At 44.7% G+C, this 142,273-nt stretch overlaps 4 protein-coding genes across 10 annotated transcripts in view; 2 read left to right on the top strand and 2 right to left on the bottom strand.

Moving 5' to 3' along the window:
- Nucleotides 1-24,091, top strand: part of EPHA1 (EPH receptor A1) — a 34,373-nt gene extending 10,282 nt beyond the window's left edge. Inside the window, exons 3-18 of the mRNA XM_063394119.1 lie at nt 5,158-5,433; nt 7,089-7,479; nt 12,039-12,194; nt 13,095-13,427; nt 14,617-14,741; nt 14,844-15,003; nt 17,490-17,586; nt 18,358-18,413; nt 18,691-18,813; nt 18,917-19,102; nt 19,530-19,591; nt 19,969-20,178; nt 20,760-20,909; nt 21,565-21,758; nt 22,078-22,233; nt 23,079-24,091. Coding sequence (XP_063250189.1) covers nt 5,158-5,433; nt 7,089-7,479; nt 12,039-12,194; nt 13,095-13,427; nt 14,617-14,741; nt 14,844-15,003; nt 17,490-17,586; nt 18,358-18,413; nt 18,691-18,813; nt 18,917-19,102; nt 19,530-19,591; nt 19,969-20,178; nt 20,760-20,909; nt 21,565-21,758; nt 22,078-22,233; nt 23,079-23,157 — 2,754 coding nt within the window. The 3' untranslated portion in view covers nt 23,158-24,091. The remainder of the gene's footprint in view (nt 1-5,157; nt 5,434-7,088; nt 7,480-12,038; nt 12,195-13,094; nt 13,428-14,616; nt 14,742-14,843; nt 15,004-17,489; nt 17,587-18,357; nt 18,414-18,690; nt 18,814-18,916; nt 19,103-19,529; nt 19,592-19,968; nt 20,179-20,759; nt 20,910-21,564; nt 21,759-22,077; nt 22,234-23,078) is intronic.
- A 3,462-nt stretch (nt 24,092-27,553) lies between these two features.
- Nucleotides 27,554-40,242, bottom strand: ZYX (zyxin). Of its 6 annotated transcripts, none has more exons than XM_063394127.1 (10): nt 40,194-40,242; nt 36,185-36,445; nt 32,409-32,608; nt 31,334-31,426; nt 30,526-31,032; nt 30,080-30,221; nt 29,825-29,994; nt 29,495-29,673; nt 29,124-29,244; nt 27,554-28,742 (listed from the first exon to the last, which is right to left on the bottom strand). In XM_063394127.1, the coding sequence occupies exons 1-10, from the start codon at nt 40,225-40,227 to the stop codon at nt 28,632-28,634; spliced, it is 1,818 nt and encodes a 605-aa protein (XP_063250197.1). In that variant the 5' UTR covers nt 40,228-40,242; the 3' UTR covers nt 27,554-28,631. The 6 variants fall into 6 exon arrangements, with proteins under 6 accessions (XP_063250197.1, XP_063250195.1, XP_063250199.1 ...); XM_063394125.1 differs by lacking the exon at nt 40,194-40,242 and adding an exon at nt 39,640-40,154; XM_063394129.1 differs by lacking the exon at nt 40,194-40,242 and adding an exon at nt 39,470-39,625.
- Nucleotides 40,243-56,170: 15,928 nt separating this feature from the next.
- FAM131B (family with sequence similarity 131 member B) lies at nt 56,171-90,991 on the top strand. Of its 2 annotated transcripts, XM_063394161.1 has the most exons (7): nt 56,171-56,617; nt 74,456-74,565; nt 75,971-76,006; nt 78,494-78,587; nt 79,190-79,387; nt 79,720-79,863; nt 80,308-89,953. In XM_063394161.1, the coding sequence occupies exons 1-7, from the start codon at nt 56,590-56,592 to the stop codon at nt 80,850-80,852; spliced, it is 1,155 nt and encodes a 384-aa protein (XP_063250231.1). In that variant the 5' UTR covers nt 56,171-56,589; the 3' UTR covers nt 80,853-89,953. The 2 variants fall into 2 exon arrangements, with proteins under 2 accessions (XP_063250231.1, XP_063250232.1); XM_063394162.1 differs by lacking the exons at nt 56,171-56,617; nt 78,494-78,587 and having other exon boundaries at nt 74,463-74,565; nt 80,308-90,991.
- CLCN1 (chloride voltage-gated channel 1) lies at nt 90,101-122,703 on the bottom strand. Its single transcript, XM_063394124.1, has 20 exons — nt 122,295-122,703; nt 122,062-122,195; nt 121,205-121,282; nt 120,366-120,444; nt 114,788-114,913; nt 111,318-111,402; nt 108,786-108,887; nt 106,940-107,024; nt 106,388-106,537; nt 104,905-104,974; nt 103,511-103,621; nt 103,172-103,385; nt 102,344-102,477; nt 101,620-101,834; nt 101,394-101,499; nt 99,907-99,989; nt 99,098-99,136; nt 98,376-98,480; nt 96,441-96,527; nt 90,101-95,933 (listed from the first exon to the last, which is right to left on the bottom strand). Exons 1-20 carry the CDS (start codon nt 122,515-122,517, stop codon nt 95,544-95,546), a joined length of 2,616 nt encoding a protein of 871 aa, XP_063250194.1. The 5' UTR covers nt 122,518-122,703; the 3' UTR covers nt 90,101-95,543.
- Nucleotides 122,704-142,273: the final 19,570 nt, after the last annotated feature.

Genomic DNA, 142,273 nt, shown 5'->3' with positions numbered 1-142,273 from the left:
TGATAAACAGGTTCTGTAATCAATGCACTGGTGTCTCACATTAACACCTTATCTTCCCATAAGAGCATGAGTACCAGTTAAATTGAAAGGACAAGGGTGGGATGGAGACCTATGTGCTAGTGCCCTGAAGAACGAGTAATTACATAATGGAGTTGCTCCTCCCTGAAAATAACCAGTGGATCATTGTGGGAAAAGAAATATATCATCCCACCCATAAAGATACTGTAGATAAGAAAACATCTCTTTTGTGTTCAGTTCTGTCAAAGGCTCCGTGATGATGTGATGTGATGAAATTAAAATTGTCTGACCATAGCCAGATGATCAAAGAAATAACAGCAGCCTCAGCTGTTCTCAGATTTAAAGTTACAGGACTCATGAAGTGTCTAGATGTCACCATGCTTCTTTCATCACCGTCATCTAAATTGTCTTCCACACCAGCAAAAGAACTTCAAAGAGTATTGAGAAACTTTCAGTAAAGGGTCACAGAAGCTTCAATTCTGGAATACACCACTGTGGTGATGCTATTTTTGGCTGTCTGGTCCAGGTTGCCTCCTGACAAATATTTGTCAGATGTATTTCAACTGAAGAGAATCCTGTATCAAGACAGGTGCCAGCAAGGTGCCTCTCGTCACCGGCCTTCTTCTGAGGAAATGACACTGTGACTGTAGCACAGCTGTAATTACCTTCACTGCTGAATCTGTTCCAGGAAGGATTTTTGGTCACAGTAGCATGCAAATGCTACTATACAAATGTCAATACAATCCACAGGCAAGATTGCAGCCAGGGAAAGGGGACAAAAACTGTTCAGTGGCACATTCTCCTAGGTGGTTTCAGGCTTGGCACACCAGTGATGTATTGGTGCTGAAAAACATTGCAGTTTTGGGGCAATTTTTCTTCAAGAAAAGATTTATTGGCCTCTCAATTCTGTTGAAAATTAAATGAGATTGAGACACACTTGTCATGCACAGGTACACTGTAGCTGCCTTTACTTACTTAGCTGGTCTTTTCATCTTAGTGAAATTTTCTAACCCAAAGTTAAACATGTTATTGGATTTCAGCAAATGATCTCCTTGACTTTTCCAGTAAGAATTCTTCTTATTTTTTCCAGTGGAGATATGCATCTTAGTTGAGTAACTTTAAGCCTACTGCCTACATGCTTGCCTTGCTTTTGCTTCTGTGAGTCTCTTTAAAGTATCGCTGTGTCTTTCCTTGGGGGTCTGCAGACCACAGATTGGAAGTCACTGTGCTAAGGTAATATGAAAACAAATGAGACACAGGTCACAGCAGGCAGACTCTTTTCTGAAAGGAGACAAAGCAGGCCAGAGATGGAGACAGTATTCTTACTGCAAGTCACAAGCTCTTTTGACTCCAGTCTGAGCCTTCGGTTTGCAATACTGTCACAGTCTGCTGCTTCTGTCACTTGTAGCCTACCTCTCCATTAGCAGGGATGAAATTTGTATTTGTCAGCATTAAAAGCTTGTTTCCTTCTTTTTTTACCCCACCTGAAAAAGGCTAAAACCAAAAGAGACCTCTTCATTGACACCTGCAAAGCCCAAGACAGTGGCTCCAAGATGTTAAAAATGTTTCCATCTTATATCTGATGGTAGATTCTAGGAAGAGTAGCCCAAAGATGGATGAAGGAACCACAGCTTGTCCTAGATAGGATCCTTGACACAAACCTAATCTAGAGAAGGCTCATTATACAGAAAAAGCAGAGTAAACCTGTAGGCTTCAGAGCTTCAAACTGTATAATCATTTCAGAGCCAATATAGGTAGATATTAAAAGGCACGTACCTTATCTTATCTTTGGATTTTTACTCACATCGCAGACCAAACCAATACTGTTTATTACAAATATCTATTGGTGCCCTTCCATGCTGTCATTTAAATCATTCTGAACAGCCTTTATAAAGACAGCTTTCTTTATATGGAATCAAACCAATGTGAAGAAAGTCGCTTTCCTTTTTTCCTTTTTCCTGAACCTGCAGTGTTTTGAGGTTATTGACACAGTACCTTTGCTTTGAGGTTGGTTTTCACTTGACTCTTAATTGCTGTGCTGGAATAATTTTGCTCTGTATTACACCACCGCACCAAGAGTTTCAAGAACAAACCTCTGGAACTTGGTAGTATATGGGTTTCTGAGAAGTCCAGAAACCCCATTTTTTCTCAAATCCAATGGCTACATACTTAGACTTTTTAGGAAGGCAAACTACTAACCTATGACACTCTCCTGAATGCATTGGCTTTTTTTCTTAGCGACTTTTAAAGAATCCTAAATGATTTTAAGAGTTTGAAGACTACTTTAAGGACAGTTTAAGCTCTAACTTTAAAAAGAAGAGAGTTTAAAAGGCATTTTAAAGAATAACATGCAAAGACTTTAAGATCTCTTTAGCTTGTTTGGAGCAGGGAATTGGATTGGATGATCTCCAAGGGTCCTTTCCATCCTAAATCTTTCTATGATTCTGAATCTCATGAGAAAGTTTCCTCTCACATCCAAAAACCACAAATTCACTCACTGCTAAAATAAGGAAGTCTGACTAAAACTGTTCTCCACTTCTAGAAGAATATTGCCCATCCTATGGCCAACTTGTGACTGGAGTAAGGCAACAGTGCTGGAATAAAGTGGGTAAAAAGTTATATTATCAAAGGAGGTTGATTCAATGTCATTGGCTGACAAACTGCAGAGGCAAGTAATTAATATTGATCGAGCCAGACTTTACCACACATGTTTATTAAGAACATTACATTAAAAATCAGAGGCATACATTTTGATTTTGCAGCAGATTGAGGATGGGAGACAGTTGCCTGGCAACTTCTGGTCTCATCACCCTTTCATTAAATGTTGTGTGTAACAGTTTTCCTCTACTACTTTGAATTTAAAAGCTTCACTGAATAATGAAAAGAAGTCAGAAGCATATTTAACAATAGTTCTGTATTGTTAGCATAAATAATATCCTCATTTTACTTCCTTTACCCATCAGCAGTAGAGTCTAGCAAAAACATGTCTGACTCCCTTGTTATTTCTTTGCACCACACTGCATATGAAACTTGTCAGTGCCAAGCATCTTTGCCCTCAAGAACTGAGTCTGGAAGAAGCTGGGCTGAGATGAGCTAAGAAATACAGGGGTTAGCAGTTGGATTTTTTCCAGCAGTAGAGTTTAAAGTATTTTTTTAGGTTTTTTTTTTTTTTTTTTTTGGCCAGAGTCTTGACCACTGAAAATGAAACTTTGGTCCTGTATCATGTAAGTTTTGAAAATGTATTTTCAGGACAGGCACCACAACAGCTCATGTCTTTCAGTGAGACATGCAAAAAATACTTTCTGGTGACACTTGTCTGTGGTACTGCCTTGGGATAAACTGCTAATGGAAAGTTGTCTAACTCTCAGCCTCCAAACGCAATAATGCTTTTCCCAGGCAGATGCACATTGAAGAATGCTTTGAAAAGCCAGTCCTAGCATTGGGCAGAGTGTGAAAGCTAGTTTGCTCTTATTCTCCTTCCTAACTTCTTTTCTTCTACTTCAGTATACTTCAGGATGCATTGTAAATTCAGCTCTGTTACATTTTCCAGAAGGTCACGACGTGATTGTCCCTTCTGCTTGATCAATTGGGATTGATCAGTCTCTCTTTGTTTTGGTATCATAAATCTTTTGACCTCCAGTGAGTGAAATAAGTGTAAATCCTGTGTGCTGCAGGCCTATGCCAGCTGGATCAGATTAAGTGGGTGGGGTAACACTGGGGATTAATTATGTGGAGAAAAAAGGGAACAAGAAGGGACACATAGATACCATCCCCAGAACTTCCTGGGAGGAGACTGCTAGTATGCACTTAGGTAAGAGGCTGAAATCATCCAGAGAGGAGCTTGTGCTGTCAGCAGGACTTGCTGGCTTGGAGAAAGCTCCCCAATACTTTTCAGAGTGAGGCTGTGTAGGAGGTATGCTCTAAGTCATGGCATAGGAACAGAGCCTCTTTGGCACTCTGTGGGTCCATCTCTTGTATTCATTCCACTAGCACAGTGACCTGCTCTGTGGGGAGACAGGCTGTTGTGCTGTGAGCACAGGAGGTGGTGCTGCTGAAGAAATGTGTGAATCTTATGCTCAGCCCATGAGATTTGACACGTCTGGAGTAATGCAGAGACTGAGACCTTGTTTAAATTTCATCTTAACCTGGGGTGTGATTTAAAACCAAGATGCTTAAACTTGTGCCAGTATTTATGTGGGCACTTGTTTCAATTTAATTTGATTAAACATTTAAAGTATAATGAGAAAGGCCGTCTTAGCACTGGGGCAAAAAGGATGTAAGTTATTTTCCCTGTGGACAAAACCTTGCTTTCCAAATTTTCAGTTCTCATGTGTGAATTACTCAAAAGAGAATGTTCTTTGCATTTTGTATCTGACCTGTGGTAAGGAAAGAAGAACTAGAACCACCTAAAATTTAGCAAAAGTATATGTTAAAATCGTTATCAAGCTTTATTAGGTTCATGCAAATATTAGTAAGGTCATATAACCAGCTGGGCCCATGTCCTCCTCTCAGCCATTATTTGCCGGGGGAAGATGCAGAACCTAAATGAAATATGAAGTCAGGAAAATCATCTGAGTTTTAATAGTTAATTTGGGTTTTGCAAAATATCCCACTTAAAGAAGCATGAACTCTAAGTTAATGAGTGCTTGCTCTAGAACAGTTCTTCTGCAATTTACCTTGCCATTATGGCAGGCCATCTTTTTTTCTTACCCCCAAATGCTGTGCATTATTTCCAGGGCCAGGTAATAGCCCCAGTCTGGTAGGTCCTACTGTACACCCTGGATGTAAACTGTGGCAGAGTACATGGCAGCAGTGTGTCTTTTTCTCAGTCTCCAGGATAAGGTAGTGCATGAAAGAAGTAAATTGGAACGAAGGTAGGATGACGGGGATGTACAAAGGTCTATGTAAGTCAGATCCTAATTGCAGGATCCTCTTCGCTTGCTATGTACAGAGTTCAGGCAGCTATGGAGCGCTAGACCAGATGCAGCTTTTGTTGAGTGTAGGAGACTTTTTAGCTGGCCAAGCTTTGAGCCCTGAACCCTGTGCAAGAATTGATTTTTAGGTAAGATTTTGTCATATTTGAAGTGAAACTTGTTTCTCACATCTAACAGTATGTGTTTTCTTTTTTCCTGGGAGCAGTGGAGCGAAGTGCAGCAGATGATAAATGGCACCCCGATCTACATGTACCAGGACTGCAGTGTGCTTTCCGAGGGTGACACCGATCACTGGCTTCGCACCAACTGGATTTATCGGGGTGAGGCAGCCTCGCGCGTTTATGTGGAGCTAAAGTTTACTGTGAGGGACTGCAAGAGCTTCAAAGGTGAAGTGGTGACCTGCAAAGAGACCTTCAACCTCTATTACATGGAATCTGAACAAGATGTTGGGATCCAGTTCCGCCGCCCACTGTTCACCAAGGTCTGTATTGCTGAGGGTGAAGACTGAGTCATTATCTTTCAGCTTAAACTTGTCATATCTTTCTGCTTAAGCTAGGTGTGTCTTGCTGGCTGAGACAGGCCAGGAGAACCAGCATCTGGGGAAGGGCATGGATATTAAGTGCTGTCCTTAGAGTAAACTTTACCCTCAGTGCCCTCTGTGATGCTCAGAGCAGTCTTTGCCACAGGAGGCATAGGAGGTTTCAAATAAGATCAGACCTGTGCTCTGTGTAACCTCTTATTTAACCAGACACCATGTAGGTAAGGATTCTAAAGGGTTGTGACAGGGCTGGATGGTTACACCAATTTTTAGAAAGACTAAAGCAGAGACCAAAGGAATTTTACTTGCCTCAGGGAATAAAACAAGCTTAGACCAAGCAAAGAACAGAATCCAGTTCAGGTCTCAGTGGTCCCGATTATTTACTCTGATTGCCATGAGATATAGGGTCTTGTTTCATAAACCTGGAGGTGATGGTTTGCTACAGTGAAATTCTCCCTGGTGTGAAGGTATTTAGCACTGCTGTATTTTACCTGCTGTTTTCCTCAATGTTCTGCCATCTTGCCATGGAAATACTGGAATTACAGAACAGAGAACCTCTGGGTCTTTTTTCAGAGGAAATAATTTAAGCCAGTTCTGTTCTAATAGAAGCCACAGACCTAAATTATTTGACTGCCCTTTCCTTTGCAGTTTAAATGGGACGTGATGGAAACAAAGAGTAGGCCACCACAGGCCTTTAGAGCAGGACTCTGGTAACTGATTCCCCTCCCTCCCCAGTGCTCCTCCACCTCCCCTGCAGCCTACAACATGAATCTGTGCGATACCTCCACAACTCCTAAACATGCCTTATGATCCCTGCCAAATGCAGCTGTTCTACAGAGCCTTTCATCTCCCATCCAGCTACAAGGAGTGGGTGGTGTCATACAACTGGAAGGGGCCTGCGGAGGAGAGTTATCAGGCTCTCCCACCAAGAAGAAAGGCCACTCCACCTGCAGTCCAGCTCTTTCATGTCACAGGGTGTCACAGAAGTCTTTCCCATTTGCTCAAGCATAGAAAATATCCTCACTCACTCATACACTCTTATCCTTTGTTTGCAGAGGCAGTGGGAATGCAAAAGCATGGGAGCATTTTTCACCCAAGTACCTACAGTACTGAAATATGTTGAGTGCTGCACAAGGCACCTTACAATAGATGATCTGAACTGCAGCAACTACAGCCTAAAAAAAAGTGGCTGTAATTACCTGGTTGATTTCAAAGCACAGCTCTTGAGTGGTGTTGGGAATTTACTGCATGCAATTTGCAAACAAAGAAAATTATCACAGAAAAAAGATTTGCTCCTGTAAGGGGCAGTTCCTGAAGACCTCTGAAATCAACACAGGAACACTGTAGAAGACCAATGAATGACTATAAAGCAGTTGAAGGAGATGATGGATGGCAGGTACAGAGGCAGGAAAGATGCCTGCCCCATTTTTAGCACCTCTTCCAAGTGCAAAGAAAGCATGCAGTGCAGTGGCATTGAAGTAGTTGACCAGACACCCCCTAAAAGGCCTTAGCGTAAAAGAGGCTTGAGAGGCATAGATATCTCAGCTGCTGTGGCCTGCCCAGATAGTAAAGCTGTTGTCTTTCTCTTTTTCATGTAGCTCAACACTGTGGCAGCAGATCGAAGTTTCACAAGCAGAGACATCGAGTCGGGGGCCATGCAGCTGAACACAGAAGTGTGCCCCATTGGGAAGCTATCTCGCCGGGGCTTCTACCTGGCTTTCCAGAACTCTGGGGCTTGTGTAGCGATGGTGTCTGTCCGAGTGTACTACAAGACTTGCCCGGAGGCGGTGCGGGGCCTGGCCCGCTTTCCGGAGACGCTGGCAGGGTCAGAGGGGCTGACAGAAGTGCCTGGGGTCTGCGTGGAGGACGCGGCTGAAGAAGCGGGCTCTCCCCCCAGGATGCACTGCAGCACTGACGGGGAGTGGCTGGTACCAGTGGGCCGATGCCTTTGTGCTGTGGGGTTTGAGGAAGTCGATGGGAGCTGCGTAGGTGAGTATGCAGACACTAGCTGTAGGCCATGGGAGAGGTTCCAGAGAGCTGGAGATCAGAGTATCTGTAAGCAGAAAGTGGGATCAGGAAAGTTAGTGTGGTCTACCTCTCCCTTGTCTACCCTCTGTATCATGTATCTTTCCTTCTCTTTACCTTCTCCTAAGCTTCTCTTTTTAGGTTGTGATTTTTCTCCTCATGTGTCAGGTGTAAGACCTGCACACACCTCTCCACTCCCTCTTGGGCTTCATCCAGGGCTTTCAGCTCTGGAGCTAGTTTCTGCGAGCTGGAACTATGTGATTGACACTGACTCACTCGACAACTGGTTCTCAACCCTTGAACAGCAGCCCTGTTCTCCCAGGGCAGACGGGTCAGACACACAGAGCAGGGTATTTGTCCCGTGACCAGAAAGCTGAGAGACAGAGGGGACAGGTTTCTCCTCTGTCCCTCATTCTTCTTGGACTGGGATGGCTCTTCTGTCACGGGAAACCATGTAAAGCATATTGCACAATACCGTGGTGCCTGCTCTTCTGAAGAGCAATTAGCAAGAGTCACCAGGGTGCTGGAGTCACAGCAAGCAAGGGCTCTTGCAGTAAGAAGTGCAGGGCTTTCCCTTGGCTGCAGAGGGGACAAGATTCAGCTTCTTAAGGCAACTCAGTTTGACGTGTGTAGTGTTTCGAGGGATATGTGTTACTGCAGGGAGAGCAGTAAAAGAGCAGATCTCTGCTCTTGTTGCCAGAGCTGTATGGCACAAGGCTAAGGCCACAGGGATTCCCGCAGTGCTCTCAGATTCAGCAGGTGCCCCGTGTCTCTGCCTTGCTCTGCTACAGGGACCTGGTGTCTCTATGAATCCCTACTGCTTGCCACTCGTTTTGCTTGGGGAGCTGGAGAAGGTTGAAGCACAAGATCCTTGCCCTCCTCCAGCAATCCCCTCTCCTTGCACAGCCCAGCCAGTTTTTCCACTTCGGTGCTAGGGAGCTCTCCCCGCCCTCCCGAGAGCACTCCTGTGGGAAGGGGCAGGGAAGCTGTCATGTCTGGACAAGCCTCGCCTGCTATCGCAGCACAGGTTCCTTCTACATCTGTGCTTTCATCCCACTCCGCCCAAGTACAGCTGCAGCCAGAAGTATGTTTTGCAGGATTAGCAGGGACCAGGGAGGTCTCCCAGGAGAGGAAGGGAAGAGGGGAGAACCTAGGAGGAGTAGGGAGAGGTACTTCATGACCAGAATAGTGTCTTATTGGAGCATCAGGGGAGAAGGTGAATGCAGGAGGGTATCTTAGCCTCTGCTCCCTCAAAAGAAAAGACCAGACTTGGAGCAATGTGAAGTGTGACAGGGTGGAAATCCCTGTAGTGTCATTCTGATTCTGAGTTTTGCCTAGAGTAGGGAGCAAAAAAAATGGAAAAGCTGCACCTTTGCCTTTTAAACGGGAAAAGAACCTGACCTTTGTTACAGGACGGGAGACAGCAAAAAGGCAGAGTTCCCTCAATCTCTCAGTGAATTCCCAGCTGTATAAAGCTCTGCTGGGCACAGAATGCCCCAGCCACCCCACAGTCCCAGAAAAGCTGTGCCTGCCCCACAGCATTCAGACTTTGCTGCCCATAAACCCAGGGCTCGTCATTAACTTCCTCACGTATGCAATTTGCCGTGCCCCGGCCTGTGCTCTGGCTCCTTGCTGGGCTCTGCAGGGCGGCAGGTGAGCCGAGCTCCCTCTCTGGTGCTGCCGCCTTTCCTGCCTGGCTGGCAGGCTCACCAGGGGCACCCGCAGGAATAGGAGACGAAGGAAGCGCCCCGGCCATCCTCTCTGCCCTCTGGTGCTGCCTGAGCAGGTCCTTTCCCAGGCTTGTTTTCCCATCGCGCCGCCCGGAGCGGGTGCCCAAGGCCCGGGGAACCCGGGGGCCGGCGGGGCTGGGCGGGGGCCGAGGCTGCGGGCAGCCGCCCCTCCACCTCCGCACCCCGGGGCCGGGCGGGGGCAGCCGCCCCTCCACCGCCGCACCCCGGGGCCGGGCGGGGGCAGCCGGCAGCCCCGGCAGACCCGTCCTCACCGCCGGCCCCGGGGCGGGGCCGGGCCGGGCTCCGCGGGCCGCTCCCGCCCCCTGCCGGCCGCCGCCGTCCCCGGTGTGCCCGGTGTCCCCGGTGTGCCCGGTGTCCCCGGTGCTGCCCTCGCCGGCCGGGTTTGTCCCCGCCACCCTGGGACCCCGTGCAGCTCCGGCACTGCGGCCTCTCTGCCGGCCTGCTGTCTCCCTGCGAGGCATCTCCGGCTTGGAGGGGCTCGGCGCCGCCGGTGGCACAGCAGGTGTGGGCGCTGGGCTGGAGCGGCGCTGGAGCCCAGCCTGCAGGAACAGAGGCTCTCCTGGGGTCGGAGTTGCCTCTTCTGGAACACGAGTGTTGTGAGGAGCGGCTGCAGGGGCTGGGGGTGTTCAGCACGGAGGCTCAGGGGAGACCTTGCCACTCTCTACAAACACCTGAAAGGAGGGTGTCGCCATGTGGACATCAGTCTCTTCTCCCAGGCAGGTAGTGACAGGACAAGAGGACGTAGTCTTTATCTGGTTTAGGTCGGACGTTAGGAAGAATTTCTTCACAGAAGGGGTGATTAGACATTGGAATGGGCTGCCCATAGAGGTGATGGAGTCACCACATCTCTGGAGCTGTTTAAGGAAAGGCTCAATGTGGCACTTACTGCTATGGTCTGGTTGACATGGTGGTGTTCAGTCACAGGTTGGACTTGACGATCTCAGAGATCATTTCCAGCCTAATTGATTCTGTGATTCTTGCAAAGGTTCCCAACCCCAAATTTCTATATTTTACCTGCAGATGGTCTCAGCCTGATAAGTGTGTATGTATATTGTATCATATCTGTGGCAGGTAGTATTATACAGGCAACATCAGAACCTCTATGTTATACAAGAATGTGGCCATGCACTTCCTTTGTTTTTCGTGTCAAAGCACTCCTGACCCAAACTGATCCAATGTCACGAACTCTCAAATCTTATGCTGCAGCAAAGTGGCAGGTGGCCTCAAAACTTTCATCTTCAGTCTAGCATGTAGAAGTGTTCTCAGTTGTGAGCAGCCTGAAGATCAAAGTAACTTTTACTGCCTGTTTCTCAAAGGGATGATTTGATCTGGAGTATAAATGGAATCTCTTTGTGCTGTGACAATCAATACTTGAGCCTTTTAATTTTCAATGGCCTTTGTTATCATTAATCACATAGTTGCATGATTGTATCTCAGAATGATAGATTTTCCTGAGTGGTTCTGTCATTTCCCAGAATCAGAAGGTGCTGGTTGCTCCTACTTGTGATTATTTCTCTTTCCTGGGCTCTTTAAACATCCCTTCTGCAGACTGATGATGAGTAGTCTTGTTTGGCCTGTGTTAGTGGAAAGTTTTCAAGGTCCTTCAGGTGTTCCTCTGTGCCACATAGTAGGAATGGCTGGGTTGTTTTTATTTGTCTTCTGGATAAATTATCATTTCCTATACTGTGCTCCACCACAGTAAGCCATTTGTGTGAGGCTCCTGAACAGATGGTTTTCTCCACTGGGATCTCCTGAGGGATTACACAGGATATTGTTGCTTTTATAGTGCAGTATAAAAAGGGTCATTCCCTCAATGTGCAAGTTAAATGCAAAGTGGTAGCTCTGGCAGAAAATTAGTGTATGGATTTCTCAACCATCTGATTAGCAATAGGTTGGTTGTTTCTTTAACTAAAGAACATTTGATTCATTTAGCACTTTCATTTGCCAGCATCAGGCTGGCAAACCATTAAATTCACAGGTTGCCTTAAGCTCCGTCACTGATTTTCTCCTCCGTACTGCACAACCATAGAGGCATTGACTTGGAGACAACTGGTCAGCTGACCCATGCTTCTGTGGATTGAACTAATATAAACACAGCAAAACCAGGTTGTCAGATGTTATACTGAGAGAGTGTGGCTGCTCATTTTTGCTGGACTGGAAGTAGAAAACATGTGACACCTATTCTCTTGCAGTCTGTGTTGGCCCTGTACCCAGTTACACTCAATGCTGTGAGGTGAACTGATTGCTTCCTAGGTATTCCCCAGGGCCCTGCTGGGCGATGCTCTGGTACAACACTTGAAATCAGCAAAGATGCTTCTGCTAAAAAGCCTATTGGCTACCCCATATGAAGTCAGCTAGCAGAAGACTCTAGAGTGAAAGGATTTGTAGCTACAATTTATGGTTCTTATTTATGGTGTGGAAAGCCTGAAGGAAAAGGTGGGGACCATTCTGGGTTTATAGTGAAAGAGGTTTCTGAGGTTGACTGGATTCTGTGTTCATACAGCATCTGTGAGGAATTTGATCCCCCTTCTTCACTCTGCAAGTCATAATACTGATGCTAACCTTGAGTTTGCATCTTCTCTCTGCTCTCAGATGATTGATCTAGGTGACTGCCAGGAGTCCAGGTATTCCTTGCAACCGAAATATTTCTGTGAACTAAATAATGGAGGCAGATAAAGGAGCGTTCAAGAAGCTGAGCAAAACTGCCAGGCAGTTTTTTTGTTAATCTGGGTTTATTGAATATCTTATGTTGGCTTGTTTGTCCCTCCCCAGCCTGCCAGCGAGGGTTCTACCGCCACTCCCTGGATGCTAAACGCTGCCTGAAGTGTCCCCCCAACAGCTTGTCCAACGAGTCAGGGGCCACGTCTTGTCCCTGCAATGCAGGCTTCTACCGAGCACCTTCGGAGGGCCAGAACATTGCTTGCACCCGTGAGTTGCACACAGAAAGAAAGGACAATATCCATACGGGCTGGGGGATCAACTTACTGAGAGCAGCACCACAGAGAGGAACTTGGGGGTACTGGTGGGTGAAAAATTGGGCGTGAGCTCACAGTGTGAGTTTGCAGCTTAGAAAGCCAAGAGTATCCTGGACTGCATCAAAAGCATGTGGCCAGCAGGGCGAGGGGAGGGATTCCCTTCCTCCACTCTGCTCTTGTGAACCCTCATCTGAGGGCTACATCCAGCTCTGGGGCCCCCAATACAAGAGAGATGTGGACCTATTGGATCAGGGCCAGAGGAGGGCCCTAAAAATGATTGTAGAGATGGAACACCTCCCTTATGAGGAAGGGTTGAGAGAGTTTGGGTTCAGCCTCAGAAGAGAAAGCTTTGGGGAGATCATCTTGTGGCCTTTTAACACTTAGTGGGGCCTGCACAAATAATGAAGAAAGAGTTTTTATACCAAGGCCTGTAGTAACAGCACAAGGGACAATGGTTTTAAACTGAAAGAGGGTGGATTTAAACGGGACATATGGAAGAAGTTTTTTGTGATGATGGTGATGAGACACTGGAACAGGTTGTGGGGGCCTATCACTCTTCAAGGTCAAGTTGGAAGGGGTTTGGAGGAACCTGGTCTAGTGAAAGATGTCCCTGCCCATGGCAAGGGAATTGGAAGTAGAAGATCTTTAAGGTCTCATCCAACCCAAACCATTCTGTGATTCCATGAACAGTGATATGGGGGAAGAAACTAAAGGTTTGAAAATGGGGATAAGACATCAGAGAGGAAGAGGCTAGGGTGGAGAGAGGGCTCCATTTGAAATGTGTCAGCAGACGGGAGGCTGAATTTTGGGCATTAACAGCTGGCTCTAACACTTCCTTTTGTGCTCCCTGCAGGCCCACCCTCGGCTCCCCGCAATGTCAGCTTCTCCCTCATCGGCACCCAGCTGAGTCTGTGGTGGCAGCCGCCCAGTGACCACGGCGGGAGGAAGGACCTGACTTACACAGTGTTCTGCCAGCGCTGCCACGTCCCGTCCTGTGAGCCCTGTGAGGCTGGCGTGGTGTTCTCCCCCGGTGCCTCTGGTCTCACGAAGCCTGCGGTGGACGTGGACGGCCTAGAAGCTTACACCAATTACACATTCACTGTGGAAGCCCATAATGGTGTCTCAGGAATGGGACCTGCTCCACAGAGAACTGCTCCAGCTGTCTGGGTCTCAGTTGGACATGCAGGTTAGCAGAAGCAGAGAGAATTTCTTCCTGCTCATCACAAAAAGGAAGAGGAATCTCTGTGAATATTTAAGCTTTCTCCATCTTCTGCCTGACACATGTGTTGGTATGGTATCATAAGGATTCTAAAGTACCTCTGCCTCTGGCAGGTAAAGTCCAATAGCCATATTCCTTGCAAATCAAAGTGGCAGTAATCATTATCCACCAAGAGCTATGAATCCACCAAGAACTTAACAGAGGTGAGGAGGATGAAACCCTCCCTGTCACACAGCCTAAGTATTGCTACCTGTGTGACAGGAAGAATGAGGACTGAGTCATGAAATACTTCCCATGACTCAGATATTTCAAAACACTGAACACAACAGAAACCCTGATGTAATGAAAAAAAAAAGATTTTGAAAGCATGGAGGGATGAGGGTGTTAAATCTTGACGTATTTCTGTAGGTTAGCTTCAATCTGGCTAGTTTGGCTGTCCTGTAAATACTTTCCAGAGCACCATGAAATGTGATTATAGAAAAATGACATCACAGTGCTCAACAGCCCTTGGTGCATTCCCTGGGTTCTAATTTAGTAACAAAATATGACTTTCTTCCTGATGCTATGCGGGGGCAGCACAACCCTGAGCTAGAAAAGCAGAGCTGCTTTTGGCTTGCCTCATCACTTCCTGATGATGATGAAGGACAAAGAGAGAACCAGGCTTAATTCCTCAGTCCTTGCAGACTCTTGAGAAGAAGCTCTTTATTCATGAACAGTATGCATTCGTAGTCAGCTGAGAGATTTTGAGCATTGAATTTCACTGCACCCTTATGCAATGCAGCTGCATTCATAAATTATTACATAGGATAGCTGTGCTACTACTGCTGTAGGAGCATGAAATCCTAACATTTTTTATTTCAAATTGGATACTTTCAGAGCAGTCCTGGAATGAATGTAATTTCTTGGAACATGGATTTTGTTTTGAGGGCCAAACAAAATTATGCTTCCACTGTTAGGGCAGAAGCACGCTGTTCACAGAAAGCAATTAAATACAACCAGAGACCTCATTTCCCTTCCACCACACGAGAGAAAAATGACAGTGGCAGTGAGACTCAGTTCCAGTTGCATGGTATGACCAGAGCCTCTTGGGGAGGGCGGATGTAGTTTGCATTTTGTTTGTATTTCTCCCTCATGTTCTCTGTTCTCTCCCATGCAGCTCCAGTGACAGTATCCCAGTTTATTCTGACACAGAGAGATGACAGTAGTCTTTCTGTTTCTTGGCTTGCCCCACGGCAACGCAGCCGGACCTCAGTGGAGTATGAGGTCATGTTCTTTGAGAAGGTAAGGCCTGTCTGATTTGCTCTTCCTCCTTTCACCCAAAGGGGTGGAAGTGTCCTCTTGTTCAGCATGCATTTGTTACTTGATCCTGTTTGGTTTCTGCAGGGAGAGGAGGCACGTTACACAGTGAAGCACCTTCTTGAGCCGAATGTCACTCTGAGAGACCTGCAGCCAGACACAGCCTACCTGCTCCGCGTGAGATCCATCACACCCCTTGGGCCTGGGCCCTACTCCCCAGAGCAGGAATTTCGCACCCTTCCACCAGGTAAGGGACAAGCACTGGTATCTCATCTGGGAGAAAGTCACTTCCCCATCAGATTCCATATTCTCATGGTACATGGATCTCCTTTTGTGTTCTGCTGGCTGTAAGACAAGACACCACTCTCCTGAGTTTCTTGTCACCAGAGCCAAGCCTGTTGCTTTATAAAGACAAAAGGCATTTTTCTTGTTTCCTTGCTGTCTTATAAAATTTGCTTTCCCTTTCCCCTTTAGACCTGACCAGTCTCAGTTTAGTGTGTTGTACTGGCACAATACTTAACCAGACCTTCATTTAGTGCTTGAAAGACATTTTAATTTTGGCTGTTGTTTCTAAGTTTGAATGCTGGTCAAATGATTACCATATGCCTCCTTTTGTGTGCCAGTTACTCACAAAAAGGAGAAGGATCTCAGCACAATTTTTTCCAGCTTTATCAGTTCCACTGTATGTAGGCCAGCTCCTGAATGTAGCTCTGCCCAAAGAGATGGTATGTGCCACTGAAAAAAGTTCTTCAACAAAGTACAGTGTGTAGAAGGCCAAGCTGTCAGGGCCACAAGATGACCTTTCTCCTGTGTCAAAGAACATTTTACATAGGCCTGACATCCAACCTCCTCTTTCCCTGGGTCACTCAGAAACTTCCCCTTAATCTAGTTTTCTGTAATGGAATTTGCTCTCTCTTCATTCTGCAGATTGCTATTGACCCTCTGGATAACTTTAGAAATACATGTATTGAAGTGCTGCTTTTGAAAGACTAATTTTATTGTAATGAAATAAAGACACGAGGCAGAAAGCTAAGGCATACCTTAATGTAACTAAATAGTTAAATTAACAGTGTAAAAGCTGATAAGGGGTGGGATGCCATTACTGGAATATAAAGGCTGGGCTCTTTTTGGCACCAGCAGCTTTTGGTAAAATCTTCATGAAGTCACAGTGACAACTGAGGATAACAAAAAAGATGTTTAACCAATTAAAGAATGTACTACAAAGGCTCCGTGAAAAAGATTTAAATTAGCATGCAGAGTTGTTTTGATTAAGAAAGAATAAGTTAGAAAATACTTTCATCAACATTATGCTTTATTTCAAATGAAAGTTGATAACCTTATCATGCCAAGACAAAGGTATTTTGAATATGAAAGGGATTAAAAAGAAGTACCAGCAAGGTTTCATTTGATGAGAGTTCTCGTTTGATACTACTAGGAGCATTTTTAGCTGTTATATTCCAGGAATATTAGTATAGCAGGATTTTCAAGGAGTGGCAATTTTTTATTTAAATCTGAATTTAATAATTTAGATCCCTTAATTTCCTGCAGAAATCCTATGTATCTAAAAAGCTTGTCCATTTTATTAATAAAGATATTATTTCACCTTCCAAATCTTAGCTTTTTGATTTTAACAAAACAAGGACATTAGCTCTGTCTCTTGATTTCTGCTTAACTAAGCTGGTGATTTTTAATAATTTTAGTGGGATGAGTAAGAGGAAGAATAAATAGTGTTAATTAGGCTTTATGGATGCTGACCATTGGACTAGATGTTGGGAAACATTTCCCCGCACAGTTTTGTGTGTTGTCCATTCCTTGCTTTAAAATCTGCTCATTTATTAAAAAATATATATATTTGCAGGTTTTCTTTCATCTGCATGTTTTCCTAAATCTCTTTTGGGAAAATATTAAAAAGATGCAGATTCTCATTGCTTCTCCATTAATGCATTTTAAGTTCTTAATTTTTTTTAAATATAGGAAATAAGTTTTAAAAAGACCAGCAGAGGTAATATAGCATTTTCTCAGATGAATTCAAACATACTTTGTGGAAATGCCTAGCTTTAGCTTAAGAACCTAAATGGAAGGAGACAGCCTGGGTTAAGTGAACACTCTCTGAAAGCTATCCAATCACAGAATTAAACCACCTGATGTTTGGTTTTGAGAGAACGGGAATATGACAGACTGCAAGTTTGTAAGTCAGTGCTTGTTCCAGGATTCCTAAGCAGTGAGGGGCTTTTATTAGGGTAATTAGGCAAAGGACTAGCCCCAGATATTGATGAGAGGGAAGCATGTAATTAATTTCATAAACAAGAATAGAGTCACTTTAGACTGTTGGGGGAAATCGCGTCTTTGCTTTGCCGTAGTTTAAATCAGCTACTGAGCAGGAAGAAGGGCCTGGTCTGAAAGGATTGCTGGAGAAGAGTGTGAGGGAAGGAACATTTGTTCTTTGTTTTTTAAAGTGTTATGGAATTTAAGTAGGAAATCAGTCATAGGGATAAATTACTCAGCTGAAAGACCAAGACTGTAGATAAGAGTCAACCAGATAATCACCAGAAGGTGCTCCATGCACATGAATAACCGTGTGATAGGACTCCCATCTGGTGGTTCTGCTGCCTGGAAGACAAGGCAGCAAGACAATTTGCCTAATGCCATTAACTGGTAGAAGCTGGTTGGTATGTTCCAGACAAATAGATATTGGTCTTTAAAGTGATATGGCCTCTGTCTTTGTTTCTGCAGACACAGGAGCTCTGTCTGGTGGAGTCATAGTTGCTATTATCTTCGGAGTTCTCTTATTTATTGCGCTAATTGTGGGACTTCTCATGTTTCGGCGAAAGTAAGTATTGATTTTTGGTATGGAAAAAGGTATAGATGTAGGAATAGCTGAGCCATTGGAGCTTGAGAATGGGAGGCCCTGATTTCTCACAGGATTTTGTATATGGAGAGGTTAGTTAGAGAAGAAAAACACCAACGTGCTGCAGCAAGATGGAAAGGGTCTCAGTAAATAATTTCAATTAGCAGGATCAGAGGGATTGATATTGTAAGATAATGTTTGCTGTTGGGAACAGAGGAATATGTCATGATTTCTCAGTTTTATTATAATCCAGCAGTATCATAATGTTATCATGACAGAGGAATAAAAACATTGTTATGGTACAATCATTTCTACAGCTGCTGACCAGTTGGGCAGTAATACATGTATCCAGTCATTTCAGACCACTTTTCATATACCATTACTGTTGGGGTCCTCTACCCATGTACAGAATTTTGCTTTCCTTCTCCATGTCTATAAGGCTGCTATTGCTTGGTTTTAAGATCAGATATTCTACTGAAAGCATACAGAACACATGAAATAAACAGAAATTCGTCTGTACCTCAGCACAAAACTCCCCGTATGAAAACAAAGCACCATTTCTAAATGTTAATGAAGCATCATATTTTATTGCCAGCTGTACTTTTCCAAGTAGGTGCAGTGTCTGGTTCCACCTTGCTCAGTGCTACCCTGAACTCTGTCCCTAACCAGCTAGGGCAGACCCCTTGGAAGACTTGCTTTTCCCTTTGCTATCTGCTGACCACTTTATTTTCACGGCTCTTTCTGATGTTCCAGGAGGGCTCGTCGGAGACACGCACGGCCAGATTATAGTACTTCGGGCTTTGAGAGAGGTGAGGTTCAAAGGGGTAATAAAACCAGGGGCAAGCCTAGAATATGTTGGAAGGAATGAAAAGAAACATTCCTTTGAAAACCAGACACTGGCATGGTTTTTCTGGTGTAATTTGTCTCTTCCCAAAACAGTTCTACTCTTCGGCGTACATTTGGTAGATTGTTTTACAGCCATTGTCAGAAACCCGTGGTTTCACTTCTGCTTTTGTAGTTATGCTTTTAAAAGATTGTCCAAAGAGTCACCAGGTTAATTTGCTCTTTTGTCTCCCTTTACCACAGAGAAGGTCTGGTTGAAACCCTATGTAGACCTGCAACCGTATGATGACCCCAGCAGAGGGGTGCTGGAATTCACTAAGGAATTGGACATCTCTTGTGTCACTATGGAGAATGTGATTGGAGAGGGTGGGTTACTTATTGCTGTCCCCATCTTTCAGTTTCCCCATACTGTTGTTTTGCTGCCTATCCTCGAGTTCATCTGTGACATTTTGCCTCTGGCTGTCTTCAGGGGAGTTTGGGGAGGTCTATCGTGGGTCCCTGCGACTCCCGGGGAAGGAGCGTATTGTGGTCGCCATCAAGACTCTGAAGCCAACTTATTCAGACTCACAGTGGTGGAACTTTCTGCGTGAAGCAACAATTATGGGACAGTTCAATCACCCAAACATTGTGCGTCTGGAGGGAGTTGTCACCAAAAGTAAGTAAGAGTGTGTGAGAGGGAGAGAGTTCTGGGATGAGAGCAGAGACTGGCACATTTCACAGGCCTTTCTTAGAGAGTTTGCTGTCAGAGAAGCTATTCTGGGAGAAGACAGGCATTGTCATGTCAGAGAATGAGGAAAGGAGGAGAGGTATGGATTTCCAGCAGAGTCCTGAGGCAGTGTCAGGAGAGATCTTCTACGGCTGGGGAGCAGATGAGAAGTCGGGATAGTGTGAGGGATGCTGCAGGGTCATGTGTGCCATACAGGGGGGAGATGTGTGAAGAGAAGGGGCAGCCAGCTGTGCCAGTGGAGTGGGGATGTTAGCTGGGGTTGGACATGGTTCTTTGTGTTGGGAAATATGGAGAGCATTGAAAGGCGTGAGTAGGAGAATTTGAAAAGGGCTGAAATCCTCTTGTCTTCCTCAAGGGAGGCCAATGATGATCATCACTGAGTATATGGAAAATGGAGCACTGGATACCTTCCTCCGGGTGAGAAACTCCAATCTGTAATAGGCTTGTGTACTACCTGAACTTACACTTGACCTGGATTTAGGGCCCTAAAATAAAACTAGAAATAAGATCCAGACATCCACTTACTTTCTGCTTACTGACATTTCCAGTGTCAGCAGCAGAAGCTTAATGCCATCCAGTTTGTTCAGTGACAAGAGTGGCGTCTTTGCTAATGGAAATGCAACTGCTAAATGATGACTGGAGACCACCACCAGTCCCTTAGTGAGAACCTGTTGGGGCCTTTGGGCTGCAGCATTGCCTTTTTGCTTGTTCACCACTGTCCACTTTTGTATGTTCATAAGGTCAAGTGACTAGAAACCATTGATGTCACTTCTCTTACTTCTTCTTCCATGCAGGAGAATGAGGAAAAATTTAGCCCTGTGCAGCTTGTGAGCATGCTGCAGGGAATAGCCTCTGGCATGACCTACCTTTCAGAACACAATTACGTGCACCGGGATCTGGCTGCTCGCAACATCCTGGTAACTCGCAGTCTCCAATGCAAGGTGTCCGACTTTGGTCTCTCCCGAATTTTGGAGAATGATGCAGAGGGAACCTATGAAACCAAGGTAATGCAAACCCAGTCTTTCAGCCTTGTAAATGAACTGTAGGCTCTGAGAAAAACTCGTAGTAAAATTGCAAGTTATGGTGTGGATGGTTCAGAAGGTGGTACTTTTGTCTCTGGAGTCCACGTTGATTTTGTTTGCTAAGAAATTCAGAGGGACTGTGGTGTTAAAATGAGAAGCAAAATGGGAGGTCTGATCTCTTGGACTCAGTTATTAAATCTAGTTTTGAAGATAGCCTTCGTGTGATCAGAGTTTTGGACTAGAGTCATCTCCATGTCTCTTTCAATGGAAGTTCCAGTAATTCTAATGCGTGGTGTCCTTCAAAGCAGGGCTGTGACTGGTGTCAGGCTCTTACTCCCACAGCAGAGATTTTGTGTAGCATTCAACTGAACAGAGGGCTTAAACTCGTTTACTTTCCAAGAATATTTCTCTCCTTTTGAGAAATTTCCCTGAGGTGTTGCATGTCACTTCAAATGAAGTGGGTTCAATCTCTGAACCACTTTGTAAGGTCCTTGCATGAAAACACTGGAGAAATACAACTCAATGATACATGCTGGATACACTATGTTTCTGCTCTTTTACAGGGCGGTAAGATTCCTATCCGATGGACAGCCCCAGAGGCCATTGCTCATCGTATTTTCACCTCAGCCAGTGATGTTTGGAGCTTTGGAATCGTCATGTGGGAGGTGCTATCATTTGGTGACAAGCCATATGGGCACATGACCAATCAAGAGGTAACAGACACTGAGTTCAAGAGCTGATTTAAAAAATAAATGAGGCATGTGCGAAAAACTTTTGTAGATCTCCCTCAGCCTGCAGTCTTGACTTCCATTTGAACACATTACTGTTTCCCTCCCTGCTGAAAATCAGTGCAGCCAAGTCAAGGGCAACAAATATTGAGGTGTCACCAGCACTAAGCCAAATTAAAGAGTGTTTAAATCAGCCATGGCATTTGGATCAGGAGATACTTTCTATTGGTTTTGTTTTCTCCTTCCTCTGGCTCTGGTGCATTATGTCTGGTCTCATTCTAGGCTCAGCACATGCTGTTAAAATTATTCCTCAGAGTCTGATTCCCCTTCTTTCACTGTGCCTGTGCAGGACCATTTGGTCCTCACTTTTCCTCACTTCTCTTGAACATGTCCTGAGTGGCAAATGGGAACTAAACTAGTAAAAGCCTGAAAATACATGCATATGCCACTTAAGTTTTTGGCATCCCTTAGGTGTCTTGAGCCTGTGCCATGCTGCCCAAACCCTGTGTCATACACATGTGATCTGCACCAACCCCTCCCTGGCTGCACATTGTGAAGTGGTGAATGGCTGCTCCCAGAGGTGTGTGGTTCCTCTTCTGCACTCTGCTCTTGGCCAGATTTCTCTGTGTCCTCTGTGCAGGTGATGAAAAGCTTAGAGGACGGGTACCGGCTCCCCCCGCCTGTGGATTGCCCATCTATCCTCTATGAGCTCATGAAGAGTTGCTGGTCACACGATCGGATGAGGCGGCCTCATTTCCAGGAAATCCGGGCACAGCTGCAACATTTCATCTCAAGTCCCCAGCTCCTCCGGCCCGTAGCAGACTTTGATCCCAGGTAAGCAGGCTGTCACCAGAGGAGGAGGGGTTAACTGGGACACTTCACCTCCCTGTTCCCAGCAGGAGGAGAGGCAGTGCGAGCAATGCAGACTGGAAGGATGTGCCTTGAGTGCTCTGTGTGCAGGAGATAGTGATCATCTCTGTCTCCAGGGGTGCCAGAGGGCAGAGCCATTGGCCTGCCCCGACCTCGCTGTGCAGAGAGCAGATGAGTTGGCTCAGCCCTGGCAGAGGGTGCACGCTTCCCCCTTGGTTCCTGTCTCCTAGTGCTGTCCATTTCGGGTGCTGACCTGGCTAACGGAGGGCTTGTGTGTCTCCAGGGTAACACTCCGTCTCCCCAGCTGCAGTGGCTCCGATGGGATCCCCTACCGCTCCATCCCCGAGTGGCTGGAATCCATTCGCATGAAGCGCTACATCTCCAACTTCCGCACGGCCGGCCTGGACACCATGGAGTCCATCCTGGAGCTCACTGCTGAGTAAGTGCAGGCCAGCCTCCCACAGGGCGCCTCAGGCTGTGCTGCTAACAGCTGTGCTCATCCCTGTGCCGCATGAACAGCCACTCAGATTTACTTGGAAGGCTTCTCTCCATCCTTCTCCGTGCAGTTAAATGGAAGTGGAATGGCTTCTTGGCCTGAAAGGGAGGGATCAGCCCAGAACTGGGAGCAGTCCAAACTGTGAGACTAATTCCCCAACTGTCCATGTCCATGCTTGAGGCTTCTCAGGGGTCTCCAGCTGCTCTGAACTCACATCAGACACAAACAGCAAGGGGAAAGAATAGATGGCAAACAGATCTCTAACCTGACTGTCTCCCCACCCTTGTAGGATTTCATAAGATAATTTCCTTGCCACAAACTCCATATAATATCCCCCCCACTCCATCAGCCGGACACTGTTGTGTCTTAGAGCAAATCTTTCTGGACTCCTCAGAAGGACACAGAACACAGCTCAGTTATTTTGTCAGAGGTGTGCAGCCAGCTCCAACCAGGGCAGTTACACGAAACAAACGAGCAGGCACAGTTCTGCTGAAGGGCTGAGACATGGCCCCTCTCACAGGCTGATTTAATCATAAGTCCTGATTTACAGGCCTAGCCAGGAGGTGGAAGAGGTCAGTTGACTGGGTGGGCAGAGAGAGACAGGGAAGGGCAGGAATATCTAGAAGTTTATTCCCTCTAGAGAAAAGGTAGGTGTATTAGGAGGCACTGAGGGAAAGGGAGCTTTCTAAACTAATGCTTGGTACCAGTTTCTGCCCTTACCCACACCCTTGTCCCTAAGGAACAAGAATAGCAATTCATTTTTTCCTTTTTTTTCCCATTTCCTTTAGAGACTTGAAACAGATGGGAGTGTCACTTCCAGGCCACCAGAAGAGGATCTTGTGCAGCATCCAAGGCTTTAAGGAGTGATCAGTCATTGAATTCTTAAGCTTGAAAAATGTCCATCCTTACCAGATATCATTTGGAATCATTCCTATGGCAGTTGCTTCCAAATGAGTGACTGGACAAGCAAAGTAAAACAACCAGAACTGAAAAAGCTCATGAGGCAACACCACCTGCTCTCATTTCTGTTCCCCCTTGCTTTAGCTCTACAGCAGCCATCAGTATGTTTCAGAGCACTGGTCTTAGAAACTATTCTCTGTTTCCTGCAGTCCACTTCGTGCAGCACTAAGCAGGCCCTGTAGTCCACAGACTGGAGTTTCAGACCCTCAGTATATCACATGGAATCCAAGGTGGGTGGAGGGTGGTGGATAAGACATGTCTTAAGATTGGAGATGAGGGTTCAAGATAGACTGGGACATTCAGGGAGCAGGCACAAGAGTAAAGACAGGTAGAGACAGGGCTCATTCACTCCTTGGCATACATTCCTTCTCACTTCGGCACCCTTCTGTCTGTCTTATTTTGCATCAGGAACAAACTAGTCAGTCCTTCACAAGGCTGCTGGTAAGGCATATATTTTTTAATGCAGCTATTCTTGCTGTGAACACCACCCTGTGGTGGACTTCTTTCTTTGGAGGAGAAACTGGGAGTAGAAGCACACCCCGCTGTAACTTGTGTGATCACATCACCTCAGCATGTTGCTGTTTTGCACATGCACACTTCAGCGGGGAGATTTACATCTCTCCAAATTGCTTAATACCTTTTCTTATGCTGTGGACATTTTTCTCTGCCCCTTTTTAAAAGAGACAATAGCCTTGTTTGGCTGGAATAGGGTATTTGTAACAGAAAAATGTGTAGGTGGTCTGTCTTACTCCTTCTCTGTGGAGGAATGTTATTATTTATCAGATCTCACGACAGTTATAGTCTGTACATAATATTTTGTAAATAAACTTGTGGCAGAGCAGGCCGTGTTGGAATTCTTTGGTTTATTTCAAATGTGATTGAGACCTTTAGCATACATATTATAAGTCCCAGCAGAGTCCTTACATCCAGCTTTAGTTGTTTCAGCCAATGGTCTTTGTCCATTTAACTGCAGAGTTAACATCAAAGTGCAATTGCATTAGGATTAAAGGATACCATTGCAGCTGGTCACTGCAGATTTTTTTCTTTCAACCCATTTACAGGCATATCTATCTGACATCCAAGTCCATTGTTTCACAGATCCTGTAATTATTCCTAAGTCATAAATATTAGCAACTACTGCTGTGTTTGATGGAATACCTATGAGTAGTACTTCTTTCTCCTGCAGACTAGACTCTCCAGGAGAAACAAAAATTCTCACTGATGTTCCTAAGACTTTCTCTCACTCCAGAAGAGTAGCTACCTCGAGATTTAATTTTCAAGTCCAGGTTGGTGAAGGTGAGTGCTACACATTCAGCAAAGCTACCTGCTAGAGATAACAGTGTTTCTATAACTTTATAATGTTCTCGATTCTTAAGGCTATAAATTAACACTGCTGCTTCTGGGAAGGCCTTGCTTAACCACAGATGACAGGAGGGCTAAGAAGCAGAGATCTAAAGAATTGCAACCTGATGCAAGAAGGCTGGTTTCTATTCAACACAGACCATGGCTACTCAAGTCACTGTAACTATAGCAGGAGAGAGAGAGCTGAAAAGCAAAGCTCTGAGTTTTTAGTATATCAGTCTTAGTAATAGATGTCTTTACCATGAAGTACAGGTAACCAGTAAAGTTGCTGCCTGGCAGATACCCAAGCTAGCAAATAAGCCCTGGTGAGGCTGACACAAGATTATGAGCTTGTGTCCTGCACATTTAAACTTTGGCCTGTCACTGCAGGTGACAGAGAAGTGGGAGTGGTTGATACATCACATAGGTGTGCTGCCATGCAGAGGGACCTTAGGAGGGGGAAGAAATGAGAAAAGAGGGGATTCAGGAAGTTGAACCAAGGGAAAGGCAGAGCCTCACGACTGAGGAGGGATAGTCTAACGTGCCAGTACAAGCTGGGGACTGGAAGGCAGCTGTGCAGGAAAGGACTTGCAGGTCACTGTGAAAGTTGCACCTGAGCCCTTTGGCAAAAGAAGACAACAGTACCTGGACTGAATTCCAGCAAGTGCATCACCAGTAACTGGAAGGAGGTAATTATCCTTCTTTATTTAAGCATTGGTCACACACCTGATGTGTTTTGTTCAATTTTGGGGTCCCCAGTATAAACAAGGATATAAACTTAATGGAGCAAGTCCAGTAAAAGGCCTGTGGTTTTGAAAGGATTAGAGCATCTGACATACAGGGAGAGGCTGAGAGAGCTGGAGGCTGTTCAGCCTCAAGAGGAGAATGTTTGGGTGGCTTTTATCATTGTGTACAAATACCTGATGGGAATAAAAAAGGAGCCAGACACTCCTCAGTGGTATCCAGTGAAAGAAGCAGCAGTGAGAACACACCAAAATGCAGTAAATTCCATTTGAAGGTGAGAAAAGAACTTACAGTGAGAGTTGTTAACACTGGAACAGATCATCCACGTCTCATCCTTTACAGTATTAAAAAGCAACCTGCTCTGGTGGACCCTGCTCTGAGCAGGGAGGTCCCCTCCAACTTCAAGTGTTAGGAGCTGCTGAATCAGCTGTCCTCGTAGAGAAGAGACTGTTCAGTTCCATGTCCTCAGGGCACAGCCAGTAGCAAGCCTGAGCATGTATTCCCAATAGGCACTCATGGACAGAAAATCCCCAAGTATATAATGTGTGCACGTATATAAACGCACACACACTGCACATGACTGGCCGGAGGCAGAGAGCACAGCAGACATGCAAGCACAGCACAAACAGCCTAATCCTCTTCCCGGCTCTGGCTGATCAGGATGAACCTGTTAAACACACGCACATACACCATGGATCCCTCCAGTGCCTGAGACCAGCCAGCCTGCAGCTCGCTCCACGCCCTGGAGCCTGAGCTGCTCTCCTCAGTTGCCAGCACCCGGATACGCAAATCCTCAAGGCCTGCAGTGGTGGGCATGCACACATGCCCACACATACCCTGGAGCCCTCCAGGAGTTAGCCTTCTACATTGGTTCTACCCAGCAGCTGGCTCCAGGATTCCCTGGTCTCCTGGTGTCCAGAGATGCAAACTCTGCTCTTTCAGCTGGTCTCCAGACCTAAGAGTAGCTCCTGCGAGCTCGAGCAGCTGCCTCACACACGTCTGCACAACATTTAGCCAGACCCACAGCCATGCCCTGTCCTGGCTCTCTAATCTCTTACCTTATCAACTACTCTGACTTGATTTTGCTGGCAATAACATGAACACCTACACAACATGCATGCATGCAGGTCTGTCCAGTTGCTGGCATTAAGATCCACTTGCACAGAACAGACTCCATGCCCAGGGAACCAAAACAAAACTATTATGGAGACAGGACAGACTGCACTGATGACACACAGGGCACTGTCAGAGTACTGTGCATATGCAACCAGCTCCTGTGCCCTTTTCCTGTCAGTTTTTCCCATAGTGCTTCCCATCCTTGATCATTCCTGTTTCCTGCCTTTGATCCCCCCCCATACATCCCATGTTGCCCACAGGGGAAACCCCCCTTTAACCCACAAGGTAATCCCTTCCCATTGACTCCACTGGATAGGTCTCCTAACCAGACACCAAGGCTATGGTGCTCTGACAGCTCTGGGAGGGGCAGAATTAGTACTTCTCTACCCCAGCATTGTTCTTCTCTGCACTCCTTGGTGTTTGTGGGCACAAGCTTTTAATAACATGGTTTAGAAACAACCTCTCACAACAATGCCTACAAAGCAGCAACAACTACAGTAAGAAAAATAAATGTATGATTTGTTTGTTCTCATTCTATAGAAAACCTCAAGACATTGGCTGGATCAATTTGCAAGGAGTCATTAAAGATTCTCCCCAAACTGGCAAGAGATCAAGAGCAGGTTTCATGTCTCTGAAGTGTAGAGACATTGGTGCTTACCACAAAGAGGAGTTTTACCAGCAGTGACCATCACAGTAGCATGCTTAGAACCATAAACATCAAGGACAAACACTTTTTGAGAAGCAAGAGTTAGGGGCAAAGCAAACAAAAGTCTGCACTGTCATTACAATCCACTTTCATCTCACTGAATACCCACCTCTGAGTGATACATGAAGCAGACCACAATATTGCTGTGCTGTACTGAACTGCAGTCTTCCACTGCTTTAAATGAGAGCTACTCTTCAGGCACAGAAAAATAGAAATCTGCAAAGGAGACCAAGAGGTGGGGGGAGAAAGGCCATGTTCAGACTCCTGATCTCTAGAGGGTGGGTGGAATAGTCTTATATATACATTTGGCAATGTATAAAAAAGCTATATAATGGCAGTTCTACTGCCAAAGACAGCAACTTTCCTGTGTGGCTGAACAAACAGAGCAGACACAGGTTAATGGAAAAAACCACACATTTTATTGAATGCAAACAGTGGTTGGACAGTGTTGTTACTCAAAAGGTTTGTTCAGTTTGAGACAGTTTCTCGTCCAGGAAATGGGGCTCGGTGCAGTAACACTTAGAGCCAGACAGTACATTGCAATTACACCGCAGCTTTCACTGACAGCAGGGAAAGAAACCCTACTGGAACTGGAGACACTCCTCAGTCTGCTGAATCCTCATCCACGCACTGAGACGCCTCCTCACCATGTGCTGCCCGTCCTGATGACGGTCCTCATTTGTAAACATGCATTCTTTGGACTGCTTTGCTACTCTGGTTCCCAGCCTGGCTGTTCAGAAACCGCACTGGGAAACAATTCGTTTCGGGAAGGGGAAAACGTTTGGTTTTTTTTTTTTTTAAAGTTTCCAAACTCAGAGTAGTATTTCAAACACTGCCAGTTTAATCTGGCTAAGGAAAAAATGACAAGACAGTTAATCAGTAAAATCCATTAGAGACAGAAAAACTATAGCAGGTTAGATTTTTCCAGCAACAGTAACAGATACACACTACTTTCTGCCTCCACACTCTAACCCAGGTGAGGGAGCAGGCAGAGGGAGACATCCTGATAAGGAGGTGTCACAAGATACAAAATAAAAGATCGAAGTGGTGCCGAGATGCAGGCTTCCACCTTCTCAAGTTAAATCATCGTTCTTGGCTCCATGGAACTGCAGGATGTTCTCAGCCCTTCCCAGCACCTGCCACCAGGTCTTTCTTGCTTCTTCCACCAGGCGGTGGTGGAGGTCTGATCCTTCTCCTCCAGAGTCTTGAGGGAGCAGCGACTGTGCACTCACCTGGATCACAGCCCAGCCTGGAATACACTGTGGCCAGGAAGCGGTGACAGGAGAAGAGGTCCTTTCTTGGTGGGTGTGCAGAGTGAAGTCTAGGAGCAGTGAATCCTACATGAGTAAAAAACTGCGCTGGCATAGTCTCCATTGGTAGCAGTCTGCCTTGTCAGGCAGAGGGGGAGGACAGTGGCAGGGAGGGGAGGAGTACTGAGTGCGGGGGTCTCGAGGGAACGCCCGCTCCGAGCTCCTCAGCGCGCTGTTTTCGCACGGGCGGTGTGACACTTGATACACAGCACGTGCCCATCCAGGGGAAAGCACCCGTTCTCATCTGCTTCAATGGACAGCGGCTTCCCACAGTCCTAAACAGGAAAAGAAGAGGGAGGGAGCTCAGTGATGGCCAAGAACAGGGTGAAGGCATTCAAGGACATAAGAAATGCCCCAGGGGGTCAGGAAAATTGCCCACTGCTCTGTCCCTGGTGGTGCTAAAGGGAGATGCTGTTCTGAGGGGAGAGCAAGCCCAGCAGGCTCCTCTCCTACACACAGCTGATGTATTAGGGTGTTAGAGAATGCAGCAATCCTGCACAGTCCCTGTGTTCATGCCTGTGAATGTCTAATCCTTTTCTGAATATGCTTCAAAAACACCCTGGATTCATTCAGAACAGCTTCAGTGTTTGGTCAGCATAGACAATAAAGGTGGCCCGTTACTGGAGACATGGGAGGAGTGGGGCCACCAGGCTTACCTCACACTTGTAGCATTTCATGTGGAAATTTTTCTCCAGTGCAACAACACGCACGGTCTCATCTTTTCCAGGCTCTGGCATGATAGGTTCACTACAGACTGAGCAGCGTGGAGCATACTTCCTGCAACACAGAACCATGGAGGAGACCATGACCACCGTGGTGACATACAAGGCAGGCTTCTTAGTGCTGTTCAATGCCATTAGCAGCAAGGAGTGATAAATGTTTAAGTGGAAAGACATCTTAATACTTTGCTGACTCATTTTTAACTTCATGTCCGATAGATGACATGGGTGACCCAACCCCATACTGCAGGAAGAAGCAGGTGTGAGGGAATCTGCCTTCTCTCATACACCACATGCTCTCTCCATACCTGTGGTAGTCATCCACACAGTGAGGCTGGTTGGACTGGTCCACAATGAAAGAGGTCCCCTCCAGGGGGGTATGGCACATCACACAGGTGAAGCACTGGGGATGGTATGAGTTACCAGTGGCCTTCAGCATCCGGTCTGTGATGGTCTGCTTGCAGACACTGCACTTTTCCAAGGTGCTCTGTGCCCAAAGAAAACAAGTAAGACACGTGAATCCAATCTCCCACCACTGTGAGGCTACACCACAGAAGCAAAGATTGAAGGAGGAAGGGAAAGCAAGAGAACCAGAGTGAGCTCAGTTCTGTCCAGCAGCTTTCACCCCAGGCACTCACAGCATAGCAGTCCTCGCAGAAGGGCTTCTCATCCACATTGTAGAACTGCTGCCCCTGCAGCTGCTTCTCACATTTGAAGCAGGTGAAGCATTCCACATGGAAGAGGCGGTCCAGGGCCCTCACAGCTGGCTGAGTTCGTGACAGGGGCTTCCGGCAGAACCCACAGAGCTCTGTCAGTGGAAGAGGAAAGGGATCAGGAGAGATGAAAAAACCACCAGAGTCTCAATCTTACTGCTGTCCAATGTGGGAACGCACCAGAAGTTGCAGCCTCTGCTGCAGGTGGATGCTCCATATCCTTCATTAATTTCTGGGTCAACTTCTCCAGCTCTTCTACCTCCTTCATTGTCAGACAGGAATTCCCCCTAGGTGGATCTGCACTGGAACCCGTGGGTTTGTGCTGCAGGAGGAGGAAACATTCAGTCCCAAAGGACAGACTCCCTCCCATCCAGTCCCTAATACACCTATTTCTCTTGCCTTTACAGGTCCTCTCTGTTCATCTTTAGGAACAGTGCCACCCCCTGCACTTGATTCTTTCCAGTTTTACATGAAGTCCTCCACCACTATCTCTGTAGTTACACCTCTCTTTCAGATGGGTAACAGCCTCCCATAGCCTGGGGCAGATCCACCCCCATCCTCCCAACTTCACTTGCAATGTGCCTCTCCAAAAAACCAAGACCCATGGCTTTTCCTCCTTCCCTTACCGTGTCTTTTGCAGCAGCAGGTTGTTCTGTTGGGCGTGGCTTCTCCTGCACTTGGGGTCTTTCCCTCTGCTGGGCATAGGTGAAACTGGGGGGCTGTGGTCGAGAGGAGGGGCCTGAAGGTGAAGGGGCTGTGAACTGAGTCTGAAGGGAGGTAGGGTATCTTGTAGAATTTGAAGGAGCCATTGGAACATTGTCACTTGATTTGGACAGAGACTTAGGAGAGCCAGCAGCAGGAGATGGGGTGAATTTAGGGGTAGGTTGAGCAGAAGGGAGAGATGGGGGTGGAGGGACTGGTGCTTGGGGCTCCTTGCGTTGCTGTGGGGCTGCCCATGGGGTTGGGGTGGGGTTCAAATCCACCCCAGGGGGCTTGAAAGATGAGCTTCCACTTGACTTTGGTGTGAACTTGGAAGGAAAGGAATGAGGAGTCTCTTTGGGTGCAGATGGTATATCCACAGGGGCTTTTGGGGCCAATGGCTTCTCCAGAGAACCTGTGGATCCTGGAGTTATCTGTAAAGAGAAGCAGCAGAGAGAAAACAGGCAGGTATCAGCAAGGTGGAAGACAAAATATGCCATCTATAGCAGTGAGTCAGCCAGCAGCTATCCCAGACCCATAACACCAAGAGTTTGCACATTGTGACATATTCAGCAGTACTGACAAGTTGCAAGATCCACACTTTCTGGTCCTTCACCAACACTTCTGTGCTATGGTTTATCCAGACATTTTAATCTTCAGCAGCACCCTCCTCACTACCTCTGTTCAGCAAACCAGTCATCTCTTCTTCCACCTGCAACATTCTGGCCAGCTCACCCGGGATTTGAAGGGGTCATTCTTCTCCATGTCATCCAACATTACAGACAGTGAGTCAATCTCAAGATCAACGCTGCTCATCTTGCCACGCACCTACACCGCCATCCATGAGGGAAAAGGGAGCAGAGCATGTTACAGGAACAGCCTGGGTGCATCATTCCCTTACCGTAGCATATTTTGGTCCTTTGGACTGTGGTACAGATCTGCTCCTTGCTTTGAATGGATAAAAAGCTGATGAGGATGAACAGGACACAGTCCCAAAGGTCTACGAACAGTGGGAAAATGCACAGCCCAAGCAAGATCTCAGATTTAGCCAGGAAAAGACATCTGGATGTCTGTAGTCCAACACTCTGCTCGCAGCAGGGCTAATTCCCAAGCAACACCAGGTTGTTCAGGGCCCTGTCCAGGCGATTTCACAACATTCCCAATGATGCAGGTTCCCCAGTTTTTCTAGGCACACATGCCAGCAGTGAGCCACCCTTGGAGTGGAACAGGGTTTTCTTCTGTCCAAGAGGAATTTCCCTTGCAACAACTTCTGTCCATTGTCTCTTGTTGTGCCCGAGTAAGAAGAATCTATCTTCTCTCCAGCCCTCCTTTAGGTCTTGCAGACTCCAGTCAGACCCCTGCCTTGGAAGCCTCTTCTGCTCCAACCCCCAAAGGCTGCTATGACCTTTCACTGCATTGCATCTCATTCAGCATTCCAGAGGGGTTATTATAGCGAAGAGCCCGACTGGATACAGTCCTCCAAGATGCAGCCTCACCAGCACAGAAGGGAGGAGGAGCATTCACTGTCCTTGTCCTTCTCTCTCAAGTGCAGCCCAGCGTGTGGTTGGCCTTTACTGCCACCAGGGCGCATTGCTGGCTCACATTCAACTCGCTGTCCACCGGGAACCCCGGGTCCTTCCTTCCCCACAGAGCTGCAGCCCAACCAGCCGACCTTAACCTGTGCTGGTCCACAGGCTGGCAGCATCTCCTGCCTTCCCAGATCTCAGGGCTTCCTGCTGCCGAGTTCAGACAGCAGCCAGAAGCCATCCCAACTCACAAAGCATCACAAAGAAACCACATTTCCACTCACCTGTGGGGCAGGAACCTTGCTCACAGGTCCTTCGTCGAACATTGGTGGAGGAGGGGGAGGCGGAGAAGGAGGAGAAGGAAAAGCTTCGTCTGGGGCTGGTGGAAAAGGTTCTTCAAAGGGTGGTGGGGGTGGTGGAAACGCACAGTTTGAGGAGAAGCTTGCATCCTCCCCAGGTGGAGGAGGAGGTGGCAGTGGCAGGTCTATGGGGAAGAATGAGAATAAAAGTGACATCAGTTCATTTCTTACTCCTAGCCAGGAGGGTTCTTGAAGGTATTCCAGCAAGCAGGATTACAGAATCACAGAGTGGTTTGGGATGGAAGAGACTAGATTATCTAGTTTGAACCTCACTGCCACGGGCAAGGATGCCACTCACTAAATCAGGATGCTCAGAGCCCCATCCAACGTGATCTTGAACACTTCCAGAAATGGGGCATCCACCTCTCTGGGCAACCTGTTCCAGTGCCTCACCACCCTCTGAGTAAAGAATTTCTTCTTGGTATCTAATATAAACCAGCCCTCTTTCAGTTTAAAACTCTTGTCCTTTTGCTATCTGTACATATAAAATCTCCATTTTTTTATAACCCCCTTAAGGTAGTAGAAGGTCACAATGAGTTCTCCCCAGAGTTTTCTCTTCTCTGGGCTCACAAACCTCAGCTCTCTCAGCCTGTCTTCCTAAAAGAAGTACTCCTGCCCTCGGATCATCTTTGTGGTCTCCTCTGGATTCAGTCCAACAAGTCCACATCTTTCTAGTGCTGAGGACCCCAGAGCCAGATGCAGCATTCCAGGTGAGGTCTCACTAGAGTGGAGCAGAGAGGCAGAACCCCTCTCCCATCTGCTCATCACACCCCTTTTTGATGCAGCCTAGGATTCCATTGGCCTTCTGAGCAGTGAGAGCACCTGCACTCAGCACCCATCAAGGACAACTGAACTCCACAGGCTGTATTTCACCTGGTCCAAAGCTTTTCATAATCATTTAATCTTTCCTCAGTAGTTACTGCTATTAGTCACTGGGCAGAGTTGTTGTGTATTTGGGAACCACGTCTTGCTATGCTCTTTCCCAGTCCTTTTCTCACTCCTTGGTCCCCAGCATACCCTTCCCTTGCCAGTAACTGGCTCAGATAACTGAACACAGGGGAGCATACATGGAATACCAATGGACAACCCTGGAGAGCTGGTGTTTTTACATGGAAATAAGTTGGCATCTCACAGCAGGATAGTAAGCACCACAAGAAACAAGGTGGGGGGAAAAAAAGTAACCTGGACCCATTACCCCTGATGTGTAGAAAGAAACTTTATATGCCTTTGTTTTTCTGGGGGGTAAAACCAGCTTTGATTTTTGAGGCTAGTATGGCTTCACACCCAATATACATTAGGACATGAGAAATTTTCCAAAACCCTTCTAAGCAGGCTGAAAGCCACCAGAGCACCTCAGTTGTCTAGAAAACGCCATTGCTTCCACCTATTCATATTTGCCAAAGATGCAGAATAGGCAAACCCAACCATTTTCTAGACTAGAACACAGACAAATAAATGTGGATCCTCTTCCCTTCACCACATAGGGGAGAAAGTGTACTCTTATCAACCACACAGCAAAGAATGTCGAAGATGAGGAGATGTAACTTTCACATGCCTTCCTCCAGACACCCACCTCTCTTCCCAGCTAGCCCCAACAAGCAGTAGGGTGAAAGACCAAGCTTTTCACTCCAGCTACTCCAAGTGCAACTTTTAACAGCAGTAATCAAATTGTCTCATCTTTATATCCAGCTGTTGTCAACAGGCTTTATAAGTACTTCTCATCTGTAACCTGAGGGAGACGATACTGCCCTTTTAAAAAATGAAAGCCAAAATCTTATTAGCCTGTGGAATGCATAAACTGCCCTGGTATGCAACACCTCTTCCAAGCCTTCTGTTGCAGAAATTCTGCTGGGGGAGGGAGTAATACTATGTACTTTTTTTTCTTTGAAATTACAGTTTGGGATCAAGCTTGTACGTGCTTGCCTTTTCATTTATGGAAACTGTAAGAAACAAAACACTGATCTGTCATCACATTGCTTCAGATGCCCTAAAAGCCTGTTTTATTAATTATTCACAGGACAAGAAAGTTCCCCACAAAGTTGTTATACCAGATTTACAGAATAATCAATACTAAATATAACATTCCTACAGCAATACTAACTTAGCCATCCTGTCATTGAAGACAAAGAGTCCAACTACTACAGCTCTGTATAATACTACATTTTGTTGTGTATAAGAAAGGCACAGAAGGACTGAAGATGTGCACCAGAGAAGGATCAAATCAGACACATTTCTCTCGTGACTGAGTTTTGGTGGCTCATCTGTACTTCAGATGTCTCGCTGGCAGTCCTTACCCAATGATGACACAGCAGCTTATGACAAATGGTTCCTTTGCTAGTTTTTCTGTCTGCTTACTCCATAATGCCCACTTTAATGATAGCAAAAGCAGAGCAACCAACATCTAACCCTCTATTCACACTCAATATTGAAAAATGCTTTTTAACATTTATCTGTCTGCTTCAGGTAATATTTGTGTCAGTTCGAGACCTTCTGACAGACACATCCCTAATCCAGACAACTACAGCAGAAAACGACAAGTCCTAAGACGGGACACTGGTTTCCACAGACACAAGAGTCCAGCCAACAACATACAAGAAACAGGTCATCAGAATTAGCTGGTATAATTTTAGGAGGCAAAAGCACCACCATCTCCTTGAGACTTGAGAAACGGGAAAAATAGCTTCATCACTTTTCTCCTCTAAGCACAGGACCACTCTTCCTACCAGGAAGATCAGCTGCCCACTAACTTAGCATGCTAACCTGGAAAATATCAGTGTTGCAGTCTCTGCTAAACAGTGAAAGAGAAGCAATTTAAACCAGCAGCTGGCATTCCCTGTGTGTGTCCCAACTGAGGTACACCCTTTACTCCACAGTCTTGGGGAAATAGGCAGTATCAAGGACTAGCAAACGGTCCCTACAGAAACTTCTGGTGGCCCCATGCTGATCATGAGTCACACAACCAGTAACCTGCATCTTGAAGGACACAAAACCAACCAAGCAACACAACATGGAACAAAAAAAGACCACTCTACCACAGCAGGAAACAAACAAACAAAAAAAGGCCACACATGCAAAAAAAAAGAAATAAGAAAACCGCAGTGAAACAAGAAGTCACTCTACACAGGAAAACCCAACCCAAACCACTAGGAAAAAGTATAAAACTGTACAAACCATACAAACTAAACTCTAAGTCTCACTTCCTGTTTATCATCACTGCCACTATTTTTTCATGCAATTATTTCTCCCTTCTTTTCTCCAGCATCAAAAACAGCAATTGCAGAGTCCACAAGGACAGTCACAGATAACTAACTCGAGCTGGGACCAATCAACAAGAAGAAGAACAGCGTGATTCATCACTATCAGGGCCAACTTCTCTGCAACATACATACACGCTGGCCAGAAACTGACTGCAATTACACAACTGTGCACTCAGGGAATACTGAGAAAAATCCACTGCATTCCTCCAGCATCAGTGCAGTGCAGGACAGCCTCCCCCCTCCTTTCCTGATGGAGATACTACGTACTTCGAGATCTCTCTCCAATCCATTTATCTTGTTATGGAACCTGCTAGCCTCTACAGTAAGAATATCCATCACTTACAGCAGTTACACCCCTGTTCCTATATTCAGCCCAGCTACAAACCTCCCACCCTGAGAACTCAGAAACGCATATTCACATCTGCCACGCCAACCTTCACCTACCTTCTGCCACCAGGGGCATGGGTGGCAATGGAATCTCGCCCACCTTCCCCATCTGCGCACGCTGGGCACCAGGACCGGGAGGTGGGGGCAGCGACGACTCTGACGCACCCCCAGCCTTGAAGGGGTTCACCTTGGGTTTCGGGGCAACCACAGGTGCAAACTTCTTCTGTGGGTTGTAGAAGGAAGGGGTAGAAATGTTGATGCTGACTGTGGACGTCATGCGGGTCCCTGGGGTACCGGGAGAGGCCATCTTCTCAGCACCTAGCAGGAGAGAAGAGGGAGGAAACCTATATGAAGTCATCCTCGGGCCAGAGTGGGAATTGTTGGAGAAGAATATGTGAAACAAAGGGATACAGGAATTTAACCCAGGCCAGAGGCTGAGCTGCCTGAGCAATGCACTTACAAGACCAGCACAGGAAAAATGAAGAACAGAAACTGCAGACAGCTCGAATGAGCCATCACAGTTCACCATTGCAACTAGGGATGGCATTAACCACACATGGGTTCTCGCAACAGAGAGCACCCAGACTTCCACTGCACTGGAGCCCTGCACCTGTGGTGACCAGAAGGAAGGTGATCCCCTGCACCCCAAAGGATGCCCGCAGAAGTGGAGTCTGCATTTCCTCTCGCCCTTTACCCGGTATCGCCAGCCGGCTCCTCTCGAGCTCAGCCTGTGACAGCGCCAGCCAGCAGCGCCCCCTCTCCCCCCGCACCCCGCCCTTTACCTCCAGGCCCCTCCATGCCGCTGGAGCCCGCCCGGCAGGGCGGCAGAGGGTCTCCCGGAGCTGGGCGATGCCAGCCCGTGTGTCCCGGCCGGGCTCCGCCCCGCCCCCGCCAGGAAGCGCTCCCCGGATGCCGCCGCCCCCGCCCGCCCCCGGGCCGGCCCGCGCCCCCGGCCCCGCGCAGGCCGGGCCTCCCGAGGAGAGGAGGGCCCCAGGGATCCCCCGCTCCTGCCATCCGGGCCGGCAAGCTCACCCGTGCCAGGAGCCTCCACGGAGCCAGACGCTTTGTTGTAAAGCCTGGCATGCCCACAGCCCTCCTAACACCCCAGCACAATAGGGCTGCCGTCAGCACGGGGGCTCCGTGCCAGTTCTTCGCGGTGGCATGTCCGAGTCAGCGCCCCTCGGCGCTGCCGGCCTCCCACACGGACAATGACAGCTGCCGCCACGGCCAGCCCTGGTGCCACCAACATCCGCACCCCCCGATTAACCCCTGGCTGCTGGCAGGACCTGCACGCCCCGTTCTGAGCGCTCCCACCACTCGGGCAGCGTGGCTCGATAGAGCAGCAACCTGCCACAGCTTCCCCAGGTCACAGGAGCGTGGCAACACAAACAAAGCCCGCGCTGCTAAACTTTTCCTTCCCTCTGTGCAGTGCTGATAAGATGCACACACTTGGGACAAGTCTTCTGGGAGCTTCAAAAGGAGAATGAGGCCACAACAATAAGCACGAGCCCAAAAGGTGTGCTGAGCATTCCCCCTGGATTCAGAACGGGAAAGGGTCAAGGCAGAAGAGTAATTAGCAAGGTCTGTCCTTACTACTCCAAACTTTTAGGGGTCAACAAACTTGCCAGTCAGAAGGGACTGACCAATTCCCTTCATTCTGCACCACCAAGCTTCAGAAGCTGTTAAAACGATTTCCAGCATTTCTTTAGAGACTTTTGCCTCATGCTCCACTATTTCCCTAGGGTGTAATGAACCATTTGGCAGTAGTTCTACCAGATTTGACAGCATTATGAGCAGAACACTACAGTGACAATGTCACTTCTTATCACGGGGTCAGTCAACACACAGTCTAGGGACATCGGCTGCTTCGCAAAAACCCACTGGCTTTGCAACCAGCAGCTGCCATCTCCCTTAACCCAAAGCAGCCCATTTCCCGTACGCTGTGTCGCACTTGGGCACTTTTGCCTAGGGCTGTCTCCGCCCAGCAGCTGCCCCTGCTCATCCTCACGTCTGGTTATCCAGTCCACCCACACACAGAGCAAACCGGCTGAGAAAGCCTGGCCTTGCAGAGAGTCACCCCCTCCAGCCCTGGGGCGTTGCCAATGCCATCTAAGCCTCAGCAGAAACACAGCTCACACAGGTCCTGTGGCGCAGTTTGTGAGAGGGAGTGTCAGCCAAGGGAACTAATCTCAAATCTTTCTCATCCTCACATTTACCCCGAGGGCAGAGATTTTTCTGCTGTAACAGCATTTAGGATGACTCAAGTGGAGCTATGAAGAAAGATGCTCCCAAAGGACACAGTCGGGATACCTAAGTTGCCTCCTACACAGTTTCCTTCTGAGAGCAGGAAGCAGGAGGACAGAACCAAGGGACACCTCCTTCAGCAAGAGGGTTAGTTTCCAGGAGGTCTTATGGTGGGTCTGCCACCTGTTACACATCCAGACTGCTTTCACTTCTTTGATGCCATGCCACCACTCTCAACAGCTCTGCTCCTTTCCCACGATAGCAAAAGCAGGAGGAACCCGAAGAAGCAGAGAGCCAAGTGACATTTTTCACTTCTGCTGGTAAAAGCAGTTTGGCAACAGCAACACTGGGAGCCCCTATAGCTCCTCACATCATAGCTGCACTTCCCCCATAGGCCAACTTCCTCCCAACTGCGGGTAGTCAGAGAAGAAGAAGAAGAAAAAAAAAAAAGCGCCCAAAACCCCCCAAACAAACAAAAACCCCAAAAATCCCCACAAACAAACAAGAACATTAAGAACAGATTAAATGGATTCAGAAGTTATGCTGCTTTTCATCCAGAAAGTTCTCCCAGCCTGCCCCAAAGTTACAAACCTTCAAAGAGAGCAAAGTCTATCAGCTATGCAAGCTGCAAGGTAAAGCCTTAAAGCAACCGGGCTGGGGGAGGGGATTATTCGGAGCTACTAACTTCTCTCACAGATGCTGGGCTTGCCTCCTCCCTATGCAAGGGAGGGAAGAAAACCCGGGGAAAATTCCAAAAAGTCATGCAAACATATGTAAAACGTTACAAAGTTCTACGACTTTGCAAGCAGTTTCTCAGGGCACTCCCAGGGAGACATAACTAAACTCATAAATTAGGCAAATCTCATGCACAAAGGGCCCCGAGATTCCTCTCTGGAGCACATCTGGAAAAAGGCTCGCGAGGTGTCTCGGCCATCCGTGCGCACACAAAAGAGAGCTTGTCCCGGGCAGAGCCGGCAGCACCCCCTCCCTCTCCCCCGCTGCTGGGGCCGCGTGGGAGCGCCGAGTCTCCTCCATTCCACCGGGAGGGGAGAAAACTCCCAGACACACACACACACACACACACACACACACACGAACCTGCTTTTCCTGTGGAGGGTCAAGCACCCCCTCCCCGAGCCAGCACCGAGAGCGAGGGGCTGCGTCCGAGGCGCAGGGCCGTGCGGGAGGGAGCGGCAGGAAAGCCGCAGCCCTCCGCGCCAGCCCCGGGGCGAAGGACAAAGCCGTGTTCGCCGAGCCAAGGGACTCACCTCTGGGGAAGCGGGAGATGCCACCCCCGGCGCTGGGGCTGCTCGGCTGCCCCGGCCGGCCCGCTGGCAGCAGCGGCGAGAGGCGGAGGAGCTGCCGAGCCCCGGCGCTTCCTCCCGACTCGCGAAAAAAGCCTCGCCCAGGCAAAGTTGTTTGACCATAAAAGGCGCGGGGCCGCGGCACAGCTGAGCTCACTCGCTGGGGAATGTGGCAATGAGGTAACGGGGGCCGGGGCTTGCCGGGGCAGCGGCCCCGGGCTCTGCCGGCGGGGAGGGGGCGAGCGCTCTGCCCTGCCCGCCGGCCGTCGCCTCCCAGACGTGTCTGCCGGGTTTTCCCCGGCCCCCTCGGCGCCCAGCCTGGGCCGGGCTCGCTGCCTGCCACCCGCATGGAGAGCCCCGCTCCCCCCGCCTTCCCTAAGCCCGGAGCTGCCCCCAGCCCGTGATTTCACTTCCAGCCGCTGAGCTGGATTTTCGGAAGGAATGCGGCGGCTCTGGTGAGTCAGGGTCCCTGCTGGCCTCCTCCCCGCCCGAGCCAGCTGTGAGAGCATCTGACTCACGCTGCCCCGATCTGCCAGAAATTAAAGCAAACATCAGATGACTCCACCGTGCAGAAAAGCGACTTGTTCTCCTTGTGCTGGCTGCAAGGCAAACAGTATTAGCTGGTTTATATCTAACACTATCCACATGAATTGCTTTGTTGGATTGCCAGTGCTGCACATCGGCTTTATTTTTATCGCAGTGCTCGCTTGGGGCTCAGCCCGCTGCAGAACAGGGGCAGCCTGACCCAGCCCGACAGAAGGTAATTTCCATCGCCAGCATTTGCTGCTTTCTCCTTGTTTCAGAGCCTCTCACGAAGGAGGAGCACCAATAAAGACATTTCCTGTGCTTTGTGCAATCATTGTATTTGACTTTGGAATCTGGCCTTAATATCGGGGTTAATACCCCTACTGTTGCAAGTTCCCTGGAAAATTACTGTATTTGGTAACGCTCAGGGGACTTGGGGCTTGTCTCCTCCAAAGAGTTACCTATCAACACAGGTATCTTTCAGTACTGATAATTTAATTACAGGTGAGTGAGTAAGCCACAAACCACAGCAGTGACACTCCCAGTCGGCACTACTGCAGAACACTCACATTAGAGAGCTATCCAAAGAGATTCATCCAAGGTTTAAATCCAGTGTAAACAAATCTTTAATTTTAAAAGTAAATTTTAAAGGTAAAGTTTGTACAAAGAGGTTGTATCTTTTATTTAACCAGGCGATACAGTTGGAAAAAGTCTCTATGAGGTTTTTCCGTGTTACATACCGTTTGAAAATGCCACCCATAGCAACGCCCAGCACTGAGCATCTCACTCCTTACACAGCTGCAAGCACTGAACCACTGATCTATAGCTCTGGATTTCTTAGAGATACATAGCTCTTCTGTGGGTGCTAAATAATTCTGTTTACTGCAGCTTTTGTAGGCATGGCACCAGTTCCGTTACCTCCCATGATTAATGCACCAAGTAATTATATAGGATAAAGAATGTATCTCTATGATGGGTCGTCTAACACTGTCACTTTTCTACTGCAGACAAATCTTCCCTCTTGTTCAGGTAAAGATGTCAGTGCAGAGCTAAAAGAATCCACTGCGTAACTGCAAACCAAATTCTAGAACATCACAACACACCCTACACAATGAGCCTGACGTCAGAGAATTCTGCCACTGTTCCCTGGGCTGGCTCTGACTTCAGAGAAAACAAAGAATGTCTCAGACAGAGATTAAAAACGTGCTGAGTGAATATGAAAAAAAAAAAAATTCTATACTTTCATATTTTCTGGTCACATCCCTATAAATCCAGAGGCTTGCATCTTTGATTTTCTCACTAGTGTGTTGATGTTAAAAGCTCATGAAGGCAGATCAAGGAAAGTGGGAATAAGAAAAAGAAAACCAGCCCTCTTAGACATTTTTTATGAACTCCTCACTATGAGGAAACAAATGCAAAACAAGTGTTTTGCAGGTTGCATGTGTGAAAGCTAGAATTCTTAAAATCACAATACATCAGAATACACAGGGGGAAACTAATCTGATTTTGTGCTTTCCACATAGTGAATTTAAAGTTTGTGCTTTTGTAATTGGAAATGAAGATTAACTAACTTCTCTGTTAGTTCTGATTCCTCCAGAAAGAAAGTAAAAATCTCCTTATGCCAACAGTCTTCCTTCACGCAATTATTGGCATGAAAGAGTAGGCATTTTTCTGCTGCAAATGAAAATTAGAGCCTTGAGATGCACACAGTTGTAGTCACACTCATTAGCTGAAGCAAAATATTAGTCCTGAAGAGGCATTTAGCTACCTGGGTACAGAGATGGATCAGCAGGTATACTTGGTTTGTGCCAGACCTTGTTATTTCTGAAATTAGCAGCCATCCTCTGCATAAATCACTTTGGCTGCTCCATGCCATGAATAAAAGTGATCTGGTATTTTGGAGTGTATCGTGGTGTGAATGCTACTGTCACCATGGGTGAAGTGACAGCCCACTACAAAGCAGGTGTTTGAGGGATTTAAAATACGCAGTTCTAGCTGGGTGCTTCTTTTGAGGCAAGTGACAGGAAGCAAGCCCTGGTACTGGCCATGAAATCAAAGCTTAGAAATGCTGAGAGTTCAAGGCAGCCATCTCAGGAAGACTAAGTTTTAACAGAGACAGTTATAGAGAATCTCTGCTGGCAATTCAGTCATGTAATGCAATGAGTAAATACAGAATAAGACCACACAGAAGTGGTGTAGCAAATCCATGTACTGCACTGGGATGAGGTATGTGCTAGCACTGGTTAGGTGCCTATAAAATGAAAATAGATGTAGGAAGAAAAAATAAGTCCTTGAACACAAAAGGAAGAAATATTTGCTACAACACTATTGGGGAATTAAACTTATTGGGCAGAAAATCTGTTTTGATATCCAGGTAAGGTTTAGGTAGCTGCAGATGGGAATCTTTGTGTTAAGTATGTATTTAAGGTCAGAGGAAAGCAATCTGGACAGGGTGCTTTACTTGTGTTAATGCAAAATGTCTGCATCTGTATAATTTCCATCCATATCAACAGATCAATTAGTGCCATTTTATCTCAGCGTGAGTTAGTTAACAATTAGTGACGCCGTGCAGGAGCCCGTGTTTTTCCTAAGCAACCAAAAGTTCTGACTCGTATCTGTGTTGAATCTCTGATGCTTCTTTAGTCACATAACTCCTGTTTAGTCTAACCACGTTTCATTGATTAATGTTAAATTGCTACTTAATCAGCTTTCCCCATGCTGTATTAAATGCTATGCCTGGGCCAACTGGAAGGGTTGGGAATATATAATGGATCTGCTTTGGTCTCCAGGCCAAGGAGTTAGGCCTGCACTGTGCAGGGCAGAGCCACCTGCAGCAAATTGCCTGCATCCACATGGGCCAACAGATGTTACAACTGGACTCAGTGATCTTAAGAGTTCTTCTCCAAGCTGAACAACTCTACGATTGTGTGTAATTCACCCTGGTAAGAGGTTTCCTAGGATCTGCTGTGTTCCCACATCACAGCCTCTCTTGGTATGCTCCTCGCTCCCTCCCTAGAGCAGGGTGTTCTCTGTGTGAAAGACAACATCTGGCCCACATTGTCCCCTGCCAGGCTGCTCACAGCCCTTGTGGAGGCCATGACGTGTGCAGAGCTGTCTTTCTTCTGACCAAACAGCAGCTTCGAGTTGGAGTGCCTTAGTGCCATTGTGGGATGTGTGTTGACAGCTGGGTGCCACACACACAGAGCTGTGCTGGGGACACCAGAGCCTCATGATACAGCAGTCCTGACAAGCCTCATCATCTCCCTGCCTCTGTGCAACTGGCATGCACTCAGGAATGCTATTTGCAAAGGTCATGAGTTCTGGAGATGTCCCTGAATGACCAGCTACCCACCACATACAGCTATAGCTGTGTAGTCTCTCTGCTGGTTCTCTTCAAAACCGAGTCTGCTGTGCAAAGCACACGTCAGAAGTGTGTGTCCCAAGAAGGGGAGCTGTTCAGCAGCTTCAGAGAGCCTCTGTCATCTCGGAAAAGGGCCACTGTAGGTGCTCAAATCCCACTGTGAAGGTATTGCAAGGTACACATGCACATATGTACATACTTCAAAAGGCATTCCACCTACACGTACAGTTTGTCCTGGCTAAAACACTAGAATAGGCCAAAGGCTGTAAACAGAAAAAAAAACCCCAAACCCTTGCTGTGTCATGAAACACTTTATTTTAGAGGGGCAAATCAGCCATATACATATAAGAGGGAGCAAAGTATCCCTGTGGTATCACTTTGGTCATGCCATGATATGACTGGCCATCAGAGCAGCCAGGCAGTCAGGAGAAGGGGGGCTGGGGTGATGTCTGTCCAGGGAAGACGCTCCATTTCCAGCAAAGCTGGCAGGTCTTTCCTAGACAGAGCCATGAGAGGGGCACTGAGGCAGTAGAGGCAGGAGGCACAGCTCCCAGATGAGTTACCACTGCTGTTTCCTTATCTCCTTCCACCAAAATTTCCTGCTGCTTCTCAGCAGGCAATGGCCTGCAATTCAATGGCTCCTGGGGCTGGCTCACTGGCAGGCTTCCTTCCCCTCACACAGCCCTCCCACACCTCCTGCTCTCTGCTACTGGGCTCTGTGCCCAAAGAAAAAAAAGATGCAAGCAGGTTGTCCCAGTGGATATCTCTTCCCTCAGGTGCTGTATGACCTGTTCTGCAACTCTGGAAAACTGTGAGATGGCTCCTGGGGCATGCCCATGTGTGTGGCTGAGTATGGATGGCCGCCAGAGCCCATTCTGCTCGGAAAGCTGCCATTTCCACATTCCAAGGCATCCTTACCATTTCCTCAGCCGTATGCCCCACCCCTTGCCACCAGCAAGACAGGCTGTGATGTATTTGGCTGTTCTGTGGCAAATATTACTGCTTGTCAGAACTGTCAAAGAAACACATCTGTCAGCCTGCTAATTAAAGAGTTCCTGTGTGTGCTGTGAGCCTCTTTCCACCCAAGTACCACACTCCCATGGTAGGAGTCTCCTTTCTTCACTTATGTAGAGCTGTAAGCACAACACAAACAAGCCATGGTCCTCCCTACAAATGAGTTTAATCAGATGTAGGTACTTCTGGGTGTTGCATCCTGGTGGATTTAGAACAAAAGTCCCAGGAATAACTCCAGTGTGTGTCTGTGTCAGGGGGAGGGTGCTGTTTCCTGGACAAAGGGTTCTTCTCTCCCATCCTCCCTGTGACAAAGCTGAGACACAAAAGCCAGTTCTCAACTCTCTTGACCTCACACTGAGCCTCCTCCTGTGTGCTACAGTAGAAGTTCTGCTGTGGCTTCACAGGGAGGCATCTGGTGCAGGTGCTCGGTGCTGGACGGAGAGAGATGCCAAGCCACAGTCCCAGTAAGATTAACCTGGGACAGGATCCTGGTCACTCCAGTCCCCACATGGCACATGTCTGTCCCAGCGCTGCTATTTTCTTGCATAAGAACTGAGGTAGCCAAATAAGCAGGGGCAGGCTTTGGAGACTGCTAACTCTTGTGTTTGGTAGTGTGCCTACAAAGACGTGCCATGCATACGCCAGGGCACGCTGGACTTATAGCACCTTAGGAATACACAAGCAGATTGCTCTGGTGAGGAAGAATGAAGCCTGTTACAGTCCATGCCTGCATTATCTACAGGGTGTGGATCCTGCAGCAAACCAGCCTCTCATAAAACCAAGTAATTATTTAACTCCAGACTGGAGTCCTGGCAAAACCTAGTATGTACACAGTGTAGATGATCATGGAACCAAGGCCCTGGAGCAAAGCAACAGACCAACCAAACAGACAATACAGGCATATGGTCCAACAGTCTGCTTGAAAAAATAAAAAAAAATAGAAAAAAAAAAAGGGGGGGGGGGAAGGAGGAAAAAAAAGAGCCAAATGTTATCCATGAGCTGCACAGTAAAACACCATTTGTGTACAGCTTTAAGAGATACAGCCCCTCAAGCCCTTACCTTCCAGTTATTCAAAAGCAAAAGGTGTGGGGCTACATGTGAAGTTTCCTTCAATTCCCAAGTTTAGTGCATGTGGCTACTAGTATCTTTGCTAGTTAATTTACTGTTGGTATGAATAAAAGGATGACCAGACAAAATTCTTTGACAGTTTCACGGGGTTTTCAGGAAAATTAGCAAAGCCTTGCAGTGGAGCTACCATCCTTCCAGTGGCAGCTAGGGGTCTGTAACATGAGAGAGCTGGTTTTCAAGCAGTGTGGTTTCAGTAGGTTGAAAATATAAGGTGTAAGAGGCCTTACTAAAGATCTGTGCTAAGTTCTTTCTGTATCCAGCAAAGGGAACAAACACTGTAGACTGGAGGACAGGGTAGTAGTGGTTTCAGACCACCACTGCCAGTGCTTTGTAGCCAATCCAAGTGGTATTGAGAGATCAGCAGCCACAGCTGTCCCTCAAAAGGGAGGAGAGGCCCTCAAAAAGTGTCCTATCTTGTATTACTGAGACATTATCTACCTGCACATTTGTCAAGGTGCATTTCTCTCAATGAAGGTATTCTTCAGTTGTCTTGATGAAGGTCAATATGATGACCATGGTACTTGGCAAACCTGACCCTTTGCTTCCATGGCTCATGAAAAAAACTCATTTGGAACCTTTAACCTTACCCCAAACACTTCAATTTCCCAATAAACCACTTTAGATATGCATTTGGTCAGATGCAATCTTCATGAAGGTTGTCTGTGTTTAGGCTTCATCTGCAAATATACTTCTTCCCTGGGATTCTTGAGTCCCAGGTAATGTCAGTGCTGGCAAAAGGTTGGGAACAGCAAGTAGTGATCGATGCCTGGAAACTAAGCCAGCAGTATCTCACCAAGCTGCTAATGAAAATAGGCTCAGGTTATGAGGAGAGCCCTACCAAACCATTTTCTGCAGTGACTGATGTTTCAGAGACAGCGTTAGACTTGCTGCTGCCAAAGGAAACGAACGGGATGTTTACAAAGTTATTTCAGTGTTGCTTTTCCTGGGCTTCCCACCAACAGCCTTCGTTCCAACACCTTGGTACATAATGTTCAATGCCATGAGAAGGATTACTGAGTCCTACCAGCTCTAATCCTTTTGCTTCCTGTTTATTTAGCCTTTGTGGCCATGCTTTCCAAAAACTCTGTCCTCCCAAGATGGTCATCAAGCCTCTATCTTTAAGAATATAAAAAATAAATGAGATCTGGTAAAAAGGAGGGCTATATTTAGTTTCAAAGTAAACAAGAAAATATTGTGGATTTGTGTAAGAGCGTGTCAAATTTGAAACAGAGCAAGAGCCACATATTATACGCAGTCAATGCACAGACAAGCATTGGAACTTTAGATTTAACACCCTGAAAGGGAAGGAGCTGCCTTAGTTCCACTTGTCACTTGCTTTGGACACATTGGACAGCCTGCATTTCTCTAATGCAGTAAAACAGCTCCTGTTTTCTCCTGATCCAAGAAAGAGGAAATCTGCAGAGAGGTCCAAATTTAAACGCACATATGGGATACTGTCTGTATCCACTCCCTCTGAAGTTTCAGGAGGAGGCATTCCACAGGGGCTAGACTACACACTGCCAGTGAGTCTTCTTGAGGAAGGAGACTGGGAAAGGTAGAGGGTACAGTTCATCTGTGAAGAATATGATGAAGATCTGGTTGATACTGTTCATTGCCTCTAACTTCTTAGATGATATCACCGCAGACAGTAATCAGCCCTTTGGTGCCAAAAGCCTAAATTCAAGTTAATGACCTCAGCTTGCAGTCAAGATTAGAGGGACACTAAATTACAGACTTTTTTACCCTTTAATGTTGCATATTCTCGGGCCCCTGGCTTGGTTTTGAGGCTGGAATGACTATCTCATTAGACTCAGAATTCATTTTGTCTTTCAGTCTACACGGATGAGAAACCTACAGTACGCTGCATCCTGCTATGCTGTCTTAGCAGATTACAGCAGAGTCCAAGAGTCTCCACTTGTGTTTGCTTTTGACTCAGAAATTGTTGTTCTCCAAATCCCTGCACCTCCAAGCAAGGAATGGAATTTCAAGTTACATATTTGGTGCCTGAAGAATTCCACTCTCCTAAACATAGCAATTATTTATGTGACTCCAGGGACCATGAGAACAGAACTCTCCTCATCTACAATCATTTCAACCCTTTCTCCCAGCTGATTATAAACTGAGAAAGAAGTGGTAAATATGAAAATATGATAAATGTTGTCTTACTTATTACAGATTAAAATAATTTTTGGGGTGATAGAAAGGAAAAGAAGCCTTCTGTGAGAGCAGATAAAAGCTAAGAGATTTTCCCTTAGCCCAGTATTGATACATAGCACCTGCACAGACTGTGTGGTGCAACAATTAACATTATTATTCCAAGATTTTCTAGTAGCCATCTCTTCCATTGCATTGGTAGATTCCTTTCAAGAATCAGCTATGATACCAAAAAGTCTGAGGATGGGGTGCTCTTTCCTGAGCTGCTTCTGACAGGTGATGTCTCCTAGCCAAAGAGCCATCAGGATGTCAAGTGTTGCAAGACAGTAAGAAGAAAGAGCACTGAGGCAGCCTCTTCTGAGAGCCTGTTCCTCAAATTCCAGTGGAGAACACAGAAAGCAGCAAGGTCCAAATGTGCTTATCAAGGTGGTTGCCAGCAGGTAAAAACATTAGACCTCAGAAAACTTGTAAACAGATGGGAATGGAAAGGTCACCTCCAAATAAGCACAGAGGGAAGCATCCTGGATCCCACCATATTCCTTATGGACTGCAGCAGAGCAGAGCAGGTAGATGTAGTCACATCTTCCAGAACAGCAGCAGGCCTGACTTGATTCCAAAAATAGTTTGAGTCAATGTTGATTTGCCAGAGCCTACTCACAACAGCTGTGTGCTCTATGCTAGAGAGCAATTTCTGGAGGTTTTTTTTTTTTTTTTTTTAATAGGGGGGCCATTCTGTCAGTGCATGAGTGAACAGTTTAAGTCGATATTTTGCTTCAGGATACATAATACTGTCATTATTCCAGACATTAAAATTCGGCAGCGAGGACAGAATCAGTAGCTTTTAAAATAAGAAGTACTTTTCTTTGTTCAGACTTGCTTTTAAGGTTTGGGATATTTTTGTATGTTTTTATCAAGATCTGTAAAACTACAAAACCACATTGCAGAAAAAAACTCCCCACCTTATTTTTAAAACAGTTAGTATCCACAGTTTCTCTGAGCTTCTAGGCCCCCATCTCCAGTATATCAAAGGGAGAGAGTGAGGAGATGACAACTGGTATTTTGTAAGGCTAAAAATATTGTGCCTTTTTACATAACACTGGGAATTTAAAAAGCACATTAACTGCTTGCAGATTATTTTTAAAAATGCAGTTTGAGCAACACCACTAGGATAGATTCAACTGACATTTAGGAGAAGGAGCTGCTGTATGCTTCACTGCTGGGAAATGAGACTTTCAGTAGAGGATGAAGTAAATGTTTAAAAAAAGGCAAAATAAGACTCAGACTGTACCGAAGATATTTTCACCCCAATATAGATCTCACATTTATGTCATTGGGAGTGTCTCTTTTCTGAATGCATAGCAAGTAGCCTTTTTGACCTTCCAAAGCAACCTCCTCAGACCTCCCCTCTTGTCACTACCTACCTGATGATGAGGAACCTTCACATTCTCAGTGTCATTTCCAGAGGTTCAACAAATTCCCTTTTTACACTCATGGAAGTTCCTTTCTTTTTCCCTCCTCACTCATTGGCATCTGCTGAGCCCCTCCCGGCAAGAGGGAGTGGGAAAAGAGTCCCTTATCTGAACTCACTGATCTTCCCTTTTCACCTGCTGCTGGAAAAGCCCCAGGCCATGGCAGAAGAAACTGGAATTTCAGAGCATGGCCCAGCCTACCTCCATAGGTAGGCTCCATACAGAGTCTCACTCTGTATGAGCAGGCATTTAGCTGGCTCAGACACAAGGTAAGGACATATGAGGATGCAGAATGGATTTATGAAAGATACTTGCCAGGAGGGTGTTGCTGAGTGGGTGAAGTTTGTGACAGATGAGGCAGCCCAGACTTGCCAATTCTTGGGTGCTGAGCTGCAGCTGCAGAGTGCTGGGTCTCCTGCTCGAGTGGCAGGTGATGCATGGTCACATGCAGTAGGTCACTGTGCTACAGGGGCGTGGGGGAGATGCTGCCAGAGCAAGCTGCACAACCACACCTCCAGATGGTAAATTCCTTTCCTATGTCTTCTATAAAGCCTTGAAATGAGAACTGCACAAAAACGAGGTCTTAATCTATCTAGAACTCAGCATGACACTTCTGCATGACTCTGGATAAAAAACAAACAGGGATGAAGATGCTGAGAGGATATTACACTTGCTAAAAACCTGCAAACCATGAAGCTACAAATTCTTAAGAAAAACTAATGGAAGGCAAATATCAAAGCAAGGTGAGAAAAGAATGGTAAACACTTGAGTATCAAACATTTATTTCTGCACCAATACCTCAAACCCAGATGTTATAGAAAAGCTGATGGCATTTTAATAAATTTGCTGTCAAATTAAGCAAGGTCACACAACAGGGATCTCCAGCAAAGCATGCAAGTCCTGTCTGTTGTTAAGTTACAGGTGGCCCACTCCTTGCCAGGGCTTTATGTGTTGGGGAGACATACCTCCCCACTATAGAAATTCTAATTTGTTTTGGAAAATGTTTTTGAATTTCATCTTGTGTTCAAGTAAGTGTGTTTTTAAGGTATCTGGTGAACATCAAAGTATTAAGTTCCTCTGAGTTTTGGGACACTCCGTCAAATGTTCAGTTTCCAATAGATGATGCAAAGGTGTCCCAAGCATGTGTCTACAGTGTGGCAGCATAGGCCAATTTGAGAATCCACCATGAAGAGAAGAGGAGAAAATATTTTGGTGCTCACCATTATGTCTCTTCAGCAATATGGGACAAAATACCCAGGAAGAGTTTTTGATAAATGCATTATTGAGGATGTGGATTGATTAGTTCTATCTCAGCACTGAACTAATATGCTCCCCTGAAGTTTTTTATGGTCTCTGGATGCAGGAAGAACAAGATCAGGTTTGCTGGGGTGTGAGTGTAGGTAAACACGAGCTTTTATCACAATATGTAATGCAAACATATCCTACCTCTCTCCACCTGTTGTCCCTTCCGTTGATTCACACAGCCTCAAATATTTTCCCAGCTTGAAAGGACGCAGCCTTTCACTTATGTGAGATAAGTTGCACCCCTTTCAGGTCTGAACCACACTGGCACTGCTTTTTTTCATTCTTTAAAACCTCATAAAAAACCTTTCTGTTTGTCTTCTGCAGCAGAGAAGCTCTGAAGAAAGAAGAACTGCATGAGTCATTTTGCTATCTCATTTCCTTCTCGGTCCACACGAAAATCCTATCAGCAGCTAATACAGCTTGATGTAGAATTAACTCTTATGGCATCTACTACATTACTTCTATGAAGCAATTACTGAGATCTCTGCCAGAAGTAGCTTTTACTGGGGAATCCAAACTGCCAGTGGCAGGAGGCCAGCAGTGAAGCATATTGGAGCGACCGTCCCTGGAGGACAATTCCTGCCTCTATAGATCTGATACAGATACTATTTTTGTAAACATCTCCTACTCATGAACTTCACAGGCCTCTGCATTTTCCACAGCTGAAGACACATCTTGCAAGAAGCATGTAGGAAGTTTCTCCATGTCTTCTGTGGTGGTAGCTGGTCACAAGATATTACATAAGGATCTTAGAAAGGATCGGAGGAGAAGGTGGACATTAATTTTCCAGAGTCTTTTCATGGGATGACAGACATGGTTGCCAATGACATCTCTGAGGACAGAAGACAAAAGGAAGACATTTTGCACTATTTGGTGCTTGGTGATGTTTACTTGAAAGTGTAATTGGCAAGATTTATATTGTTTTTTTCTTTTCACTTTAACTGGTTTTAGTGGTAGCTAAAGAAGACAGGGGCACATAACCTACTGTGATATAATCTGCATCCGTGATAATTAATTGATGAAAAGAATAAATTTACTCAGCAGGTAAGACAGTGACAATAGCTTTGTATTTTATAAGCAGTGTTTCCTTGGAAGATGCTGTTCCAGTATTTATAATTTATAAGATCTTTATATTTATATAGAGATATGGGGAACATCTGGTAAAATAGGTTTAATAGATTCATCAATGGCTTACAGGAAAGATGAGCACTGTTGAACAGCTGTTTCTTAAAACACAAACAGTTAACAATTTACAGCATAAGCTGGTCTTCAGGGTTATGATGGAAGCCTCAGCGTAGGTTTAGAACAAGTTGCTAAGAACTAGACTAGTTCTAAAACTGCTTTGCTCTGTGCTGTTATCAGCCCCTCTATCAGGCTGGTGACTCTATCAGTCACAAGGTGACTATTTTTAGTTTTGCTGGAATTATGTCTTCCTCCCCACCCATCCCTGCCCAGACTTACACAGAGTGACCACTCTGTGTGCAGGGCATGGGGGGAGGAGACCATTGGAGGCGTAGATCCTTGTCTGTTCCCAATTCACCCTGGCACACAACCCCGGAATAGGTGCTCCTCACCTAGGAGCATATGCTTATTGAATACGGTATCTCAATTTCTCTGTTGCATTCATGGCAAAACTGCAGGAATGGAGGAAGAAGAAAGTCAAGGGATCTTTATGCTGCACTTCCTCCAGCAGCATCCTTGACCTAGTTTGGGCAGCACTGAAGCTCTGTTTTGCAAACAGAAGTTGCTAATGGCAGTGACCGACAGAACACAACAGGTCAAACATTCCTTCCCTTTTGCCAGCACGCCCCTCACAACAGGGGCTGTGGGAGATCTGCAATAAACAGAGAGGCACACAATTTCACCCATCACACAAATAAATTAGGAAGTTGCAAGGAGATGTTTCCTACTGCTCCTTCCTTCTGAGATACCCACCTGTGTAAAAAGATGTTTCTGTCTAAATATTTAAATATCTCCCTCTCCCAAACCTGTACAAAAATTTACATTTATGAAGATCTTTCAGACCAGCTTTAAATCAGCACTTATCAAACAATCTTAGTGCACAATTTCCTACATGAAACTGCAGCCTCATTGTTTAAGAACCCACAATGCTCAGAGAAAATATCCAGAGCCTGTCAGAAAGTGTATTTCAAAGAAAACAAAACCATTTATGTTCTGTCATTTACCTCCAGTTCCTTTCATCAGCAGTGGAAATACTATTGCTCAAGAAGTGCAAGGACAAAAACTGTGGGGGACAGTTAGATTTATGCTCTGTTTCAGTCCCTTGTTCAGAGATTCAGTGCTGTCACTTCCCTCCTACGAGATAATTCTTATGAAATCATATTCTTTTTAAACCACATATTTCTTCAAAATGTAAAATACCTACTTTTCTTATGGTACAATATGATAAACAATTTAGCTGATTTTTGACAGTTTGTTATTGGCCTGATAAAATCTAGAAACTGTTTACTGATGATGAATTCCCTATTGCATGGAATCTACTGCACACAAGAGCTGAGCAACTCGGTGAAAGCTGTCTTAACAAAATCTTCTCAACTTCTAATGAGAATGAAATTAACTTTAAATATGGAGATTTATGTAAATATAAATAACACATAATATTATGTAAACATAATAAATAAAGGTGTGATTAGGAACCAAAAGATAGTGAAGAGGCTATCCTTTCATTAGACTGACTACATTAGAAATCAGAGATGAGGCATGGCTGTAGGTGCCAAGACAGGTCTTGCTTCCAGCAGCTAAGTGATATTGATTTCAAATTAAAAAAATGAGGGAGCTGGTGGCATCAGGACACACGAGACAGCCACAAGACAGACCAATAGTTCTGTGGAGTGAATGAATGGACACTTGGGTATAATCCTTCTTTCCAGTTCTTTTTTTCTGCTGTGCATGTCTGGCAGCAGCATGGGTGCTTGCCAGATCCTGTATAAACTACCACCTCACTAAAGCAGCAGCAGCAGACAAACCCATGAAGAACTGGAGAGCAGCTTCTCAGGCAGGGTAAGTGCTAGGACTTGCTCACCTGCCTGTGGAATCACACCCTGAGGCAGAAGTCAGAGCAGCTTGATGTAGATGATATTGCAGCTTAATGAAAGGAAAGCCAAATGTGCATTTGCTAGGACTTGGGATATGACTTTGAGCTTGAGATAAAGTGATAGACAAGCTCAGCGGGAATAAAGAGAGTCAATGTGACTTGTCTGAAATCTTCACTGAAAAGGAAACCTCAGCAGAGTTCACTCAGTGCAGAAAGAAAGTTCAGAGAGGAACAGATTTAGATTTGGTGGGTGGGTGAGAGGGAGAAGGGGATTAAAATGAAACCAGACTCTCTGAACAGAGGAAAAGAAATTGCCCACAGCTGTGTCAGTAATACATCTTCTCAGGCCAGGGTGAGGTGCAAATGTTTGGTAGGATTTGGTGAAACTGCTAAGGACAGCTGTCCTGATTGATGAGTCCACAGTGACAACAGTTGGCTGGCAGCCACCAACTTACAAAACATTTACCCAAAACAGGACTTGTGTCTTTAATACACCACTCTTCCCATTGCAATCTGCCTTTGTTTCCCTTTTCCTAACATTTGTAGCCCTAGAGATCTGCTTTTTAGAGATGGTGAAATACCTCTGGTAACATACTGCCAGACCTATTGTTTCCCAGTATTTTTACAACCTAGGTTAGAAGAGTGTAGACATGTTGGGAAAAGTATCTTTAGTAAGTCATTCAGAAAAACAAGATAAAAACTGATAGGTTTGGAAATATATGGGGGAGGTGGAAGGAGTGAAACGGGGAAAGAATTCTAACTGTGGAAAAACTTCATCCTCAGCAGAGATGTAATGCATTGTGCCCAGTGATAAGCATTGTAACAGCAGAGCAGACTGGCCTCGGGCACCAGAGAGGAGGGGACTGTGATCTCTTACACTTCAGCAGCATCATGTTCACCATACACAGTAACACCTTCAATATCATGAAGAAGGAAAAAGATAAAATAGCTGCATATATTCAGACAGTGTTTTGGGGGGTGTTTTCCTGCCTTTTCTTTCCTACGTAGATTTTATTTTGTAAATTGACTTTATGGGAGTAGACTTCCTGCTTATTGTTTCAGAGGGTCAGGCAAAATATGTTCTGTCTGAAGTCCTTTTTTCCTTATTTTTTCTTTCTGTAGGCTGACTGTAAGTTGTGAATGGAAAAATGAATGAACTTACCTATTCTTTGGTACTGCTGTTAATGAAGACTGATCAGCTGTCTTGAGTGGCTTCTCAGCACTGCTGACAAAACCTGAGTTTTCCAAGCACAAGGATGGGATAAAAATGGCTCATATGGGATCAGCAAAATTCAGTTTGCCATCACTAGAGATGGATGGAAGGCTGCTGGTGAGATCAGAGAGGTATTTTGGGTGAAGGAGGCACAAAGGGCCAGGGAGAAATTGTGAGCATTTCGGAGAGCAGAGGTGGAAGGAGCAGGCTGGGGACAGTCCGTGGTGCTGGCGACGCGGGCCAGGAGGACACTGCCTGTTGCCGGTGCCATCAGGTGAGAAGAATTTGGGCTGTGAAGGGAGCAGACCTAACCACACCTTCTCCATCTGCAGAGGTTCCTCCTCACTGCCATGTTAGCGGGGAGGACGTGGGAAAGGCCTCAGCCATCATCCCCCAGCTGGGCTTGTTTCCTTCCCGGTTATGCGGGGCCAGGGGCAGAGGCCGGGCGGCGCCGCACGCCTGAGCCCCGCAGCCCGCCCCGGGGGCAGATCGGAGCGCGGGGAGCCACCGTCCTCCCGCCGGATCGCTGCGGGGCGGCTCCGCGGCCCGCCTGCCCCTCGGCGGCTCCCGCAGTCCCTGCAGGCAGGGCTGGGGCCGGACCGCGCCTGCACCGCACCGGCACCGGCACCGGCACCGCACCGGCACCGGCACCGTCACCGCACCGGCACCGCGCCGGGCCGCCTGAGCCGCGCGGGAGCGCGCCGGGCGCGCCCCGGGGGAGGCGCGGCGTGGCCGCTGGGGGGCTGCCGGTAACTGAGTCGGGTCCGCAAGTGTAGTTACCGGGAAACCGCGCCCGCCCCGCCCCCCCCCATCCATCCATCCATCCATCCATCCATCCATCCATCCATCCATCCATCCATCCATCCATCCATCCATCCATCCATCCATCCATCCATCCATCCATCCATCCATCCATCCATCGCAGCGCCTCTCGCTGCTAATGCTTCTTACGGAGACGCGCCCGCTGCTCACCCAGCTCCCCCCGTGCCCACTTGCTTTACTCTTGCGGGGACGCGCCCGCTGCCCACCCGCATCCCCGCTCTGCTCCCGGCCTGCGGCACCGCCCGCCGCTCACCTGTGCCCGCCCCGCCCCGCTCCCCCGGCGGGCGGGCGGCTCCCCGCGCCGCCCACGGCTCCGTGCGCATCCCGCGCCGCCCGCACCTGTCCCGTCGTGCCCGCCCGCCCGCCGCGCTCCCTCGCCTCCGCCCCGCCGCCGGCCCGTCCCGCGCTCCCCGCGGGCAGAGGGGCGGCCCGGCCCGCCCGGCGCTGCCTCCCCTCCCCGGGCCGCGCAGGGCGGCAGCCAATCGGCGCGGCGCTGCCGGGCCGAGCTGTTTACCCAATCTCAGCCCGCCCCCCGTCGGGGAGCCGGGAGCGGGGGGCGGGCGGGCAGCGGGGGCTCGGCGGCGGCACCGGCGGGGACGCGGCCGCGGACGGGGAGCCGCGCGGGGCGCGGAGCGGAGCGCGGAGGCGCGGCGGGGGCAGATGACAGCCTGGCCCGCGGGCTCCCCGCCTCGCCCCGGCCGGGGCACCCCGCGCTCCTACCTGGCCATGACCCCGCGCCGGTCCCCGCTGGGCCACCCCGGCGTTTCCCGCTGAAGGGACCGGCTCCTTTCCGACCTCCGCCGCTCCCTGCCTTCTCCGCCTACTCGCTGCCGAGGCTGCCGCCTCTCCCCGGAGCCCCCCCGGAGTGATGGGCTGCATCGGATCCCGCACCGTGGGTAAGGCGTTGGCGGGGACGGCGCCGGAGGATGCTCGGGCGGCCGCGGCCCCCGCCCGGCCACCGGCGCGGCAGCCCCGGCACGGCGGGTGGCGGGGCGCCCCTCGCAGCCCCCTCCCGCTGCCCGGGCAGCGCCATTAGCTGCGTGCGACCCTTCCCCACCTCGGTCTCCCGTGGCGTGGCGGGGCTCCGCCGAGCCGCTGGCCTAGGTGCTGGCAGCGGGGCGGCGGGACGTGCCCGGGGCCGGGGGTCTTCTGCCCGTGTCGCCCCTGACGGAAGGTCGCCGAACATGTGGGTCAGTGCGGCGCCTCCGGAGAAGGGGGTGGGTGCGGGGCGTGCCGTGCCGTGCCTCCCGAAGCGGGATCAGGCGGCCGGCGGCTGCCTCCTTTGCTCGGTGGGGGTTTATTGTTATCCGAGGATACATAACGTTGCATGATCTGCACGTCTTCTTGTCTCCCTCTTCCCCCTGCGTAGACTTCAATGGAGAAGAGCAAACAAAACTGAATCCCTTCCCTCTCGCAGAGCTATTGCGAGGGGACACGGGGAAGGATCGCATCCTTCCACTGGGCCACGCCATGCACATTTTTAACCAAAAGATCCCGAGCCTTCAGGCTATGTAATCCAGCTCTCCCCTCCTACACGCATGCAGATACCAAGAGGTCCCTTGATCTTTAAGCTCAGGTATCTACAGGTAAACACACCATTCGGGGCACTTATTCTTCCCTTCAGGAAATTTTTCTTGTGTGCAAACCACAGGTACAGCTCTCTCAGTTACATGGGGATATGTCATAATATGCCAAAAGAATCTCTGAGAGCAAAACAGAGTTCATTTGGCAGTACATCTCTCTCCCAAGCCAGTCTACTCTGTCCCTCCCAAGAGCATGCGGGTAGCTGTGGGAAAAGGAGACCTCTGAGAATATCAGAATTGCACCACGGCCCCAGATGGAGGGACTGTGTCACCCCAGACTAAATATGAGGGACTGTGTCAAAGCCTGATGCTGTGACGCTTCTTGTCTCAGTGGAAAAGCCCTTTGAGAGCACTTGCAGGGAACCATCTACTCCTGCAGCAGCAAACTTTAAAACTACAGAATCCAGTTTCTACTTTGGGAATTAATTCTCGTATCTAGCCTATGTCTCTTAGCGGTCTCAGATGTCCTTATGACCTAGAGAAATCTCTTACGTGTCCACATGGCCAAGATCTCTGCAACATTTCCCTTGACATTCTTCAGGCTCACCTGGATCGCTGTCTCTATAGCCTACCAGGACATGTAGTGCCTCCGTCTCCTGCCTTGCCCCGTCCTCCACACACCCACGCTGCCGAGGACATTATTGTCCTGTTAACTGGGTGATTATTGATACACCTATTATCAATGGGTGTCTGAACTGGCAGCGCTGATTCTTGGTCTCTCTTCCCACAATGCTGTTGAAATAAAGAGCAAACATAATTTAGCAACATCCATTCTCCACTCCAAAATGTGGTTAAGCTGTTGTACAAACTACAGGTGTTTGTTCCTGTGCAGGGCAGCATTTTTATGATCTGTGACTTGGAATCTGTGTTACAAAAAACCCCCTGGTGTAACAGAGCTGTTGCAAGTGTCATTCTCATATGAGATTATATATCTGTTTATATATATATTTATAAATGTCATACAGTTGTGTGGGCATAGATGAAAACAGAAAATAGCATCTATGCTATGTCGATGGGATAATGACAGCTGAAAATTCACTTTGCAAACTAACTGCAGTCCTTCAGTACAGACCTTAATGGCACAAATATTTGACTTCTCATACAATAGCGATTTTTGGTTGGTGTGTATGTTCATTCTTGATGGGTATGGCTCAGGGGACTTTAGGGAGCTATTTATACAGTTAACTGAGGGGTTTCTCGTGCCCTGGTGTTGTGAAGGCGTGTGCTAAGGGGGATTGCACAACTATGATTGTGGTCTCTGTGGGAGTCAGATATGAATGTAGTAATACTGCCTGATGCCTGCTTCGTGTAAAACTTTTACACAGCTTTGCTTTAGAAGGGGCTTATTCTCTTTCAGTCCTAGAGGCTGGATTTGTTAAGGGTGGGATCCTTCAGTTTTATTTGGACTGCTCCACCTAAGTAATTTTGTTCAGAACAATTCTTACTTGGCAGCCTAGATTTTTGGTTCCAGCCTTCCTGGAGTTATTGAGAGGATTCTTCAGACATATTTTGAGAAATCAGTGCTTTGAAGTACTAGGTCTGAGCTCTAGGATGTGGTTGGGAGCTAACATCCTAGTGTGAGCAGAGCTTTGTGTTCTCCCTTTCAAGTGTATCTGGTTAGATTTTTAGAATTAGTTCAGTGTACAGGCTCTGCATTGCCTTTCCAAGACCAGGCAGGTCCTAGAGAAAGGAGTGCTATGCTTGTATTGGTTTTACCCTGGAATTTGCATGGAGCAGATTTTGAACACAGAATTCAAGAGGTTTTAATTAGTGATAGAAAGCTCATAATCAGTCACATTTAGTTTATTCACCACACAAGGGCCAGTGCAGGATTATGCCCTGAGCTTGCTCCGGGCCTTTTTCCATTCCAATTTTAAGCAAGCCACATGATTTCTTCATCTCCCGCAGGGATGTTTTACTATGATCTAGTTAGATGTCATAGTTTGCACATGTTTAGTGATGTGCAACTTTACATTTTCTTTCCTAAATATGAGTTTTCTGGTTATTTCTTCCTGGGAAAAAGTAATTGAGACTGTCATAACAGAACAGCTCCGTATGTAGTAATTTGAAATAGAGTCATAGAGCATCTTTAAATTTTACAGAGGATGCCAGAATGGCAATGATCACATTAGCATTTCCTAAGGTATGGAAAAAGCTGAGAAGTGATCTCAAAAGGCTAACATGATATACAATTGCCTTCTCCACAGTCACATCTCAGTGTCATACATGTGCTTTGTGTAACATGGCATGATAGCACTTACACAATGAGAACTTGAGGTGACTTCTTCCTGTGGTAATGGCTACAAATCATGTCTGTGTGTTGGTGATAGCCCATCGTAGTTCCTAGAGAGCTGCCTGGCAACCCTCATCATAGCTAGGTCTCAGTTTTAGGGAATGTACAGGAGAATTTTCACTGAGGTTGCTGGGAAGATAAGGCTGTAAAACCCAGCTAGAACGTTGTATATATTTGAGTGCCAACCAACTAAATGCCAAAGATCAGCTTGATTGTTGTCAGTAACTGAATTAGCCAAGTTTAGGGTTTCAGGTCTGCATAGGTGTCTGAATGCATTGCAAGTGTACCTTTGACTACAGCTTAGACATCTCCTAACACTGGCTGTTCTGATTAGTGTGGCAAGGTTTCTCTTAATTCCTTGAATGGATTTAAATTAATAGAAAGCTCAAGCCTGTTAAGCTCAAGATTGCTGTCTCTTTTTTCCCAGTGATTTCTCTGATTTCTCTCACAGAAGCCTGCAGCAAACATGTTTTTTGAATGTGATGTAAAATGATGGGAAAATATTTCAAGACATTACAAACTAATAGTACTTTTGGAGTGTGAGAGAAGAGAAACTAGAGTTGCTCACACTGAGTGTCAGGAAAAGCTTTTTGACTATGAGAAGTGTCAAGCACTGTAAGGGGTTTCCCCGAGAGGTTGTTAAGTATCCACTCTTTGAGGTTTTCAGGACCAGACTGGATAAAGCCCTGAGTAATCTGGGCTAACCTCATAGCTGACTCTGCTTTGAACTGGAGTTTGCACCTCGGGAGGCACCTTCCAACCCAGTTATCCTATGATCCTATGCTTAGGGTCTAAACCCTGGAGTGGTTGCCCCTCTGAGTCAGGTTGGACCCACTGCTTTATCCTGCTCTGCCAGAGGAGCCGAGGTCTTCTACATGTCATTAGTACACTCTTATATGTTGCCTCCATCACCACTTTCCTTTAACTACTGAGATTGCCATGTGTCACAGAATTCCTCACCAGCTTAACCCCAGCTGCCAGCTGAAGTCCTCTCCGTGTGTTTTTGGTCTGTCAGTTTTGCAAGACACAGCCCAAGTGACAGCTGGGCTCGTGCATCAGTCACTGACCGTGCAGACTGGAAAAGGCAGAGCTCTTAATTGTTCAGTCCTGGGTCAGATGTGAGTTACCAAAGCCAGTACCTGTTTTGCTGGGCTCCCCTTCACAAGGAATGTCAGTGTCCTGTCAGAGGAGGAGTGCGTACTTCGTATGTTGCTTTCCCACTGGAGGATCTCTGCTAAGTGTAAATGAGTGGCTCATAGCACCCACAGCAGGGGAGATGCAGCCAAAGACCACCCACTCCTAATCCAGCCACTTCAGATTCAGCAGAGTGGGAGCAGGGTAGGAGGCTGACAGGAAAGGGGTAAAGCAGCTGGAGCGAGCAGTGAACATCCCCTGCATTTTTCTCCTTACTTATCCCCCCCACAGATCTGTCGGTGTGTGAAGTGAGATCTGGAATGGCAAGTGTGGTCTGCACACTTGGAGTTTGAAAAAGTGAGACATCCACTCTGCATACATACCTCACTCATACTAAGAATGTGTCAAGGTGTCCAGTTCCTCCCTCCTTCACCTTCAGCATCTGAGTGAGTCAGTGAAAAGGAATAAAGAGAGAGAGAAGCTTCAGAAAGGAAATGGTAATGCACAAGGAAACTGAATCATGAAAGTAGGGATATTTTCACTGAGTTGCTTGCACACAGGTGGAAGGGGAAGGAGCACAGAGGTCTGTGTAGAAACTGTAGGTGATATGAGTAAAAGAGTGGGAATACGTGAAAAGAGGCATCTGGGTATCTCGTTCCTCTCTTACTTGGGATAGAGACAAACAGAACAGAGGGACAAAGGGACACCTTCCAGATGAGGTTGCTTTGTGGTTGGTCTCACTTCACTACTTGTATTTCTTCCCAATCTGGCTTTTCCTCTTTTGAGCAGTTCTCAACCTGATCACTTTTAGAAGTCCAAGTAAAGAGCTCAGACATGAGAACTTGTTTCTGCCAGTAAGATTCTGAGCAGGGACCATCTCCCAGACCTAGTGGCCAATTGTCCTGAAGGGTGTACAAACAGGTGATCTCTGAGCCCTCCCTCTCTTGTCAGGGTTGCTGAAATACAGGTGAGTGGTTTCAGAGTTGTGGGGGGGAGAGGCTATCAAAGAGCATGATTGCATAAGCCCGGCTTTATAAGGAAACAGTCCTAAAAAAACGTGGGCAAGGTAAGTGTGTGTCAGAAACAGGCATTAGTAACAGAAAACAGTCTTTGGTAGGTTGCTGATTGAGGTAAGACTTTTGTGTGTGTACAGTGCAGCAGATGTGATTTGAGGAACAGAACTGAGGAAGAGCATACTGACTTTGTGAACTCCTATGGACAGTAATATTGAAAGAATTATGAGAGAAGTTACAAAGGAGCTGGTGAAGAAATGGAAGTAATGAATTCATCGGCATGGTAGAGCTGGGAGTCTTAATTCTATAGACTGATGTGTATTGAAGCAGAAGTGAACTAATCAATAAATGGTTTAGGCCTGCTTTCTTGTGGGGAAGTAGAAAAAATAGTTTTCAGCTCATTTAATAAGGTTATGCTCTCCAACGGCAAACAACTGTGATTTTAGAGTGATAGTTAAAACAGCCAATTCAAGATAATTGACACTCATGAGTTTTTAAGTGCTTGGATAAAAAGGCAAAGCTTTGTTTTATAAGGTCTTGAAATAGTGAAGAAGGTCTCAAGTGAAGAGCTGGGGTGTTAGCACAACTTCAAAGGTTTTGTGAGATGACCTATGTATTTAATTTTATCAATTTGTTAAAATTTCCAATAAAATATTAGAAGGACAATATATCAGTGAGAATGGGCTTGTACGAAACAGAGCCTGTCAAGCTAACCTAATTTCATGAGTTTATGAGTCTCCCTGCAGCCAAGTACTTCTCTGATAGAAGTACCTTTACCTACAATCATGGTTATAGAGGTAAAATATGAGACTGGTAAAAGATACAATCTCTAATCAGCTAGCAATCAGCTTAGCACTACATGATTCTTAGCTAGTTAATATATATGAATACGGTACATTTTAAGTGCATCTAAATTAAAAAGGTAGCAAAATAGTAACAAGGAAAGAATCATTGTTGAAAAACCTGTGGCTCTAATTTTGCCAGGTACCATGTGATTTTTACATACTGCTCAAGATCCTGAGGGAGATGTAAAATACTGATAAACTCAGTGGTATCTGGAACGACTGGAAGAACTGCTAAAAGTGAAAGTAACAAATTAAAGGGATAAATCACTGATACGGAACAGTTTGATTCATTTTAAGTACTGACAGACAATGCATGTTTATCTAATGGCAGAGTGTGAACAGTATTTATGGGACCAGAATTCTATGTTAGAAAGTAGTCACACTAAATAAGCTTATAGATATTGGAACTGGTAATCAGTAGGTCAACAGCTACTACTGAGATGCTGCAGCCAAGGAAGCTGATGTAGTTCTTTGATCTTGAATATTGACTAGGAGGAGAGAAAAGCGTATTTTCCTCTGCATTTGGCACTTGTGAAAAAATCCATTTTTCATCTACTTTGTCTAATTCTATTATTATCACTTTGAGAAATACTGCAAAACTGAAGTATGACAAGAAAATAAACACAGAACCGTGAATAAAAATGTACAGAAGTGACTTGATTACAGTCTTTAAGTGTTTGAAGAAAGTCATCTGACTCTTCAACCTAGTAGAAAAGTGTTAAGATGTGATAGAAGGATGGCAGATACATTCAGATTGGAAATGAGGCAAAAATCAAAAAGTAAAAATAATGAACAATTATGATTATTTACTGAGAGTTGTACTGAGCCTTCTGTCACATGAACACAATAAAATCAAGATTTTAAAAAAGGCTCTAGTTCAAGCACAGCACCAGAAAGCATAATTAACAAAGGAAATACATTTAGCTTCTGTTATTTTAAGGAGGTCAGATTAGATGTTCAGGATGTTTCTCTGTGAGTTTAAGCTACACGTTCCCAAGTCCAGGAGTATACCAGACTTTTAAATGAAACATTATTTTTATATCCCAAAATGAGTGTGGTTGTATTTACAGATGCTGATCAGACATGGCTCATGGGGAAATTTTCAGTTCCAAATTTCTAACGTGTGCTGGAGAAAATAGTTTGGTGACCCAAATGGCGAGCATATGGATTGACATTCCACATGGGAAAAAGAGTTTTAAGGTTTATACTAGCGGCCAATTACGTTCACTGGGCAGGATGGTGACAGAAAGGTGTGACACCCAGAGAAAGATCAAAGAGGCTGTGAAGGCAGGAAGCTTGGCAGGCTGCAGATTAAGTGTTTACTTCAGGAGCTATTCAGAGAGCCTGTAAAAGGCAAATAAACTTGCCTTTTGCAATGATTAGGAAGACTTAGTGCATGGTGTTACTACTAAAGAGGCTGCAGGTGACTTAGATTAAGACGATAGCAGAACATCACCGCCCTCCAACCCCAGCCTCAAAACTCCACAATTTTGTATCTGTTAGCTGTGGGAGAAGTTGTGGAATTTTATTCTGTGGAACTTTTCCTTGTTGGAGAAGGCATCACATCAGCTTCAATTCAAAGCCTCTGTGAGGCTGTAGAGCGGGCAGGCAAAAGAGTGGTCAGATGATATTTGTGCAAGACTTCTGGAGAAGTGTGAGGCTGAAAGAGCTGAACTGCAGATTCAGCATCTGTAATGCTTTCCAGTTGCTTTGGTACAAGAAGACTGAAAGGTAGATAATGTGATGCCAGTTTCTAAAATGATTTTGAGATCTGGAAAACTACAAGCTAGTAAACAAGATTTGCCTAGGAGGCAAGTTAATAAACATTATTCTGAAGAGCAGAATTAGTGCATGCATGGACAGAAAAGATGTACTGAGAAAGTGTAAACCCTACTGTTGTTAGTGGATATCACAATTTATAAGTCTTAGAAGGGATCAACAAACAATATGGACAAAGGAGGTCCAGTGGCAATAGTCCCCTTGGATTTGCAAAGCACATTTGTAAAGATCACTCACCCCAGGCTGTTAAAAGACATGAATCTGCTGTTGAATCAGAGAAGTTCCTTAAGTAGCTAGGTGAAGATAAGAAACAAGGATTAGCATGGCATGTCAGTTTTCCACAGGAATGTTTTTTTCAGATTTTTGCATATCCATAAATGACAGGAAAAGGGGGGAGGGGTACATAATGAGGTAACAAAGTATGAAAATAAAGTAGTATTTTGGGGGAGCAGGCAAAAAGCTGCATGGTGTGATTTGAGAAAGGATTTCACAATATCGAATTATAGGTCATTTGATTTCACAATATCGAATGACATAAATTATGGGTGAAATTTGATGTGGATAAATGTAAAACGATGCCAAAGCAATTCTAGAGTTACATTTGCAATGATGGAGGTTCTGAGTTTACTATTACCATGCAGGAATGAGATCTTGCAGTTATAATGTGGGGCTTAATGGTTAGTACCACTAAAAATGCCAATCAAATGTTAGCAATTAGGAAAAGAATAAGAGAATAAAATGAGAATCAGCATTATGCTATGCATCTATCCATATGGTTCCCTTATTTTGATTCTTTATAATGCATTGACCCTTATTACTTGTGACCCTAATGATCTATTCCCGTTTCAGAAAGGCCATAATCAAACTGGGAAAGATTCAGAAAAGGACAGGAAAGATGATCAAAGGTATCGTGTGGGTAATATGAAAGGAGCTATTTAAATAGGGATTTCTTAAGTATGGAAATGAGATGGTTAAGGATATGACAGATATCTATAAAATCATGAATTTTCTCTGGGATAGGAACAGCATGAAGGAAATTATGAGGGAAGACTATTTCATTATCAATTTTAAGCCAGAGTCAAAACATCAAATGAAACTAGCAAATGGCAATTTTAAAGCAAATGAAACTCAGCACTGCCTCATGTAACACAGAATTCAATTGTGGAAGTACTTGACATAGGATGCTATAGGTACCAAAAGGCTTTTTTTAATTTTAGAAGTGAAGAGATGAATCCTTTTAACATGACTAAATAGAGAGGCAATGTCTGTTTTGGGAACTACTTGAAGTGTGAATTGTGACATAGGCCAAATATTCTGGGAAAATATCGCTGCTGTTTCCTGTGTTTGAGTTGTTCCCTGTCTTTCTTACACATCCACTCCCACTTTAAGGACAAGCTGATACCCATCCCAAACAAATATTAAATACCTCCTTTCCCACCACTTCCCAAAAGAAGAAGAGCATTAAGAAAAGAAACCAGAGAGGAAAAAATAAAACCAGTCGCTGAGGAGTAGGCAGTGGGAAGAAGAAAACAATAAGAAAAGAGAACAAACTAACAGGCTAAAACCTGGAAAACAGGGAACCAAGGGGGAACAGTGAGCAGAGCACCCCTGTATTTCTATGACATCCAGGAACTGATGGATGCTGCCTAGTGATGCCCTGCCCAGAGCACAGGAATAGAAATAGCACTATTAGTTGCTGGGATTTTGGGATTTCCTCCTCCTGGAGCTGGACATATCCAGCTTGGTGAGAAACAAGGATAGTTGATAAAGAGGACCCAGAATTAAGTGAGTCTTGGGATAGAAACTGTAAAAGTAAAGATGTGAGCAGTGCAGCCAGGATGAAAATTGTAAGTTCTGGAGGAGACAGAAGATTGGCTTGTGTAATGTGCCAGTCTCCCTCTGACTGCAGAAAAGGCATGACTTGGGGAATCCTCTGAAGAATGTGTATCTCCTGCTTGATGAAGGATTTTTCCAGCTGGTATTCCCAATGGTCCATTGAATTAGCTCAAAGTAGAAACTGGCCCCCAGGGTTTTTCATTCTCTTGTGACGAGTGGTCCTACAACCATGTGTCATGGGTCTAAGGGTTGTTAACCTCGTGTTTGGGTTTAAGGGGGAAGTTGACCAAATGATGTGGATGACTGTTCCCTTGGCAGTGGGGTAGCCCTTGGAGGTCAGAGGGGCCTCTGGAACAGTAAGTACCCCCTGTGTAGGTGTGGATTGCCCTCAGGGACAGCAGGGAAAAACATGGGGTGGGATTAGGTGTGGGTGTGATGGTGTTTGTGCTGGTGAGATGTGGCCTCACCTGAGCAGGTGCAGGGCTGGGTGTTCAGTGCCTGCAGCTCTGCCTGTCAAGCTCAGCCCCTGCAGTCTCTGTGCCAGCAGCTCTTTGTCATTTCCCCCAGCTGCTTAGGGAGCTGTGGAGCGCTGTCTGGCGAGCACACCTGAAGCCCTGATGGTGGCTTTCTAGGATTGGGAACAGTTTATCTTATGAGAGACCTGCTGGAAATACAATACAGCAGAGGGGAAACAGACTAGGAGTTTCCTGGAGTGTGTGTAAGAATTTCCTGACACAGCTGGTGAGTAAGCCAACTAGGGAAGGCACCTGCTGGACTTGTTGTTTATGAACAGAGAAGAGCTTGTGGGTGATGTGGTGGCTGGAGGCTGTCTTGGTCACAGCCATCACAAAATGAGAGAGTTTTTGATTCTCAGAGCAATGAGGAGGGGAGTCAGCAGAACTGCTACCTTGGATTTGCAGAGCTCAGACTTTGACTTGTTCAGGAGACTGTTTCACAGAGTCCCTTAAGAGGCAGTCCTGAAGGGCAGAGGAGTCCAGGAAGGGTGGACATTCTTCAAGAGGGTATCCTAAAGGTGCAGAAGCAGGCCCTCCCCATGTGCTGAAAGATGAGTCAGTGGGAAGAAGACCAGCCTGGCTGGACAGAGAGCTTAGTCTGAAACTCAGGAAATAAAGAGAGTATTTCACCTTTGGAAGAAGGGGCAAGCCATTTAGGAAGACTACAAGGATGTTGTGAGGTTGTGCAGAGAGGAAATTAGAAAGGCCAAAGACCAAGCAGAATTTAGTCCGACCACTGCCATAAAAGGCAATAAAATTGTTTCTGTGCATGCATAAGCAGCCAAAGGAGAGCTAAGGAGAATTCATCCTTTATTGAATGTGGAGGAAAGTGCAGTGACAAAAGATGAGGACAAAGCTGAGGTACACACTTCGTTTTTTGGGGAGAGTGGTGACAGGGAGTCAGCAGCCTCAGTGCTTCCTGTCTGTCTCTGACCGCTGCTGCTGTCCCAAAACCAGACACTTTGTGAGGACTGTGACCGAGTGTGTGATGGCTGTGGTGGAGAAGGGTGTGGCCACCTGGCTGTAACCTCTGGGGCTGCCAGGGTGATCCCCCACAGCTGAGACAGGGCAGGTAAGGAGAGTGGTGCCTGAAACTCACAGGCTGCCAATGCCCCCATGTGCTGGTGTTTGGAGCAGGCTCTTGTTTTGTCCATTCCATGAAGAGGGAGCAGGAGCATCCCTGAGGTGAGAAAGGAGCACTGTGATCTGCTGGTTGACTCTTGAGGAGCACTAGGGGTGGTTCCTCTCCCCCAGTGTTAAGGATGAAACTACAGTACAAAGATGGCATGTCTAATAGTATTCCTGTGCTCCAGCACAGTGCCCATGTGATGTGCTGGCTACAGAGGGATTAAAATTTAAACATGTATGGAGAGCAATGTATGAAACTGCCTGCTGCGTATTACTTCTGTAACGCTGGCCACAGGCCAGCCAGAGAGGGCTGCTACCTTGGTTCATATTGACGTTTTCATACTTAGTGTGCTGAGTGAGGCCCCTGGGGACACATTCTCTGCACTTCAGAGAAGCTGTGAAGAATGAGGATAAACCCATCGCTGCTGTTCGTGCTGGCTGATACTTGTTCTGCAAATGAGACAGTGCTCTGAGGTTTGGGGTTTTTGGAGTTTGTGTTAATTGGACGTGTTCCGTTTTGCAGTCCCTCCTTAGCCCAAATGACGTGATGGCTGCTCAGAGCAGAGCTGCTTGTGTCTAGCATTAGGCTCTCTGCTTATCTTCTACTTAAAGATATGCTGTAGCCTTTAGTGTTGGTTTGGCAGGGTTTCCAGTCAAGAGGAAAAATGTAGGTGTTAGGGCTTTGTTCATTAATTCTATCTCCTAAACATCTCTGAAAAGGGACCTATCTGCAGGGAGAGGTAGAATGGTCTGGAAAAGTGCTTAAATTATCCAGATTCAAAGCAAAGATCCTGAGAACTGCCCATCTGATTCCTGATCTTAAAGACATGTCAGAGTCGTAGGTCTTTCCATTTTTTGTCAAATATTTGAAAGTCATCCGTTTTGTGGAGACCAAGACATTTCTGTGCCTTGATGAGCACCAAACTGTTCAGCTCTGTCTCCTCCACAAAAACAGAGGTTTTTTCTGTTTCTCTTTCACAAGTGACCCTGTTGGTAGGTGCCAGCAGCAGATAACTAATTTTTATGTTTCCTTTTGCAGTACAAGCTAGAATTCTTATGGAGTTAGGTGAGTAACTCAGGCTGATGGATTTCTCAGCTTTACCTGAGAAAATTTGAATGCTTCCTTCAGAGGTTCACCTCAGGGACAGCTCTGGTGACAGAGGTTTATTCCTTTCCTTGATGACCTTTTGGATAGCTTTGATTGGCTCTGCAGACAGGGAAGGAGAGGGTTTCTATGGTTATTCTAGCCACCCATCTGTCAGTCCTTCCCAGTAGCTTCAACTGCTTTAATTTCAACCACATTTGACAAGACACGATGATGTTGTGTTTGACAAAGATACACACTCCCACGAGTATCATGAAAATTGGTATCAGGGAAAGAACAATTTAAAGACTGATCATAATTACTGCAATTACATTTGTTGTTTTCTTAGTTGTTTGGGGGGAAAAAGAAGGGAATGGAAAAGAATAATTGAACCATTTACTCTAAATATTCATCTTTACCAACAGTAATGTTGGCTACCAGTATCAAATGACAAGGTTTCTACTCTCTGCTGGAAAGTAACATTTGAGAAACAGCAGAAAGTGTGCTAACAGGGGATAATAGCAGTGCTGGAAAGTCATTGTTTAATTAAAATGTTTCTTGTGTTAATTGGCATGACACATCAGAAGGCAAATAACACAAATACTTATTTGGTATATGGTGTAGATCTTCACCAGCATGATGTTTGGAAGGGAAAAACAAAATTTAAGACTCTCAAACTCTGTTCATCTATTTGGTGCGGCACAAAATAGAGAAGACAAATTGGAGATGATGTTTAACATCCAGCACAGAGTTACAACACAATAGATTATTAAAGGCTATAGATGCAGATTAAAGTCATAGATGCAGAAGCCTGATTCGAGCATGGACCTTGGTAAATGAACAAAATGCAGGCACAGGTACCAAATACAGAATCAATTAATGCACAGTGAAAACAGCAATTGAGAAAATGTCAAGAGGAGACCCAAGGAGAATGGGCTTGTTTAGATTAAGTTTTGAGTAACTCAAAACAAGGTGAATTTCTTATGATCTCAGAAATGCAAAGAAACTGAAAGTATGTCCAACTGAGAAACTTGACGTCTCCATGGTAAGTTAAGGTATGTGGCAAAACAAGCTACAGAAAGAGTAAAAAAGTAGTAATAATAGATCAGCAAGGTGAGGTGCAATCATCTAGATTTTTTTTTTTTATTTTTCCAGTACATTCATCAAAATGGTCACTTTGCTTGGGAATGCGTACTATGCACATTCCCTAATTCCTAAGAGTCCAAAGTTATGATGCCCAAAACCTCCCAAGTCAAGAAGTGGGGAAAAAGATATTTTCTTCTCTCCATGTTTTCTCCTCTTTAAATGTTTTTCACCCTTATTATTTGGAAAGGCTTGACTTAAAAATTAATCTTGATTTTTACCTTAACAGTACCGTAAGAGAAAGAGGGACGATATTTTCCTTCAAAGGCTTAAATGACTTGACTTGGAATGTTACATCAGTTGTGATGGAGACATCTTTTTCTTATGACTGTTTTTGCAGACTTTGTTTTTTATCTCATTTATGTTAAAAAATACAAAGCAGCCATGATCTGAAATAATGTGGCTTAATGTATTTCAACAGCTTTCATTTTTCCTCTCTGCTTCGTGTAATCAGCTTCCTGTGTTTTCTTCAGCCATCTACTGAGTCTTCCAAAACAAGGACGAAATCTATGATGCTAAAAAACCCCAAACCAAATAATAAATTTTTTAATAAAATGAAGACATCTTTTAAAAGTTCAATGAAAATTAATCCCCTCTATGTCCTTTCTATACACACCATACAGAAACAATGACAAGGAAATCAGAAACCAGTTATCTTTCAGCTTTCATCACCTCATTTCAGAACATCTAAAGGAGAAATTTGATAGCATGTTTATAAAAATTATAAAACTTTAAAATTAGCTTTATGACCCACTCATTTAAAAATTCTTATCAGCTCTATATGGAGAAGAGCAAATAGTATTCTGTAAGAGGTGATTGATCATAGAATTACAAATGGAATAGTCATGATGATTAGCAGAAGCTGGAATGGAATATGGATAAGAGAAATTACACTGGAGAAGAAACATACCATTACAAAAGAAAAAAAACTAATTGCAGGGAGAAAGAGGTTGACAAGACACTGGATAAAAAGAATACTAATTTGCAAAGTACTGCTTTCAGTTTCTGTTTTCCCACTTCACTCTCCATATTTTTTCTGATTTTCCATGTTTCATTCCTTCCGTGAGAGAACTTGTTTTTTCATGTCTTGATCTAACATAGGTTAATGTTGCTCTTGCTATTTCAATCAGGAGAGAAAAAAAACCACTGACTTTTATCCAACTTTCAATAAGAGAAAGCAGTGTTGCCCCAGACCCAACATCAGTTAGAACACAGGCATTTTCTTTTCAACCAGTGTGTGATGCTGTAACTTTCCAGCAGATATGACTGCACTTAAAACCATTTAACAGATGTTAGAGTTATTTTCTCGCAATATATTTCTCTCTTACTACCTGTGAAACTGTTTAGACCAGGAATTTATTTTCAAGAATTATTCTGTCTTTATAGAGCATGCAAGATCACTTATTACTCATTCTTTTCCCCTGAAATAGGTAGATGAGCTGTTTCAGCTGGAAAGAAGCAGTAGTAATTGAGTTCTGTAGTTCTTTAGTTCTGCTGTTACAGAACAGGTGTGGACTTTGAGACAAATAATTGTTTGATGTTTTTCAACCATTTGATGCTACCATCTGCCAGAATAGTATTAATATTCAGCCTGGACAAGTGAAAGCTCCTGGGAGACCTTACAATACCTTCCAGTACCTAAAGGGGGCCTGAAAGCTGGAGAGGGACATTCTACGAGGGCATGGAGGGATAGTGCCAGGGGAAGTGGCTTCAGAATGAAAGAGAGTTGGTTTAAATTTGATAATAAGAAGAAATTCTTTACTGTGAGGGTGGTGGGGCACTGGCACAGGTTGCCCAGAGGAGCTGTGGATGCCCCATCCCTGGGAGTGTTCAAGGCCAGGCTGGATGGGGCTCTGAGCAACCTGATCTAGTGCAAGGTGTTCTTGTCCATGGCAGGAGGATGGAACTAATGATTTTTAAGGTCCTTTCCAACCAAAACCATTGTATGGTTCTGTGAATATTTTGCACGTTCTAACACTTCAAGAAAACCATCAGTGGGCTTGCAGCATTGAGAGCAAAGGCCGAGTGTCATTTGGTGAACTTTGGGGCTGTCAAGTCACATGTGCTGAGCAAGAGGCTCCTCTTTCTTTGGCTGGGGCAGAGGAGTCTTTGCAGTGCATGCCCGGAATGGTGCTGCAGCCTGCTTGCAGCACCCTGTGTGCCAGGGTGGCTCTAGGCCTAGAGAAGGGTCACAGCATTCTGCTCAGAAAGAGCTGAGAGTACAGGAAACAGAGCTTGGGTAAACAGAGGTAAAACAGTGTGACACTGTTACCTGCACTGAAGGGTTCTGTACAGCTGCTCTGCAGAGGAGATGTCTGTCCAGCATCCCTGTCTTGTTCAGCTCTGTGGCAGGAAGGCCCCAGCTCTCCCTTTCTGGTGTGTAGGGTAGGGTGGCAGGTGGGGGGAAGGAGCACAGGCAGGAAAAGGTAACTGGATCCCAGTAGGCAGGGCCAGGTCCCGCTCTGCTCTTAGCACCAGTTTCATCCTCCCACTGACCTCTGTTGGACGCTCAGTTCACCCTGGTCACAGTCAACCCCTCCACTCTTTCCTCTCCAGGTTTGCACTTCCTGGTACTGCTCCCTCCTTCCCTTTACCCCTTCCCTGTTCAGGGGCATTGAGTACAAGTGTATTCCATTCTAAGCCGTAGCCAGACCTTACAGCTGATGCTTCAGCTGGGCTTTCACAGCTCTGCCTGAAACTTCCCTTAGCCAGAGAGACCTCTAGCCCTAGAAGGTTTACTTGGACCCCAGATGCAAGAGGTTCCCAGCCCTGGTAGCAACAGGCAACTCCCAAGTGGCCCATTAAGCCTTGCTCCTCTTGGCTGAGTATAGAAATGCCCAGATCTCCCTCTCCTGCTTTGCTGGACTCAAGGTTGCCAGTCCAGTCGGTGGCAGTGCAGTCAGCAAGAGCTCACTGAGGCCCAATACTTGCATGTGCTTTTCAGGAAAACCAGTGAGGAGGCTCACAGCCCTGAGAGGTGCTGTTTGTCATGCTGGTCATAGCCATGTCCTGCCTTCTCCTGAGGTCTGGCTGTGTCTGACCTCTGTGCTCTCCCTTCTCGCATGCAGTACAGGAATCCTTTTTCTTTTGAGTTCCCTGAGTTGCAAGGAACTGCAGCTCGGAGAACAGCAGCTTTACTCAGCCTAGTTAGAAGCATATGGGGGATGCTATTAAAGCACTTGGTTCTAATGATCCTGATGAACAGAAACTTACTTTGGATATGAAAGAAGAAGTATCCCTTAATGGATCTTCCTGCACAGAAGCAGAAATTCGAGATGTGAAGGTGTGGTGAACACCACAATATGCAAATATCGTTGTCTTTCTGGTGTTTTTCGTATTGCCATATTTAGCATTTTTAGGGAACAAAATCATGTTTTTTGTATTTTGAATTCTAGCTGATGAGTGCCTCAGGTTCCCCACCCTTAAGTGGCTCCATGGCTCCTGCAGGCCTGTGTGGGGTGGAGGGCAGCATCTTTCACGTGTCAGAAGATTTGTACTGGGGAAGTGCAGTGATGAGCACTCTATAAATGTGCCAGAGCTGCTTAGAATGCGCAAGGGGCTTTGCGTATGACTGTGGAGGAGAAATTTGCTATAAAGAGTGAAAAAAAGTTAGAAGATCATGAAAGTAGAACCGTTCACATTCAATCCAAACAGACTAGACCTTGCTGAATTGATCCCAGGAGTAGGTGATCGTTTTGACAGCTACATTTCTTTACAGATTCTAGGAGGCTTGGGTTTAAGGACAGTACAGTTGTTCCTCCGTGACATGGGAACAAGTAACTTTAGCCAGAGTTTGAGGGTGGCACACAGGCTGAAGGCACAGCAAACTGCTGGCTGCACAGAGCAGTCCTAGTTACCTGGCTGACTACTGACATGTACTTCCTAGCATTTAGTTTCACCTTTAAAATTTAATAATTTTTTTTTTTAATCTTAGTAAAATTTTATCATTTCTGTTTTATGTTACTGATATTTAAAATTTGAAATGTAATGGCAGGTATGGAAAAGGTCTTTTATGTTGCTGAGGATGACAAAGCAAAGGCTCCAACAGCTCTAAGCTGATGTCCAACCAATTCAAACCGTAACAATGAAATGCCTTTTTAAGGGATGATGGTTTAATATTGAAAGGGGATATTAAAGGAATTTAGCCAAGCGTACGTCATGCTTGAGAACAACACCAGTGACTAGTCTTCGTATGGAGATAGCTGTGAGAAATATAATAGTTGATGAGGTACAGGTGGTCTGATGAAAAATGGAATATCTGATTTGAGTCTGTTGTGACCTTAAACTCAATGATTCTCCTGCTTGCTTAGCTGAGTTGGCTTAAGACTGATAGAACAAATTGTAGTGGCATTCAGAAGCCTGATCAGATGTGTTCCCACAGGAAACGAGGTGATTGCAGTAGACTGGAAGGGACTGAAAGATGTGGACCAAATCAACATGGACAGCACGAGTTCACTGCATGGCAGCAGCTTCCATCGACCTTCCACTGAGGTGAGTGCCTGGCCCAGAGCTGCTCAGCTGAAGGGATGAGAAATTTGGAATCCTGAGTTCAGAAATGGGTGCTGTGCATCACTGAGGCACGTGTGAGAGGACCGGAGTGCCAGTGAGCTCCTGAGGATCATACTTGGGTAGTTTGGCTTGCTCTGAATAGAACTGAGTCACCCCCTTCACAAGATCCCTAGTGAGTAAGAATCTGCAAATGAAAGTGCTTTTTAACCAGTGGGAGTAGAACACAACATGAGAAAAACAGTGACAGTTCTGACAAGCCTGTAGGTCTGCATTCCTTGAACAAGGGATTCACATTGGAGTGTCCAGCACTGTGTCTGTCCCAGCTTCTGCAGCACAGCCATGAATCTTTTAAGGAAACACATTTGTCTGCATTTTGAATTTTAGAGATGCATTCACTAGTAACTCTCAGACTCACCATGCAGTATTTTAAGGGCTGGTTCACTGAATTATTGCAGCTTCTGCATTCTTAGATACCTGAATTTTCAGCTTTGTAAGGTTCAGAGTATGCAATCATGATTAATAGAAAGATAAAATCTATTTTAAATGCATAATGCTTGAAAAATCACAAATAATGTTCACAAATAAGGTTAACAATTACCATACGGATTGCAAAATCTTGAAAAATGTTAATAAGTGTATATATATAGGTATTTTTATTTTGTTTGTGTACCTTGCTGGCTTGAAAAGTAACTACAAGACACTTAGAGTTTCATGGAGTCCAGGCAGAAATTGTTGGGCTCAATCTTGTATGGAGAATTCAGTCAAATCAAAGCAGATCTAAAAGTCAATGAGCATAAACCACACCTCAGTGAACATTTTGATTTATATGAATGGACGCCATAGGTGTAGCATGAGTCATCTAAATTTTCCTGAGTGTCTCCATCCCCAAACCCAAGATGTTGATATTTGAGTCCTCCTAGCTGACGGAAACACACTCTGAATTGGTACTGGGATGGCTGATGTGGGAAATGTTTCTGGGTTGCAAGGGGCCAGTGAGTCAGAATGAACAAACCAAAACACTGCAGGAAAAAATAATTTCAGCAGAATTGAGTTGCTTGCTGTAGGACACTCAAAATACAAAGGTGGTGTAGCTCCTCCTTGTGTTAACCTCAAAGTGGTGCAACCCACATTTAAGAGGGGAGCCTTGTGAAAAGGTGCTTTTCTCTTTCCTACTCTATCACCCCGTTCACTATTTCACCTTGGAACACCGTGACACTTACAGGCACCATAATCACCAGCAGGGAATGAAACCATCTTGAAAGACACAAGTTTTTTATGATATACCAGACAAAGTAGTGCCTGTTGATTATGGCAAACTGCTGGAGTTGCATGGCTGCTTGCCAGTTGTTTGTTACTCTAACATGGTGCCATTCTTTGCTTTCTTTAGCAAACACGGACGGATTTCTCCTGGGATGGTATCAATGTGAGTATGCACTGTGTCACTTTTCCAATTTCTAGTCATAGGAAGACCAGGATTTGTCTGACATTGGATACGGTGGAGGCCAGAATGGGAGCATGACTGAAAGTCCTTAGTGCTGCTGAAATTCTGGGATTTGTCTGCAATTCAGAGGATGGTGATAGATTTTTGTTTGCTACTGAGTCTTTTGCTGTCTGGCAGGTATTTCAATCTGTAGGTGGCTATTCATCCTTTTGGGGACAAATGTGTGCCATTTCATATGTTCTGTTTTTGAGTTTTATGGGCACTGCTGTGTAAGAAAGGTGTTTGTCCAGCATGTTTTAAAGAATAGTCATCCTTGATTAGAGCATCATTTGATCTTCTTCAGGAGTTTGGGAGAACTGTCTCCCTCATTTTCAGTTGCACATAGAGGTAGCAGGATTCTTTTTGTGTCCTAGGGTAGATGGTGAGTACCAGTTAACTTCAGTTAAAAAGCAGATGAGAAACAAGCAAGCATTTAAATTACACATGTTCCTTTTGCTCTTAATACCTGTGCCATGAAAAAAAAAAAAATTTCTTTTTGACTAATGCAGAAACCACATGCTGAAAAAGGAATAAGGCGTCTTTGTTCTACTGGACTTCTTTAAAGGGTGCTTACAGAATATTTTCACATAAATTAACTTTATAGCTTTGTACACTTGGAAGGCCAAAGTTATCAGCTCCATTTTGAATAGTATAAGTATTTTCAAATTCCAGATTCTTTCAAAACTTTTAAAATACCTGCAGCTTTCTTCTTTACTGTGATTTGAAAGCCCTTTGGACATTGAATATAATTTTTAACTAATTCTCACTGTGCTGATACCTCTTTCATTGTGGCACTTACGGCTTGGGATCTTTTGCCTAGGATCAGTGGCAGAAACAAATTGTGTTGGCAAATAATGGTGCATGCAGCAACTGTCCAGAAGAAATTTGTCGTTTTTTTTCCCTCACTGCACCTCTATCTCACTGAAAGCCAAGTACACAAGGTCATGTTTCCTTAAAGAAAGTAGAAGCCAGTTTCCTTACTTGCAGTTTCCCATTTTCCAACCCATACAGAATCCATGGAGCTCTTTCATGAGGCAGCTCTTACCCAGTGTAATACCATAGATCTTCTTTGGTAGTGAAGCTGGATCATGAATTCCCTTCCCTTCCCATTCATTCCTGCCTTCATGTCACAGCTCTTCAACCTTGCAGCAGTAGGAGCCCTCTGCAATTTACTTTCTTTTTTTGATGAGTTCCATGAGGCAGCTCACAGCACAGCACCCAGGCTGTCTTGGAACAAGTGGGTGGATACTGAGCAGGAGCACCCAGGCAGCAATGACCAGTGGAGGCATTGAGGACTTTCTTAAACAAGCTTCATCACCAAAGGAAATGCATCATGGAACAAAGGCTGCACTCTCACTTTTTACTGTTCTTCCTCTGCTTTCTGATTTCTTCAGCTCACGTCACACACAGAACATTCCTGGCTCCACAGTTAAAGGATGCCTTAAATGCTACATTTACACTCAGTTTCCAGAAAAACTCACCTCTTATATTTTGGCAACTGACTGGAAGTATACACAGTGCAAGATCTTTACAATGCTTTCCTTTGCCTCCAATTATTTCACTGCCAGTTACTGCTCCACTCACTTTTTGTGAGGTCTGCGCCTATGACAAATGCTTGTTTTGTGTCAGGATTTAAAATTTCCAGTGTCATAGTCACTACTTTGAGTATCCTCGTGTTTGAAACATTCTGGACTTGATTTTCAGAGAGGTTGAAATGAAGAGCAGAAGCAATGTTTATTTAGCCCTTGTGAAAGTTAAGCCTCATATGCAATGCCTGGCATCTCTGAAGAAGCCTGATGAATTCATCTTGAGAGATTATTTTTGTGATGACGTTTGTGACAGCTGCCTGTCCCAACAGTGCCCCGTCCTTGTTATTCAGGGACTGAGGATAAATGTAAAAAAGACAGTCAAGAAAATTAAGCAGAGCTTTAGATGAAATTTCTTTACACATGTAGGTGCTTGAAGCGGGACCCATCACTGATATAGTCATGATTATTTTATTAAGACTATATAAGAAGAAACAAAAACCCCAAAGTGACATTAAAAAATTGGTGGCATGATGCATATATGATACATTACTGTGGCCTGCCTATTGCACTGACAACTCCCCGCTGCAAGATCCCTGAATTGTCCATCAGCCATGTTTTGCATCTCTAACAAAGAGTTGGGAATGGTGCAGCATGTCTGTGGAGCACTGGCAGCTGCCAACGGAGGCTTCTGACAGCCTCTTTCTGCCTCTCCCTCTGGCCCTGCCTCAGTCAGTCCCAATGTCCAGTGCTGGTTAAATAGCCTCTAATTTTTCCTTTCTTTCTTTTATTCTTACTGCTTGCTTCTGCTCCTCATCTTGCAACTACCTACCGTTTTCTCACTTCAATTTGCTTCCTTTTCTCCTTCCTGTATATCATTTCTCCATATTCTCTCTCTTTTCAGCTCTCCATGGAAGATACGACCTCCATCCTCCCCAAGCTGAAACGCAACTCCAATGCTTATGGGATTGGGGCTTTGGCTAAATCATCTTTCTCTGGTGAGGTCCTCAAAATTTGACTTTAGCCTTGGCAGCTTCTCTCCACAGGCCTTTGTGCCTCTTCCCATATCTCTCTGTCGCTCTCACAACTGCTCCTTTCTGGCTTTTGCCTTTTCATGGCCTTAGAGGAGTCTCCACCGCTGTGGTTCTAAATACAGAAATCTCACAGTTGTTGCCCTTTTAAAGAACAGATTTGTCTTATTCCTGTTGGCTTCTCACTGTGCACCCCCTGCTCAGACATCTTCAAGTGCTTCCCCTCAGTCTTGGGTTTAACCCCATTTTCTGTTTCTTAGTTTGTTCACTTCCAGGCTTCATCCCTCATGCCCAACTCTATCCTAAATGGATTCTAGGCAAGGAAGGAAATGGTCTTTCATACTTGGGGTTCCCCTTTTTCCCCCCTTCTGAGAGACTGTCCAAGGAAAGATGGAGAAACTCCCCCGGAGAGTGATGGAGTGAAAGGTGGGAGACACCCAGCCCCAGTCACGCATCCTGTCAGGACAGGAGGGGAGGAGCCCCACTCGTAAGAGGGGTGAAGTGCACGGCGGGGAGCGCCGGAGCTGTGTAATAGCCCTGCCTTGTTTTCCCGATGTCTGGCCCCTTAGGGATATCTCGCAGCATGAAGGACCACGTGACGAAGCCGACGGCGATGGGGCAGGGCCGCGTGGCGCACATGATCGAGTGGCAGGGCTGGGGCAAGGCCCACAGCCAGCAGCAGCAGCACACGCACGAGGCCGCGCGCAAGGACGCCGACGCCTACTCCGACCTCAGCGACGGCGAGAAGGAGGCGCGCTTCCTCGCAGGTAGCCGTGGCGGGCGCTTTCGGCACCGGGACTGGGATGGGGGGCACCCCAGAGCAGAATGCCTGAGAGACCAAGATGCAGAAGATTGGGAAAAAACCACTCGGGAGAGGCTGTGGGTGGTTCAGGTGGCTGATGTGGAGAGAGGCTTTGATGGTTGGGATGTTGCCAGTTGGGAATGCAAGGTGGAGAGGGTGAGGGCCAGCTGTGGGTGATGGTGTTGATGGAATAGGGCCAGAGTGGGACAGTGTGACCAAAAGATGGGGTAAAGGACAATGGCAGAAGTGGAAACTTCAATGCATCTTTGCTTCCCTTCCCTGTCTCCTTTGGCACAGGAGTGATGGAGCAGTTTGCTATTTCTGAAGCGACTCTCATGGCTTGGTCCTCCATGGATGGGGAGGATGTGAGTGTAAACTCAAATCAGGACAACCCAGCAGGCAACTACTCTGAGAACTATCAGGAGCTGATGGAGAGCCAAGGTGAGCTCCAGTGCTTCTTGCTAATCTTAAGACACCCCCTTCCTTTCTTGCTAATCTTAAGACACCCTCTTCCTGATCTGGTTGTCATGTTGCTTTCTTTTGCTCTACCCTGTTTTATTCTGTAGCCCCAGACAGATCTGCTAGAGTCACCCCTGCTTGTGGGTGTCCAGGGAATCTAATCTTAACAGGGAGTTTCCAAAGCCCAGGTCCTTTTGCCTTTGTAGAATACATCTGTGGAAAGCTACCAGCTCTTACAGTCAGTTGTGGGTATAATCAAGGCCACACTGCCCAAAACTGTGTTTTCTCTTTGCCTTTCTTCCCTCTGAAGGATTAATCCACCCTGTGCAGTACAGTGCCATGCACAGGCACCCAGGCTGCCTGGATGAGCCAGCTTGGCCTAGGGAGAGTGTGTAACTGTGTGTTGTTTGCCTCCTTTGCTTGCAGAGCACATGGCCCAGACGCACTATGATAGCTGGCCTCACTCCTACGTCTCGCAGGGCATGTATTGCTTAGGTTCGTCCGACGCCTGGGAGGCCAGTGACCAGTCCCTCATCGCCTCCCCAGCAACTGGCTCCTACCTAGGCCAGAATTTTGACGAGTCCCAGACAAACCTTCAGGAAAGCATTTTGCTTCAGAGCAGCTTCCTCCAGCAGCAGCAGCTGCAGCAACAGCGGCAGGAGCAGAACTTCATCCAGAGCACGGGGCTGGTCCACGTGTGGCCCCTGCAGACTGCTCAGGGTGGGGGTGGAGCTGAGTCCAGCACGTACATGGAGGACCACATTGAGGACGAAGGGAACCCACGGCTGGAGAAGGCTCCTCTCCTAAACAAGAAGCCCTCTCCAGAGGAGGATGACGCAGTGTGCCGGGACCTGGAATCTTTGTCTCCTCGAGAGGAGATGGAACACGCTGCACTGAGCCGCAAAGTCTCAGATGTCACCTCCTCTGGGGTGCAATCCTTTGATGAGGAAGAGGGAGAAACAAACAACTGATGCTTTCTGTGAAGTTCTTCGTCATTGCTGAACAAAGAGAGGGGTGGCAAGGAATGCAATTACAGGGATTCTTCTCTCCAGCTCCCCATATTTCCAAGCAGACGCACCTTCCATTCCTGACATTTAATTATTTTTTTAAACGAGGAAAGTCTCAAAGTGATTGACACATAAAAACCTTTTCTTCCCTCCCCCATGGACACATATTTTGGATTTTCATTGCTCTGGGCAACATGTGGTGTGCTTGGAGAGATCTGGATTGGTAAATAATTTCTAAATCTTTTTAATACAAGTATTGGCTGTGGATACAAACTCTTCTGGTACTGGGGATGTGGCTGATGAGACAGGCTTGGTGTAGGGAGCAGCTTTGTGGCTAGAATTCATCTTGGCAGAACGGATGTTGCTCTGTGGACATGGCCCCCTTTGATAGAATATATGAATATAAACTGGTTTAAAGTGAAGATGTGGCTTTGCAGACCTAGATTGCACTGATGTTGCGATTGTGGCTGATGCAGAGGATCAGGCCGTGTTCAATACAGACCGTGTGGAGATGAAAGATGTGCTGTGTAAGCAGATCCTCAGTAGCACCTTGATACAAAGTTGTAGGTTTGATGGATACCAGCTGCGCTCGCTGGGCCGGGCTGTGCTGCCAGAGTGGCTCTGTGGGCACGGCTCTGCTGTGGCGTGGAAGAACGGATGCAGATACGAGCCTAACCCTGCTCTCAGACACTCGTGCTTTGGTCTCTTTCATTTGTTTGTTTCTCTCTTTGACATTTCTGCCTTCCCAGGAGCTGGCAAGCGCGGTGTGTCCATTTGGCAGTGGGCACTGCAAGCCAGTGGAAAGGACATTTTCAGCTACGGAGACAGTCATAAAAAGCTGACTCTTGCAGGGGGCTTGAGGACATGTCCATCTTGGTGCTGCTGCTGTGTCCTTCTGTCTTTTCCTTGCCAGCAGAATGGGGAGACCCAGAGAGTAGGCAGCAGGTCCAGGAACAGTGTGTACAGCTATGAGATCACAGATATCTAGTTTACATTACAGTTTTCAGTTTTTGCTCTTTTTTTTTAACCTTTTTATATGCTGGATAAGTGTTCATAACAAAGCAGTTATTAATGGGAAAGGCCTGTACTCCAGTCATGACTTGACAGAAATCCTGCACCTTCCCCCTTTCTGCCACTCCTGCAGTGCCAAATATAGCTGGAGGAAAAGGGGTGAGAGGAAACTTTCTCCTCCTATTTGTCTTCTTCTTCTTCCTGCCTATGTTTTCTTCTTTTGTTTTTCTACCCCCAAGCAGTGGGGCACTTCAGCAGTGCTCAGTACTTGGTCTATTTGTTTTTCCCTCCCATCTCTTTTTTAGGTGTTGAGAAAGCTGATTTCAGGAGTTTTCCCTGTTTGTACAGGTTATATATTTTTTTTTGTTTTAAAAAACCATGATTCTCTGATTAGGGGGAATTTGGTCTCTTGCAATTCCTTGACATTTTTTACAGACCTCCTTTTGGGAGCGAGAGGTTTTGAAATTGTTTTCTTTCAGCTCTCACCCAAAAATAAACAGGGACAAAAGCAAAAATTATATGAGGTTATTGATTTTGCTGGAGGACTGAACAGAATGAGCAGAGATTACCCAAGTACTGGGTTTTAATTGCAAGACCTCTTGCAAGGAAGCATCAGCAGAGCATGGATGTAGATCACATGCTAGATCTGATGAGCTCGAGAAAGGAATTTGCCTGGACACTGCCATACTGTTCCAGGAGCAACTTTTTCTCACTTACTCTGACTCATATTTGCTCTGTTTAATTCATGATACGGTTGTCTCTTCTTTGCCTCCTCTTCAGGCTTGGTGTGTTTTTTGGGTGACAGGAGAGTGATACATGCTTCTCTCCTGCTTCAGGTTTAGTTCCTGCATATTTTCAGGGAAGAGTGTCTAAGGCAAATAAAATGTGACTGAAGGACTATCATCAAGTCTCAGAGTTTAGACAGCTCCTGGCAAGCAAAGCAAATGATGTCCAGGAATTGTGAAAAGTAGGAATGGGACTCTCAGGAAGAACTTTACCCCACTCAGCTTTTTCCCACTGACACAGGCAGCTGCAAAAAGAGGGACTCCTATTTCAAAACCCAGGTCTTTCCAGCCAAGTCCACTTCAAGCAGTTCTGTCTTCCCTCTCCATTGCACCTCTAAATGAAAGACCTCTAGGATGTTTAAGTAAGACTGGTAATTTGGTGTAGGTAAGAGAGAAAAGTTTTTGTGACCCATCTTTTTTTACGTGTTTGCTTGGTCTTGCTTCTGTCTTTCTAAGGAGGTTGCTCTTCTCCTGAATGATGACCTTTCAATATCTCTTCAAAGATGTTTACATGCTCAGGTACTAACCTCCCCTGGGCAGCAAGGCTTGATAAAAATGATCTCCTCTAGTTCTTGCAGGGCCAGTGGTAGCTCATTATCCTGAACTGGCTTGGGTCCAGCTGTGGAGCAGGGCCTGGGAAATCACACTAGCCAGAGAAGGGAGATGGGGTGAGTGCCAAGAACACCTCAGCAGATGAGTAAATAAGTAAGTTTAAAGCTATTTTTATTTCTTTTTGAGAAGGTCTTCAGGGAAACAACAATGGTTGGGTGTGTACCCTTGTGGGAGATTTGGGTGGCTTGTTGTTTCTTTCTCCAAACCATTTTGTTCCCGTGTGCCTCTCCAGGACCAATCTGGATGTTTACGGTAACTTTCAGAGTAGCTTCTAATGTTCCCTCTGTGTTGTTTACAGGACTGGGACAAGTGGGTCAACTTGTCCAGGGCTTCTTCTTATTCTTTATTATGGACATGTGGTACATTCACGAAGATGTCTGACTGATGTCTAAAAGATCACTACCTTATCTCCATGGAAGGCAGTGACAGGGAATTACCTACGTAGGGAAGAGTGTGAAAAAAATTAACCTTATAGAAAATTCTGTGGAGTCCAATAGGAAGAGAAAATCTGTAGGTTTTTCTAGCCTCTGTGGAACTGGGATAGAGAATTATACCTTGCTTATAGTTCCATAACTTGCTGTCTAGAAACCTTAACCCAGTAGATAGCCTTATTCTCTGTGAATGCAGACTGGTTTGAACGCCACTCTCTGTAAAAACTTTATAGCTTACTAAATTCTGTAATTTTTTTTCATAAATGTCTTAACATTCTGTGAATAATAAAATTTCAGCCTTTTCCTGAAAGAAAGAAAAAGGCTATTTTCCATACCTCTCCACAATCCAAAAGAGCTAATTGCTAGGAGTATGACTCGAGAGAGCAGGTTTTCCTGTCCACACTTGCCACCCAAGTGAGAAGCCTGAGCTCAACTAGAAAGGCAGTTTGAATCTCTTTGAAAGTGGAAAATTGTTTGTATAATCTGGCCTTTTCTTATGTAACAGGCCTGCTGCCTGTGTGTATTCCAATATCAGAGAGACAGACCTGGAACCTACTGTATGTTTCCCAGAAAAGCTGTCATTATATAGATACACCTATTCAAGCATATGGGAGGCACAGGTGCTCTGTGAGGGAAATTTGGCCTGCAGTCCCTTTATCCTGGTGAGGAGGGATGAGTTGGAGAGAGTCCAGCCAAACAGTCAGAGCCCAAATTGTGTTTGTGAGGCTGTAAATAAGGAGAGGTAAGCTCAGTATCCCCGATCTGCAGTTACTAAGAAACTGAGCTCTGCTATTTGTTTCCACAAACCCATTAGGAAGCAAAGCTGCACTACAGAAAATTTTGGATACTCTTGAAGTAGTGGAAGTAGAAGATCCCCATCTTTCCACCAAGCCTTTGTCTTCAGTAGGAACTTGTTCAAATGACTGTGCTAAACATGAAAGAAGGCTTAAACAGAAGTGACTCTAATTTAGAATCTTCTACTGGAAGAAGATTCTCTCTTGTTCCTTCTCACATGATTGCTCATACCTGATTAGTTGTACTATTTCATAAGTTTTTCTGTTATATAAATCTGAAGCTTTCTTTACAAGCCTTCTAGGTTCTCTTCAATTCCATTACCTCAGGCTCTGGGACAGAGAAGTTAATCTGCTTCTTTCAGTTTCTGTGCCTCTAAAGCATTATCTTCTTTTGGAAAGCTGCTGACAAGTCATTCACTTGCTTTCCCCCTTAAAAAACAGTAACATCACCTTTCAGGACAGGCTTGCTGAGAGAACAGAGTTTAGCCATACTGCTAAGCTGATCCAGTGGTGAGCTGCTTTGAAGGAGGAGGAGCTCTGCTCTGACCATGCTCACCTCCCACAGCCCTTGGGCAGGTGCTGGTGCAGCTGGCCCGCACCAAGCCGGGGGCTTTTACCCTGCTATAAAAGTGAAGATGGAAGAGCTGTGAGCAGAGGGAGTGCTGTTCTCAGCAGCTGGCCTTCCTTTGTATCAGGCTAGAGAAACTGGGAAAGTGCACTTTGAAATGGCATCTTTGTGATGAGTCCAAGCTGCCCAAATGTGCTGTCCTGCCTCCTCTCTTTCACCACCACCAGCTCTGTACTTCTACTGCCTAAAAAGCACCAGCACTAACACTCATTTGGCTGCTCAGGAACTGGCCCCATTGGAAACTAACCCAGTCCCCTACCTAAATAAATGTTTCAGTGGGATGAGCTCTTCATATTGCTTCTCTTGGTGAGGCAGGCATCACTGAGAGCTGGTGAAATGTGGAAGATGGTCATGTGGAAGACTGGTTGCAGATGCAACTTGAATTGGCTTAAGCTGATTGTGATATGTCTGTCTAAAAAGAAAAAGCCCTGCTGGAGTACCAGGAAGGACATTATTCCCCCTTTTCTTCCTTAGTGTTTTCCTAGGAATTTTTAGTATGCTCTTACTCAATTAGGTCTTTGTTATTTATGCCCTGTTGTTTCCCTCACTGTTCCTTCCATAGGTCCCTTTGAAGTAAACCCTGGAAACTGGGCAGGAGGACATGAGTAACATGATATATGCATGAAATTAATAAAATTAACATGCACAAATCGTGTATGCACTCAGTGATTACACTCCATGGCAGCTAAAGATACTGATAAGTCTTATCCTGTAATTGCAAGAGGGGAGACTTGTTTAAGAGGGAAGCATAGCTGTTGGAAGGGATGTTTATCCCTATTTTCAGGCCAGTTCCAGTCTAGTGTGAGATCCAGGAGAGAACGTTACTCCTAGGCAGAGCCTGTGCATGCTGTACTGCGTGCAGTAACAATGAAGAGTGTTAGCTGTAGCCTCGGAGAAGAGAACTGGAGAAGGAAAGTCATCTCTTTGTTTGACAGGGGTGGGAGCTATTGTGGTGAGGCGAGGTAGCATGCAGCAGTACAGGCTTGTGCACCACTGTGTGTGGCAGAGAGGGAAAGACATGGAGAGAAAGGCTTGGAAAAATGTAAAGAAAAGCTTGATGCCTTTTGTTTACACAACACAGGTAAGAAGCTTCATGGCAGACTCCCAGCAGAGTGGGCTGAGGTGTACAATTGCTATAGAAGCTGTAGGTCCAGGATTGTTGCAGCTTATGGTACTCCTCAGTCCAAGCTATGCTTTTCTTTTTTTTTAAGACAGTGATAGGAAAGAGACCTCCCTGAATTTGGGTACCTGCTAGCTTCTTTTTCATTGTCTTGAAAAAACAGTTTGCAGCGTGCTTGGTTCTTCAGGGAAGTCGTATGAGAAATAGACCAAATAAGAACTTACTCCTTGCCCAAATGAAGTTAGTGTGAGTTCTGATCTCACTGGAAACCCAAAATACCTAATTTCAGCTTAGTTTGCCTTAACTGTTGTACTGATAATTGCCTAGAAGGAGAAGCAAACTCAGATAACCTGCCTCTAAATGCTATAAAAAGCAGAGCAACATTGGCAAAGTCTAAGCTCTTCCTTCTAATTTCTCCCAGGTGGATTTTCCAGTGTTCCTTTTTCAGACAACGCTGGCATATCTTTTTAACTAACTGTTTGACTTTTTCTAAAAGAAAAAAGAAAAGAAAGGAAAGAAAAAAACCCCCCAAACAATTCCAATACAGAGATTATCAGCAGCTTACAACTAGAAAAATGTAAATAAGTAATACTTTCATCTTTGATTTTCCTCCCCTGTAGCAATCTGACAGGGAAAGATTTCTATGCCATGGCTCAGGGAAAGGAAAAATAAACAGGGAAAATGTGAGTTAAATGGTGCCTATTAGAACTAAATATATTTGTAGGACAGCCTACAGTCATTAAAGCACAGAGTCAAATACGATTGCAAGCTGTAAAGTCAGTGTCAGGTGCCTCTTTCTTACCGTAGGCTTTTCCCAGGCTCAGTAATAGTGAACCTGTGCAGAAGCAGAAGAGCTGGACTTGTGTGCCAGACCAGTGTCCCTCTCTGTCTCAGAATATGTCAAGGAGCCTGGGGACACTGTGTTCTCTGAGCAGCACAACCATGGATTGACTGCAGTAAGGCATGAGGGTTATTACGTTAAAAAATGGACATGGAAGATCTGCACTTGGAACATCAGGGGTTATTTACATCCTTGCACTGACATTTTTCCCCAGCACAGGCAGATCAAAGTGTTATTTTTTTCTTTGGAAATGAAGAGAAGCTCTATGATTGTCAGTGTTGGTCTGCACAAAAGAAAAGAAATATGTGATGTATTTTTCCAGTGCAGATACACATTGTTGGAACAGGAAAAATTTAGTCAGGCTGTGATTCTGAGAAAGAACATGTTTACTAAAACTGTAAAGACTTGTTCAAGAATGTTCTCAGTGCAGATACCTCAGAATCACAGAATGGTTGGAAGGGGCCTCAAAGATCAAGTCCAACCCCTCTGCCATGGGCAGGACTTACCTGCTGATGGGTAGTAGCTGTTGTCTTCTGGGAAGAGAGGGGTTGCAGTGTTCTGTGGAAAGAATGCTCCTGCTAGGATCTTCCTCATCTCCTTCAGCTGGGGACATTTTAAATGCCTAGTCTTGTTTTTACTTTCCCATAAGGGTCAAATGTCCATGCTTGCAAGACAAAAACATCTAAAAAGGCTTATCTCCTTTATGGAAACAAGATTGTGCATCAAGATTTGTTTCTAATAAGATAAAGGCATGTAGTCCAGATTCATTTGCCTTCTGGCTTCATTTTCATTGGGCATGGAAATCCAGTCATGATTGGATTGGAGGCCACAAGGTTAAGAACCCTCTTCCAGAGCTCTGCCATGTTCCCATGAGGCAAGCGTAGGTGGACTTCCCTTCTTTTGGATACTGCATGCTTGAGCAACGTAGCCAGCCAAAAGCTCTTTTGCAGGTATATATTTTTGTTTGGCTTTAACTTTTCTTCTCTGATATGTGGATGTTGTGCATGACTGGAGGTCTCTGGGAATCCCTACACTATAAAATTGGAACTCAAAAGTAATTTTACAGGGAACAAGATTCCTCTTGTTTCAGCTCTTTTCAGACGTGGGTGGGTACAGGCAGAGGATTTGGGAGGTACGAGGGTGGTGGATGGGAGTCTCAGGGGTGGCATGTGGAATGGATTCCTGAAGCATGTGTAAAAATAACTAAAGGCTTGGGTCTTCACATGTTGTATTCTCAGTATCTGGAATTACTTTAGCATAAGCGCATGGGGCAGCGGAGGTTGCTGCAAGGCAATCTTCAAGGCCTTCCCCCAAGCCTGTACCTGTTTTCTGTAGTGGGGAGGCTGCATGGTGATTATATGTATCCTTTTAAGCTAGTGTTTACAGAGGTGCATTGATGTTTGGGAGAAAGTACTGAATGGAAGTAAAACAAAAAGGGAGAGGGACCCACCACTGAAAGCTTTCATCCTTACGTTGTCCCACACTAGCCCTTAATAACTAAAATGAGTCTGATTTGCCTTTGGTCTTCCAGCTCCAAAACATGTTTGCCTGAAAATTTTTGTTGGATATACTTCGCATGTTTTGATAATGTGACTTACGAGATAACCACTTCTACAAAGCTATATATAAATACATACATGTGCAACCACCTGCATACATGTGCACACATCGCATATAGACTTAGAGAACTGTATGGCACTACACGCCTCCATGCCTGTACGTGGCAGCAACCACAGTAAAGGAGGGGAGGTAGCTCAAAATAGCATGTACAGTCCTTTATGGAGTTGTTATTAAACAGAATGTGGTCTTGCCCTCCTGGCTGGTGGAAGTGTTTTATTTCTGTGGGACTGGTTGCAGGGGAGTTGCGTCTGAGGAAGGAGGATCCTAGGAAGAGGGGGTGGGTTTCAAGGAGATAGTCTGATGGAGCATGTTGAAAAGGATCTGTGGTGGCTTGGAGAAGCACCCCAGAGTAGGAAATATCTGATTTCTCATGAAAAAAGAACATCACATGTTTGACTATGCAGGACTAAAATCTGATGTGTGTCTGTGACTACCAGGACATGAATCCTAGGCCAGATTTGAGGATAGAAAGCATCACATCAACAAAATCCTCTAATTTAGCACAGAGTGAGTCTTCCTGTTCTACTGAATAAGCGTTTTCCAGGCGATACATACAAGTTTTGTCACAATACTGGTGAGATGCAGACACATCTGACTCAGAGGTGGACAGAAATTTCACAACAGCCCCTTAGGACAGGACACAGAAAGGCGTCCAATGCTTAGGTTGTAAAAGGCACTGACTTTGGGTGGTATGACTCTGGGTTCACATTTCAGTTTTAAATGCTTCTCAGCCTGCTGTCCTCATAGTAGATTGGGGAATTGGTTGACCCAGAGGGAAAGAAACACCTCTGCACTTCCAACATTGTTGTGTCATCTGCTTCTGATGCAGGGCACTAGGCAGATCCAGTAGCTGTTTGTTTGCCATATGAGACTTTCAAATTCTAGACAGAAAAGGTATTATTTCCATGTCAAGATTCTTGTGCTGTGCAGACTCTGGTTCTTCCAGGAGCTAAACAATGTCTCTTGCCCTGCTTAAGGCATAGCATATTTTACAACCAGGGCTACTGCACTGATCTTTGCTTTTTGTACTCTATTTGAATTTAATTTAATTCTTTCCAGTTTACCTGCTTTTGCTGCCAAATAGATTGCCACCCACCACTTCATATATATGTCTGCATAACTATGTTCATAGAATTAATTGTGACTTGCATAAGACACACAAACACACTTGCTTTAGGTTTTTGTTCATTGTTTCTAAGGGTTTTTTTAAAATTTTATTTTTGCAATCCTTGTAAGTCGCCCTGTACTCTCTCCTGGTTTTGTGTATGGTTTTTGTTTTTGGGTTTCTTGCTTGTTTGTGTGTTTTGTTTGTTTGGATTTTTTTGGTGTGTGTGGTTTTTGTTTTGTTGGGTTTTTTTTTTTTTTGGTTGGTTGGTTGGTTTGTTTGTTTTGTTTGTTGGTTTGGTTTTGTTTTCTGTTGTTGATGTTGTGTTGGTTTGTATTTTTCCAAATGGCCTCTAGACTACTTTGTTTTCTGAAATGTAGTGTGTCAAATGAAATCAGTTATTCCACATATGTTTGAGTCCCTAGGAAAACAAAATGTCTCTTGTCCTGAAAGTCGTACCTCTGCATAGGAAAAATGTCTTTTTTTCTTAATTTCACATTGTGCTGCAAAGATGGTGTCCAGCTGCTGAGTGCTTCACCCAAAAGAATTCTTTTTTCATCAGACCAGGTTAGACTTACCCCTCAGGTAGGTAAATTAATCTTTGGATTTAGCTGCTTAGCCCCAGCATGAACCTCGTTCTATGGTATCTGCCTGAGGCTCTCATCTTCACTTTCTGCTTATTTCTCTGTTTAGACTAGATGGCAAACCTGCCATATGTTTCTCTCATGTTGCTGTTTTACAATACCTCATATGTTACTTCTAAGTGATTAATGAAAATGATAACTAAAAAGGGCATAAGAGCATTCTTGCTGTACACCTCACTGGATCTGCACTTTGCCAGCTGCAAGGGTACTTTCTACACAGTTCTCCAGACAGATCCTATCTTCTGTGCCAAAGAAATTGCAAATTTGAGTTAAGCATAGGATTCTGTGACATGTTTGGTCACAGTCCATGAGGTCACATCTCAGCTCCCATTTCTTTTCACAGCCCGTTTGCTTAAGTGCATTGTAGAAGTTTGAGGGGGTAAAGAAAAGCAGATTTTTTTTCTTTCAAATGTATTTCTCATAAACCTTCCATTACTGTCTTTTGCATTTGTTTCTGTGTGGAAAAAACTGAAAAGCTTCTAACTTCGAGTTTATTTGACTTTAATTCTGAATATATCTCAGTATGCCTTGTAGCTTTACCTTCTGTTCTTCAAACTGAGTAGCCATTCAGTAAATTGTGAGATACTAGAAGTACGTAGATTGTTGTTCCTCTAAAGTAGACCATTCATATTTTCATTTCTCTGCATTCTGTTTCCTTTATGAATTTGTTACTGGACTTTTCCACAGCTGGATACTGTCCATGGCACCATATCAGGTGCCATTCTTCAAGTTGGTTAGATATGTTTCTGTAACTGGTTTTACAGCACAAGATGTTTGCACTAGCAGCACACTGAAAAGGTTGGAATGGGAGCAAATGCTCATTTCAAAATCCAGTGCTTGAACTAGTAATAGGTTTAGGTGAGACTCTACCTCATTTAGCCATCACACTAATGCCAGCAGTGTCCACAGCAGTGTCTTGTTCGTCTTACCATGAGGCTGCACTGGCACTTGGTGACATCCAGCAAGCTGAGGGAAGGAGAGATGTGCCTCAAGGCACAGAAAACCGAGTTGAGAGTTTTCTGCTACTACACGGTGTGATTTGACAGAGATGATGTTTGTGTGTGTGCCTGAGTGCACGTGCACAGGGTTGTTTGTCCAGTGGCGGGGGGGCACACAAGAGCAGTCTATGGCTCATGGTCAGGACCAGTTTAAGCTTGTCTCCCACAAACACAGTATTAAAAAGTTTTGCATTATGTCTTAAGACCCTAACCCTAATGCTCAGGCATAGCTTTTATGTGTAAATTTTAATTACTGGTCTCCAGGGTTGATTAAATTTTTATGAGAGCTGTACCCAGATACCTGCTTATGTGGCCATAAGCAACTTAGTGCTTGCTCTGATCGTGTTTTTAATAGTGTGTTTTTAATTATGCCCTTCCTGGGTTTGGACTAATTTGGCAAAGAGGGAATCTTCACTTGCTGAGCTGGTTATTGCTGGTCTTGTACTCTTTGGCCACAGAACACACACTTCTATACAGTGTTTGCATAACTGGGCAGAAGGGGGATGTGATTTTTATGGACTATCTGTCTCTCTGTTTCTGCCTGTACTAATTGTTTTTGTCCATAGGCTTAGAAAACTGGATTTTTTTTAGTCTCAAATAATTAGGCAACCAAAAACGTTCTTTTGATGAGGCAAATCTTTTTTGTTGTTCAGTAGTTCATCTCCATGTGTTTTCTCCTTTATTTGGCTCATGGCCAAGTCTCTTAGCCTTGTCATACCTACCTAAAGCCCCACTTGTTGTCTTACCAACCTTAAATATTCCCTATTTTTTCAGTTCTTTATATTGATGCATTTGAAAACAAGACTCTGCTTTCACCCTTAAGTGCCATGTGAAAGGAAGAGTACAGTTTTCACATCACAGCTAGATGTGAATTTCTATGTGGATGGGAAGGCCTGACAGCTAATAGAAATTCTGGGGATATCTTGAGTTGAGAAAAAAAGATTTTTCCCTGTAGCTAATCAAGTTCTGTGCTATTTGGATAGGATGGGAGATGCAGGTTTGAGAGTGACAGATCAGTGTGACTTTGTTTGCTGGACAAAGGTTTCAAGTTTAAACTGAGGGGAGGTAGTGGGATGGCCTGAGAGGGCACAAGCCTAAAGTTCCCTTGACAAAGGTAGGCTTAGTATTATTTTACTGCACCTATTAATGTACTTGGCATCAGCTCAGTGAGGATTTTATTGTTACGATGAAAGTGGAAACAACTTCAGTCATTGCAAGCCATCTTTGCAGGGTGGTTTTTGTCCCATCCTGGCTCCTTACACATTTTCATGTATGAATACATGAGAAAGGTGAGAAAATGGTGCAGATGAATGCTGCTTCTGTTCCATGGGTGGAGGCAATACCTGGAATGGATCTTGAGTAGTGTCTACAAAGAGCAGCAGTTACACCCACCTTTCAGCTCCCCCCCAGAGAGCAATCCTGCTCCTCACAGTAACCCAGGCACAGCTAAAGGCAATAGGAATGGAGAGGTACCTGTGTGTGCATGTGTGGGCACACGTGTGTTCTCCTGCAGTCTCAAGTGATGAACCTCAAGAAGCTTTCCAGGTCAGACAGTGTTTCACTCTGAGCTCCCCAAGCCTCTCCATGTGCATCATTTTTGTTCCAGCTTCATCTCCCCCAGCTTACAATCTGTCTGTCGTGACTCACACACTCTCTGGCTTTGATTTAGACTCCCATCTGCTTTCTCAGCCAGTCACATCCCAGTTCTTCTGTAACATGCTGTAGGAGAGGTGTGGGGCTGGAGCAGAGCATATATCTGTATTCAGGAGAGAGGAGGGGGAGGTGTACTGACTCCAGCCTCAAAGTTTCTCCTTGTCTCATCTGTCTCAGGGGAAGTAAGTGGTTTGCTCTAAAATACAAGTCTGCACAGTAAGGCTGGGGACAAGTTTGAGACATCCTTCTTGAGTGTGCTTGGACCCTCAGACCAGATTTGGCCTCAGTGTTGTCACTTGCTGAATATGCTTTTGTAAAAGGAATGTCCTTTCTCCTCTGCTTACACGAGGGACTATCACAATTCCTTGAGAAAAAAAAAAAACCAAACCAAACCAGTTGTTTTGCCTCTCCCCTGCAGGCAGCAGAAGGTGACACAGAGGCAGTGGGAGGCTGTGCTGGTGCCTGGCAGACACAAACGTGCCCCTCTGGCGGCGGCAAGCAGCTGCTGTGTGCAGGAGACTTGCCCTGGGATCGCCACTGTCTCCTCACAAGGACAGGGCGGCTCCTGGGGGACAGACGACCATTAAGGCAGGGAAAGGCTGTCCCCAGTTAGCTAATAAAGGGTGATCTTGTGCCAGAAACAACAGACCTGGTGGGCTGAGAATTCCAGACAGCAAAAATAAATTTCTCTCTCTTCAAGAGACTTGCGGGGAAGATTTCCTTCTACTGTAAGTTTATCACAGATCCTCCCACCCATAAGCATCATCAGAGAGGAATTGGTGCAAGGTCAATCCTTGGAATTAAAGCCAGGAGGGAATTTTCCTTTGGTGACTGGGTTAGAGGTAATGATATTTTTGACTTGCTCCTGAGACAGCTTATGGAAAATCATGTGTTAAAGTAGAACTGGTAACTCTAGGTTAGATAATGCTTTACTAATATCAGGAAGGGGAATGAGAACACCCCCAAGAATGTATTTTCAGAGCCTGGATTTCTTCTCTGTTGCTGATAAGTGGAAACACATCTAATAGGCTGCTTGGAACTGCATTTAAGTGCCATGAGACACCAAAAATATGGTAGAAAGGGATGTAGACTGTTAGAAGAAGCTGCAGAATACACAGAATTTGGTTTTGCCTGTTTACTGAGAAAATCTCACAAGAGCAGTGAATTAAACAAAGCAGCATCTTACCTTTGGGTGCCAAGGTTTTGCATGCATGACACGAACTGACAAGATGTGCAAGATGCAGATCTGCTCCAGATTTAGAACTGGAATAGAGAGGGACGCTGCAGACAAGGGTTGAGGTCTCTGCTGTTAGTCACAACAGAGACAAGCTGGTGAAAGTGAGAGCTGGAATTCTCAGATCTGAGGTATGCAGAAATATGTGGAAAGTAGGCAGGGTAGAATTACCAGGAAAGAGAGCAGGAGTTTTCAGAAAGAAACCTGTTTCCAAAGTGTAGAAAATGTGTCTTCCCTCTGCTGTATTTCTTGGCAGCCTGCTAACACTCTATAATTATTTTTTTTCTTGAATTCTTATATTTTAAGACTATAACTGTGGAAAATTGTGAACAGTGATTCAGCGAGACAAACACAGTTGTTTGAAATATAGGTACATATATGCTGTTTTACTCCTCCCAGCACTGAGGATGCCCTTAAGATTTTCCCATTCTGTTTTAAAATTCCAGAGGTGATGGGAAAACAAAGAAGCTTTTCTCCCTTCCAGTGTTTTCTAAGGCCTTGGCTGAATTTGAGACATGAGACATACACCAAATATTTTCCTCCCATCTGTTTTTAGGGCATGGCTCAGCTATAGGACAGAGGAGAAGCTCCTAACTGCATCCCCATCCAGGAAAATCCCAGAGTAAAAATTGAGAAAGAATAAAAATGTTCTATGTGGGAATGTTTGGGGGGGTGCAAGATGAGAGCCAGTGAACAGGAGGAGCTGCAGCAACATGGACAGGGTGGCAGTCAGAGGCAGCAGTGTGCTTCTAGGCTGGAGGTCTGGCTGTGTTACACTGCTGTGTCCAGGCCTGGTGTGACTGGCTGGAAGGACGGCACCAGTGGCGAGTGAGAACTGATCCTCCTCCACTTCCCACATGGCAGATTGACCCAGAGCATCCTGCCCGTGTCCAGCAGTGTCCCTGTCCTGTTGCAGTGTGCTGTGCCTGAGCATTGTCAGCCTGCCCTCAGGACCTTGCAGTCCACATCTGACACCTGCACACGCCCGAAGAGTCCAGCAGCCTAACAGCCTGCCCAGAGGGAAAGCATCAGAAGAAAGAGTCAGTCTGATGTCCCTCCTCCCAGCTGAATCATTCCTCTCTGGGGATTGCAAAGAACATCCAAAAGCGTCTCTTTGAGGAGCAAACGCAAGAAGACTGGCTCACTGAAGAGTGTGGTGGGCTGCTGCCCTCACACCAGCTATAAGGGAACATCCTCATCTTCATCTTCATCCAGGTCAGTGGTGTATAGGTTTATGTCCTTGAGGATGTCTGAGATGTTTTCAGCAACTGGCCCTGACAGCTCCATCTCTTCCAACTCGGTATCGGTGGCATAAGCGGAGCTGGGGACCTCCCCCTCCTCCTGTGAGTGTGAGGGCTGGGGGGAGTGTGAGCAGGGGGGCAGAGGGCTCTCGGTGCCCAGGCTTGCTGCTGGCTGTGCTGCCACCGGGCCGTTGTCATCGCGGCTCCACGCCTGAGCGCCCTGCCCGGCCTTGGTGGTGGTGGAAGTCCGGCTGATGTCACGGAAACTGGCCAGGGGTGGTCGGAGACGGACCCCAGAGCGTGTGGAGCCCTCTATTGCCTTCTGGAGCTGGAAAAAGAGACAAAGCTCAGAGAACAAAACATGGTGGGGAGGCTGGCCCAGCCCTACCCAGCAGAAGCTCATCTAATCCCCAGGGTAAAGGGATCACAAACAGAGTCACAGCTCTACTTCTGGGGCCTCTGGAGATAATCTTTTACTCTGGTGATATAATGAAAAATTCCATGGTAAACAAAGAATTTGACACCTTTTTCAGGAACAGTAATAGCCACTCAGTTAAGAGTGACTATTAAGCCTCAGTTAAGAGCCCTACACTCATGAAAACGGTGAACCTTCTGACATTCCTGGAAACAACACCTGCTGCCTCCTCTGAAATGCAGTCATCCATTCCTTTACATGGCTTCCAAAGAGCTGACTCAGAATTCAACACTGGATTGAAAATATAGCACTTGCAGTTATATATATTCCCAGCTGGAACGTGCAGCACCTGTAAGTTACTGCAGTGATCCACAGGACACTTGCAGTTATTTAGGAGGATGGCAGAGGATCTGTACTCACCTCTTCCAAAGCCAACACTCCCCTCAGCTTCCCCATGCTGGTTACGTAGGCGTGGGTGAGGCCCAGTAGTGAGAACAATGTGTGTGTCTGGGAGCAAAACCACAAAAGACCATTTCAGGCACTTTGGAAATGGGTAACACAAAACTTAGTGCTAGAGCTGGGGCTCAGGATTTAGAAATGGAATTTACAAAGACACAAAATTGTGCAGTTATCCCAGTGAGAAATTACGTTTTCCCTTTCCCCTTTTGTATCTGCCAAACACTACTCTTGGCTCCTTCTGCTGTGCAGCCGTAGTTGGGACTGTGCTGATGATGGAGAGCACATTCTCAAGGTCATTCTCATCCTGCAGCTGGTGGTGATGCACATACAACACCCTGTGATGTGCATTTGGAGACCTATGCAGGTTTCATTTTGGTGCTGGAAACTGAACTACCATATAGTAATATGTAAAGTCAAAAACTGCTCAGGTTATTTATTCCAGTGCTTTCCTTAACAACAGAGGATTTCTTTTTTCCTGTCCCAGAATATTTTCTGTGAAAGCTTAAGCTTGTTGCTGCTTATCCAGTGCAGTGAGAACACTGAGAACAAGTTATTCCCTTTCTCTTACAAAGTCTCCTTGAAAGGACAGATATCACACCGCTATCAGTCTTCTTTTCTTCAGCCTAAATATACCCCATTATTTTATTATTCACAGATCTGGCTTTCTAAAACTTTCCACATTCTCAGTGCTCATCTCTGGTATATTTCCAACCTCCAGGTTCTTGAAGCGAGCTCTAGCTGGACTTTACCTGTGGATTTACAGGAAACCATTCTGTCACAGCTAGTGTTTGACCTTTTTTTTAGCATCATATGAGATACTGAATGTCACATTCAAGAGTAAACTCGGAAAAATCTGATTTCTCAAAAGCAGGACATTTTACTCCAATGTAAAAGAAAACCAGACTGGTTAAATATAGTTTGGTCACAATAAATGGTGATATTCTTTTTGTTGCTAGTAGTCTCACATTTAGCTCTAACTGTGCATACTTCATATATTTTGATTATTTATTCCTGTTGGGGGTTTTTTGTGCATCTAAGTTAAGTTGATTTGTCTGTTGCTTCAGAGTTTCTCACTTGCTCTTTTGTATGACAGGTATGAAACTTTCCCCATGATCAGCCTTCAGGTATAATTTTTTGTGGGCCTGTATTCTCAAAGATAAATGCTAGTGGTTTACAGATGACTTCTCCCACCCCTTCAGAAAACGCATCTGAACTATATGTTAGCCTGTTCTTGTTTTGCTCAAGGCTGAGATCTTTACAGTAATTAATTAATTTAGTACAAGGCCTATGCTGACCACTCACATTAAATGAGTTTTGATAAAAGCATGCACTGTGCACTTCTGCTTCAGTGGACTGCTTTCCCTTTCCACTGAGTGAAAGCCCAGTCCTATCTTCCTTCTGACATACAAGAATTGCTTTAATCCCCAGTCATCCTATGCTGACTGTAGGTGTTGCATCACCCAGCTTCCTGTTTCCTTGTGCTTCGGTTCAGTGAAGAGCCTGTGACACAGACAGACTCTACGCCCTGACAGAAACACCCTAAGAAACCCAGGAGGGCTCATTCCAGCGCTGCACAGTGTCAGGACAGAGTGTAAATCTCAGTCTCATGCCCCAGCAGCAAGGCACACAATGCTACTGTTAATATAGCAGATTTTTTTTGTCCAAAAGCTTTTTCAATAAATGGACCCAGGCTTCCTATCACAAAGCCTTTCATTTTGCAGGAGATTGGAGGTATTCACAGAAGATTACAGGAACAAGCTCACTTCTGTAGCTCGATGTGAAAGTGGCTGGTGATAGTAATTGTAGGTGAAGATAAGGAGAAGAAATAAGCCATAGACTGGACTTGGAATGAGTGGAGAAAAATGATCTATGCCTCAGGGAGACATCTGCACTCACCTTGTGCAGGGAGGTTCTCTCCACCAGTTGGAAAGGGGAGGGATCTACACGGCAGCTGTCAAAGCACACGTTCTTGTTCAGCTCCTCCTGTTCCCAAGCATCTATCTGACACAAGAAAAGAGAGGAATCACTCTTACAGCTACCTGAAGCTTTGCTGTCTTTTGTGCCCACAGTAGTCTCTTCCTCCTGTTAATGCTTCTTCCTTCCTATGTACATCATTCATCTTGTCCACTATATCTCACCCCTCAGGTTTCCCATCCCTTTCTTGCCAGATGTCAAGTCCCTGTGGAAACAGGGCAAATCAGAGATTTCCTGAGAAGATGGTTTTTGTTTTTTCCTTCTTAAAGAAGGAGTAAACATCTTTAGCTTTCCTTTCTGGGTGCATCTTCCCCTTGTTGCAAGATATTTGATCCATTGTGTAAGAAATGAAGGAACAACATGGGCCTACAGAAAGATTTAGATGAGAGGGCACCTGTGGAGGCCTCTAGTATAAAACCCTGCTGCAGCAGGGCTGATCAAAGCTAGATCAGATTAGTCAGTCTTACCAGCACTTCTAGGCAATCTCTTTTCTTATGGGTGAGACTTGCCCACTCCAAGAAGAAAATTACTTTGGCTGTGGCTTTATGTGGCAATCACTGAGGTTTCTGGAGTATTGCAAGTGATAGGAAATGGGCAAAAGAAGCACTCACATGGCCTTACCCCATTTTTGCACCTGGTCTTACCTCTTCTGGTGTCATTGTCTCAGTGACTTCCACTGGCTCCTGTAGGAGAAAACAGTGTTCAGGACAGCCAAAGAACCCAGAGTTTCACAGAGTACAGAAAGGGAAAATCTGCACAGCCTCCTCACCCCATGTGGTCCCCTTTCTGTTCCAAATAGTGTATTACCAAGTGCTTAGGTTTTCTTTATACTCATCCATCATACGGTGTACTCTGCCCTTGCTGTGCTTCCCTTGCCAATGACAATTCACCATGGAGTTCTGGTGGAGCAATTCAGGTGCCTAAACGTGGCCATCTAATGCTGATTTAGATACTCTCTGGATAGCCCATGTGGTGTCCAGCCACTTCCCTGGAGTGGATGGGTCTCCCATAAGCTCTGTCTGTTGTCCCCAAACCCTGTGCAGATGTGTGAGATAACCAAGGGCATTTAACATGGCAAGAGCCAAAAGCATTTTTTCATTTTTCTCCATCTGTCCAAAACTGTTTGCCAAATGGAATAGAACTGCACTACTGCACTTTATTGCAGCTTAGTCAAAATACTGTTAATTTTTTTTCACTGAGAAAAGATGCCCAAACTCAATCATGGTGGTAGCCTGACACCTGAGCACAGGTGACTCTTTAGGAAGATGCACACTCCTTTACAGTAATCACACCCTTTCTCCTTGGAGGGAGCTCCCCACTGATCCTGTCAGAGTTCAGGACCATAATTGTGTCCATGCTTTAGTCAAATGCTGAATGTCTCGAGTAGTAGTTTCGAGTTCCATGGCATTCCCTTCCTTCTTCAGGGTACTACCAGGCTCTCTGTAGCCCTAACCTGGATGGTGCTCTCTGTTTCATGTGGACGGCTGCAATGGCACAGGAGCTGCTGGATCAGTTGCCTCAGACTCCTGAAACTGCCTGAAGGATGAGAACAAACACGTGGATAAGAGAGAAGAACAAGTGAGACACAAAAATACAAAGCCCCACACCTGTCGCATCCTCCTACCCAAGGCAAGCTGAGAAATGCTATGAGGGACATGACAGAGCTGAGCCAACCACAGTCTGGCATTGTTTGAAAGATGGTGTCTGGGACATTCCAGGATGAATATTCCCATGCAGCAAAACATATCAACAAACTGGATGTGAGAGGTGCCAAGGGTTGAGGAGTCCATGGGTTCTGCCAGCAGTGGGATGATGGGAATAGAAAAGACCAGAATTATTCTCCCAGGCAGGGAGTTAGCAAAGAGGAGGAGACAGGGCCTGGTGCTGTTGTGAACAAGGCTCTGGAGGAAGTTTGGTCAGAAACAATGATAGCTGTGAGACAAACTAAAAAAGAAGAAAAGGAAGGTCTCATGAATTCACTCCTGTTCCACTTCCTCTTGTCATCCCTGGGTCACTCAGCTCCAGCTTCACATAAAATGTTTCTGACACTGTCATTCTTTTCATATGTGGTTCTTTTTCTGCTTTGGTAAGATAGGTGGATGGCTGTCCCACCATTCCATTGCTCTGGAAGCATGACATGGATTTTTCTATGCCTTAAGGTTTTAGTCATACATGAGGGGTGTTAATGAGCCAGCACGTGCTATATGCTCTATTACATGTAATGCTGGAGTGCCTGAAAGCACGAGCTAAAGCCCTGTCCTCTGTACTCATTCTCAAGACTGGACTATGTCTCTGCTTACTCACTCTGCATATTTCAGGATGCATAAAGGATAAAAACACCATCCTGCATCAAATATATATGATAAATGAATCAGAAATGAGCTATGAGTACAGTCTTGAAAGCAAAGCTAATACAGGCTGGGGTGTGACACAAAAGAACACAGTACGTCAGTGTTTGTCCATCACATTAATGCAGCTGAATCAAAGAGATGCGTGTCCTTTTAGTTTTGGAGATGGCTGAGTAACAGCCTAAGCTACGCAAAAACTTAGTGCAGATATTTAGCTCTCACGCTGCTTTCGCCAGGGAGATTCATTCATGTGGTGAAGGAGCCAAGAGATAGGACTGTTCCATGCAGAATCTACAGAAAATGTCCAAGGAGTTGTTATTGCAAAGAATGGTGTGGGGAGACAGAGAGTCCATCCTTAGTGGGCTGCTTATGCCGTGCTCTCTGAGGGATCATAACAGAAGGTATTTCCAGGTACATGACACTGGTGTTGAGGTGCACTAACAAAGTGTCTTCCATTCAGGAAGAGCAGAGAAAGCTCCTTCCCTCAGTCTCTGGGAAACCAGCACCTCACACAGGCAGGTACGCACAGTTAGCGCGAAAGCTTCCCCGAGCTGGCAAGGATGTGTTTGCACCATGACAGAAGTTACCATACCTGAGTGTTGCTGGGGCTCCAAGGTTTCAGGCATTTGTTTAAGAGGACTTGTTGGGCCATTTGGCTCCTCTGGGTAACTGGGAGTGGGACTTGGAGGCTGAGGCTGCTGTTAAGGAAAGGAGAGAAGATAAAGTCCACCTTATCCCATTTATTTCTCGGCCTCCTCAAATGCCAAACTGCTTCTAAGCAGTCTCTGTGATGCAGTCTGTCCACTTCTCTCCCTCACCTCTCCCTTCTCATCTGTATCCTCATCCTCATCGACATAAGCAAAAGATTCGTGCTTCAGCTTTGGCAGGTGTGCCCAGGGTCCATCGTAGGGGGCCTCGTTCAGCTGCTGCTGCATTTCTCTGTTGAGGAGCCGCCGCCGCTCCGGGCTGAGGTGTGTCTGCAGGAGGGCCTGCAGTTCTGATCGCTCCACAGAGCCCAGGAGGATCATGGTGTCTGCACAACACAGAGCAGGGAAGCCATTAAGCCACCTCAAAGTTTTGAAGGTCCCCTTCCACACGTCACCCTTCCTCCTTCCCGCTGCTCAGACTCCAAGTGCTCAGGCTCGTGAGTGATCTAGAGCTGTACAAGTCATTGACCAGCCCTGTGGTGGCTCCCAGGCTGTGGGGCTGTGGGAAGGGACCTCGCTGTCCTGAGCTGTGCCTCCCCAGGCATGCTCTTGGCTCATGCAGGATCCCAGGAGGGCCCTGTTGTCACAGTTCAGTTTACAGACTTCCCACACACCTCCCTTACATGCTGGATCTGCTTCACTGCCCACACTGCAGCTTACCTGTCTGGCCGGCTGAAACAGCCGTCTGCCATACATCATCCGCAGTGGGAGATTTTTAGGATTTGTTTTTTTTTGTGGTAGGTCACACTGCCTGCTTCGCACCAGGTAATTTGAAAGCTAGTTCCTCCAAGCTGAGACCGTCTTGAGGAAGGACCAGTTTCTCCACATTGCTTACCTGGCGAGTCCACCAAAGGCAAGTATTTCACTGTGGTGCTTTGGAGTACTGCTTGCAAGTCTCGGTATTTACAGTTGGAGGAAACAAATTTCACGTCTTGGACCATAATATCTTCAACAAAGATGTTGTATTTGCTGTGAATTGATAGATGACAAGAGGAAGAGTTAGCAGATTAAAAATGTCAAGCACATATATTCCCTAAAGAAATACCTACTTGAAAAAGTGCTCAAAATACAGCTGTCAGATGATCTTCTGTGAGAGTAACCAGAGAACTTTCCAAGAGGATAAACACAAATGAACTGGATTTCCATTACAGTTGTATTCCACTCTGTTACCCCTCACCATAAAATACACACATGTATATATAGATGATTTTTATATACATACCTCTATGTATGATACATACTAGAGAAATGAAGAAATTTATAGCAATAACTGAATTTTGCTTCAAGTAAAATATCCAAATAAAGAATTTCAAACATGTGCTAGGGAAAAAATATCCAAACTCCTGAATTTAGATAAATGAGACTCCTGATTTTTAAATTTTTAAGATGAAGCAATTTGGAAATATGAATACAAATTCAGTAACATTGCAGGTCATTCCAACTTGTGCTTTCAGTGGAAAAAAAAGAGGAGGACTTCTTTCCATTTTTGTGTATGAAACCTAATTCTACTCCAACACTTGTTTTTTCTTATTGCAGGCCTATTCTGCCTTCTTAATTCCTTTGTAATCCTGAACCCTTTTCATAACCTTTTATTCCGCTGTGGTCTTAACCCTCTCCTCTATTTCTTTGCCACTCCCTGTTTCCACCTGTTTTGCCACTATACCTTATGTGATTCCAGCCCAGGTCCGGCAGGTAGGGCAGCTTCTTCACCTGGATGATGCTGTCATAAAGGCTGGGCTGCAAACTCTGGGCCACCATGTTGGCAAGAATGACAGCCACCATCATGGGCAGGATGTGGGAGATCTGACCCGTCAGCTCGAAGCAGATGACAGCGGTGGAGACAGTGTGGCTCACCGCCCCTGTCAAAGCTGCTGCACCTTTCCCAGATAGGAGGAGGAATGGGGAGAGAAGAAGACTGTCATGTAGAGACAGCATGTCATACCAGCCAGGAAAATTGCAGCAGTGGGACCAGGTGAGGAAAAAGGAAGGCGTGGAGGCTCACCAATGACGGCGTACCCTCCAGGTAAGATTTGGTAAAGAATGTCATCAAAGAGGATCCCGTTGGGAAAGAGAGATGCCATGATTTCCCCTATGAGACGTCCAAATGCAGCACCTGGAAAATATCACTGACAGTTATGGGATTAACGTTTAAGGAACATCCAGTCTGTGCTCTGCAGCTGTGCTGGGCAATCACTTGGATATCTTCTAACAGACACAAAGCCAAAACTTGTATTAAAATTACACTGATATCTAAGGACTAGTTCTCAGTTACAAAATATAGAAGTTAGACTCCAAGAGGAAAAAAGGGTACTAAGATTGGTAAATAGAGTTGACCCCTGATTGATTCACTTGGGCACACCAGGCACAGCAGTGGGTGTGATTCCCAGGCTGGAGGACATATTTTCAGCCTGTGTACAATGTCAGTCCAGATCACAGCTGAGGCCCTTTAGACTTTCATTCTGTGAATATCTAAACACTAGAATCAGCTTACAGAAAAGTTTTTGTGGGAAGGGGCCTCTGAAGGTGTTGTTCTGACCCCTGCTCGGAAAAGGTCTAATTTCAAAGTGAGATGGAGTCACCCATGTCTTGTTCAGACAGGTTTTACAAGTCTGCAAGCATCTCTTGCATTGATGAACACAAAATGGCACAGTGTTCCAGAATTGTATCCAAAATGCTGAATGCATGGAAACAATTTCTTTGCATTGCTGTTAAAGTCTTCTCTTAATAAAGCCTTGATGTTGGTTAGCCTTCATCACTGCAAGGGCATGGTACTGCCTCATGTTCAGTTGCTGCCTGCCAGAACTCAAAGGTCCTTAGAACACCTTATTTAATTTGAAAGTTGTGGGTACATAATGCTGAATGTCATAGTTCAGTCTAACACAGCCTTTCTTAACATTAGCATCATATTCTTTTAATTTTTTTTAAATTGGAATTAAAACCCAGTTAAAAGTCAGTAAGCTTTTTGTGTTATCACATTTCAGTCAGAAGAAAGGAGTAAGTGGTAGGTTACATTGCAGGTACTAGTTTTGAGGTTATCTCTTCTGGCTGGCTTTCAGGGGCAAAAGGAGCAACTACTATTAATTTTAGGATGGATGTTTCTCTGTAAGTGAAGAGGCATAGAGATTAGGTGGCCATGGATCAGCATGTCTCCCCAAGTGTGGCTTTGCTTATGTAAAAGGGTAGGGATTACGTACTTGGAATTTGGTTTCAGGGGGCTGAGGAAATGTCAAAAGTGGAGACCCAGAGGTTGGTCTATGGACTGCTAATCAGGTTGTCATAGACATCAAGTGATGACTTTTCATACACCAGATGAACCCTGCTGGGTGTGTAGGCAGTGCCTCTCCTATTCTCTCCACCTGTCAGAGGAATATGCTGCAAAACAAAATTGAAACTCACCTAATACGAAAACAGGCATGAAGCCTCCACAGGGGATTGGCATCGTGGTGGCAATGACAGCCATGCAGAACTGGAACAGAGGCAGAGGGTGCAGTTGTTACTGAGCAGCAGGAACATTTCCTGCTGCCCCACTCTGTGCCAGCCTGGCTGCAGAGACCAGAAAGCTGCTGAGGTGTAGTACTGCTAACTGAGCTCTGTCTTTGCAGTACCAAACCTGGCCAAATAGAGCTGAAAACTGACTATACTGCAGTGGAGAATCAGGCCAGGCCTTCACCCGGAGTCAAAATAGCAGTTTCTTGTTTAAGTGGTCTATCCCAATGCTGAATATATCCAGAAGAATTCAAGAGCAGTTATCCAATGAGTAGAGAAAGCCTGTAGTTAGTAGGACAATGCCAATGAATCTAGTGACTGAGAGTACAGCTCTTCCAAAGGCAAACAGATGGACTCAGGACAGACACACCCTGTAGTCCACTCCTCTTTTCCACTCCTCTTTTCTTCAAGTAAACTAGACTTTTCTGCTTGGTACACTATAATAAGAATTATCACAGAAGGAGAACCCATAACTACCTGTCAGAAATTTAATAGAGTGTTTTACTTTAGGTGGAAACAGTTGTGTCAATGAGTGATTGATAGCAGTTCTTTACTGAAATTTTCAACTGATATTGCAAGGTGGCCTCAGTTCTTCTGCTCCTTTGCAATAAGTAAATAATAAAAGAATTAGCAGCTATTCTGTGATATTTCTATCCTTTTTTATATACATATATTATCTTAGGAAAACTTCCTTCTTGCTACTTTTATTTTGAACAGTGGAATATGATGTTTTCTTCTTTCAAATGTCTTTTTTCTTTTTTTTTCTCTATCCCGTGCCAGTTACACAGCTGATCCTCTCAGAGGCTGAACAGTTGCAATTTCCACAGACCATGTCAGCTCAGAATTTTTAATTTGCTGTTGCTTTCTGGGAAGTGAGCAAAACTGTTTCCATCTGCATTTCTCCATCAAGTTTTGATGGACGGCTAACAAATCCTTGAGCCTCATACAACCATAGATTGTGCTTGCATATTCCTGTTTGTCTCCTATCTGAAGTCAGGAATATCAAATAGATTGTATCAGACTTCTTTTAGATCAAACATAAATTATCTGAGAGCTTTTTAGTCAAGTATTTATTTTTGTGGAACTTGAGAAATCTTTCCTGGTTTAGTCTTCCTTACCAGCTACTATACAGTGGATTCCAAAGGTCATTCAGCAGGATGCATAGGGAGGATGACTTAGGGAGCAGAAAAGACCACTAAATTAAGGAAATTATTCCCTAATAATTTTGGTCATTCAAGGTGAACAAACATCACATCAGAAGACATAGAAATCCACTGCAGCTGCAGTGCTTCATTCAATACCCAGCAAGTATTGGCACTTCACAAACTGCTTTACAAAAGGGAAGAACATTCAGTCTGAGAGGAGAAGGGTTATGGTGAGCTGGGCTTCCTACCTTCACGAGGAAGAAGAGCAGGATGATGACGAAGACGCTGACTTTAGGATGGAGCCAGGCAGCAGATTTCCCTAGGATCTGGGTGTCCCCAGAGTGTTTGATCCAGGTATAGTTATCAAAGAGGGTGCTGATGGCTTCCCGTGGCATCAACTAAGCAGCAAAAAAAACCCCAGATATGAGTCATGAGATTAGAGGGAGTAAATATTCTAACTCTGTTACAAGGAAGCAGAGGAGATTTTTTATTGTGGTAATTCATGACTATGGGACTTAATTCACATTTTAATCTTCAGGAAGAGAGAACTTTACTCAAACAGGTGAAAAGATAACTACTTTTACACATGGGGTAGCATCTTCCTTATAATTTGTTGAGAAGAGTGGACGTTTTATAAGTTTTCTATGAAGGAGGTAGCAGAGATCATATAGTGCCTCCTCAGTCCAAACTGCTCCCATATTGTTCTTCCTTTTTCCTGACACAAGGTTATTGGGGCAGAGGATAAGGAGATAACATTCCAAAGAACTGCACAAAATTGGTAATGAACTCTCCAGTCTCACCTCTCCTGCCATGAACTGTCCAAATCCATGAGGAAATGTCACAGACGCTATGCAGAAGGTGATAACCGCAGGGTATATCAGTCGGCTGTAAGGAAAGCAAGTTATTACAAATACGGCCTCACATTCTGTTCTTGTGGCTCCATCACTTCAGGACTAGGAATGCTGTTTCTAGGAAGCCTCTCTGTATTTGTAGCCATTGCTTTGGAGTGCTGTTACCAGCAGTTTAATGCCCTGCTCTACTGATCATCATAATTCATAGAGTTCACCTGTCAGCAAAACCCTTTTTTTTCATCAGAATTAATATAATAGGAGGGATGGAGGAAGAGAAGGATGTGCAACATTCACAAACTTGAACATGTAGGAGGAAAGTGTGTTTGCAGTGATGTACTGACCTACTGTCAAAAGCCACTATTTTTCTCATTTGTCCTGATTATGACAGTCTTGCTTCTTCACCCCCGATGCAATGTATCCTGTCCTAGTGGATTTAAATGTAGAGGTTTTTCAAACATTTCTGTGGGCACCCCTGATGCATAAATTCTTAGGGGGAAAACTGCTTCTCTTTCCACTGAATTGCTGTCACAATTCTGGGGAAGGTGTCCTTGGTAGGTGGTGTGTCCAGCGGCCCCAGACCAGCAGGACACAGCAGGACAGAGGCCAAAGCCATCTGTGTTTTCCTACTGCTGTGTCCAGTCCCAGGGTGGGTGTCTGGGTAAACTGTGACACTTCACAAGGAAAACGTGAGCCTAAACTGCCTTCACATGCTGGACTAATCCTGTCGTGTCCCTTGGCAAGTTACTGTTTGTTAGAGGAAGCTTTGGCTGAGATTTAGGAAGACATAACACAACTTTTCATTTGTTTCAGTCTAAGGACCTAAAAAATTCTGAGAAATCAGTGAAAAGTAAATTCCCACTTTTCAGGCTTTGCTCTATTTCTCTATCACCTTGATTTGATAGCCCTGCTGCTGCTTGTGGGTAAGACTACATGATGAAAAAAGACAATTTTTCTTCCACATAAGAAAGTAAGTTAATTTGAACTTCTGTTTATCTAGTGTTTTCTTCTGGTTAGACCTGCAACTTAATAAGAAATTAAGTCCTCGGTGCCTCTCAACTTCAAAAATTCTCATAGTATCAGATCTTTTTCTGTAAAGAGATTGAAGACATTTACAGCTAGCCACCATTTCTTGTTCAAGCTATAAATTTCAGAGGTTAGGACTTTATTAGAAAGGGGAAAACAGTATCTTCAAGGGTCTTGTAAAAATTTTATTGTCAAGACTTTTATTTTATTTTCTATTTCTCTTCCATGCTGCATTTCACACCATTTGGTTACTATCAGTTTCAGCTTTTGGCTCATAAGAATGGAGCACATTCCTAACATTTTTTTTGCTTAAAAAACAAACATATATTTAAAAAGCATAGTTAAATTTCAGCTGTTAGATTTCTATTTTCCTGAAATATAAATAATGTTGAATTTTTCACAGATCCTAAAAAACCCAAACAAACCAGAAACAGCATGATTTTAAGAAGCATGATCATTGACTTTCTAATTAAAAATATTTTCTGTCCAATGAATAGTTTCCCTTATCCTCTTAACCAATATTGCAGAGTTTCCCTTCCAAATCAAGAAGCTATATGAAACTATGGAGACTGATCAAAAAGAAAATTCAGTGCAGGAAAAATTCTCTTGATGGTTGCAGAGATCTTACTCTCGTATAGGAGCAGTTTCTCATATTTTTACTGTCTTACACATGAAATAGGTCTACTGTCTTCCAGAAAGCTTTTGCTACTGCTCAATTCCAGTAGGGTGTAAGAATCTGGTCCCTAAAGAGAGTATCCTCACAAGCACTCACTATTTGGTGAGAAACTGGCTCAGAGCTTTATGACGTCGGATGCCCAGGACCACTTGGCGATTGAGATAAACAAAAAAGGCTCCAAGGAATCCAGAACATATGCTAAAACAGAGAAAAAGAAATAGAATCATGCCAAACAACAGATAATACACAAGCCATCATCCAAGAAAATGAGTTTAAGTGGTTTAATCTTCAGCTGCTTGTGAAGTCTTGAGTGTCAGCTAGAGGGTTACTCCTACAGCAGCTCATTTGAAGACATTGACTCACTGATGAAAGGGGAGAAATTATCTTAGACCTCTGTTGTGCCCACTACCATTTTATCAATTTTCTCTTGCTGGGAGCGGAAAATCTATAAAATAATCTATAAAAAGAGACCGACAGTTCTCAGTGGGGGCTTGTGAAGAGCAACCAGGCGAAGACCAGTGTTGTCAGAACTTAAATATCAGGTTGGAACAGAAAATAGTAAAAATGAAGAGAGTTTTAATTCTGATTCAGTAAAATTATATGCCTACAACAATTAGTAATAAGAACTCTTGTGCCTAAAGCAAAGTATATTATCCCTATGATCCTAATCACTTAGGCTTATGCTCCTGATCTTAATAAAGTAAGAAAAAAGTTGTAGTTGCCTAAGAACTGGTGTGATCCTTAGGCTCTGTAGCTTAATGAGACTTGGATAAATAGGGCCTAGTACTTGAACATGAAAAAAAAAGAAAAGAGGAAGAATGAAAAAGGACTGCATTTAGAATTAGTAAGGGAAAGCCTTATTTTATGTGGCAAGTAATTAACCCACATAATACTGAGGATAAAAACTTAATATTTTCATTCTATTAATTTCTAAAATTAAGGACTTTTGCTTTGCTATATGTTGTGCATGTTTTTGCCAAATCTCATTCAATGATTAATTTAGTATACTTAAAACATTGTACATTGAAAATAATCCCACTTTACTATCCAAAAGTTGCACAGAAACACGTTTAAACTAAATATAAAGTTTTTCACAGCCAAATATGTTCCATGAATTACTCTTAAATATTTTAAGCCAGCCCTGATTAGAACAGCATTTAAAATAGACCAGTCCCTTAGGCAATATAAGCCTAAAGACTGCACAATCTACTGAATTGCTCTATAATACTTTATATTAAAATATAGATATCTCCATTCATGTCTATCAATTTATCAATAAACTGAAAGTGCTCCTTCTGTATAGATTATGCAAATTAACATTTGCTGACACAGAAAAACACAATCTACTCATTGGTAGTGCTTGTCCTACTGAAAGTGAAGAAATACGTTGGGTAGGAAGAGAGTTCAACCTTGAGATTCAATGTTAAGAGAATTCAGAGCATTCCAAGTTGGCATCAGGACTTTATGCAAGACTATCCAAGCCTTTGGGGTTGTTTTTTATTTTAAAGACCACATTGGACACCCAGGCATTTGAAAGTATTTTGCAGTTGTCATATATTCCTTTCCTAGCCTACGTACAGTGCTGAAAAAAGCCAGCTCCATCAACTCGGTCCAAAACATTGTGACAAGAAGTTTTGCATTCTAACAACCAGCTGTAAAATCACAAGGATTACATTTTTCCTTGCCAATCTAAACCAACAGATACCTCCAAATTCACTAGGCAGGTCTGTTAAAGGGGAAGAACAAAGTGAATACATGTTACTAGCAAAAGTTCCTATGTATTCACAGATTTTTCAATATATCTGATATCTTAAAAACCCACTTGATTTCATATTGAAGTGAATTAGTAGGAGGGCAGCATACTAAAACAGGCTGGAAAACCTCAAATATATTTCTGGTCTTGGATGGAGGTCTTGCAACAAGATATGTTCATAACACCAGCACAGGCATTTGTTTCTACAGTGCATTCCTTTTGTTACTGCCCTGCAGTGATTTCCCTGGAGCCTCCCTCAAGCTCTAACCAGAGATATTTCCCCTCAGTAATTCCAAACTCATCTTTTCTCTAGTATTTCCCAATTCTCGTTTTTCTTAGGTTCATTCTTTCATTTCCTCCAAATTAACCATTATCCTCACAGAATCCAATTATGAAGGTTACCCTTGTCATCATGTTGGGTATACCAACCTCTCTCAAAAATGACAGTCATTCTGAGCTCGTGAAAAGGAAACTTCAGGTTAAACGTTTTGTTCCACCTTTTCATGTGAAAAGGCCATACTTGTTGGATCAGTTCCTTTGGGGATAATGTCAAAACAGTTTAATTTATTCAGTAAATCAATTCCTAGAACTTCGACTAAGCTAGACTTACTCTTTTTTTTACCTCTGAGCTTGATTTCTGAAAAGGATATATGGAAAGGAAATAACAAACCCCTTAATAATACTCCTATTTCTTTCCTTAGCCATTGTGGTACATGGGCACCATTTCTGAAGGAAGAATTCCAATAAATAGAAGCCTTATTTGCAACAACTGAAGTGACTAAAAGTGTTGTGCGTAACTTTTTGGCAGAAGAATTCCTAACACAGATCATATTATAACCTTTGTAAAGCAATTTGTCAGTTTCCAAGGAACTTACCCTATTATAGCAAATGCTGGCAGCTCTTGCAGATCAAAGGGGAAATCCATACGGAAATTTGTTCTGAACAGGGCTGTGATGGTAACTGTGAGAGACAAAGGGTGAAGTAGGAAAGAAAATAATGAGATGAGAAGTTAAATGCAATAAAGGTGGGGGTAGGGACAAGGATACTGGTTTATACATGCTCCTGTGTGGTTTCCTGACATTATATACATTATTACAAATTGGTAGACTGCTCTGATTTAGTAGGTTCTATTTTTGAGCACTTGTAACCCTAGCACTCTAGATGGTCTAGGTTTGCTTTCAGAAAATATATGCATTATTTTTAGCTACAATCCCTGACTTTTTAAAGGGTTTTCTTTCCTTTCGTTCTACCATCCATTCACTATAAAAGAAAGCTCTTCCTTGTGTCCTTACCGACTGAGAGGTCTCTGCTGAGGCAGGCAGTGCCTGCATATCTGAAGAAGCTGTAATCCTTCTCACTTGTGATTGCCTTCCAGAAACAAAACTCAGATCTTCACAGCTTCAAAATTTCTGACTGGTACCAAAACAATGAAAGGCTTAGAAATCAGAGATGGAAGAGATCAGCTAAGCCCCATCTTCTCCAGCTGACCCCTCCTGGTAGTGCTGCCCTGCTACGATGAAATGTTGAAACCTGAGCTGCTTTTGTCTGGAGGTGCGTTATGGTGTGAAAACAGTAAACATCTATATGCCAACAGGTGAAGGATAAATTAGCAATTTAATACAGAGTGGAAGTGCAGCTGAATGAGGATGGATATAAATCCCAACTTTCCCCAGATGAAGGAATTATTTGTTCAATGAAGAAATAAAAGAAGCAGTGGAAATCTAGCATATGATAATAACAGGGAGCATTAAATACTTGTTATTTGGTCAGACAGAACTAGGTTCAGAGTAATAATTTAATGAGGTCTCAGTGGGTTACATTAGCTAAGATAGCTAAGCCTAAAACTGCACTCTACTGTCCAAATTGGGAAGATCTTGCTCCCTGTCTCTTCCCCCTGTTCCTCCCCTCCCGGCTGTCCTATTGTTCTCCTCTCCTGTCAGGTCCCCTCTGACACATCACAACCTTCTCTGAGTTCCTTTGCCTCATTAAAACCTGCCAGAAAACCTATCTGCTCTTTTCCTAGATTACTCCTCTGCCAGGGAAGTGAGTTGAATTGAGGGGAACAACAAACACAGAGATGGCACCAGGGAGGGTTAGAAGAACAATCAAGGATGGAAGATGGTGAAAAGCAGGGTGTCTTCTCTTTTGTTAGATCAGCCCAAGAAAGGGATCATCTCAATTCAGTTTTAGAAACAGTCCAAGCCACTAAATGGCAGAGCATTAAAAAGTATAGTGAACTCATTTTCAAAAAGTTTTGCTACAGGGTGGCAAAGATGACCAGAGGAAAGGAAAACAGTCACAGCGTTTAGTCTGGGTCTCTCTTGGTTCCGTCTCTACACCCACAGGACAGAATGAGATTTCCACAGAGAGATTCATCCCACCTGTCTACACCCTCTTTCCTGAGTGACTAAGCCATCCTGAAACTGAATGTCTAAGCCCTTTTCTCTCCATTGACTACAAACTGTACTAGTTTCAAGTATCTGTCGAATTCTTACAAAGTGAGAAGTAAAAAGGAATGGGAAAGTAGTTAATGTGAAAGTCTACTTCAAAAATAGATTTGAACTTTAAGATAACACTGAGCCATGTGTAGAAGGAACCAGAAGGAGCAGGAGGAAAGCAAGGCATGAAATCCTATGGCAAGTAAGATGAAAGTCTGGGACGTGGTAGAACAGAAATGCTGCAAATTGCAGGACTCCAGCCTTCTGTGAATTGCAAAGAGGGGCTCAAGCTCCAGCAGCCGACCACAGTGGCTGGCAAATAACCAGATGTTATTTGGAAAGGACAGATAGCGGTGTAAATCCAGCCAACAAAGCCGTAAGTATCAAAAAAACAGCAAAGATGCTGTGGGTCTAAGAAATAAAAATTTTGGTGAGATGCTACACAACTTATTTGCATCTGTCATTCTGATGTGATCACTTTTTCTACCTGCTTCTTCCTGGTAGCAGCCATAATAGAAAAACCTTGCATGAACAGAGACTGAAAAGACTGGGTGTGTAGTTTTTGAAGGGAAATAAACGAGCAAGAAAAGACTTGAAAGACAAGTTAGAGCAGACATGATAAAAGATCATAAAATAATGAATAACTTAGCTAGAGAGAAGTTCCGAGTTTCTTAATACAAGGACAAGGAGACTGACAGCACAAAGAAAATACAGAACTGTGGAAAGGAATGATTTTTCATAGCCAGTTGAATCATGGAGCTTTTTAATCTAGACAGTCAATGAAGAAGAATTTAAGGAGCCATTAATATGGGTATTAAAGCTGTCTGGATGGTTTTGAAGTAGGGACAGGAGTCAAGATGTTTCAGGATTAAGCTAATTTCTAGTGATTTGAAATTAAACTAATTTCTAATGATTTGAGAGACCAACAAGAGAATCAGAAAAGACAAAGTGAAGGACAGGAAATTATCTCCTGTTATCTGTCTGTGAGTTTCTTATATTTTTCTCTGGAAAGGGCAGAAAGATATCGGTTTTGGGTTTTTTGTGACAGACCCAATGGTTAAATACCCCTCACTTTTAGGCAATGCTACACAAAGAAAGATGGAGTCACATTCTACATTCAAGTAGAAAGTGTAGTAATTTTCTATATTCCAGAGAATATTCAAATCACCGAAAAATCCAGCTCTCTGAAGTCAAGAGGGACAAGTTACAGCAGTTTTAATAAGTAAACTGCCCCCTTGGAGCCCAATAAAACAGCTGTAATTGTAAGAATAAAATATAGAGGAATATTATAAGGAAGAAGTTTACTTAGAAATGGCAGCCTTCTGCACCAAAACACCATTTGCACAGTGGCTGAGATGCTGTTCTGAACTAGCCTGACTTGTGTAATTTCTGTCTGCAACAAATGTCACCCTCCTGCTTTTCAGTTCCTTGAGACACTTTATTTTTTCAGGGTCTTCAGTCAGATCCTACCAATCCTGTACTCTCCTAATCATTTAATCATCTCAGTTTTCTCAACTATCTGTTTTTAGTCAAGAGGTGACCAAAGCAGGCCATGAGTTTTCCAGCAAGATTACATCCTCCATGATGGGCTATCTCTGTGTTTGCAGCCTGGATGCTATTTTAAGTAGAGGCAAAAAAATCCCACCCCCCAAAAAAGGGGGACTTTTGCTTGCTGAGGACTCATATTCTGTCATTTATCAGTCAGATACACCCCAGCTCTCCTAGGAATATGTTGGGCTAACCGACGATGGCAAGACGCTTTCCTTTCTCCTTCCTTCAGTGGAAGTCATGTGTTGTGGCAGAAGTTTCAAGCATCGTAAAAACGTAGTGATTTTGAGAAAGATGGAAAATAATGCATCAACAGAGCAACTTTTGTACAAAGAGAGCAGGAAAGGCTCTTAGCTCACCTGCATCCTTGTTCCAGACAGCAAGGACTCGGAACACGAAGGCGCTAAAGGTAGCTGCAAAGAAGCCTCTCCAGTAATTGCGCACAGCAAAGTAAGTGGAGGTGACCTCGATGCTGAAAAGAACCCCTAGAAAGAGTTGGAAGGGGAGCAAAGTTAAAATTACAAGTGTAATGTTAGAAGCACGAGAGAGGATTCTAAACAGCATTCTAGGGCAGTGGTCTCCACCCTTCTTTGATCATGCACCCCTACTAATGAAAGCTTTTTGAGCATGTACCCTCTCCCCATGTGTGCATTTATTTAAAAATAATAGGCATGTACTACTGTAGTAAAATACTGTGTACCATATCAAACATGCACAAAAATAGAAATTAAACAAAGATGAGATAAAGATGAAATAAATGTAATTTTAAAAATAATTTGTTTTATTTATTAATGGAACAAAAAAACAGTATTCACTAAAATAGTAATACTATTTAATTTTTAAAATCTGGTTTTAATCCTTTGTAACACAGGGATTCAAAGATCTGGTTCTATGTTCAATTATTTTGATGTTTGGTCTAAAAAGAATATCTCACAAAGACACATAGATCCAAGTGCAAGAAATGTATCATTGACTGTGCGGACTAAGTCATGATACTATTTTTTCAATTCCACCCACCACCTATGCAAAGATTTTTGTTAAAATTTGGATAGTAAATTTTCATCCTCTCTGATGTCAATCAGCTGTTCTTGCAAAATAATCAGAAGATGCTGAATTTTTATATTTTTAACAAGTGGGTTCAAAACCCACTGAAAAATCTAGAAATTTCTGTTTTCAAGTTTTTTGAGTATATATATAAAGAGAGTTTTTGTCGCTAAGACACTTACATTGTATTTGGCAACAGATTCACAAAACCTCCACAAGTTTCTTTTGAAAAGCAGTTTCTCACCCACTGTTAGAACATCACTTTCACCTTGAAGTACAGCAAATATGTTTACTTTTTCAAAAATAACTGCTAGGTAGCAAACTACTGACAGACACTTGTCATCACAGAAAAGATCAGCAAATTCAGAACACTTGTCTTCTTCTAAAAGAAAAGGTGCAACTGGACTTTAAATTCTGTTCTTCTTTCAAGTTGCTATCAGATAACCAGCAAATGCCGGTAGGATTTTCATGGTTGTTTCCCATCACATTATGAAGTTTTGTAAAGATTCTGCTGTTTCAGGGTCTTGTTGTTATGAAATGAACTACACCAACAATATCCTGTAGCACTTTGTGCATGTCTGGCTCCCATTTCTTTGCTGCAATAGCTCATCTGTGAACACTACAGTGCATGGATTCCAGGTGTAGTGGTGGCTAGGTAACCTTACCCCCAGTTCTTCTCTTATTCTGCTCCACCAGTTGTTACACTTGCAGAGGTCTTCCATAAAACATTCTCTATTAAAGAAGTAATTTACTGCTGAGAATACAGCTTCTTCAGTGGTAGATACTCCTTTCTCACAGAAAGAAGTTCTGCATTTCCCTAGCAAAACAGAATCTGGAAAATACCATCATCTGAGGCAATTTAGAAACATCTATACTCTAATCCAGCTGCACAGGAAGCCTTTCCTACTGTGCAATTTGTACAGACTGTTGTTTCTTCAACCCTTAAGCGATGTCCCCTATGCATCTTCCAGCAGTGTTTACTGATGAAAAAACACATTGTAGCTAAATGATAACACATTTAGCAATAGACACAAAGTCTATTGCTTTCTGTGTATTATCACAGCCGTTTTTATGTTTTATGGCAGGAAGAACAAGCATTTCCCCTGTGGTATGTGGCATTTTCTCTTTTGCTGTGAAGCAAGAAACCTCAAAGTAGGCTTCTACACGTTTCTCATTAGGTTCAGTAAAATTTGTGAAGTATTGGATTGAATGTCACACAGCTTGAGATATCACTGAAAACATTGTAGAGGTTTGTCTTCATGCTCTGGATACCTAGATTTTAAATGTCTTGCTAATTCTGATGGCCTCATACTCTCGTTAGTTAACTTCTCAAAGCACGATACACATGTAGAGTAAGGTTCATCATTAACAACAGCAGACGTAAATTCATATTTAAAATAACCTTTGATAATTTTCATCTTTTTTTGTCTGACTTCCTCTCAGGTCTGATTAGCTGGCCATTGTTTATACCTCATAATGGGACTGAATAAGAGCCTGCACTAGAATTGTCAGCTCTGCCACTTTGTTGTCATTTCTCTGTGCTCACATTATTAGTATTATCTTCAGTCCATAGCCTCTTTGCAGGAACCTTTTAAAGCCATTTTTCCAATTTGTGAGGATTAGTTTAGTTAACACTAGATAATATAATCCATAAATCCACTTAATCCAGTGTGGGCACACATTGATTGCAATTCATTGCAATATGCTGAAAGAGTAAATAATTGAGGGTACCGTGGTCATCTCTCCACGTTGGGAGCAGCTCTACACCTCATGCACTGTATGTGACAAGTGGCCATGTGACATATTAGGGCACCACTGCCAAAACAAATTCTTAATATTAGTGAAGTTTAATCTATTTACTTTTCTATTAAAAAAACTAGAAATTCTGGTATTTCCTTCCCACACCCAACAGATCACCTTGTGCACCCCTGGGGTACGCACACCCCAACTTGGAGACCACTGCTCTAGAGAGCCTTCTCCTCCTGCCCCCAGAAAGCTGACAACATGTGAAAAAAAGACTGTCAGAGGTGCTGGGGAGGTTGAAAATGCTAAAGGTAAGTGTCTCTGTCCAAAGTAAAAGTCACATCAAAAATGTGGTGCAGGAAAGGAGGAGAGGAGAAGAGGACTAGGTGGGAGAGGATTTAGGTACCTGAGGAAAAGGAAAGAGAACAGCCACTTGCCTCCAAGTGGTGTCCCAAAGCAGCAGCCAACACCCACAGCACACCCCACAGTCAGGACATCCGTGTAATAATAGGGCTGCTACTGGTGAAAGAGACAAAGAGAGACAGACAAACAGAAGAAAGAGGGAAACAAAACAGAGAGTGAGTAACAAAACTGGCAGGTATGACTGCATGATGTCACCCAGCTCTGTCACCAGTCTCAGATTTACAGCTATATTTATCTTACTTCTCCCTTCTGGATGGCTTCAAAATACAGAAAAGGCAACACCTGGCACAGGACAGGCATATACCTGGAATCACACACTCAAGAAATGTGAAGCAGGCAGCATCTCATTTTCCTCTGAAACATACACATTTCTGTCACTGTGGAAGAAATATCTCAAGGAAAATCCTCCAGAGGATTAAAGGAGCACAAGTAGGTTTCGCTCCATCTCTTTTACTTTGGCAGGGAATCTCAGCATGCACATGTGCCACAGAATGCCTCAAAAAAGCTGCTCTGTGACTCAGTGTGCACAAGGCACACACGTGTCCAGAGCAGAGTGTGGACTGATGCTGAAGGTTCTTCCATGCTGGGTAGGTGAGTGGGTGACAGATCACCCAGTAAAGCATTGTGCTGTCCTGGTGAAAATGGTCATAATCATCAAAAAAGTAATTGGAAGGTGTAAAAAGGAGAGTCTTTCTGAGACACTGGGTACCATTTGCTTGTCAAGGGCTAAACTGGCTTTTCAAATTCATCCTCCTTTATACACAGGGTGGTATTTACCTGCAACAACACCAAGAAGTTACACACCAGGGCAATATGAAGTGAAACAGGCAAGCTATATCCTGGACCTAGGTCAGCTGAAGATTATATGACTCCCAGGTAATGGAAATTACATTTGGCAATTTGGTGTAAATCCAAAAGAGGAACCAGGGCTACAGAAACTATGATAACTTTCTGTTTGCTCCCATCCTACAATGTTATGACAGACTCACAGCAAGTTTCAGTCCTGTTTCTGAATGCTTCTCTCTCTCTGTTCAGAGCTGGGCTAACTGCAAGGTTAGATCAAGGGGAATAGGATCAGGCTGCTCAGGATCAGGCTGCTAGGGCAGCCCTGAACACCTTTAAGAGCGGCGATTCCCCAGCACCTCTTGACACTTGTGCCACCCTGAACCACCTTTGGGACAAGGTGAGAAATTATTTTCATGCATAGATAGAGTTTCCCTTGTTGCAAGTAGTGCCTGTTGTCTCTTTGTCCTTTCACTGTCCTCTGAGAAGCCTTTGGCTATTTTGTCTGACATCCCCTTTTTCTACCAAAAATTTCTGGTTTCTACCAAAACATTTCTGTTTTCTTCTCTAGCATCTCCCAGTCATCTATGTATGATGCATCCTGGAGCGTCTGAGACTATGTTAATTCTAGGTACAGAGAAAGACACAAGAAGCATAGACTTCTACAGAGGCTTTTTTTGGGTTGGGGTTTTTTTGCTTTATTTTTTTACCATTAAGACAGATACCATTCTCCTGTATACTTCCAATGGTTCCACCTGACTGTGGTCTGATGCTTGGTTCTGAAACTGCTTTCTCTCAAGGCTTTTGGCAGACTGACAAATTTTGCCTTGAAGCCTCAGGCTTCAGCTCAGGCTGTCTACAGCTTGCTAGACTGCCCACATATGCACAGTTCTCAGCCTCTCTCTTGCTTAGCCTGATTATCTTTCTGGCATCTTTTCTCAAGTTATCAACTGAAGAACCTCTAATCTGTAGCTGACAAACTATGTTCCTTCTTTGATTTTTTTTTTGTTTTGTTTTGTTTAAATAGCCAATCAAAGTAAAGATCAGTATTACTGTTGATGTAAGGCCATGTTGCATTTGTCAGCTAACTCATCCATTTGAAGATTAACAGTGCATGGAAGAACTAAAGCCAAGTTAGAAAAAACTCTGTCATTTAAAAACTCCTTACACTTCTGGGCACAATATCTGTGCAAGCTGGTTCAGGGCAGCACATGGGGAGAGGGGGAAGTGAAGTGAAAGATAAATTATTTATGAATATATTTCCACTGCTTTAGGAAGAAGTTATCATGTGCCCCTGTTTAAAGAAATTGAGTGAATCAGACGACTTGTACAAATGCATGGGAGAGACATAAATTTCCAAGTTTCTCCTCCAAGTGGGATCATAGAAAATTGTGAACGGACTGCTGGAGTTGTCTCCCTGCTCAGAGAACTGTTAGTTCTGTTAATACCAAGGCTAGATAGGTTCTTGTCCAGCTGAGTCTTGCACATTTCCAAAGGTGAAAATTCCCTGGACACTCTGAAAACCTATGCTAATGCTGGACCACCCTTGGGAGAGAAGAACATAATTTCCTTTAACAGAGTCAAAATTTTCATCCTTTCAAGTTGTACCTGTTGCCTCTCACAAGGTTTTTTTTTTTTTTACTTCTGTTCTCTTCTTGATCCTTATTGACTTTCTGGGCAGCCCTTGGTACTCTCCAGGTGGAACAATGTTCATGACTGGCAGGGACTGAACGAGCTGTCCCAGTCCCATCATTAGAAATCAGCACTTAAATAGGTGTCACTTTTCCAGTAACCTTCCCTTCAGTTCGCTGCCACTTACACATGAAAAAAAAAGAACCCGTGTTGCTCAAGTGGAGAGGAATCTGTGGAACGCCTTTCACGGGAGCAGGAAGTCTCACACAAGAGGAACTGTACATTAAATGTCACATGTAGGAAGACACTTGCCTCCAAGAGGAGCCTTGAAGCAACATCCAACTCCAACTGCGCAAGCCGGCACCGGGAGGTCGAGCTGCCTATGCACATTCTGGAACAGGGAGTGCAGCCAGAGACGGGCATGCTGGGGTTAGAGGGAGCAAAGCCACGGGGTTAGGACTCAGAACAATGAAAATAAGCAACAGCCAGCAGCACAGTCAGCCATGGCTATTACAAATAGCAGGCTCCACACACTTTAGTGCAGCCTTTAGTACTGGCAGCTGGTCTCCAGCAGTGACATCAGGTCCTTGGGCACAGACGGGATCTACTCAAGTAAAACAGCAGCTCCAGCTGTATGACACAGTCACTTTCTGCTAAGAGCCTGCACATAAAAGAGTTCCTACATTTATCTGTATGTGCAGTTAATAGATTTTTTTATACAACCAGTCAATACGGTGATCAGCCTGCAGAGGCTGTTCTGCAACAGCAAAAGCATAGAGACGGTGTCAGTGTCTATAATTAGCAATGCTGTACAAATTTGGCTTAACGACAAATCAGTCTTTGTCTGCAGCTACTTTTTTATACAGTCAATGATCACAGTGCAAAGGCATCAATCACGAGATTGAAAACTTGTCAAACATACACCTAACCAGTCTCTGTAATTTCTGGGTGACATTGGTGGTCTTGCAGTTGTTTGGACTGTCTGTCTGGCCTTGCACTACTTCTGTTCAGCTTGTATTTTACTGCTCTACAGCAGTGCAGTAAACATCAGTCTGTGTGTTTCCTCTGTGTTCCATGGCCTATCCACACTATCCTGGGTGTCTCAGGAGTTCAACCTGTGGAAGAACTGTGTGCAGAGATGTGTGCCTTACCTCATACACCCCACAGAAGATCGACATGAACTTGCTGAGCACCACAGCACAGATACTGGCAATATGCACAAAAGGACCCTGCAAGAGAAGAGGAGGAGAAAATCAGAGAGGGTTGCCCTCTTGTTACCGACAACCATTTAGCTACTGCAGGCCTCATAACTTCTCTTTGGCCACCTCAGCCAGTAATAGAACCATTAAGGTTGGAAAAGACCTCTGAGATCATTGAATCAAACCTTTAATGCAGCATCACTGTGTTCACCACTAAACCATGTCCCTAAGTGCCACAACCACACACCTTTTGAACTCTTCTAGGGATATTGATTCCACCACTTGCCTGTTTCAATGCCTGACCACCACCTCATTGAAAAAATTTTTCCTAATATCTAATTTAAACCTTGCCTGGTGCAACTTGAAGCCATTTCCTCTTGTCTTGTCATGGGTTACCTGGGAGAATTGACTGATTCCCACCTGGCTACAATCTCCTCTCAGGGAGTTATAAAGAGTGAGAAGGTCTCTCCTCAGCCTCCTTTTCTCCAGATGAAGCAGGCCCATTTCCCTCAGCTGCTCCTCATAAGATTTGTGCTCTAGACCCTCCAATCTTCCTTGGTTCTCCTGTCTTCATTTAATTTTTTCCCTCTCAAAGACTACCTGACTTGAGTTCTTTGATGTTTCTTGTATCATGCCTTTCAAAGTGGTAGGAAAATGGCCAGTGAAAGACAAGTGTTGCTGGGAAGAGCAGAGCTTTGAGAAGAGGAATGGTGGTGAAAGTAAGAAAACATTTATAGATTCTTCTTTCACAGACAACTCCCACCTTCCAGATCCTGGTCACTACTGCACACGGAACCAGCAATATTTACCTCTTTCCCCACAGGCATGCCACTTCCAAGCCCAGCTGTGAGGGCCACAACTTTGGCCACAAAAGCTTTGAGAGTGAGATACTCCTTGAGGACCACTCCCCTCATGATGGTCTTGAGCTCTGGGATCCCAGACCCTGAAAACAACAGCAGAGCCGGCGATGAGCAAAACCCGCAGGCAAACGGGACAAGCAAGACCAGACAGAGACAGAGGTTGCCATGCCTTCTGCCCTCACCAACAGCCTGTGGAGAGACGAAGTGGCAGAAGCTGGCCGCGAAGAGGATGAGGCCGAGCGGGAAGGCGACCCAGGCGGCGTACTGCAGGGGCACGTTGGGGTGCAGCGCTCCGTACGTCCACTTGTAGGCTGTGGGCACAGACAGAGCACTTGTCAGCAACCACAGCTGCCCCAGACAGGCGGGCAGACAGCAGAGAATCACACACTTGCGAAATGTGCCCATGCTAAATCTAAGTTCCCCAATAAAGCAGACCCTCTGCAGGAATGGGTAGAAGACACTATTAACACCTGTGCAGGAGTGTGGCACAAAAAGAGGTGTATTACGTGCAGCTGTGGGGACAAATCACTTTTCAGCATCTTCATTTGGCAGTCTGAGGGTCTTGTGTGGGTTCTGAAGGACAAAAATGTGGCCCCCCCAATCATTCCTTCATAAAAAGCTAGTTTAAAAGATTGTGATTGTGATTTCCCTTCTAGAGCAGCAGAAAGGTACAGCAGTGGTACCATTGCTCAGCCAGGTACAACAACATGAGCTGCTGAGAATCCAAATTGAGCTGCAGCTCCTCTGCAACTGCATCTTCCCTGCCTGAGCTGGCTCCCCACACAGCCTCAGCAGAGGCCGAGACTTGGCAGGGGAAGAGGAAAAAGAACACCAAAGGGCTCAGCTGCAGGGAGTGTAAAGGACAGAAACCCTCAGAGTAGATCATACCAGTCAGCTGGTACATGGGGAAGCTTTGGAGGGAGGAACACTGGGCTGAAGGAATGTTGGAAGCTTTGAAGAATTGCAGCAGCCCAGAGGAAAATGTGTGTGCCAGTCAGGATTGGGACACTGAGGGTGAGGACAGTGCAGTTAACAGGATGTGGCAGTGGCATGTGTGTGTGCACTGAGATGGGGGCTGAAAGATCTTGTAATTTTTGTAGCTGGCAAAGGGAGACAGACCACAGGAAAAATGCAGAGAAGGGATATAAGACAGGGAATGGGAGAGCTTTGTGAAAAGGGCAAAAGGAGAGGACATTATATGCCCAGATGGCAGAAAAATTCAGGGCACTGTATAAGTAAAAATTGGAAAGAACAAAAACTAGGTCAAAAGCAGAAACAGTGTCAGGAGGGCATCTAAGATCCCTTTCCCCCACTTCACCCATATTCTTAACATTCCTGGGGAGAAAGGGAAGCAGTATAATAGGAAAGGCTACCGTAACACTTTCCTGTGCTCCTGCATATTCAATGGAGCAGAAAGAAAAGGGGTTCAAAATAATTGTCTTTGACTCATCATACACATATCCCTTGTTTCTGCCAACTTACTTCCAAATCTTCCCCTGCCATCCCTTTATAGCACCTCTCCCTAGCTAACCTTTACTATGTTGCCAGAACTCCAAACTTCCCAAGCAGCGAGGGTTGAGCACGGGACAATGATGTTAAAGGAGGAGCAACTCTGGTCACTGGGCTTTGCAAAACATTTGTATCATTTACTGTCTGCTTTTGCAACACCTGAATGGGACCCACCCTGTACGGTCTTTGCACTGGCATAATCCACTCCCCAGCTCACCAACGCCATGACCAGACCCAACAGAACCAAGAAAATCCAGTCCTCTCCAAGCTTCTTGGTAACATATTTCTGGATGCGTTTAGCACAGTCTGTGGAGGGAAGAGTGAACCAGAAAAAACTGAGTGAACAGAGATGAAGCTGTGTCTGTCCGTCCTGCGCTGAGAACTGACTAAAACAAGGATTTATTTGGAGGCATCATGGGATTCATGTTGAAGGACTGGTACACATCCTTTTCTCACACAGTTCTGTAACATCTTATGTAGTTTAAAAAACATTTTAAAAAGGGGGTGTGGGGGTGTGCAGGACAAAGAGAGTGGAATTTAACATCTTGTACACTAGCAGCAAAAGTCTGATACAAGGAAACCCTTTTCTTCCCATTACAGAGATCTGTTGTGGAAAAAAAATCATTTACTTGGGATTGGTTTTTTATTCCAAACATATCTTTTCTCTTTCTAGGATGAAAGTTAATACAGAAAAGGTTTTTCAACCCAATGAGATTTGATTCCTTTTCCTTCCCTCTCTGCTTCTCCCCAGTCACAATTGCTTAAATCTCATCTGTCTTGCTGGCCTACCCAATATCTGGTAGTGAAACATGAATTGTCCCTACCTTGGCATTTGGAATAGTGCTCTTCTTTGATCTGTACTTGACTGTCACGTTTCAGGGGTCTTCCATTGTTCCTTTGGGCCTGTTTCTTCAGCAGTTTTGCTGCTTCCTTGTCTGAAATGTTATCTGTTATCTGGTCTGTGTATCGGCCATAAAGCTAGAGGAGCAGAAAAGAAAAGGGATCACAAGGAAAAGGTAAGGCAAATGCTCCTTCACAAATAACATTAAGGATGACAAGGCAGATCTACCAACAGACTCAAATGTAGTAAGCAGGGAGACTGAAACACAGAAACTCTCAGACAGGTGCAGCTCATTTATTTTTTCTTCTTTTCTTTCTAGTTTCCTCTTTCCAATCTCTCCAAAACCTTTTCACCTCCTTGTCAGGAGTACAAGACATAATCACAGAATATTCATTATTTTCTAATGTCCTGGGAAAAAAAATGGCTGAGAGATTGAGCATTAAGAGACGGCTTTCTGGAAATACAAAAGAAGGTCAAAGTAGTTCACATGAGGCTGCCATCCTCAGGGCTGTCTCATAGATTTCAGCAGCACTCTAAAACATCTCTGAAGATTTTGAGAGGCATTACACTCTCAAACAGTCTGCAGGAATGTCCTGCATCTGTTCCTCCTGCTGCCAAGGAATGCTTAACAGGGCACACAGCTACCAATGGTGCTCATGGAGGAAAAGAAGCAGCATCATCTCAAAAATATCACAGGCTGCTTCACACCTCCAACCATTATTTACCCAAATCAGCATTTTAAGTCCTCGTGTATCTCCAATTCCTCTGAAATTCCTAATTGCTTAATCTAGTATTTTTCTTCAGACACTGAACTTGAAATGCAGTTGGTTACATTCAATTCACAATCAGCTGCATGTGCTTACCAAGGACAGTTCTTACATGCGTCTACAATAAACTGGGCAGTTGTGCTGTCTTGTCAACGCCTTAAGGGAGTTTGAAGAACCCTGACTGTGCCCTGTGTTTGTTTACCAGATTTCCTGAAGAGCAGCTATCCCACCTCACTCTTTCACAGTGAGTAAATGGGGAAGGCGTGCATTTGAGAAGCAGAGAATAAGCATCTTCTCCTTGCATGTCCTTCAAGGTTTGGTTTTCCTTCGGACCAGGTTACTACCTGATGCATTTCCCACCTGTGACAAGGTGACCCTTTGCTCCCTCCCCAGCACAACATCTCCTTCTCTGAGGTTTTCTGGATGGCAGGAGAAGAATGAGCCATGTTTTGATCAGCAAAATCAGAAGCTTAAGCTGGAGAATGACAGGACTTATGACAGAGATAAAGCACTACCACACACTTAGGAGACATTTCTATTTGACAGTTCCTGGCTCCCCCTTTCAAGGTAGCAGATATGTTCCTGTTCCCTTGAGATAAAATAGATACAGAGACTCTCAGAAAGATTTGCACTGAAAGGCAGCTCTGGAGGTTTCTTGTCCAAGCCTCTGCCCACAGCCTGCAAGTTCCAAAGCCAGGTAAACCAGATTAGGCTGCTCAAGACCTTATCCAGGTAACTCCTAAACATCTCCAGGAGTAGAAATTACCCAGCTTCTCTGAGCACCTGTTTCTGTGCTCTACCAATTATATGACTGAAGGTCCTATGCATTTTATTTATTTGCACATATTCCTCAACAGACACTTGAACCCTTTGCCATAGCTTCCTTTGGAAATTCTAGTGGATTTTTTTTTCTTCACAGAACCCATATCTATGCATTTTTAAATCATTCTGTTCTAAAGATGGGTCACCTGCTGCCTCTTAAACAGATTGATCCTATCTGAACACCTGAAAGTATTCCTCCATTCATCACCATATTGGAAGCTACACAAATTTAATGCAACTAAATTACCAAAACATTCTAAGTAAATTAAGCAGACACTTTGCAGTGAATAATGGTCATGCTCTGACCCCCTTAAAACAGAGAGGACAGTGAAACATCAGGCTGAAGAATTTCATCTACAATGCAGTCCTACCTAGCAAACTGCTAATTTTTTCTTCTACTGTGTCTTTCAGGCAGAAATGCCAAATACTAGCAGATTTTAGACAAATGCATCTTCACCTCACCTCACCAGTGTTTCATTGCTGTTAAATGGTCATGAGGGATGGGTTATGTCAAATACAGCTTAAACCCATGTCAAGTATGAGATTCAAATTAGAATCTTCCATCTGCCAGATAGAACAGCGTGACAGTATAATAGTATGAATGTTGAAACTCCTCATATGGTATCCTAGTTCAGTGCTTCTGCCTGGCTGTAAAATGGTGCACTTGGGATGTGGGAAAAAAAGGGAATTAGTCCACAGACATAAAAAAGAAGTTGCTGTTCTGGCAAACCAGGTAGTTTCAACACATTTAAAGAATGCTTCACACATGTGCTTTGCTTCTTCAGGATTCTGGAAGTATCTAAAATGGTAGGAGATTGTGGGACAGAGAAAGAGTCCAGAAATCAGAGGATGACCTTACAGCAAAATTGGGTTAGGCAAGAAATATCCCCTCCACTAGAAGATGTAAAACTAAAAATATAACACAGTACGACTCTGGCTGTTCCTTCTTCTGTTGCTCTCTCTCTAACACAAGGAACACAGGGTTTCTGAGCACCAGAAAAATGAAGGCAATTTTATAAGTTCTCAATTACCACCTAAGGATTGAACCAGAAAAGGTACTATCATGCCTACTTGGCTAAATGGTGAGAGAGACCACCAAAATGCAAAAACAGCAGAAGGTATAAATACATCTCAGGACAGATGGGAGGAACAGACATCCCCTCCCGACCACCCCCCCCCCCCCCCCCAATAAACAAACAAACCAAACAAACCAAACAAACCCAAACAAAAAACCCCAAACCCCAACCAAACCATTCAGGGAGAAAGCATAACCAAGTAAAGTTTGTTTTCAGAGATGAAGCATTTATCTATGCAAATGATCTTTTGTCTTTACAAAAATTGGGGAAATTTCATTGTTTGAGTAACAGAGGAAAAGTTGCACAGAATCTCAGGGGGAAAATACATCACAATCTCAAGACTTTTCTGGAAGCTATTTATTTTCTGAGGGGTTAGCACCTGTATGAAACTGCCCTCCTCCCACAGTCCAAAGCCCAAGCTATTTCCCGTGCCATTTAGACCGAAAATACATTCCCCATGCCATTCAGACTAAACAGTACATTACCCACAGAATACTCCAATCCTGAAATCCCTTTCCCCAGCTCTGCCAGTGCATCCTGTTTATGATCTACTGCTCCCAGCCATTGGGGCAGCCTTTGCCTGTACTTCCTTTCTCTCTCACTCCTGCCTTGTAGCCATCTTGCTATTCCTAAAATTATCTTCCTTAGGTGATTTTTTTCCCTGATGCATCACCAAAGAGAAGCCATATCTGACCTCAAAGGTGAAACCTCCCCAAATGCACCACATACACAAATTTTAATGTCAGTAAAACATCTCAGTCAACTGCTTAGACATAGGGCCAGTGAGGCACATGGAAGGGATGGGGGACAGTGACAATAGTTGCTCCTGAAGAGAAGGTGGCAAAGGGGAAATCTAACAGCAATGCTATTACCTAAAGGGAGAGAGGGGTTGGAGGGACACATCAGAGCAAGGTATCTCAGAGGAGCACAGTGATGGACAAAAGGGAGAAAGCACAGCTTGCAAAAAAACAAAGCCCATGCAAAGGAACACACGTCCCCATCCAGCCCCTCTTGAGGGTAGTTCAGCACAGGAGCAGCTGCCCAGTGGGGCTGGGGTATCTTCAGTCTTGTAGATGTTCAGAAAGTGCCTGGAAAAGGCTCTGGACTATGGAGTCAGCTCTGTTGTGAGTAGGGGCTTGGGCAGAGAGCTCCAGAGGCCCTCCCACCTACCTCTTTCTGTGAGCCTGCTATTCTGTATTACTGCATTGCTGATTTCTTATTGCACATCCCTCCCACTACACCCATCTGTGTATTGCTGAGTGAGCTCCCTGCCAGGAACACCCTTTCTACAGTCACAAATAGCACAGCTTCCAAATACTTCACCAGCTGTAACTGCTTTCTCATGCAGAAATAAAACAATACAAAATCCTACAGTATGGGATAATGTATATTTTTATCAAGGTAAATGACATCATCTGTCATATATCTACTATCTGTTATATTATCAAAAAGATGTTGTTGTTATTATTATTATTGTTGTTATGTTATTATCTATTAACCACTATATGGTTTTTGACTATCAATTATCTGAGGGTCCAAGGCCAAAGACCAAGATTTCACTGTTCTGGGGCCTGTGTAAACCAAACCAAATCACATGTACAACAGAAGGCAACAGCTAGCAAAAAAAAGAGCACAACAGGATAAAAATCTCTGTCAAATGTTTTTTCACATGACAGTGGGGAAAAAAATCTTAATGATTACTCTGTGTGGAAATGGATGAAAACATGTGCAACAAGTTGTTTTTCATGCTAATTACATGATAATAAGTGTGCATGTTTGTACAGAGTATACGTGCATATTTATAATTTATCTGCATGTGCATGAATGACCAGCAAAATATACACATCCACAGCAAGCCTGACTTAGCCAGAATATATTTGCATGCAAAGTTCCAGGATAAATGTACACGTGTACATGACTGCTGATAGAAAATATTTCTAGGACACGTTTTTCAGTAAACTATAAATACAACTGTCTAGTTTTTAGATTGCAAATTGTCTTTACAAATGCATACTTGCCTGGGGATGTTTCTGCCTGAAGATACGCATGGGAATGTGTTTGATGGCCTTCTTGTTTGTGTGTGAGATCATCTATCTACATGCAGTGACCATCACACCTCTGGAGCTGAGCACAGAGACACTGGTGTCAGGGAGCAAGAGCACAGAGCCGCTGGTGTTGCCTCATTGTCATCTGTGCCTACTGGAGAGTGGTTTTAGGTGTGTGGGAGTGGCATATCTGCTGGATATGTGTGAATGGGGACGTTTCAGTGTGTGGATGTGCTTTACTGGAGAAAGGGCTTGCATCTCACAGCTCCCCACACCCCAGCTCACTATTGGTTCATGGCACATGCACAAACGTGTGTTTCCTTCACCCACCTCAGCCCTCCAGCCCTATTTGCACCCCATGGGGCTGTTGTGACCCCAGTGGAGCTCAGCCTCAGGCAGGCACACACACCTCTCCAGCCCATCCCACTCCTCGTGCTCACCCTCTTAGCGTGGCTGCTGCAGCCAAAGCACTGCCTTGCATTGGTGTAGATAAAGCCTAAACTGCTCCCGTCAGACCTCTGTCCATCTGGGCTGCTGCTTTCAAACAAGCAAGGGGGGGTTTTGGAAGACTTCAGGGTAGGAGACACAGAAACTCTCAGATGTTGTAGGCAGTTTCAGAAGAGAAATCCCTGGATATGGTCATGGAAGCAATTCTCTGATCTTTGGCAATCTGACACATAACTATCTTCACGGGGATGCTTATCAACTGGAAGAGATTTTCTTGGTGGCAAATGTGCCTGTTTTCCTATCACTAAATCAAGTAAGTCTTTAGGAGACAATTATTGCCATCTCCTCCATTCCCCAATCATTTGCCATCCATGTAAGAGGATTTATATCATTTAAGGAGAAAGATCCACTTTATGAATTTCACATTCACATGCTCTCTTCCTCATAATTTGACTGCATCCTTCATTGCACCGAAGCTCTCTTAGATCAGTTTAATCAGAACAGAGTGATAGGAAATAAGACACCAGGACTGTGCTGTAAACCCTCCCCTTTGCAGGAGGCTGTCCCAAAAGAAGAGGTAAGGGAGATACAGAACATAATGGAACAAAGCCATCACCTGAGTACACCTGTGTCCCAGACATTTTTCTGAACCAGTGCTTGTACAAACCACAGCAAGAGTCAGGTCAAGCTTAAGGGTTAGAAAACCCCTTATTTACAGCTCCACTATGTGTTACCAAAAATACCAATATACCTGTATGGGTCTATCACCATGAAGTGCTTTATGGTTAGAGAAAAGGCACAAGAGAACTTTACTTCATCTACACAGCAGTGCAGATAGATACATCTGTATACATCACAGTTCCCTTTGGTTTTACTCACTCTTGTGCTTTACTTAACATCGTTATGCAGCTGAAGGCAGCTGCAGCTTCCCTTTCCTGTTACAAACCCATTATTGCTCTGGGTAATTTTCCCCATCCCAGCTTGCCCATTCCAAGTCTCGTTGGCTCCATGGCAGGTGACAGTAACCTCTGACTTGAGTCACTGGTGGGACCCTTGGTGTACGTACAGCCATGAATGCCAAAGCCTGAGCTGCAGTCAGCAGGCGAAGGGGAGAGCTGGCGAGCCTGGGGACGGACGGGGATGCGCGCTCTGCCAGCGCCCTTCTGAGAGCCCCCGAGCCAGCGTGATCCCAGGGACACCTGTGCTGCCATAAATGTCCCCTTGTCCAGCCCTACCTGTGGGTAGCTGAGGGACTTCTCCGGGGAGCGCGGGTCGTCCCCTGTGGCCCGGGCCTGGTGTCCTGCCTCCGCAGGAATCCCGTAGCGGGTGCATTTCTCAAAGCAGACATAGTCGTATTGGGGCGTGCCTCCCCACAAAGCCGGCTGCGAGCTGGGCTCCTGCGCCTTGTGCTCTGAGCTCTCCATTCCTCTGCTCCTCCTCACGCTCCTCTGTAACTGAGTTGCTGCTCTGGGCCTTACCTAGAACCACCTCGTGTTCTGGCAGAGAGCACGGCCTCCGCATTCTCTGCTGATCCTTCTTTTCTCTCTCTCTCCTCAGACCACTCCAACTTGTCCTGTTCCTGCACTACTCTCTTTCTCTCTGCCCCTCCTCCTCCTCCTTGTGCCTCTCTCACTTTCTTCCCTTCCTACCCAAAGGGTTCAACTATATTTATAGCAACCTTCCTCTGCCACATGATTCCCCAGTGCCGTGTCTGATCTCAGCAAAAGGCAATAACTCTGCCGGGATTGAATATCAGGTACGAGCAGGAGGGGAACTCCTGAAGGAGAGGGAGGGGGCACGGGGAAGGAGGTGGTGTGACAGAGCTACAAGCACAGAGACAGAAAGCGGACAGGAGGAAGCAGAAAATATTATCCAGGATATCTCTTCTTTCACAGCTCCCCATCCCACACACTCCCTGTTTGCAATGAGAACAAAGGTCAGTGGGCTTCCTCTTTTTCTCCCCATACACTAGGTGTGCTGAGGACTGAGCAACAATCATAAGGATGCCAGCAGCTATAGTGAGATGGGGTGAGATGGGTGCTCACACAGTGTCCCAAGACAATTTTTCTAAGTCTACAGTTCACATCAGCAAGCCCTAATGGAGAAGTCAGGCATCCCTGTAAACTGCTGAACATTACAGTCTAATCTTAGCCTTCCCAGGTGTTCTTGTGGGGAATACTTTGCACTGCAAAGCACATCACCAAACTGCTCTGTGGGTACTCAATTATAGTTTTATGCAGAAATTTAATTCTTCTTGGCGCTCACGTTTTCACAGACCAGAGCATTCAACAGCTTCTCCTCTCCACTCTGCCACTTGTTTCTCAGCCAGGGAGAGAAGCAACGAGCTCAGCCAACACCAGTGAGCTACCAGCCAGCGATAGGAATGAGAAGCACGTTACAGGAACTTGGCCTAGAGACACCTCCCAGTACTGTCAGTGTGCTGCCTGTAACCATATTTCTTCTGAGGGCTATTAACTAAGGAGGAGCAGAGAGTGCAAGATCTCAGAAACTACATACAAGAGAAAAAGACCTCACATGCCAAGCTACTGATACTGAATAAGAGATTTACAGGCAAGATGGGGTGGAAAGAAGGGCAAAACACCCTTTTTTGGGGCCAGAACAGTGTCGTTATTGCATTTTGCAGACTTGTGTAAAACATTTCTTCTTTTGCTTTTTTTCAGTCTGCATGGTGCTTGAGAGTAAAGTAGAAAGAAAATTTCCAAGAGGAAGACACACTTAATTTCTTGCACAAACCACATTCTCCACATTCCTGCAAAATGTGAATATCCATTAGTAGTAATATCCACATGGATAAGATTAGTGTGTACAAGCTACAACTGGTATCAGGCCAGGCAAGCACTGAATATGTATGAAAGCAATATCAGTGCTGCCCCCAAATTTACAGGCTCTCCTATTTCATTCTCACCAGCACTCACTTTACTGTCAATAAGCACTACTTTCTGGAGGAAGACTGTGCCCCATAGGTAGGACATAACTTGAAACGAATCACTTTAAAGAGGAGTTTCTAAAGGACTGTGTCTAGGAAATCAGAGAAAAACATTTGGTTACCTTCACAGGTTACCATCAAAAAGGCATTAATTCCTCCCAGACTACTGAGATGCTTTTGGAAGACCACTGTCATTATAGCTTATATAAAAACAATGCATAGCATTGTTTTTATATAAGCTATAATAATATGCAGTGTATAAAATATTAAAAAAAAAAAAACAAAATGAAAGGTACATCATGTATAGGAAGCCTAAAATCTGAACACAGTACAGCCCAGCAAACATCAAATCTGTAACACAGCACCAGCTCTTCAGTCAATGTTATATGTACTAGAGGAGAACACTCATCAGACCCACTGCAGAAAACTAATAAAAACCTTTAGCTCAAAGTGCACTCCTCTAGCTCTTGTTTTTCAAGAGTCACAAGAATGGCACATTAGAAATTGCTGCAGTATAAAAATGAACCCTCTACTGCCAGCTAATTAAACCCTACTCTCTGTCTTGCATGATACTGTTGTGGAATTTCCACGGGAAATAAGGATACAATAATAGCCTAAATAAGGACTGTCCTACCCTGAAAGGCTTTTTCCAAGAACTGTTCCTCTCAGCTTCCAAACTTCCCAGCCTCACTCACCTCATCAATAAAAACATGAAGGACCCCAAGGGCAGCACTCACCAAGTGACTCCAGATGCTACTTGAACAAGAAACCCTTACCATCCTCATTAGGGAGACAATCTACACACCCCTGAGCCTCACCTGTGCTTCCCACAGTGTAAGACACCTCAGCCAGTGCATGGCAGTGCTGCAGCTACGCAGCTGATCCTGAGCAATCGCTGTGTCAGCACCTGTGCACCAGGAAAGACCCAGCTCATCTGCAGCTAAGGGTCTCCCATTCAACTAATCCCCACTTCTCGTCTCTGCCTCTAAGTCTCTGTACCCAGATATTATCTAACAAGAAAACAACTGAGAACAGAAATTCATCATTTCAGTGCATGACAAAATAAATGCAATCTGTAGAGATACTGGATTTATGTCACAATATCTCCCATGTCCTGAACGCTAATCTTACCATGCTGCTGAGCTTATAAATAATTCGTCTCCCTCTTTCCCCGAGGAGGTGAAAGTGCTTTGTCAGCTCTCTGGAAATCATTAACAATCCTTGCTATTTCACACGGTACCAATAATCTCTGTAGCAGCCTCCAGCCTCACTGACACTACCCTAGTTAAATTCAAAGCAGCTGCTCTCAATTTGTGTTTGCTCTGAGATCTGCTGCTTCTATTTCTCACTCTCAGAAGAACTTGTAGACCCAATAGCTTGTCCAGTTTTTCCAGCTGGCATAGCTGACCTAATGAAAAGTAAAGTTCCAGCTTTACTCATCATCTTTTCCATGTTTTCAGATCTGCAAATATAAACATAATCACAGAATACAGAGAACACCCTGAAAAAAAAATCTGCCTTTCTGCACAGTTGCTGCCCAGAAACTGCTGTCAAATCTCCCCTATCACTCTTCCTGTAATCTCCTGCCACAGCTCTTATTTCTATGTTTTCTTTATTGCCTCTCTGTCTTGCTTTCAGTTTTCCAGACCTTGCTCTGCACTTCCACCAGGACTCATCAGTGGAGTGCTGCTGTTGCTTCAGAGGTTACCAGCAGTCTCAGGAGATTAGCACAGAGCTGAAGGAAGATGTAAAAATACAAGGAAGGTGTCATAACCATCTTGCACTAGCCACAAACACACATGACCTGTACACATGGCTTGACTCCTCAGGTGCACTTAAGCCTCTTGAAAAGGCTCACAAAAGTTTCTAGACTTCCCCATAGCATGCAAGAGGAAAGATACACAACCTGCTCATACACGTTTTCTTTTTTTTCCTTTGCATGTTACAGGCCCTAGTGGGGCTCCAAAGTGTATTTCAAGAAGGACATGTTTGTGATAGATGAAAATACAGCTACAGCCCAAATTAGGGTATTAAGTGATGGTAAAAGAAAGAATAGAAGTTGGAAGAACTGTCAACCAAGATGGATGTCTTGTCCAGGCAGGCTTTTATTTTTCTCCCTCCTCTTCTCAGTTTTCTCTCAGGTCTCCCTTTCTCTCTTTTATTGATTTATTTATTTCTCCTGAATGCTTTTCAGGATACAAAAAATACAATTCCTAGCCTTCCCATCCTACTGCCTTGATAGTGAAAGCTCTGAGAGGCTGGTGGGGAGGGGGATAAGGATGACTGAAGACTCACACTTCTCCCATGGTCTGGTTCCAGGAGATTTACAGCCTGAAATAATCCAAGTGCTATTTATCAACAGTAACAATCTTAATGTTCCCTATGCCCTGCCCACACAATTATCAGACATCCTACTAACTTATGAGCCTTCTGCTTATGCTAGAGCCTTTTTTGGTTTGTTCTGCAGCAGGTTCATCCTGAAAGATCTAGACCACTTCATGACCTCACCGTAGACAAGCCTTACAGCCCACCAGCAGACTGCAGCCTCCTCTGGAGTGAAACCCCCTGTCTATTTTTCAGCTGCCACCAACACTGCATGCACAGAAGTTGTAGCAGATGGTGATGCAGAGCCCTTTGCCACCCCAGACTGACAGGAGTGGAATTTGCTGAGGCAGAGTTATTGTTACTTAGAACCCCACATGCAGAATAGAGAAGCCGTCATTTAAGAACAAAGCAAAAATAATATTCTGTGCTTGAGAAAGCCCAGCCCAAGAGGTCCACAAGTCTGTAAAGAAAATATAAAAGAGAGTCTACAGGACAAAAGAAACTGTAAAGGTGAAAAAGGGAGTTTTAAAGGAGGAAGAGGAGAAAGGTGATAAAAGGATGAGTACTTAACACTAACACAGTCTCTAAGGGAGAAACACAGAAGCAATAAGAGACAAAGCACTGAAGGGCATGAGGGGATGAGAATCTGGACAGGAAGAAGATATAGCAAGCATATTTTTCTTCAAGCAATACCTTTATATGAAGCAAAAAAGAGTGAAAAGGCAGGAAAAAGACTTCAGTAGATGTCAGATAAGGCAACGGCTTCTAGATGAGAACAAAGGTCTTGACTGGGACATTTTATTAGACAAGATATCCATGGAGCTTCAAAGAGCTACAGGAGGCAATTAGAGCTTTGGGAGAGAAAGAATGCAGTGAAAAGGGCTAGGATGAGGGAGGGAGACTGGAAGAAAAGACAGCTTTTATAGTAAAAGAAAGAAATAGATCATGGACCAAGGCTTGAACATTAGCAAAAGATAGAAATATAAGCTGTGTAGGGGCACATAGTAAGCCAGGCTGGATATGGAGAGATAATGACAGAGAACTCTCAGAGGACACTTGAAAAAAATGGTTGAGTTCACAGCAAAAAGTAAAAAGACCAGAAAGTTTAAGTGCTTTCATCATGGAGAAATAACAAGATAATATGATGATATTCAAGTGGACATGTACTGACTAATACTAGCCTGAGTAGAGCAGAATTGACAGAAACAGGGCACATTTTGAGAATCATCAGCTTTTGATAACTCAAGAAGAAAGAGGCAGAATGGGGAGAAAAAAATCTCACAACTGGCATCAGATAAATACAGGAACACAAGGACATGAAGGAACCATTGAAGCAGATGTTGGAATAGAGGGACGTGGAAGGAAACTTGAACAGATGAGGACAGGGCAGGATGGCAGTGCGGTATGACATGATATGACAATATGATAGGCCATGACTTGGCAAAAACCAAATGGGCTTTAAAGGGGCAGGGTTATGTCCCAGCTCCAGAAACAACCCAGCTGTGACAGTCTGCACAGAGACCATGTCCATGTAGATGATGCCATCTAAGGTAAATTACTTAACCCGAGGTTGTCTTGTCCTACATCACAATGTGGCCACAGGTTGGAACTGAGAGCAAAAATAACAAGCAGAGAGACTTAAATAAACGCAGCAACAAGAGACAGACACAGAAAATCAGATGAAAGAGAAGACAGCAAAATTAGGTTTTATAAATGGATCCAAACTCATTCAGAACTTTACAGTGAATCTGACTGTCCTGGTGAGGTCTCAGGTAAAGACCACCAGGCTTTAGAACTCAAAACAGTACAGCCTTTAGTAGAATAAAAATAAGATTATTTGATTATTTTAAATAGAGAAAACTTCAAGCATGGAAGTCAAGAAGCACAGAAATAAATATATAGTCTATATACAACTCTCCCTCACCCACTGTGACCTTGGTTGCAATTAAGTTGATGACCTTCTGAGCTGCTAAAATTTTGTGCTCACACTCTATTGCCTAGGAGATTGTTTCCACGTCTCCACAGCTTGGATGCCTCCTCCCTTACAGCTGCCCCCTTCTTAAATTGCAGCACTCAATTCCCTTCGTGATTCTCTACCCTACAGCACCCCATAACTTCTATTAAATAATTTCTTCTTTTCATCTGCTGAAAGGCTTTCCAAATGAAGAGGTGTATTACTGGTGGGGTAGAAAAATGAATGTCTTGTCTTAGGATAAACCAAGAACAAATCAAATAGGCACAGTGTGTATACAAGTACCAAAAAAGGAAAAAAAGTAACTACAAGAATGTAGTATTAGACTGTTGAGAAGGAGAAAACTTTTTCTAACTGGATTGTGCATCCTAAAGCAGCTAAAATCCGTGAGAACTAGCAAACAATTAATTGATTGAAGTGGATTCAGTGGATTTCTTGTTTTCTAGCAGAATAATTTTGCATCCCAAACATTCTCTGATGTAGTCAGCTTGAAAATATTTTCAGCAGAAAGGACCAAGGAACATCTAAGAAATACAGACTTATCTCTAATGATCAAAACTTACTAAGCATACCTCTATGCTAGTGAATTTGTTATTATTCCAGCATAGAGAATCTGCAGCTTGGGCCTTTCCTCCCCTTCTCCCAGTAGCTTGCTTGTTGCACAGGTAAAATGAATAATTGCCCATTAGTCATACCGTGACACACAGCCTGATTGACCCCACAAGGGTTGAAAGGAAGTGCAGTGACAAGCTGTGCAGAGCTGGCTTGCCACAGACTCCTGGGTTTGAATTTGATTTGCCTAGTTTCAAGTGGAGAATGATGATTCTTATGTAAAATGTGACCAACTATGAAGATGTGTGGTCATAGTTGAAAGGTGTAGAGAGAAATGGCTTGTGAAGGGAAAATATTTGGGAAAGTTTCAAGGACATGTTTGTGGTGTGCATGAGCTGGGGTTGGTCAAGAAGAAGGAACCATGAGTATGGACAGAGTATCTCTAGGAGGCCATAGCTGGGATTAGAGGTACGCAAGAAAAATTATTTCATTTTCCTGATATATGTTCCGCTTTCAAATGCCTGTAAAGTAATTTCCCTGAAGCCCTATGATCTATAAAACTCTATGAGAGTGATCACATTACCTGATTTGGGGAACTTGAGGAACAGACTGGTTGAAAAGGAAAGTCCTAATTTTTTTGTGTACTGGAACTAGTGATCAAGAAGCTTGATGCAAGGAAAAAAATTAATTTCCAACCAGCTCAGTTCTCCATTCCTGCTGATGCATGGCCATGTGAATGTCAGTAAAGAAGGGACCAGGAAGGGACTAGAAATGAGGAAAGGGACTGTCTTTTCTGATTGCAACAGAGCCCTAATCCACCTAAAAATTTTCTCAGTAACACTTGGCTCTTGCTTACATTTCAAACTCTTGACATGGTTACAGCAGATGCTATGAACTGATTGCATGAACCATGGTTGCTAAGAACTAGTTGTTGGCAGTGCTGGTTTGTCCTGTCCCGTCTCAGATAACTGAGATACGGGATGCCAATAGAAGGGTTGTAGCACAGATGTGTTATCACTGCTGCTGAAGAGTTTTTTATATACCTTATTTACTACGACAGTTGTAAATCCTGCAGAGTTTTGACTAAGCTTCCTGTTTTCCTTCTCCTTCCCCCATCTAAATGCAGACACCCATACAAAAACACCTAACCCCCCAGCACACCAGGGGTCTTGCCTGTTTTCCCTAAAACAATCCCTGGTGGTAATATGAGATAAAGACTAAGGTAAACAGAGGGAAGATAGTATTTCTCTTGGCAGCCTGAATAATAAATCCATTGCAAATGAGGGCAAAGAAATTCCCCTGCAGCAATAACCTTTGCTGTTATCACTGGCTGCTAGGGATGATAGTGAGAGTCAGCATGACATTCACTGGACTCCCTCCCTCTTCTATCAGCCCCTTGCTTTGGCTTGTAGGAAGGTGCTGGGGGAAGGGAAAAGAACTGCATCAAGCACATGCGTCCAGGTTGAAGTACTGGTCCACTGTTTGGCGTGAAGGCTGCAAAAAAAGTCTTTTCTCTGTCAAGCTTTTTAAACTAGAGCTGCTGCACACCTATTAGCAAGAGCCAATTTAGATTGTCACAAGGGGAAAAACGGTGCAAGAAGTACACCAGAGCCTGAGGGGATACAATCTCCAGATGCCAAAGAGCCAGGCAGCTTAGTATATTAAGCCCAGGACAAGATAAATCTGCAGGAGAAATTGCAAGAAGTTCCCCATAAATGGCATTGTGTCCCAGGACTGGCATTTAATGTCCATGCCATCTAAAAATATTAAACCTAGAACAGGAGTCCAGGAAGGGACAGTAGGCTGGAAACTATTGACCAAGGTCAGGAATGGTGGAGAGATAAGGGGCCAGTAAAGAAGAAAGCACTTCTTTAAAAGAGAATAAAAGGTGGAAACTTCTGACTTACGTTGGGAGCTGAAATTAGCTCTATGAGCTGCTAAACTCAGACTGTTTATGAGAAATTACAGATTTTGGGATGCTGTGTTTGTTCAAGACCATTGCTCACAGTCCCACTCTTGCATTATTAGGTGTTCAGAATCAGCAACAATGCTTAAGAGTACTTGTGGTATCTTGTTCAAGCACTGCCCTTGGTCTCGGCTGTATATCAATGTTTTCATGTCTATAATAGAGCCAGATTTTATTTCACATTATATCTATAACATAATTTGAAAAGAATGAGTCAGTAAACAAGAAATAAAACCAAAAACAAACAAAAAACCCAAAGCAAAACCCCAAAACAAACAACAACAAAAACAGTGGAGATGGACTTTGTGAAATGTTTCAAATCCCACTTGCTCCGCTGGGTTTTCTTGCATCAGGAAGAGAGTTGTTGCTCTCTGGCAGGTGCACTGGCTGGGCTGGGGACACTTACTCAGGAGGAGAAGCACAGAAATGCCCCAGACCACTGGTTTTTGGGCACCATGAGCACCACGAGCTCACACAAGTCTGCAGGCTCCTCAGACCCATCATGCTGAAAGATAAGCTATGCCACTTGCTGAAGGCTCATTGCTCTGGGAAGAAGATGCAGCTGCCCCTTACCATGGCAGCTTTCAACCTCATCTTCATCAGAGAGGAAATTAATGTAAGGGTGTCACTGTGGTCCTTCCCTGTAGCACAGGGACCACAGTTCTGGCTACAGAACTTGCTGGTAGAAAGCACAGCTGGTACCAGTGGCACCACCATTGCCAGCCAACAGGTTCCTTACCCCCTTCCTTCTCTCTCCAAAAAAACCTGCTCCAAATGCCTTCAATCCCATGGGATGGAGGTGAGTTCTCTGTAGGGGCAGGGTATTCTCCTCACTTTGGGTGGGAGGGTTGTCCATCGTCTTCCTGCAGGAGATCTTCACCAGTCTAGCTGTACTTCGTGGCAGGACCCCTTGAGCAGACATGTCTGTACAATTTCATACTGAGTTTTGCCACACTGATCATTACAGTCCTGTCCTCTCTTGACCTATAGTCTTGCATGCTGGGGAACATGATCATTGCCCTGAATCAGCTGCTGAGCATTCAGATCTGCTTAGGAGTGCATTAATGTCTCTAATATCTGTGTTCTTATACCAGGTCTGAAATGTCATTTTTTATCAAGGTGCCTTCCTCTGCAGTCCACGGGAGGGTCTGGACCCAGCTTTGATTTTTTTCTTATAGAGCTGCACTGGAAATAAGAGGCAGATATCACTGAGAAGGGACGAGGTCAGCACTCCCTCAAGGATTCCTAGTACACCCTCCAACCAGATAATAAGCATATCACCTGCATCTTGGCAGGGGACAGCATTCACATTAAGGATCTGAAGCAGACTAAAGGAGGACTGAGGCCTTTTTGTGTGGACCTGTTCTCTTCAAATACCAATCTGCTGTCCTTCAGTAACCTTCATGTCTTCTGGAAATGTTTCACTTTTTGGAACACTCTTCTTAACAGATTAAAAAGCTTCTTTGTTTTTATGTGGTTTTCCATTTGATCTGTTCCAGGTAATTATTTCACCCTTGTTGTTTCCACGGGGGTACTGACTCCAAGTGCATTGTGGTCACCATGAAGTAGTGGTTTCAGCTACGAGGCTGAATTCGACCCACCAGTGGTATATCAGGTTCAGCTGAAATACTGATATGGAATCAGTTGTGTCAGTCCTCCATATCCAGTAGAAAAACATCATCAGCTAATGATGGTTCATTCTCTTTAGAGAAAATCCATTTACTACAGAACCAAACACACTGATATGGAAAAGTGGAGAGAAGAGAGAAGCCTACAAATATAAAAAAGAATTGGGTTGGAAGCAGAAACCACTAGAGGTTCTGAGAGTGAAAAATCTTTGCGGAAGGATTTAGAAAAGTTGTTCCAGAGTATCTTGGCATGTTCTGTTAATCCACTATACTATTATTACACTACTTATTTGCTACATAGCATTCAAGTGGTTTCCCCCAGTGATGGAGCAGTAAAAGAGAATAGAGGTACCACACAGCAGCTCAGGGCTAGAATTAATGGGAAGTGAGAAGTCCCATGGGGAAGCACTTCTTATAGATATTCTGACTCTTTCTGAGAGCTTGCATAGAGGGACTACTAGTCAGGGTGGAGCAAGATGCTGCACCTGAGCTGTGCACAGTAAAGGCTGCCTGTCACACTGTGCACCTGCCTAATCAAAAGCCAGTGATGCATCAGGCCCTGACCTTCTTAGTCTCCCTTGTTCCACATTTCCAGACAAAGTGTCAAGTCTAGTCTTTTATCTTTTGGTATGAGGCAGTTATAAGGACAAAAAAAGAGAAGTTTTCTAGGGTCGTGGCATAAGAGGAGTTGGTACTGCTTTTGAAATATAGCTGGGTTAAAGAAGAGAGAACACAGAGAAATTCATGATTTTTCAGCCTTGACCTGAACCGTTACAGCTGTCCCAAAACTGTGAGTGGCATAAAGAAAGGATGGTCATATTCCCTTCCTTGCACCAGCTCTGATTTGTCTGTCTGGGCACTGAGTGATGGAAAACACTCATGTCTTCATGCAGTTAACTGCTCAGAGTCGTGCTCTGGGCGAGTTCACCGCAGGTCAGGGAAGCAGCTTTTAAGAACAAAGCTATAGATCATATCAGCCGCAATGTACACACTCACATGCAGCACTAAAACACATGTGTAGGCAAGAGAACTTTGCTTAGCCCTTGCTTCATCTTCCCAAGAGTAAGATTTCCATGTACCTCTGGAACAAAACTCCTACACCATGCTGACTGTTTCTTCTGTCACTACCCTGTTGCATAGCTGCCATGTGTTTAATCCTGCTTTTGCCTTTATCATTCCTGGAAAGCTTAGGTGAACCTGCAGCTCTTTTGCCCTTTGAGCCTGGAGCATTATGGACTTCAAACTAATGGAAAAGAGGTTTCCA

This window comes from Prinia subflava, chromosome 3 (assembly GCF_021018805.1).
Source record: "Prinia subflava isolate CZ2003 ecotype Zambia chromosome 3, Cam_Psub_1.2, whole genome shotgun sequence".
Taxonomy (NCBI): domain Eukaryota; kingdom Metazoa; phylum Chordata; class Aves; order Passeriformes; family Cisticolidae; genus Prinia; species Prinia subflava.
Note: the sequence above shows the minus strand (reverse complement) of the source record. Positions and strands in the feature narration are given on the sequence as shown.

Excerpts from the sequence above, each read along its gene's own strand:
- ZYX (XM_063394125.1), bottom strand. The coding sequence starts at position 40,024 with ATGCGGGTGGCAGGCAGCGAGCCCGGCCCAGGCTGGGCGCCGAGGGGG. Across the intron at positions 31,427-32,408 it reads GCAAGGTTCCTGCCCCACAG|GTGCGTGGCAAGATGAGCAG; the intron begins GTGAGTGGAAAT and ends ATGGCGGTGTAG. Across the intron at positions 29,995-30,079 it reads AGCAGAGGCTGCAACTTCTG|AGCTCTGTGGGTTCTGCCGG; the intron begins GTGCGTTCCCAC and ends TTCCACTGACAG.
- CLCN1 (XM_063394124.1), bottom strand. The coding sequence starts at position 122,517 with ATGGGCACATTTCGCAAGTGTGTGATTCTCTGCTGTCTGCCCGCCTGT. Across the intron at positions 104,975-106,387 it reads TGCTCTTCTTCCTCGTGAAG|TTCTGCATGGCTGTCATTGC; the intron begins GTAGGAAGCCCA and ends CCTCTGTTCCAG. Across the intron at positions 101,835-102,343 it reads GCCTTTGGTGGACTCGCCAG|ACACCATGATCCTCCTGGGC; the intron begins GTAAGCAATGTG and ends TGTGTTGTGCAG.
- FAM131B (XM_063394161.1), top strand. The coding sequence starts at position 56,590 with ATGGGCTGCATCGGATCCCGCACCGTGG. Across the intron at positions 56,618-74,455 it reads CATCGGATCCCGCACCGTGG|GAAACGAGGTGATTGCAGTA; the intron begins GTAAGGCGTTGG and ends GTGTTCCCACAG. Across the intron at positions 79,388-79,719 it reads GGAGGCGCGCTTCCTCGCAG|GAGTGATGGAGCAGTTTGCT; the intron begins GTAGCCGTGGCG and ends CCTTTGGCACAG.